The following is a 144,179-nucleotide window of genomic DNA, read 5'->3' as shown; positions in this document are numbered from 1 at the left end:
GAATTCCTTTATCTTTGAAACCAGGCACCCTGGGCTTCAGTTGTCTTATTTATAAAATACGTGAGTAGGACCAAATGATCTGAAAGATCCCCTCCAACTCTAAGTCATGATACTAGGTATTTAAAGCAACTGGTTTGTGAGGGAGGGGCTAGACAGTTGATCAGTGTTGTTAAGAAGGGCTGGAACCTCTGGTTTAGGGGCTTGTTGAGCCCTTTTCATAGCTGCACATCTACTTTGATATCTAACTGGTCACCCAACTCTCAGTGACTCCAAGAAGCTGTAGTACGTGCAATGGAGCCACACCCCAGGAAACCATCTCAGCAGATAGCTAAACCAGCTTGGGGATAATCAATGGATCTCAAACCCATCCAGTTAAAAAGTTGTCTAATTCAAACATGGAAAATGGAAGGATGAGTACAATTTGTCCCAGTGTCCATGAAGGCAGCTCAAGCAAATGCTGTGGAGTGGTGAGAGCTTAGTTAGACATAAGAGATCCCAGGGTCATAAACTGCATCCTGGGCCATTTTAGTCTTGACTTTTGTCTTGGCATTGGATTCCAGTGATTCGGAAAGAGAGAGTGAGGCTGAGGACTTGGAGTAATTCTGTCTCACTTAAACTAAAATCATGCACAAGGAAGCACGTCATCCCACCATCTCTTTGAAAACTAAGGACAAAATAGTGTTAATATTAAGAGGTATACAGATTGTTCCTCATATCTGAAATGTTCCCCCTTTTCAATGCTTGGAATCTCCAGCACTCTTTGCAACTCAGCTCAAATGACACTTAGGATCATAAATTTCTAGCTGGAAAGAATTTCAACTCCATCAAATCCAACTCCATATTTTAAAGAGGAAGAAACTAAGGCACATTTTCCAGGATCATACCTTCCACAAAAGAACTTTCAGGATTGCCCCAATTATTTATTCTCTCATCCCCTCACATATCAAAGATAAACTATTGTGTATAAACTCTTAATGTTATCAGGCAGCTCTCTCAAGAGGGATTCTTAAACTGGGATCTATGGTACTATGGATGAATTTCAGAATGTTTATGAACTTGAATGGAGAAAGTATTCCAATTTATTTTCACTAATTTGTGACTAAAAATAGAGATTTCCCTCAACTGTGATTTTTTAAATATATATATTATTCTGAGGAATCTTCTAAAAAGGATTCCCCAAATTGTCAGAGACATCCATGGGGGAGGGGAGAGAGAGAGAGAGAGAGAGAGAGAGAGAGAGAGAGAGAGAGAGAGAGAGAGAGAGAGAAGAGAAAAGGAAGGAAAGAAAGAAAGAAAGAAAGAAAGAAAGAAAGAAAGAAAGAAAGAAAGAAAGAAAGAAAGAAAGAAAGAAAGAAAGAAAGAAAGAAAGAAAGAAAGAAAGAAAGAAAGAAAGAAAGAAAGAAAGAAAGAAAGAAAGAAAGAAAGAAAGAAAGAAAGAAAGGAAGGAAGGAAGGAAGGAAGGAAGGAAGGAAGGAAGGAAGGAAGGAAGGAAGGAAGGAAGGAAGGAAGGAAGGAAGGAAGGAAAGAAGGAAGAAAGAAAGAAAGAAAGAAAGAAAGAAAGAAAGAAAGAAAGAAAGAAAGAAAGAAAGAAAGAAAGAAAGAAAGAAAGAAAGAAAGAAAGAAAGAAAGAAAGAAAGAAAGAAAGAAAGAAAGAAAGAAAGAAAGAAAAGAAAAAAAAGGAATTACTGCTAAGCATGGGCAGAGGAAATATCTCACTGGAAGTTCCCTATGCTGATGAAATCCCAGATCTAACACCTCTCCTCCTTAAAAACAGAAATTCCTGTACTCCCTTAACTGTGTGTCATTTCTCCTCTGTATAGAATGTAAGCTTCATGAGGCACTGTCTCCTTTTGTGTCCTTGTGTCCCTCCCACATCTCACACATCAGGCTGTTTTTTAAATTTGTTTTACATAATAGGCCCTTCATAAATGATTGTCGCTGATTTTGTCGAATCCAAAAAGATGATTGAATGTTCATCTGTTCCTTTTCAGAACCTTATTATCACTGAACCATGTAGAATCATGGGGATCACCCTCATTGGCAAAGGAAAAGGGCAACAATTAAATTACACCGAAGCCAAAGATGCCTGCAGCTTGTTGGGTCTCCAGCTGGCCAGTAAAGCTCAAGTGACCACTGCCTGGGACTTCAAGTTTGAGACATGCAGGTGCGTGGGAACGGACGTGCCCTTTCTTGTGGGCACCTGGAAGCCGTGGTTTCTCTCATTGGGTTTAATGTCCAAACCACTGATGGATTCTTCTTTTCTTTTCAGTTTCGGGTGGGTCTCTGATGGATACGTGGTCATCTCCCGCATCCTTCCCAATCCCAAGTGTGGTAAAAACAAAACAGGTGTCTTGGAATGGAAAGTGGCCCTGAACCAGAAACAGTATGCACACTGTTACAACTCCTCAGGTTAGTGGGATGTGCTCAGTGGCTAGCCTTCTCTCTGCTCGGCAGGGTTATGAGTCTGCCTTCCCAACCCACCTCAAAAAAAAGACAATCTTTTGAGCAGCTCAGGGAACCTGGCTTCAAATCCTAAAGCCCTTTTTAGCTCTAAAGCAATTCACACACATTTATTGATTATTGATTAAGTGCAGAGTCCTTTCTTTGCCTCCATGTTCCAAATCTTTTTTTTTACTCCAGTATTAATTTTTTTAATATGTGCAAACAAATTACCATTTAAAGAAGAGAAGGGTCATTATGAGCTCTGGACATCAAGAAAGACTTTCTGGAGGAGAGAACTTATTTTAGAACTTAAAAGATGGGTAGAATTAAAAGATATCAAGAAGACTGAAAGAAAGGCTGAGACCAGAACCAGACACTTGCATTAAGTGGGAAAGGATTAGGAGCATCTGTTTAAAGAGAAGAGATCTTAAAGGTCATCTAGGGAGTCAGTTAAGGTCAAGTCAGCAAGCATTTATTAAGCATCTTCTGGGGAAGTTAGATGGTAGAGTGGATAGAGCACTGGCCCTGGAGTCAGAAGGACCTGAGTTCAAATCTGGTCTCAGTTACTTAACACTTCCTACCCTGGGCAAGTCACTTAACCCCAATTGCCTCACAAAAAGGAAAATAAATGATTAATTTTTAAAAGCACCTACTGTGTGTCTGGCACTGTGCTAAGTGATAAAGATACAAAGAAAGGTAAAAAAAAAAAAAAAAAGAAAAGTCAGTCCCCACTCTCAGAGAATCCATAGTGCAGTGGGAAAAACAACATGCAGATATTTACAAACAAAATATAGATGGGATAAATTGAAAATAGTCAATAAGAGAGAAGGGATTATATATTTTAAAAGACTCAGAAAAGCTTCTTAAGTAAAAATTTCCACTTTATTTTATAAATTGGAGAGGTTTTTTTACACATTGCCTTGCCCACCGTCTTACAAAATAACAGGAAACTCTGGACAGCTAGAGGCAACCCGGTGGCCCAGTGGCAAGAACATCAAGTGTAGAGTCTGGATAGACGAATTCAAATCAGTCTGTGTGGAAAGTCACTTCACCTTTTGTGCCTCAGTTTCCTCATTTGTAAAGCTGGAGAAGGAAATGGCCAACCACTCCAGTATCTCTGCCAAGGAAATCCCAAATGGGATCATAAAGAGTCAGGTATGGTTGAAAAAGGACTGAACATCTTCATGAGTTCAAATCTGGCTTCAGACACTGACTAGCTGTGTACCTGGCCAAGGGCTTAGCCCTATCTGCCTCAGTTTCCTCATCTGTAAAATGAGCTGGAGAAGGAAACGGCAAACCACTCCAGTCTTTGTCAGGAAAATCCCAAATGGAGTCAGGAGGTCCGACAGATTGAAGCTGCTCAACAACAGCATATGCTAGGTCTGATTTGAACTGGACTTGGATAAATGACTTTATTTGCTCTTCTATTGTGTGTTTTTGTGTAAATGAGCTTTTTTGCCTTTCTTTGGATTCCCAGAAATAATCACAGTGCCCAGCACTTAATGAAGGTCCTTAACAAATGCTTATTGACTGATGACAACCTCATTTCTAGATGTCTCATCTTTCTTCCATCCCAAGTGTCATCTGCGTAGCCTGCCTCCCTCCCTCCAAATTCTACAGGTCCAAAGTTCACTAGAATGCCGGAGGAAAGAACCAAAACCTAATTTCCAGGGCTGCTTGAAGGCATTTTTTATGAATGAAAACTGAGTCATCTGAGAAAACACCATTGCCTCCCACACAGCTCTTCTGAATCAGTCATTTCCTTCCATTCTCCTTTTAAACATGGGCATTGGAGCAGCTGTGATAACCGAGAGGCAGGAGACAGGGAAGAGCAGCCTTCTGTAGGTGGCACTGAGCCTAAACAGAAAGAACACAGGAGTGGAAGGAAGTCTTGGCAGAAAGGTGTTTTTGTGGGAGAAGGGATGCTCCAGGAGCTGTATGGGATTTTAGCATTTCATATATACATATATACATATACATATAAATATGTATATGTATATATGTATTCACATACAAATCAGATAATATTTGTATAATGCTTTGCAAATGTTAAATATATGTATAATTTATATTTATTTATTTTTGCTGAGGCAGTTGGGGTTAAGTGACTTGCCCAGGATCACACAGCCAGGAAGTGTCTGAGGCTGGATTTGAACTCAGGTTCTCCTGACTTCAAAGCTGGTATTCTATACAATGTGTCATCTAGCATCCCTTCACCCAGATATATTTTCACACACACACACACACACACACACACACACACACACACACACACACACACACACTTGCTTTTAAGTATTTTCCAGTAGTTTCCTAAGAAGCTGCTCTGAAATCCAAGCTAGAGTGGAAAATCTATCAATAATATATATAATAACAGTAATACATATTTATATATACAGTAATACATACATACATAAAATAATACAAAATATATACAATCTATCAATAATATATATAACAGTAATACATATTTATATATAAGTAATACATATATAAAAATACAAAATATATACAATATATTAGTAATATATATAACAGTAATACATGCATAAAATAATACAAAATATATACAATCTATCAATAATATATAACAGTAATACATATTTATATATAAGTAATACATATACAAAATAATACAAAATATATACAATATATCAGTAATATATATAACAGTAATACATATTTGTATATACAGTAATACATACATAAAATAATACAAAATACATACAATATATCAGTAATATATATAACAGTAATACATATTTGTATATATAATAATACATACATAAAATAATACAAAATATATAATCTATCAATAATATATATATAACAATGATACATATTTATATATACAGTAATACATACATAAAATAATACAATATATGTATACAATCTATCAATAATATATATAACAGTAATACATATACAATGTATGATTATATATAGGTGAAATTATATGTGTGTGCATACATAATTTCACCTATATATAATATATAGAATTATTGTTGTATATATTATTGATAGATTTTCTACTCCAGCTTGGATATATATGTGCATATATGTAATGTCACCTATGTATAATTATATACATATCACATTTCTATGTAATCACATATATAAATTATATCGAATTTCATCTATATATAATATACAATATAAAATTATATAGAATTTCTCACGTATAAATATATAATTAATATGTAATATAAATGATATGATTTTACCTATGTATAATTATATGATTAATATGTCATATAAATTATATGTGATTTTACCTATATGTAAGTATATATAAATTTATGATTAATAGATAAACTATGTGTGATTCATATGTGATATAGAAATATATGATTAATATATGTTATATGTGATTTTACATATATAATTATAATCATCATGGTCTAAGAACTTTCAGAGGTAATCTTATTTGCATTCTCATCATAACAGTAGCTAACATTTATGTCATGCCTCCTGTGTGCCAAACACTTGCTTTATGAGAGTAGACCAGGAGTTCTTCATGTGGAGTCCATAGAGGTATTTGTGGAGAGATTTCAGGGACTTTCATGAACTTGGATGAAAAAACAAAATTTTTTAAATTTCCTTATATGTGTATATATATACATACATATATACATATATACATACACATATGTGTATATCTTTTATGTGTCTACATATATGTATATATGTGTGTATATATATAGGTATATAAAGAACACACATATATATATACTTTTGGGCCCCTCAGGCAGATCTAATATAGGATCGATTTTCACTTCAGCTTGGCGTTCAGAGCAGCTGCTTAGGAAACCACTTTCCCCATTATCTTGCTCCAGCCCTTTTCCTGGTATTCATATAGTTTAGTTTTTTAAGGCTAAGTGATTCATCCAACTTGCTGCTTCGGGGCCTGGAAAATACTTAAACAACAAGCAGTGTACCAGGAGGGCAGATAATGAGTTAGCATCTAAAGCGCAGAGCCCCTAAAAACTTTGAAAATCATCTGTGTTCATAATGATCTATCTGGTGTCTGAGTTCAAATGTGGACTCAGACACTTAACACTTCCTGGCTGTGTGACCCTGGGCAAGTCACTTGACCCCAATTGCCTCAGGGAAAAAAAAAGAAAGAAAGAAAGAAAATGTATAGAATCATAGAATGTTAGATGTGGAAGGGACCCTGAGGAAAAGCATAGACAAACTATTGCCCCTAAGAGGGTGGCCAGGATGTGAGAGAGAATGTACCATTTGATATTGCCAGTTTTTCTTCATCCATAAAAGGGGAAGGAGATCTGGATCCAGGTCCATCAGTCAACAACATTTATCAAGTGTATACAAGGGCAGCTACAGATAGAAGGCCAGCTCTGGAGTCAGGATGCCTTGTTCAAATTTTATCCCAGAACTTACTTAGTAGTTATATGATTCTGGGCAAATCACTGCATCCTGTTTGCCTCAGTTTCCCTATTTGGAAAATGAGGTGGAGAAGCAAATGGCAAACCTTGCTAGCCTCTCTACCAAGAAAACCCACATGGGACCATGAAGAGTTGGATAGGACTGTTTTGGTCAACAACCAAACAGCAACAATAATGTACTAACACTGTGCTTAGCAATGGGGACATAAGCTGGGAAAATAAACACAGTTCCTGATCTTAAGCAGCTCACATTCTAAGAGGGAAAACTATGGATAGACACTAAATAGTACAATGGATAGTGTATATGTCCTAGGAGTAAAAAAAAAAAAACAAAAAAAAACAAAAAAAAAAACCTGCCTCTAACACTTACCAGCTCTGTGACTCTGGATGGGTCACTTATCTGCCATCTACCTCAGTTTCCTCATCTGTAAAATGAGCTGGAGAAGAAAGCAGCAAATCACTCCAGGAGCTTTGCCAAGAAAACCCCAAATGAGGTCACAAAGAAATGGACACAATTGAAAAACAGCTCAACAATAACAAGAAGTACTAGAGTTATCGTGCCCAGAGTTAGTCTCCCAGCTCAGTCTCTTCTAAGTAATATGACTTTGGTCATTTTCCTTTCTGAGAGTGAGCCTTATTCGTGCAAAATGGAGATGGTAAATGCTTATCATCACTGGGAAGTTGTGGGGATCAAACAAGATAACAGAGATAAAGAGCTTTGTGATTGTCAAGTGCTGTCAACAATTCCACTGCTATTGTTCTGTCTGGCACCAGAGGAGCCTTCTGGGGTCTACTCTATAAAGGTGCTGAAGGTGGAGGCAGGAAATGCATTCCATTGTGCCATCCTGCCCTAGACTTCCAGGAAGCTGACCCCTGCAATGACGCCATCACTCCCAGAGCCATAACTAACAAGGGACCAGAGTGACGAATTCAGTGGAAAACAGTTTAAGCCCTTCCAGTCACAAGAATGAGCTCCTCCTTGACCCTGCCCTGCCTTCCTCGGAGAAGCCTCTCTGATGACAATTTCCCATTATCTTCTTTATTATTCCCACCCCTTGGAGGAGTAGCTGGCCCCTTCTACTTCAACAACCTTATGTTGGTGATCCACAATCCCCAACTCTTTGAGGGAGCACCAGGGCCTCCTCTACTCCCTAGAGAGCCTTTTTATGATGTTTTCCCTAGGCACAGAATAAAAAAAATAATAATAATCATAGTTTAGACGAGAAAACCCCACTACTCTGAAGATCTTTGGGGAAAATCTTCAACCTCGCCTTAAATGAAGGACACTGCCCCAAATTTTTTTTCTTAAATGAATTTAAGTCTTAACTGTTTAAGGGGGGAAATGATTGGGGTTGGAGTCCCTTTAAGATTTCCTTTCTATTTTCCAACCCCCCACAAATAGTTTCTTCCTTATCTGAAAAGCCCGCCAAGAGCTTGGCACCTCCCACAAGTCCCTTTTAGGTATAAAAGAGCCAAGCTGGAGCTCTCTCTTTGCAGGAGCCCTTCCCCCCAAAACATGGTATCCTTCTGGCCATGTAAGGGTTCCTGCCTGCCCAGTGACCATCTTTGGCCCTGGTGTCTTTCTACCTTTAATTTTACTTCCAAATTTCTACAATAAACCTTTTATTTTTTTTTTAATCAATCTAGGTTTGGGGGCCTGTAAATTCATTTACAAGGGACAATGCGCCTCATGAGACTATCTTACTATCTTTGCGCCGACCAACAGGATTCCCCCTTTCCCATCTTTCATCAGTTTCAGATCAATCCACCACTACCACTCCAAATTCAATTTTAACAGCATGAAGAATATTGGTGCTGGTTCTTGGATTTGGACTGGAAGTGTGGTTAACACTAACTTACCTTTTAGGTCAACTTTATCTCACTGCATTTTTGCTTCTCCCCACAGATATATGGATTAACTCGTGCAAACCCGATGCACTCACCACCAAAGAAACAACCATTGCATGGACTGTAGCGGGTACAACTGAATTTAATGTCAGTGACCCAGCTGATACAGCACCTCCGACCCCAGCACCGAATCCAGTACAGCCAAAATGGAAGAAAAAATTAATTTGTGTGACAGAGCTATTTCTTGAAACAAGCACTATGGAAACAAGCACTGTGCCCGAAGAAGTCATACCAACTTTCGAAAGCCAGCTTGCGTTTAAGAATGATGGTGTTACTTTTGGAGGTAAAGAGGAGGGAGGAGGGAAGGAAGTAGGCATTTCTAGAGTGCCTGCTAATGTGCTAAGTAAACACTTTATATTTTCTCATTGCATGCTCACAATAACTCTAAAAGGTAGGTGCTATTATTTACCCCTTTTTTACGGATGAGGAAACTAAGGCAAATGGAGTGAATGATCTTGCCCAGAATTCCCACAGTTAGTAAATGTCTGCAGTTGAATTTGAACTTAAATCTGATTCCAGGTCTAGCTCTCAATGACTGTTCCACAAGGCACTGTATGTGGTATGTCTGTCTGTGCAAGAATATACACACTTGAGTCCACAGAATTGACCCAATGCAGATAACAGTCAGCCTGGAAAATATGGACTGAATGAGCCAAGAGCACAAAGCAAAGTCCTAGATCTTTTTCCTGAGGCACATAGAAATGAATTAAATTATCCAAATAGAAGAAATTGAATCCCTCTTCTGATATTTGAAGTCAGCTTTAAATCACAAGGCACCAACCTAAAGAATATTGAATTTAGAGTCAAAGATTTAAATACCACCTTTGGTACTACCTGGGTGATAAGGTGAGATTGAGGTACACAAGTTACTTGATATCTGCAGGCATCAGTTTCCCCATCTGTCAAATGAGAATCTTGAACTAAGTTCACTACCAATTCTCAGTCTATGAGAGTGTCTCCCATTCGGATTTCATGGCATCAAAAAAAAAAATCAGAGTTAAAAGCAAATTTGGCAGCTACCTAATTTAATCCATACATGATGAACAAGACCATGCTATAATAGCAGTCAAGTCATAGTCAAGGCTTTGCTTGAAGGCTTCCAATGGAGGGAAATCTCCAGAATCATAATAAATCAAGGTAGCTCTAATTGGTAGGAAGTTCTTCTTTAGATCAAGCCTAAATCCAAACCTTTGCAACTTTCTATACTTACCCTTTGTCCCTAGTTCTTACTTCTTGGGATAAACAAAGCTCGTTTTCCACACGATAGACCTTCAAATATATGATAATAGCTATTATATTGTCCCTCAGTCCCGTTTCTTTCAACGAACCCCTTTTCTCCTTGTCAAAATTGTCTCTTTTTTTGTCTTGACAACTGCATTTTCCAGAGTTTCCCATCCCTTCAGAGATGATTTCCTGGGTAAAATTTTAGCCCATGGAATCTTACCTATTATTTCTCTGAACCCTTTGAAAACTGTCCTCTCCCAAACAAGGGCAAAAGCTCAACTATGCCTTCTCTCAGTCCTATTCCTCTCCTTTATAGTATATAGTGATCATTTTCTCCCAAAGTTCCTATCATTTCCTCCCCAGCTATCAGTTTTAACTTATTGGCAAAAATAAGATACAGTATACAAGTTCCCTTCTTTGATTCTTCCATCTTTTGAAGAGTTAAATTATAATTAAGACAAATATCCAAGTGATTCTGTGGATAGAGTCCTAGAATCAGGAAGACCTGAGTTCAAATCCAGACTCCAACACTTATTAGATGTGTGAGCCTGGGCAAGTCACTTAATCCCATTTGCCTTAATTGCTCATCTGAAAGGGGGAAAAAAAAGAGCTAGAGAAGGAAAAGGCAATCAAATCTGGTATCTTTGCCAGAAAAATGTCAAATGAGGATACAAAAAGAAGAATAAGACTAAAACTACTCAATAATACCAAAAAACAAACTATTAACTGCTCTTCTTTAGTTAGAGTTTCTACAGATATTCTGATCATCAAACACCCCTGTAACTATATTACTTTATTCTGAGTTATTCTCATTTCCTGAATTCCTCTATTTTCTCCTGTCTAGGTGGCTTTAGTATAATCTGATACTCTTTTTAGACACACTCTGATTAATGTTGCCCCAAGTTTGTATTTTGTTATGTAGCTGATCTGAAGATCTGAATCCAGTCCCTTAAGTAACCAAGGAAGATTCGCCAAAGACCTAATCTTATTAATGTACACATGATTGGAAATTAGAAATTAAAAATATGCAGTTAATCTCTTTGTTTGTCTCCAGGCTTACCTATCGCACTCTTGGTTCTCGCTCTGATATTCTTCATTGCTGCAGTTGTACTGGCTGTCTGTTATGTCAAGAGGTGGGTTTTTAAGCCTGTTCAACTGTGTTGCTAGTGTTTGTAGTTTTTGTCCATTGTGTGTGTAGTCTGAGAGGCTGTTTGATTCAATAGATGTTTATCAAGTGTTTAATACTTGAAAGAATCTATAGTAAGGAATTCAGGGGATTAAATATAAAAATAGCCTGATTCCTGGTTTCAAGGTCTCCTGGGAAGATAGGAAAAGAACACACAAAGTAGAATATAAATTCCATAAGACAGGTACCAACAACGCATGTGGGGAGACATTTCTTCAGGGTAGGAGAATCAAGGGAAATGGCGGAAGGGGCATTTGAGCTGGGACATGAATGATTGATGAGATTTCCACAGGGAAAGTTATTTTGGATGGGAAGGGAGAGAAGGAAGTGAGGGCATTTTAGCCGTATCCTAACGCCCAATGGAATATTAGCCCAAATGGATTGGAGCGCAGAGCACATTGAGGACAGAAGTAGAAGATAATGCTGAAAAGATAGGGTTATACCCAATCATGGAGGGCTTTGAAGACCAGGCTAAAGAACCTAGGCTTAATCCAGACATGGTTAACATGGTGTATGTTACATGAAAGTTTTCATTTTTCTTTTTTGTTCTGTATCTCAAGGTATGTGACTTCTTTTCCATTGACAAACAAGACTCGGAAGGAAACCGTGGAAGCCAAAGGGAGAAAAACAACAAAGACAGAGGACAAAGTTTCAAAGGAGGAACCAAAGAAAAATGGGAAAAAGGCTGAAGAGCCCAAGATGACACCCAAGATGACACCCAAAATGACAGTCAAGTACATGGAAGCTGAGGTTTAGGTGGGTCGGGTGGACAGGAGAGGACACAAATGGGATCTCTTTACTCCACCCCAGGATGTGGACATCATGGACACTTCATAACCTGATATTTCCCCACTAAAAGAAGTGGATCAAGTGGAAAAGCCCACTTTCAATACCTAACTAAAGGACTTTGGGTTCCCTGAGGATTAGGGAGCTCATTCAGATGCTTCCCTCTTCCTTCCTGCCATCTGTCCACTCCTGGGCCCTAAGTCCTGTCGCCCGATGTCTCTAAAGTGACCCCAGCTTAAACCCAAAGCTTCTATTCCCTAATAAAATCCAGGTGAGAGAAAGTGGATCTGTCTGTCCTGATATTTCAGGAACATTCCCTGTACATTTTTGTCAGGAAGCCTTTTGGTGCTCTGGCAAGAAACCAGCCGTGACATGAGAGTCTATTAGACTCAGGGCTGTCCCTGCTTCCGTATCAGAGAGCAAGGCTTCTCACAGCCCTGTACTGACCCTGTGAGCTTGGATGTAACAGGCAGGGGAATGAACGAGAGCAGGGGCAACTTGTTGGGGGGTAGGGAGGCCAATGGAGCTCCATGTGACATGGGACTAAAAGAAAGAATGGAACCCAGATACTAACAGCACAATATCTCAAAGAATCTTTGGGCTGGAAGGAATATTAGGGGCCCTCTAGGCCAGTTTTGTGTCTTAGAACTCCTTTGGCAATCTAGTGCAACCTCCTTTTAGAATTATGCTTTTAAATACATTAAATGAAATAGAATTCCAAAGAAGAGCAATGATATTAAGATATAGATATAATTTTTCACACCCAGATCCACAAAATCCTCTGAAATATAAGAACTCTTGATCTAATCCAACTCCCTTATTTATAAATGGGGAAACTGAAATCCAGAGAGTAGAGGTGACATGTCCATGATTTTATAAGTACTTGTGGTAGAATGAGGATTTGAATCCAGATCCTGTTCCTCTCTAGCTGGTGTTTATGCCATTGTGCCACCCTGGCAAACCAGCTAGAATAAATCTCATTTTCATAGCATGTTAAGGTTACCAAAAAAAATAGATTTGAACTGCTTTTCTGAAGCTGAACTGGTTCATCATCCTCTTTAGATGGCGGGAATTTCCCAGTTCCCTTAGGTTCTCACCATATTGACTTCTCCTGCTATTCTAGCCCAGAGCATTCCTAAAATCCTGAATCAAAGTGATCTTCCAACCTCAGCTTCCCTCCAAGCTAGAACTCTAGGCAACCCTGTAAGGGGAGGTGATGCAAGAACTGGCTCACACACCCATCTTACAGATGTGGAAACTGAGATGCAAAGAGATTAGAAATTTAGCTCAGGGCCAGTCACAAGCAAAGTGCCTGAGCCAGGATTTGCACCCTAGATCTCCTCACTCAAAGCACTGACTAAACAGTGGGTTACAAACTCCCAGAGACTATGGAAAACATTCTTTCCTAGAGAATGGCACTTTTTCAGCATGCACTCTCTCCCTTCGCTATTATTTTATTTTGAGAATGTATTATTGCATCACAGTGTTAACAGGAGACAGGCTAAACACCCATGTCCTAGATCGGGGCTTTCTGGTGTACAGGAAATCTATCATCCAAAAGAAAGTGACTGGATCCAGAATTGCAATGACTGCAATCTGCAGTTTCCTCTTAGTGACCCCTAAGCTTCCTGAAGCCCTTTTAGTTGTGGGTGTTCCCTCCATCGGCAGTTCCCAGATCCTTCTTCCTTGGTACCTTAGTCAACAGGCTTCAGGAGCCATGATGGCCTCAAAATTCACAGCCTGATTGTCTCTGTAGGATCATCTCTGACCTGATAGAACTTTCATTCCCCCTTCAGCAGCCCAGGGCCCCCCACCATGAGGAAGGAGAAGATGATCCTAGAATATTATGGAAATATAACAAAAGAAACTGAGTAACTTTGTTCCTACCCAATGACCTTCCTCTGAGGGTTCCTCATCTGTAAAATGGGGATAATAATATTTATTTACCTACCTCTTAGGGCTGTTGAGTAGAGCTCATGATAAATCTTAAAACCAGCAGTATTGTGGTAAATATTTAACAGCCGGCTTTCAGCAAGGGTGAAGAGATTGCACACAACACACTTTTAAGTTTAATCAGCAGAGGCAGTCAATAAAATAATAAATCAAGTCCCAATTTATAGTATTTGCAGTTTCCTAAATGTAAATGCTCACATTGGACATTTAAGAAATGGCTCTCTAGAACTGTATGATGAGATGGCTCCATCCCACTGCTGCTTAAAGCCACATGGAAAAAGTGAGCTGTCAGACTACCATTTATAAAATATGTACATTCCAACAAAATCACTTCTAAGATTCCTCCATCCCCTAAAAGTCTATGAACTGATCTTGTCAGATTTTACTTTCTAGAAAACCTTGAATGAAATCCAGCTCTGCTTCTAATCCTGTTAAAATCTTGGAGATTTAAACACAGTCTTCTCTCTTTGCTTCCATTTCTCACTTGTAAAATGAGTTAACATAGAGTAATGGATAGAGTATTGGACTTTGAGCTGGGACTATCTGGGTTCATGACCTGCCTCAGACATTTCCTAGCTGTATTATTCATGCAAGTCATTAACCTCTCTGGACCTCAAATTGGCTCATGTGTAAAATAAAGGGTTTGGATTTGATGGCCTTTAAGTTCCCTTCTGATTATATCTATAATACTATGACGCCATAAAAATATCTCTCGGCTCTAATGTACAAAGATTCCAATGTATATTTCTTTGTTATAATTGTGTTCCTATAGCTATTCTACTTACTAAACTATGTTATTTTATGCTGGGACTAATATATTCTTCAATGAAGTGTTTTCTCAACTGTAGCCATCATAACTTTTATTTATATTAAGTATATTCAAGAAAAAGTCTTGTAAGCCATGGGGCCTGATAGCATCATTGACTAATGTGCCATCACGGAGTTGGTCTTTCTTTCCAGTAAAGAACCTAGCGTTATTAAGTGTGCATATGTGGGGTTTTTTAAAAAGCTTTTAGTCGCCATTTTGGATTCCCAGAACCATATGCACCTCCAGGGGAGTAAAGGTGGAAAGTGAGTCCAAACCTGACATTTGCAAAGTGCTGAAAAGATGGGAAAAAATACTATTAGACTACCATGAGGAAAAGGTGGGTGGCTAAAATGGTACTTTTTTTTTTCCATATGAAGAAATTCTATCAGAGAGGGATACCATGAATCTCATGGACAAATCAAAGTCACTGGCTGTTTGAGTTGTCCATCAGGGCCAACGAACTTCTCTTGGTTCTAATTGGCTAGGATACTGTTACCATTTGCTACTGAAGATAACTCAGGTGCTTGGAAATGAGATATGGGGCTAAGGGAAGAATTTAACTTCTTCCTCGTTCCCCACCCTTTTCTTGATTTGACATGGTACAGGGGAGAATTGGAAGTCAGAACACCCTGCCTCTGCTGGAAGACCTTATCCAAGAAACATACTAAACAAGTCATCATGAGCAAGTCACTTAACCTCCCTGGACCTCAGTTTTCTCAACTGTAACATGGGAGAGTTGAGCCAGATGGTACGGTGGATACTTTCCAATTTATCACTCCCACTGATCCAGAGTCACTTTATTTCATTCTTTGAGCCTCAGAAATTCGCTCATTTGAAAAATGACAGGGTGGGACAATATCCATTCCAGCTCTAAATTCATGATCATTAGGATAAAAAGGAAGTTCCAAACAATTGTCCGACCACGGGAAGTATCCTTGGTTCTTGTAGAAATAACAGGCTGCTTCCTGGAATGTCTCTCCCTATCATCCCTTAAGCTACCAGGGTGCAGGATCCTCCCAGCCACAGCTCTGAGGGCCCCAATGTGAATGCACCTTGTGCCACAATAAAAAGTCTTCCTGATCAAAGAAAGGGAAACTCAGTCTCCCCAGGAAGAGAATTTAGAATAAATGGTTAAGCCAAAAGGATAAAAACCCTCTTATTCTATAGAAGAGGAAAATGAGACCTAGAGAGAAGTGACTGACCGAAAGTCCTTCTGGGAGTTAGTAGCCAGTTGGGACCAGAGTCCATTCTCTGGACTCACAACTCACTGGACTTTCACCTGCCTCAAACCTGAAAATGGCTGTTTCTCTACTATCTTCCACGGAAACTGTGATAGCATGTATATTTTAAGGAATGACCTCAGCTGGGAACACCCAGCTTTGGGCCACTGGAAATGTCTAGCTCGGAGGGCAGAGCTGACGTGATCAAGGATGTCTGCCTTTAGTTTCTGAGAAATGCCTCTTCATGTTAAGTTATAGAAAACTCCATCACAAGCACTGTTAGATTTTCACCAGTCTCAGAGCCTTGCTGGCTGGCTGTGTGGCTTGAGGAGAATCATTAAACATGTTTGCCTCAGTTTCCTCATCTGTAAAATAAGAATAACAATATTACTTCTTCCCAGAATTGTTGTGGGGATTAACAGTGGCTAGCACACCATAGCTGCTACATAAATGTTAGTTTTTATTATCATTGTTGTTGTTCATGCTGTATACAATCTAGGGAAGGACTGGAAACAGACAACAGATTTCTCTGTAGGAAAGGGTCATTGACTCAAGGAAATATATGAAAATGAACACATTTCCATTTTTTTTGAGGCTGAGGGAAAGACATAAAAAGCTAAATTCAATTCATCTTCTCAAATTATGAATAGGGACCATCAAATGTGAGTCAGCAAATAAAGCTATATTATACTTCCTGTAAAGAGAAAGAGGTTTGAGAGGAAAACTGAAGAGAAAGACAGAGGTAGAAAGGGAAGGAAATAAAACAACAAAGGAGAAAGGAAAAGCTGGCAAAGGAAAAAAGTGGGGAGAAGAGAGAAAATGGGAAAAGCAAAGAAAGGGAGGCTGAAACGGAAAGATTAAGACAGAAAAATATGAAGAGGGAGTGGTAAAAGCAAGGGGCTCTGATCTAAGAGTTTCCCTCACAATAACCATTACAGAAGGGAAGTCTGAGTACTATCATGCACCTAAGGGAACTGAGGCTCAGAAAGTACCAGTGGCTTCCCAGAATCTCAGAATTAGAGGGAACACAAGGGCCATCTGATCCAAGAATTCCCTGTCGGAACAGTAATTTCAATAACATACCCAATAAATCTTTGTAGAAAGAAGGAATTTATTACCAAAAAAAGAAATAGAGACCATTAGGAAATGCAAAATGTGTGATTTTGATTATATCAAAGGGTTTTTGGACAAATAACGTATCCAACAAGTGGTCAACCAACTTGGTCTCAAGATATCCAATGTGGGATTCCCATTTCCATTCCAGGAAGCTCCTCGGGTAGCTTTAACTGTAAGGCAAGTCAAACCAAAATCCCTTTGCCCCTAGTTCTGCTTTTGGAAGTCAAGCAGAACCAATCTAATTCCTCTTTAATGATAAACCTTTCAATGCCAGGAGACTTTCATGAGAAACCAGATAAACTCTTGCTGAGCTAGGAAAGCAACAACTTTACACCCCTATGCAACATTAGGTGATAATTTGCAAGACCAGCCACTGACCCATTTTTACCCATTTTTTTACCTTTTTACCCATTTAGTTACTTAGATTGCCCATGATGTTCACAAAATGTAGAAGTAAAGACAAAATAGGGAAGTTTGGGAAAATTGTAGGTTTAGGGAGAAAGATGAGAGTTCTGTTCTGGACTTGTTGAGTTTGATATTTGTCTGGTCTATCCAGCTGGCAATGTCCAATGACAGTGATATGAGCTCAGGAGAATCATCAGGTCTAGCTATACATTGTCAAGAATCATATACATGGACGTGATAATTGAATCAATAGAAGCAGATGAGATCAGGAAAAAGAGGACTTAGGATAGAGTTGATGGGTACACCCATATTTGAAGGTTGAAAATGGATAAATATATTCAATATATAGGGGTCAAATGCCATATAGAGTTCAAATCTCATCCCAGACACTTATTGGCTGGGTAAATTTGAGTAAGTCATTTATTCCCCATACCTCAGTTTCCTTATCCATAAAATGAGATTAGACTCAGTGGCTTCCAAGATCCCTTCCAGCTCTAAACCTATGATTCAGCAAAGAAGAATGAGGAATTACATAGGAATATAAACAAAAGAGAGTCATATTATGAAACTTCAGAAAGAAGAGTGTATCTAGGATGTGAGAGTGATCAAAAGTTATAGAGGGGTCAAAAAGGTGGGGATTGGGAAAAAGCTGTTGGATGGGGTGCAGTTTTGGAAAACACCACTATAATGGGGACAGAATTTTGGCTATAGAATATAAACAAAGGAAATAAATTCCACGCATGAATAAAGTTGGCTGAGTTCTGGAGTATCCAACAATGACTTTCAGGTACTCCCTGTCATCACCTCTATTAAGTCAGCTCTCACTTGGCTAGGTTCCAGTACTTGAGGTCATTAATCATCTTGCTAGGTCAATTTATTTCACCTATCATTCTAAGATTGAGCTTCCTATTGGTCTCTGGAAGGTCAAGGTTCTCTAATGTCTAGTCCTCAGGTCTATTCCCTTTCACTCCCATCCATGTCAAAGTGGCCATCTGCCCTACTGATTTGGCTGCTACATCCTGAGCTCTCTGCCACCAGAACTGTTTTCTCTCTAATTCTCCTTTCTTGAAGATGACTTTAAACTTTTATTGTAGCCCCTCCATACTGCATCAGCTTATCAGAGATTCCCTCCCAAAAAGAATTCATCCATCCCATTCTTCCCTGGATTGCTTAAACTTTTTCCACTCACAAGAAATTTCACCCAAGAAATTTTTATGTGAACCCAGGTATATAAATATATAAAATAGAAATACAAATCAAACACTTTTACTGATAATAAATCACGAAGAAATTTATTTTAAAACAACTTTGGTGTACATGTATTTTACCATTTGCTAAAGAAAAAGGCAAATTTGCATACAATTGATATAGATTTGCTTATTTATTTTTATATAAAGAATTAAATCTTGGAGAAATATTTGATACTTTTTACTGTTGCCAAATTTTTCAAGATCCCCACATTCACTCATATGCAACCCACAGTTTAAGAAGCTTTGCTTCCTAGTATTCACATGACCCCCACCCTTCTTCAGGCTCTAATCCCCTTTAGCCCAGACTAATGTGGCAGCCCCCTTATAGTATCCCTACTCCCACCATTCCATCCTATTCACATTACCAGATTGGTTTTTTGTTGGATAGATGGGACTGCATCAGCTCAACTATCTTCAACGGCTCTTCTTGCCTACGAAAAGCCCAAATTACTTATCTTAGTTGGACATTCAGAGGCCTCCACAGAATAGTTTCTGACTACCCTTCCAGATTTTTTCAAGCTATTCCCTCCTATATATTCTATAATCCAATCAAACTGAGATATTTGCTATCCCAAAATACCTCCCATGCTTTTATAATTCTATTTTCTACTGAGTAAAAAGTCCTTACCCATCCCCACCTTCTCCCATCCCCATCCCCTATGGCCTGAAGCCAGGAAGGTTCATGCCCCCCCCAATCCCAACAAAAACCCCAAATGGGATTGTGAAGAATCTGAAACCACTGAATAGTAATAGCAACAACTCCCACCCCCATCTTGCCCACTAATATCCTATCCACATTTGAGGGCAAGGTCAAATGAAGAAGAGCAAACTCATGAACCATCCCAAAGGAAGGGGGATCATGAGACTGCAGGGTTTGAAGGAGAGGGAAAAATCAAGGCTGATATCAAGTTTTCTATCTTGGGAAATTAGGAAGAACTATGGCTCCATGGACTTAAACTTCTATACAGGAAGTGAGAAATGTTCACTATCTGCAGGAGTCACTCAAAAGCCGTCATCAGCTGCATTCCCACAGTCCTGCCACAGATGTTTGGTGACCTTAGAAAAGGAGGCATTGCGTGCGCTTTCTCTGGGAAATATATATAATTTCAAAAGTCACAGCCAAGTTCTCTTGATCTTGTGGGATAGGCTTTCTTTATGATTTTATTACAGCCACTGTGTAAGTATGGTTTGCCTTAATAATAAAGATAAAAATAACGGCTAGCACTTATATGATGCTTTAAGTTCTGCAGGTTATTTTATAAACATCATTCTTTTTGACTTTCATGACAATTTTGTGGGAGATATATTATTATCACCACCCATTTTACAGATGAGGAAACTGAAGCTGAGAGAGGTTAAATGATTACCCAGGATCACCCAGCCAGCAAGAATAAAAGGCAGGTTTTCAACTCAGGTTTTCTTTATAGTACCTACAGCAGTCTATCTACTGTGCCCCTTAGTTATTCAAGTCATAGATCAGATAACAGAATCATTCAAGTTCTAAATTGGTGAAGTTCAGTTGTTTTTCAGTAATAATAATAGCTAGTGTTTATATAATAATTTAAAGTTTGAAAAGCACTTACATGTGTTATCTTATGTAGGTACTATTCTTCTCCCCATTTTACAGATGAGAAACTAAGGCTTAGGACTTGTCCAAGTTTACACCATGGTAAGTATCTGAGAACAGGTTTGAACTTAAATCTTACTGACTTTAAGCAGAGCACACTTTCTACTACACTACCTGGCTGTCTTTTGCAAGGTGAAGAATCTGTTCATGTTTTAAATTACTTCTCATTGCATTGTCGGACAGTTCCAATTGTTGGGGCAGCTAGCTGGTTCAGTGGTTAGAACAACAGCCTGGTGTCCAGGAGGATCTGAGTTCAATTCTGCTCTAGCTTCCTAGCTGTGTAACTCTAGGCAAGTTACTTAACATATATGTGTGTACATGTATTTATTGTAGGTATATATGCATATGTTTATATTTATATTAGATGAATTTATATTAGTTTATATTAAACTTACATATATAGGCATATGGGCCATCTAGTTAGAGTTAGAAGAACCCTTAGAGGTCACTGAGTCCAAGTGTTTTCATTTTACAGATAAAGAAACTGAGGCTCAGGGGGGTGAAATAAGTGGCAAAGCTGGGATTCAAACTCAGGTGCTCTGACTGCTTTGAATCTCATGGTAAATCAAAAATGACTTCTATGTAACTTCCAAAGAAGAGCCAGTCAAATGAATGCCAAATATAGCGAGACTGTGCTCTGGAGTTCAGGAAAGCAGATTTCCATCTCCTCTGCCTTGTTTTCTTGGGTGGGACTCAAGTCAGTCCAGGCAGAGCTGTGCTGCTACATTTATGAGGCTACGGGGCTCAGGGATTAGGAAAGAGAGGAACTGTTTCCAAGGTCAGACTTGTAAGACATGAATATGAGCAGGGCAGCACAGAAAAGGGAATTATAATATTTACAATATTTACTGGAGAGGTAGAAACTTGGGGAGTTTTCCCTTGGGTGAGATCTGGAATTCTTGGTCGAACTGAGTTATCTTGTTCCCTGGTTTCTGTTTTGCCATTGGCTTGGATAAGTGGTTTCCTTTGCTTAAAAAAGGTAGCAGATAGGCAATTTAAAAGATTAAGTTGTGTCTGGATTAATATTTTTCTCTATGATTAGAAGAGGTCATATAAAGCGTTTACTATGTGCTAAATAATGAGGAAGCAAATACAATCTGGTGCTTAGTGCTGTGCTTCCCCGGTAATAGCTATTTAATAAATGTTTATTGACATAAAAAAACAAGACAGTCCCTTCCCACAAAAAAGTTATATTATAATGTGGGGGAGACAATACATAAATAAGAATTTAAAGGGTGAGCTAGGGCACCATGCAAGGTGGGAAAAGTCTGGTGAGTTGGGAATTGAGCCAGGTTAGTTAGAAACGAATAAAATCCTAAGGGAACTTCCTGAAATGGAGGTCCAGAGAGTAATTTATCAGGAAACAGCAGCATGGAGGCTAGAAATGTTACTGTTTGTCCTTTGTTCCCAAAGAGGATCATGACCTCAGGGAGGTGATGCCATGAGATGCAAGTGCATTGGATTTAAGTGAAGAAGGTCTGTGCAAGGCCACCTGCCTCACTTTCCCCTCCAGAGTCATCCAGGTCCAGTGGTCAGATATAGATTAGGATTATTGGAGATGCCCCGGATGCAGTGGGAAACCTTGACCTTTTTAAGCTAAGGTCTTTAACAAGTTTCAGTTTGACTAAGGCAACACCCATTCAGTGGTTAAGGCTAGGTAGCAATCAAGGCAAAGAATGTCCTCTTTCATCTAGTCCAAAAAGATAGATAGATAGATAGATAGATAGATAGATAGATAGATAGATAGATAGATAGATAGATGGATAGATAAATAGGCAGATAGATAGATAGATAGATAGATAGATAGATAGATAGATAGATAGATAGATAGATAGATAGATAGATGGATGAATGGATAGATGGATAGATAAGTAGGCAGATAGATAGATAGATAGATGGATGGATGGATGAATGGGTGGGTGAGTAGATGGATGGATAGGTAGGCAGATAGATAGATAGATAGATAGATAGATAGATAGATAGATAGATAGATAGATGAATGGTGGGTGGGTGGGTAGATGGATAGGTAGATAGATAGATAGATAGATAGATAGATAGATAGATAGATAGATAGATAGATAGATAGATGGATAGATAGAGATAGGTAGAGAGACAGATGGACAGACAGACCTATAGACAGACAGATAGATAGAGATGGACAGATAGAGATAGATATAGTAGAAACACAGATAGATGGATGGATGGACAGACCAATAGACAGACAGACATAGATAGACAGACAGACACATAGATAGATGAATCTGAGAGGGGAAGAACCTCAGGGTTTGTGGCCAAAACAGAAAATGATTGCTAACTGAAAATTCCCAAACATTCAGAAGTCATTTTTAAGAAATATTCATCATTTTCATTTAATTCCATAAGACATTTAAAAAGAATGAATAAATCTGACCCACTAGATTGAAATCTTTAACAAAGATTAGGAGGAGTTGCTGACCTCAGAACTGCTGGCAGGTGTTAGTAGTGGTGATTATCTGTAAATAGGATACAAGTTTGTTCCCTGGGCATCTATCCAAATCAGTTACCATTTTGTATGGTGAGTAATTTTTAAAGTTTTACTGAAGACTTGTTTCCAGGGCTGGATTTCTAAGGATATACTACTTTTCTCTTTGCCCAGTATTAGTAACCAGGATTTCACTTGACTATCCACTAGCGCTTGCCAATTATCAGATTTAAATTTTCTAGCTTAAGTCCAGTGAATGCTGTAATAGATTAGGATTTTTGTTTTGGATTTGCCACAGTTATTTTGAAGGTAAGGTTATGGGGTGTAAGCACTTAAGGAGTTAACTCTGACATCTGGTCTTTTCTTTTTTCAGATAATTAGTTTTATTGATGTTTTGTTTTCTGCATTAAATACATTTACAGATTACACCCACTTCCTGATAGGTCTCTTGTAACAAAGAAAAAGAGTTATGTGAAACTAATAATACAGTTACTTCATCTCAAAGTACAGTTCACATCTGTAGTATCCTATCATGCCTATTTTTTAAAAATTCACAGAAATCTATTTTTTCTCCTTCCTATTTCCTACCCAAAGTCAGGGGTAGGGAGAAAGGGAAGAAATGGCTATATGAGAACATAGATGGTGTCTTATCCTATACCCTTAATCTATTTTCTCCCTATAATGGATAATATGTTTCATCATCAGTTTCCTGGGGATCATGAATTGTATCTTAACTTTCAAAGTTGGGTTTTATATATACATATATATTGCTGTTACTGTATAAATTGTCTACTGATTCTGTTAATTTCATCTCTCAATAGTTTATGCTATTGTCATTCAGCCATTCTCAGCTCTATCCAGATCTTTGTGACCCCATTTGGGATTTTCTTGGCAAGATACAGGATTGGTTTTTCATTTTTCCCCCTCTGTAGGTCATTTTACAGATGAGGAAACTGAAGTAAATAGGGTGAGATGATTTGTCCAAAGTTACACAACTAGTAAGTGTCTGAAGCTAGATTTGAACTCATGAAGATGAATCATCTTTACTCCAGGTCCTAGAACTCTATCTACTGTGCCATCTAGCTACTTTTCAAATTTGTTCATTTTTAATGATATAGTATAAATTGCTCTACTGGCTCTGCTCACTTCACTCTGCATCATTTCATAGAGAAGTCTTTCCATGTGTTTTTGAAGTCATCTTTATCCTCATTTCTTATAGCACAATAACACACCATAACTTTTTCAGTCATTGTGCGACTGTTGGATTTCCCCTTCATCCCCAGTTTTTTTCACACACATGCAAAACAAATATTGTTATAAATATGTTTTTATTTCTTTATTGTATTGGTTTATCAATGATACAGCCATGTTGAAAGAACACAAAGAGTTTAAGAACTGTTTGCAAATAATTCCAAATGCTTGCCATTTGGGTTACTAGGCTCTTTCACAGTCTCCCAACAGTGCAACAGAATGCTTGTTTTTTCAAATCCCCTCCTACATTTATCATTTTGTGTGTGTGTGTGTGTGTGTGTGTGTGTGTGTGTGTGTGTGTGTTATTTTGATGAATGTGAAGAGGGACTCTCAGAATTGCATAATTTCCACTTATCTAATAGTAATTTGAAACATTAATCTAGGTTTCTTCCCTTGCAAACTGTTCATATACTTAGACCATTTTATTAACTGGGGTATAGATCTTTTTAATACTGGAAACAAGTCCTTTATCAGAGAAACTTGCTGTAAAGATATTTCCCAATTTTTAAAAAAATTTAGTTAACAAAATTATCCATTTTATCTCCAATGATGCTATTTCTTGTTTATTGGAAAAGTTTTCTGTTACCATAGATATGATAGGTAATTTTTCCGTGTTTCTATAATTATGATGTAAACTTATTATCTGAATCACATATCCATTTGGAGTTTATTTTTGTTTAGTGTAAAATGTTGGTCTAAATTAAATTTCTTTCACATTGCAGTTCAATTTTCTCATCAGTGTTTGCCAACTACTTCCTTTGCTACAGTAATTAGGATCTTTGCATTTCTCAAATGCCCAAAAGCTTCTATATATTCTATGCCTAATCTTTCCCACTGGTTGTCTCTATTTCTTCGTTGTTGCCAAATTGTTTTTTAAAATTTCTTTGAAGTTTACTTTGAGATCTGGCACTACTAGGCCATCTTCATTCTCTGTTCTTTTAACAATTTCTCTTGAGACCCTTAACCAAAAAAAAAAAAAAAGATCAAGAATCCTCCATAGGAATTTCATTATTTTTTCTAGTCCTTTAAAATGATCCTTTGGGAGTTTGATTAGCGTGACATTGGATAAGTAAAATATTTAGACAATGTCATTTTTATTATTTTGGCTGGATACACCCTTGGGTAATAAGATTTTTTTCAATAATTTAGATCTGTATTTTTGTAAAACAATTATTTGCAGTATCAATAGGCAATCAAAACATCATGAAAGGAATCCTTAACAGTTCTTAATAGTGTTTATATTGTTCTTGTGCATAACTTGGAAAGTAAACTCTCAAGAATTTGTTTACATCCTGAAGCAATTTTAAATAAAAATTTTCTTTTTATCTCTTTTTTGTTGGGTTTTATTGGTATTACATAGCAGTGCAAATGAATTTGTGGATTTATTTTATGTACTGCAAGTGTGCTAGATTGTTTACTAATTGTTTCAATTATTTTTTGGTTGGCACTTCAGTTTCAGTTGTTTGTAGGTTAAGTATAGCAAAAAAAAAAAAAAATCCAATACAAAATTAGTTTATTCAGTGTCATACCAAACTACCAAAGAATCACTTCATAGAGCTAAAAAAAAAAAAAAATTCTTTTGGAGGAACAGAAGGTAAAGAATATGAAGGTAATCTATGTCTTGGGCAATTTTCTTAAATAATTTCTTAGAAATATTCATGTTTATTTTTTAATCATGAATTTCAGGTAACCCTATGATTTTTATAGTATGTCTCTTTGTTTTCCAGGTCAGTTGTTTTTTAATATATGTTACATTTTTCTCCATTTAAAAATTTTTGTATTAAGTCTTGCTGCTTCCTCTAGTCCTTAATTTCCACTGGTCTATTCTTATTTTTAGGTTTTGGGGGTTTTTTTGTTTGTTTTTTACTGAAGGTTTTATATCTCTTCTGTTAATCTTCCACACCCTCCCCCCAAATCTCTCCTCTATACCTCCCATTTCTTTTTATATCTTTTTTTTTAACTCTAGTATCATTTTTCCAACAAATTCTAATTGTTCCTCTGTGTATAATTTTTGAGATTTTGAGTCTAAGCATTTTTGAATTGTTCTCTTCTGATTTGCTCCTTGGTCATCCTGGTATTATATACATCTTTATTTGCTTATTTATTTTTGTTGCTGAGGTCTCAGAACTTGAGTGCTGGGTCTCCTCTACTGTTGAGATCAAATCAAATTGAGGAACTTTTTTTTTTATCCTGCTGGTCATTCTGTAGACTTATTCCTTTGCAACAAACACGAGCATCCTCTTCTGTGTTCAGGCTTAGTTGAAAACCTTTTCTTTGAATGAGGAAAGAGAAGAAAAATAGGGTTTTTCTTTTCCTTTCTTTTAAAAATTTTTCAATAATCTTTTATTTTTCCAAATACATGTAAAGATAGTTTCCAACAATCATTTCTGTAAGACTTTATCCCTTCTCTTATGTCCCCTCTCCCCCTAAGACAGCAATCTGATATTTCTTATTTATATGCATTTTTAAAAACATATTTCCATATTTGTCAAGTTGTATAAGGAAAATCAGACCAAAAGGGAAAAAGGCATAAGAAAAAAAAAAGAAAGAAAAAGGTAAAAATACTATGCTTCAATCCACATTCAGTCTCTACAGTTCTCTCTTTGGATGAAGACACTATTTTCCATCCCAAATATATCGGAATTGCTTTGAATCACCACATTGTTGAGAAGACCCAAGTCTATCAGAGTTGATCATCACATAATCTTCTTGTTGCTGTGTACAATGTTCTCTTGGTTCTGCTCATTTCACTCAGCATCAGTTCATTTAAGTCTTTTCCAGGCTTTTCTGAAATCAGTCTGCTCATTATTTCTTATAGAACAATAACATGAATAGAGTTTTTCTTTAAATCCTTAGTTAAATCTCAGGATGCTCTCATTTAATATGGGAGACCTGGAGACTATTCCTCACTACTCGAAGTCTCATCTGCTTCACTTAAGTTGATTGGGAGATTTCTTTCTGCTGAGGTCATAGAGGATTTAAACATCAAATGGGAAAAAAAAAAAAAAAAAAAAAAAAAAAGGCAACCTGAATTGGCCATTCCTTTGCTTTATAACTGAGGTATTTCCTTAGTGAAGGTTTTTGAATTTGTCTTTAATCTTACACATCTTTCAAGTTTCACCTCAGTCTCTCAAGATCTCAATTGTTAATTGAGACTTTTAATATTTTATTTTTTCTTTTGATTTTCTCAGATGATTTCTTCTGATTGAAAGTCTGAAGTATTTTACTTTTATCCCTAGAGAGATCTGAATCTTATTTACTGGCGGGTTGTTTATTAATTCGGTTGTTTAATAGTGGGCTAGAAGAGAATTGTGGGCAGCTAGGTGGCCCAGGGAATGGCGTGCTGGGCCTGGAGTCAGGAAGAGCTGAGTTGAAATCTGATTTCAGATCATCTTCCCATTACTCTAATCTCCATCTTTCCTTCTTTTCTGGCTTTATCTCTACTATTTACATACAGAGATCTCCTCTACCTTAAAGGGAAAAAAGTATAGTAAATACCATAAGGTTCTCTCATTTCTTTCCAGTAATGGGAATTTTTATCTCATTGATAAAGAGGTCTGGGGCTAGCTTGAGATAAATATGATTTATATATATATATATATATATATATATATATATATATATATATATATATATATATATATACATATATATATATACATATATATATTTTAATATAATTTTAAATTATAAACAATTAGCCTAAATGTTAGGAATTTCACCAAACTGGGGGCTCGAAGCTATTGCACTCCGAACTTTTTATTTAATATTTAAACTTAATTAAGCAGCGTCGAAGGAGACCGTGGTTGCTCTTGGGCTTAAAAATGAGCCAATTATTTAGCTGACTGACTCTCCTGGGACACGGAGAGGATGATGGTGATGAAGTAACTAGAAGTCGGGAGGGCGAGGTCTGCTCTCCCCATCCTCCACTAGGTGGTGAGGGCGACCCTTAAGCAGACAAGTGTACTGCCCTGTAAAACAGTCTAAAATTGCTGATTTTATGAATTGCTCAATGCTGATCACCGCGCTTCCTGGTTATACAGTTGGTCTCCGCTTTTGCCTAGGTTTTGGGGCCTAATTTCATTTAGAATGGGGAGCATTCGCTGAGGAAACTCCCCGCCTGGATCCAGACCGGAAGTAACCTGCAACTTGGGCATTCGGGGTTTGGAAGGTCAAAGGACACGGGTGTCGAAGCTAACATTTGAACCCTGGTCTTTCCGATTCAGACTTCAATCTAGTCACTCCCGATGTGGCTGACGTTTCTTATTTTGCACGTTTATTTTGTCCGTCAGAACAGTTAGAAGACGCAGTGGATGGGCCCTTGGTCTCAGACATTACCAGCTGGGTGACCCTGGGCAAGTCACTTCACCCAGTTTGCCTCAGTTTCCCCATCTGTAAAATGAGCCGAAGAAGGAAATGTGACCCTAAATGGGGTCACGGGGTCAGACTGAACTGTAACAATTCCGGCGTGCCATAAATCCCGGAGATTAGGACTTTTCATTCCTGTGTGTTGTTTCTGCTTTTTCAAATCCGTATAATAGGCTCCGGATAAATGATTGTTTTGCTCTATTTCCTCTCCAGCGATCAAAAGCCCCAAAGCTCGCAGCTGATATTGACTTCCTTTTCGGTGGTTACGGTGGAGTGTCACTGGGGAGGACCGAGGTTCCGGGTTCGAATCCCGCCTCTCCTCTTCTTTTGTGATTTTGAGCAAGTCCCCCGGTTCTTTCAAACTAACTTCCAGCATCTGTAAAACGAGATGTTCGTACTGGATTACCAGGGTCCTTTTACGTTCTGATAAGGTTTCCAGAAAGGAGGTTCTTCCAGTTCTAAAACCTTGGAGCACTGGGAGGAGGGAGGGGCGCGGCGGAGAGGGAGCGCACCTTTTCCCGTTACCAGTCTCCGGAATGGAGCAGGCTGCTGCGGGACTGGGGAAGGGAGGAGCCACGGCGCCTCTCCCGTTACCTAGCAACTAGATGGAGGAGGCGGAGGGGGAGGAGCCAGGGCGCCTCTCCCGCTACCCAGCAACGGTCTGGGTAGGGGGCGGGGCCGGAGCGCCTCCGTGCGTCACTGAGGCGCGACGGGCTGAGGTAAAGCTGCCGCCGCCGCTACGGCCGCCGCCGCCGCCGCCGCCGCCGTATCCTTCCGTCCCGGAGCTGCCGCCTGCGGGTTTGGCGGGGCTGGTGCGGGCGGCGGGACGGTCCCTCAGCGCCGTCGCCCCCGCGGGGACCGCGATGCCGTGAAACCGAAGTGAGTGCGGGGCCGGCGGGCCGGGCCGGGGGGAAGAGGGCGAAAGGGAGGGAAGGGAGCTGAGGCTCAGGATCCGAACCGGAGAACCTGTTTAATCCCCTTATCGTTACGGCTTTCCCTAAACCAAAAACTGTTCGGGACCCCCTTCGTTGTACTGAGCCCTTCGTTGTAAGAAGCTTCCCGCCAGATCCGAACCTGCCTCGCTGTCCTCCCCGCCCCCGCCCCCTCGGTCCCCGCCCGTTGGGTTCGGGAGGAGTGTGGAGCGATTAGTTACGGCCCGTAGTCTCAGGGCGGGGTGAATCCCGCCGCGATCCTGGATTGGTGACACCCCGGGGCGAACGCTTGTCAGGGCCCCGCCCCGCCCCCTCTGCTTTCCGAAGGAAATCTGGAATGGTAGATTTCGAGTTGGAAGGGCTTTCTAGAACGGACCTTTCATTCCCGAATTTTCCGGAGCAGAACGCTGAGTCTCAGGAAGCGTCTTGCCCTGTGCTCAGACAGCTGGTAGTTAAGGCAGGATTTGAACTCGGGTCTCTGATTCCAGGTCCTACCCTTTAACTACTTTACCCCGTGCTGAGCTCTTTCATTCAGAAAGAAAGTATCCCGAAGGTTTGTTTTTCCTCCCATAAAACTAATGGGGTGAATCCTCCCAGCGAAGAAATGTCCATTAAAATAACGTTATTGCATCTGCATTGGGTTATCTCATGTCACAGAAAGTGGAATTCTTGTTACTAATGACAGTTGTACTTTTTATTAAAAGAGCCTTTTATCCCCATGCACATGTTTGCCAAAGACTTGGGTCACAAACCTGCAGGAGACCAGTTTATTCCCCTTCCTTTCATTGGCAGCTTTCTCTCTCGTTCTTGGCCAGTTCCTTCCCTTCCCAATGTCATTTACTACTCCTGCCCGAAGAAGTGGGACTCTCCCCCCACCGCTCGAAAAGGGCCTGTATAGTCACAGAAGGCTTTCTCTCCCCAAGGTTCCGAGTCCTCGCAAGTGGTTCCAAGTGCCTTCCTCCTGTTATTGCATTTCAGTGTCTACATTCTTTTCTTCCAGGTGGACGGATGCTTACAAAACACATTCTTGGCCATTTGATACGCCGGCTTTTGGATGTTTTCATACCATATCCTGCTTTCAGAGACTGTAGTATGAACAATTACGGCTCATGGGTTCAGGGGCTAGATAGCGGCCTACTTTCTGAGCTGTGTGATAGATTATTAGCCCCTTCTTACAGAGGAGATAAAAGGCTCAGAGGGTAGCCTCTACCTGAACATAGTCATTTAGTTAAGAAGGGTGGGAACCATGGATAGCTCCCTCTCCTTGGGATCAGGAATATCCGAGAATCTGCTCTCAGACATCTGCTTCGATACCCTGGGCAAGTTTTATAATACAATTCAGCAAACATTTACCACCTGCTGTGTACCAAGCAGTCTACATGTGCTGAGCTTCAGGTTACAAACGGGGCTGATAATCATACCTTCCCCACAGGGATGTTGGGATCGGATGAGATGCTATTTATAAAGTCCTATGCCAAGTACATGTGACCTATAGTATCATATGCTCTACTTGGATTTCAACAAAGCTTTCGACAAAGTTTCTCCTGCTTTGCTTCTGTACCAAGTTAATAAGTTAATAAGGGGGTACATTTAAGTGTATTTAGAAACTGGTTGAATGGCTATGATTAGATCTAACATGTAGCGCTAAATGGATTGGTGAATCCATAGGTCTCTAGTGACCTCTGCTCTTGACCCTATCCTGTTGAACATTTTTGTCAGTGCCTGAGAACAAGGGTTAGAGAGCATGCTTAGATCGGTGGGAGACACACAGCTGAAAAAGAGTGCGTGAGGAGCTGTCAACTCAGCATCAGTCGACAGTGTGACAATGCTCAGGGAAGTTCGTGCAGTCTTAGACCGAGTGATAGAGATACCAAGTGCAGAACAGGAGGGAGAATCCTGCTGCCTTCTGCCTTGGTCAGATCACAGCTGAAGCAGAATATTCTCTTCTGTTCTTAAGGAAGAACATGGATTGAGGTCATCCAAAGGAGGCCGAGGAATTGGAGAAGGTGTCACGAAAGGAGTCCCTGGGAAGTTTCACTTAGAGAAGAATAGGGATCAGGAGGTGCAGAGTATAAGTAGTATAAGCGTAGCATTGGAAGACTTGTCTTTTTTGTTTGTTTTTTATTTTAATAGTTTTTATTTACCAGATATATGCATGGGTAATTTTACAGCATTGACAATTGCCAAACCCCTTGTTCCAATTTTTCCTCTCCTTCCCCCCTTTCCCGCCCAGGATGGCAGGTTGACCAATACATGTGAACTGTGTTAAAGAATAAATTATACAATACATGTATACATGGAAGACTTGTCTTGTTGAGGGAATATGGCAGGGGTTTTCTTGGCCTCAGAGGATATAACTAAGGGCAGAAGTTAAAGGGGTAAATTTGAGCTTGACATAAGGGAAAACTGGCTAACATCAAGAGTTCTCTGAAAGCAGAATGTGATACTTGGGGAGGTGGTGTATTCTCATTCACAGAGGTGAAGCTTTTGCTTGAGTGGCCACTTCACTTGGTGACGCAAGAAAACAGGAGGAGTTAAAAGGGATATCAGGCGCTACCTTGTACAGTGCTCTCATTTTACAGATCAGGAAACTGTAACCCTGCGAGGCTGAGAGACTTGCTTTAGGTCCCACAGAGTCGGCATCAGAGGTGGAACTGAAATCCATGTCCTCAGACCCCAGAGGCTGGATACCGGTTGGACTAGCTGGTCTTTGGGGTCTAACCCAACTGAGATTCTGTTTTTTTGGTCACCTTAAGTATGTGATTTTTGTTTTATTGCAAAGAACCATCATGGCCTCAAAACCCTAATACCAAACTTGTCTCATTTCATTTATTGATATAGTTAATAAACATACAATAATAATTATTATTACTTTTTACCTTTGGGTGATATTGTACATATATCGGTATCTAGACCATAGCAAAATATTTACAAAGTGTCTTATGTTTCTTTGTGAACAATATGGAGAGATGTGAGCTGGACAGTTGAGAGATTCAAAAAGGATTCAGTGGGGGGACCCAGAGTGGTTTTAATGGTTTGATGTTATCTTAGAGGAAAATCATTAGTAGAGAGCCTCGGGGATTTGTCTCTGGCCCATATTGTTTAACATTTTTATTAGTAACTTGGTTGAAGTTGTCAAGACTTATCAAATTTTACAGATAATGGAAAGCTAAAAAGAGATAGCAGGCATGGATGTCAGAGTCAGAGCCAAAAAAAAGAACTTGATACCCTGGAACAATAGTCTGATTCTAATATGATGACATTTAATAGCCATATAAGGGCCTGTTACAGGGATGGAGAATGTGTCATTAGAAAGATGTGAAAACGGATAAATATAAGTGTGATTATATGGAGCTGGGATGTGCATGTAGGAAATACCAAGATCTGGAGATTAGGGCACTGTAAGCTCAGTCTGGATCAATAATGTCATATGGCAGCCAATATATGTCCCAGAGTAGAGAGAGGAGGGGGATTGGTCCAGAACGGGAGTGTTCATGGGTTTACTGCATTCTGGCTTGATCATTGAAAACATTGGGAATATTACATTGAGTCCTCAGCACTACATTTCAGAAAGGACATTGTCATCCCCTGGGGAGAATGACCAGGACTGGACTCGAACTGGAACCCATAGCATATGAGGAATGGTTGAAGGAAAAAAGATGTTTTATCCTGGAGAAGAAAAGACTTGCAAGAAAACCTGCCTTTGTGTAGGGTTTCCCCCATGCCTAATTTGTTTAATACTTGCTCACCTTTACCTCTTGGAATTCCTAATTTATGTTACAACTCAGTTCACCATATACATGAAACATTTCCCGATTTCCCAGCTATTTGTGCCACATAGCCCCAAGTTACTTTGTATTTTGTACATACTTGTGTAAGTACATGTTGTCTCCCCACCTCCTTGAGGGCAGAGCCCCCATTTTTCATTTTAGTCTCTTCCCAGCACCTAGCACAGGCCCCTAATAAATGGCTTATTGTTGACAGATCGATTGTTAAATATGACCGATACATCAGAAAGGGGACTTGTTGAACAAAGAGCCGGGAGTGGATGTTCCTGAGATAGGTTTCAGCTCCATGGGAGAAGAGCCATGATTAGAGCTGTCCAAAATGTAATGAGTTACCTCCAAGATACTGAGTTTCCTCTTACTTGAAGTCATAAGATCCTCCAACTGAAAGGATCTGAGAGATTATCAGGGCCAGGCCCTCATTTTACAGATGAGGCACCTGAAAGACAAGCAGAGCGTGAGTGGTCTGTCCTACGTTACTGAGGCCTCAAACCCATGGCACTTGTGTGACCCTGGACAAGTCCCCTCTCTCAGCCTCAGTTTCCTCATCTATAAAATGGAGATAATAGTGCCTACCTCACACAGTTGTGGGAATCAGGTGGGAGTGCCAAAAGTAAGGTACTCTGTAAACCTAAAAGATAGTTAAATGATACCCACCATTAGTACAGCTAGTAATCAATTGTCAGCATTTATTAAGTGCTTCCTGTGTGCCAGGTATTGGGGATGGGGGATATAATATACAAGTCCTGAAGTTTATATTCTTCCCAGGGAATGAGTGGTATACAGCATTTTTCCCAAATAAGCCAGTCCAAGGTAGCTATAAGAGGGAAACTCACTCTTAGGAAAGACTTCTTGAATGAAGCAGAACTTTAACTGATCCTTGAAAGGGAAGAGGGTTTCCCAAGGGTGAGGTGAGGAAGGAGAGCACTCCAGAGATGGGGGTGCAGCTTATGCAAAGGCAAGGAGGCAGGAAATGTGAGCCAGTTTAATTGGTAAGTCGTATGGTCATGCTGGCTAAAGGAATCGGGTTATAAAGTTTATATTTCTACTCTAAATGCAATTGGAGAGTCCCTGGAGCTCGTTGGAATGAGTACCATGATCAGAGCTGTAGTTATGTGGAAGGTGGTAGGTTGAAGAGAACAGAGGCTGTGCCCAGTGTGGAGACTACCTGTATACTGTGGTGGTCCAGGTGTGAGCTGAACGGGATGCTGGAGTCTTCCGATGGAACCCATTTGACAAGACTTTGCAAATGAATGGACCAGCAGGCCTGACTTCCTGGATTTTTGTTGATATAGAAATAGGGAAATTAGGAGATTTAGAAAAAAATATGAGTTCTGGTTGGGTATGTTGAATGACCTTGAAGGGGCAGCATTTGACCCTACAGCCCTGACTCCAAATCTAGTGCTTCTTATTTCTCCATTGTACCACAGAGGGGCCCAGAGGTCCCTTTGGTGGCCATCTGCAGGTATGGGCTTCACTCAGTCTCTTGAGTTGGGCTTCTAGGATTATTACTTTAGCTCTAGGTGTTCTCTTCTATTGTACATCTTCTGTTACAGAGACTGTGGCTGAATTCTCTGTGTAGTCTCTGACTATTTAAACACTTTTTCTTGTCTTCACTCCAGATCTGGAGTCTAAATAAACTAAGTACTCAAAGTCTAATTTTATTTTCATTGACATTTTCAATTCTGATTTGATTTAACAGTCATTTCTGTGTTCAAGCGTTTTCTTTGGCTATAAATTCATTGGGAATCTAAAATTGAATATGGCAGTACTTTTTTAAATTTGAGAAATGATTAATCTATTTATTTTGCAGCTCTTTTTACAGTGTTAATTTTGTGAATGGATTATTTAACTTTTCAGTGAAAATTTTATCATTTTTCCTTAACATAATTCTGCTATTTTTTTTGAATAATTAAACTACAACAAATTACTTTGTTAGGAAAAGAATCTATTAGTACGAATACTGAAACCTCTACTTACCACCCACTAATAAATGGAATTTTGAAATTCTTAGTATTTAATGTGGGTTTCAAAACAACAGTTGCAGTCACTTTCAATAAATACTTTGTGGTTTTTGAAATCATTGGAATGTTGTGTTTATTATGACACTTAAAAAAAAAGTATTTTGGAACCTCTTGACAAAGCAGTAATTAGCATACTCTGGATCTCTCTTGGAGGAGGAGGCAGTTCAGCCTAATGGAGGGAGTACAGGCCTCAAAGCCTGGAAGACCCAGATTCCTATTCCTCCTCAGACCTCCCCTGATTGTGTGACTCTTAGGGACTTCCTTAATGTCTCTGAGCTAGGTTGTGTGGTGCAAACTGATATCAGGCAGGCTTTCTGTATCATGGCCACAACCTGCTTAAAAGGTTCTCATTTAATAGAGTAATATCTACTAGAGTAAAGTTCTAAATTAAAGGAGCAGCTCTCTTGGTTGCACAGTTGTAGGGCATTCTTCACCACTACTTTGTGAAATAGGTAATTGAAAATATTATTCCCACTTCACATATGGAAAAACTATGGTTCTAGTATTTTAAGTTTGCAGTTAACATAGACATGTGTAGAATAGAATAATTAGGAATAAAAATCATCGCCCTAAGTCCATTCTCTCAAAAGCCAGAATCCCATCTCTAGCATTGCTTAAATATGTCCAGTTATTGTGCAGAAGTACCAGGTTGTGTGTAGTGGGGTCCTCTCAGGCTTAAACCATCTCTGAATCAAGCAAGAGCATAAATTGGGAGTTTTTGAGGGATATTGGCAATACAGCAGAGTAAGAGGCAGGTTTATATAGAGAAGGAAAAACGAGAATGATTTCGAAGATTTTGCATATATGTTTGGACTGTCTTCTCAGAAAAAGTGTCTCTGATTGGATTAAGGTATGCATGGTTCTGATGAGTTCCCTGAGAATTACTGGGACAGGGCAGCAGCTAGATATGTATGAAAAGGTAGAGAGACCTTTTGTTCTAATGAAGTCCAAGAGAAGGTATAACAGGAGACTGGGGTAGCAGCTAAAATTCCAATTGGAAACTTAAACTTTTCCCTAAAAGATCATTCAATTTTTATCCAGATTTTTTTAATTTTCCTCTTATATATTGAGCCATTATCTGCCTCCCTTTAATTTCCACTCTACCACTCTTAGTTCTCTTCTCCTGACAGGACAATTCTTCCCATACTGAGGCCTTTCAGCACTAAATCCTCTCTTTTTCAGACTCTCTCCAGTTCTTTCTTCTGTTATTGCCTACATGGCCTAAGTCAAAATCCATTGCTCTCCTCCAGGTTGGCTCCAATTTATAAGATATGACACCTAAAATTGAACATGCAGTTCTAGGAAAAAAATTTCCATTTATAGCCCATTGGGGATGTTGTTTCCCTTAATCTGACTCTGGATGATATATTTCTGTTAATACAGTCTGATAGCATTATTCGGTCACATTGCATTCTTTTGGTCAAATGAAATCTCTATTTCTCTTAGTCATAAATTACAACAGATTGCCCTTTCCCTTTATTTGTTAATATCCATAAACAGAAGATTTTTCATTTATCCATTACATTTCATTATGTTAACATTTTTCCTCCTAGCATCACATAGAATTTTGATTCTGTCATCCAGCATGATAGCTAACTATCCTAGTAGTATGCTTTTGTGCTCCCATCTTAGTCTTTGATAAAAATATTGAAAAGGACAAGACTGAGAAGTACCATACTATTGATTCCCCCTATATTAGTATCAGTCATTATGTAGCTTTGGGGTGCAGTTCAATTAGTGATTCAGTTATCCCAAACCTAGTGTGCATTCCATTAGGTTACATTGTCTTTCCTCTTGTACTTCATTCCATTTGTTCAGTTGATCAAAATACCTCCTAAGTATCATACACTTTGATACTTTTGGCCACTTTCCAGAGCTGGGTTTTTTTAAGCATGCTGGGACTTTCTCAACAACTTCCGTTCTTTTGTCTTTAGGAGTAGGATATTTAGGCCTATCATTTGGTGCAGACCAGTCTTATCTAAGCATCAGGACAAAGACATTTAGAAATTTTTCTTATCCTCAGTATTAACCATAGAGGCTTCCTGAATGTCCCTGGTTAATCAGATCTCATTTTCATATATGAAAATAATACTTCATTTAATACATTTAAAGTAACTTGGCAGAACTTAAGAACTTTGTAATACCGTCCAAAATTGATTGTGATGTATCCATTTGCAGGAATGAATTGGGCCTTTTTTATTGAGAGAAGTTGGCAGTTCTACTACAGAATAGAGGGACAAACCATTTAAAAAAAAAAAAAAGATTAAAATAATCAGACCTTTTTTTTTAATTGTTCAAATACATCTGATTTTTTTTTTTAAAGAAAGGAAGAATTAGTTTCCAGTATTAAAATTCTAAAGTTCAACTATCTCATCTTGGAATAGAGAACATAATTTCTAGTTGTATGGGGACGGAACACAGTTTTAGACAGCTTATTGGTGTGGTCTCTGGTGGCCTGTGGGCCTCAGGTCACTCTCTTACCAGTATTCTCAATATTTGATACCCTAGCCTGGAGTTGTTTAGAATATGAGTAACTGATAGTGATGTCACTGATAAACCATTGTAATGTTAAGATTGTATATTTTTAAATATACATTTAATAATGAGCTTTTAATCAGTCGGTTGTCTGGTCTGTTCCTTGTATTCTTGGATTCATCCTCGCTATTGAAGTGATAATCCATTGTAAATAACTTAAGCAGTCACTCCTATAGATTTAGCAAAATCTTAGAGAAGATATCTAAAGAAATCTTTAGACCACTGAAAAAGCTGGAAAAGTTTGATTTTCTTTGTTTTTGTGAAAGTAGAAAGAGGTATAGGAATTCTAAAAGAAGCATTAAGAGTGAGAACTGGGGTCCAGCCACATCCTTTCCAAGAAACTTAACCTCTTATGGCCTCAGTTTCCTTATCTGTTTATTTAAAAAAAAAAAAAAAAAAAAAAAAAAAAAGCCCTCCTGGATTTTAAGTATCAAATAATGCCTGAGTACTTTATAAACTAGTACTAAACTATATACATGTGGAGTGTGCTATCTATTATTTGTTAAAAGCCAGTTTTACATATGTAAATAAAATAAGCAAAAATGTTTAAAGTAAAATACCTAGGATTCAATTCATTTTAAAGAAAGCCTGTTGATTTCATTGATACTATATGTGGGCCTCTAAGTATAGTATGCCCCAAAAATGTAACTGATTAAACTGTTGAATTAGAGAGAGTTCATCTCTCATTGATTTCACAGTGTCTGCTTCACTTAGATTTGGCAAGTACCATTTTTCAGCTTTCTGGTGAAGCTATAGCCTGAAAATAACAAAAATAAATAATTGGTTTTTAAAATATGGTGGATTTAAATCAAATCCATTTCCTTTTTGTATATATGTTATTCTAATTTTGAAGAACTACTGAATGCTGCAAATAAAAACATTTCTACTTTGTTTTTGTTTTATAGGAAGAATTGTTCTTGTAACCTTGTTATAGAGGTTTTAAAAAACCCTGAATTTCTTATAGGTAATCCAAATTCTACAAGTAGTAAACAAAATCATTCTCTTTCCTCAAAAAACTCATCCTTGTTCCAAACTTGCCAGTTTCTTCCAAGAATGCCACCATTCTTCCAATCTCTCAATTTCACATCTCTGCATTACCTTTGACGTAATTCTTTCTTAAATATCCAGACCCACAGATCAATAATCCATTCAAATCTAAATGTCCATATGTCCCATTGATACAATCTTAGCTGCAGCTCCAGCCTCAGTAATCCTGTCATTTTTTCTCATTAGAACAAAAGGGTCCATTACCTTTTTCCATGCATACCTTAATTTGCTGAGATTGTCTATATATATGCAAAATCTTCCCTGAAATCATTCAATTAAGCCCTCTCTTCATTCAATGCCCTTGCTTGATTTGGAGATGGTTTGAGCCTGCAGTCTCTTTCAGAGACAACCCTGCAACTCATGCCCTGGCACCGTACCCTAACATTTGCCGTACCCCCAACACTGACTTGTCAAATCTTGTTATTTCTGTCTTTACCACATTTCTCAAATCTCTTTCTCACTTCTCGTAAATCACTACTTTAGTGAAGTCCTTAGGAGCTCTCCCCTGGATTACTGCAGTGGCTTCCTACTTATTGTCCCATCCTCAAGTCTTTCTCCACTCTGGTTCTTCCTTTACCCAGCAGCCACGGTATTTCTTTAAGCATAAGTCCAAGCTTGAAAAACTCCTTTTCACCTTTAGGTTCAAATATAAACACCTCTGTTTGACTTTTAAAGTCCATAAAAACAAGTTCCACCCTATATTTTCTGCCTCATTGCACATTACTTCCTTTCTTGCTGTCTTTAAACTAGATAAACTGGTCTTCTAGCAGTTTCTCACACTTGCTACTCCATCTCCTATCTTTGCATTGGTATTCTTTGATGGCTCTTAACCTCCATCTTATAGAATCCCTTACTTCCTTCTAGATTGGGCTCAATCACCAACACTTTTCCTTGTCCCCCAAATCTTATTTTCCTCTCTCCCCCTTAACTACCTTGTGTATGTGTATGTATAGATGGGTGGTTGTTTGTATGTGTGTGTATGGAAGTTCTTTGAAAATATGGACTTTCATTTTTGTTGAAATGCCTGGCACACATCAGGGGCTTAATAAATGCTTCTTGATTGATTGATTACAAAAAGGTAACTTTTATATATGTGTACTTCACAGAAACGCCACATGTGAATGAAACACCACTCTTAACTGGATTTTGAATTGCGTTCACCATGGGACAGCAAATTTCTGATCAGACGCAAATGGTTATAAACAAGTTGCCTGAAAAAGTAACCAAACACATCTCTCTGTTTCGAGAAAGTGGTTCTCTTACCTATGAGGAATTTCTGGGGAGAGTGGCTGAACTGAATGATGTGTAAGACTCCAATTTTTTTTTTCCATTTTGTTTTCCTCTTATATGCTCACGTGTAATAGCTATGCCATATGATAGATGATCTAAGATGCTCTTTTCTGAAGACCGAAAGTATTGCTTAATTGCAACATATTTTTAATGTCCAATTAATACATGTGATGTAATATGCAAAATATTTCTCTGTAAGGAAAATACAGTGAGGCATGAGAACTGTGGCATGTAGGGAAAATGGCTTTGATAGTAATTTAGAGCTAGAAGGAGTTCTAAGCCTGGACCTGGGAACTAGCGGGCTTATGACTTGTCCCAAATTATACAGGCCATCAGCGGAACACTAGACTTCCTTGACCTCCATATCCAATGCACCTCCTGCACTGGGTTAAGGTCACTGGGATCCAGAGAAGTACTTCACCTTCAGAGTCTTGGCTTCTTCTGCTGGGAAACTAACTCCAGTGTCTCTTCTGGCTCTAGATCCTAGGAACTTAGTTCATTAGATAGCCTTGGAAATGCTGCCTCAAATCACAGGGAACTTGAAGAAATTGAGATACACCATGTGTATATGAATCACCTTGAAGATTTTATATGATAATATATCGATAATTGCACATTAATGTAAGCATAAATTCATTTGTATCGGTTGAGAGTTTCTAATTTAACAGTTTCCCTCTTCCAATTAAATTGTCAGTCTAATTTTAAAAATGAAAAATAAACTTAATACTGAATGCATGTGCCAAAGGGTTAGCAACCAGTTAGTGCACTGAATTGGAAATCCAGAATGAAGCCTCTGGGCATTAACCAAACTCACTTGGTTCTACAGGTTCCCCATACTTATACAGTTGTCTGCTGCCTTGTTACTTGGTAAATATGCTTTAAGAAATATCAATAAAATATAACACCTGACATCATCAATTCCATATAAATTTTTTCTAACTAACCGAAATTTTCAAATGGAAAATCTTCCTAAAATAAATAATATATTTCTATGTTTTTAAAAAGAGAGTATGCTGAAAATTATGTTAAATTATATTAGCTGTAATAATAAAATAATTTTGAATATCATATGCAATGACCTCAGGAGCTATCAAAGTTTTTAGGACTATTTTCCTATATCCAAGAGGACCCTAAACTGAATTTTACCATATTCCTGTCTTCTCTTTACGGTCATGCTATCAGCTGATACAGATTGCTGTAATTATTCCTTGTGCATGCCTTTATTAGAATCCTACTTTTAAATTTGGTCTGTCTCATCCACTATGATACAGAAAAAAACAGCTGGTTTCTTAAATTTTAGTTTCTTTGAATTGTACCTAAAATAAGTATAAAGGTGATCAAGGGGCCCACAAGTAAAGTTGTGATTAACATTACTTTGGATTGCTTAGAATTCCCCTCCTCCACTTTCTTTGCCTCCCTTTCCCCCTTCTTGCTTTTCTGTATAGTTGAGTTGCCAGAGAATAAATTCCTTTGCAGATACTATAATTTTGTAGGCACACTTTTCAGGCATAAATAAAAAGTACTTTAGAAATCAAACTCTTAAAGAGATTACTTCTTTTAAGTCCTTAAGGCCTTTAAGATGATGAATTTTTATTCTATCCAAAGTAGTAGTAATTAGAGAACTTCACATAGTTTGGGAATTTTCCACAGAGTGGAATGTCATCTTATCTATTGTGCTTAAAGAAAAGGCTCTCTGACCCCCACAAAAGAAAAAAGGTCCCCCAAAGTGTGCATCTGCTTGCTGAAAGTAATCAGTTATAGATGCAGTCTTTTAGAACCTTAGAATGGATATATGTAAAACCTTCCACGGTATAGAAAGCCTTGCCCAGGGGCACAAAGATAAAATTCTGAAAATGTTCAGCAGCTGAATTTACTGCTTATTATGTGGGTACATCCACCGAGAAGTGATGTGGTTTTCTGAAGCGGAGGAGGGCTGGTCACACAAAGCCCATTTCCTTGGGACTCAGGTGTTTACCAGTCCAGGGTTGTCTGAGGACTGAGTGTAAGGTTAAACCAATTGAAGCAACTCTAGCCGGATGACGGGCCTGCCTTCTTTTCCACTGACAGACTGTGTTACCTGGGGCTGGCTCCTTACTTTTGATGGCCTCATTTCCCAAAGCTGCAAGGTACCTTAGACCGAGTGCCTTGAGCTTGCTACTTAGTCATGATGGAGGGTTGATGGAATCATGGAGGCCCTTTCAGGGTATTGTTATTTGGAAGTCCAGAGCTTTTTAGGTCAAAACCTATTGTTTCAGTTGGTGACACAGACATGTTCAGCTGCATCATCAAAGTCTTATACTTTCACCAAAGAGCACCCTTAGTACAATGGATGGAGGATTGGCTTCGAAGCCAGGAAGATTTAGGTTCAAGTCCCATCTTGGACCCATACTGGCTGTGTGACCCTGTGCAAATCACATAACCTCAGTGCTCCAGAAAGGTTTTTAAGGTCATAAGCTACTGGCCTATATTAGTAGTTTCCATCTCTGAGAATTCCATACGCCAGTGAATCACAGGTCCAGTCCCCTTCTCATCCCTTATTTTCAGGTTAAAGTAACATACCCAGCAGAGATGGACATATTTATAGAAAACTGCTCCAAATTAGTTTGTTTTGCTGACTGTAACCTCTACTTAGAATACAAGTGAACTGGAAAAAAAAAAAAACACAACTAAGGCGTGTCCTGGCTCCTGCTCTGCTGTTCAAATAAGGATATGATGAAGTCAGAGCTTTTTTTTTTTTTTTTTTTTTTTTTTTTTTTTTTTTTTTTTTAAAGCTTTGTCAGAAACACTGGTAGGAGCTGGAGGCAGGAAGTACATTTTCTCAACTGAAAACAGTCTACACAACTTGAGAATGTGAAGGATTATAGTTTGTTGTTGTTAAAAGTAATATTTGAATTCCTTGAGCTAGAATAGCAGTTGGTGATTTTTAAAGTATAGGTCTGAGCATGTCATCTCTACTGCTCAGTGAGTTCCAGTGGCTCCCTATTTCCTCGTGATCTAAGATTATGTCCTCCCTTTCTGCCTTTCTTGTCTTCACACATCTCCTCTGCATACTCTATGATCCAGCTGCACTTGTCTCCTTGCAGGCTTAGAACAATTCATCTCATCTCCCCTTCTCGTGCCTTTGCAATAACTGCCCCCTCACTCTGCCCGCTGTATTGCTCTGCCCCCTTACTCCTACTTTGAGGTTTCCTTGGCATTTTCCATTCAGCTCAAAACCTATCTTCGCAAGTCAAGGACCTACAAAAGTTTACAGCAGGTCCTTCCAGCAGTATTTCTTCCTTTCTAGTTATTCTGTATTACAACCACTCTGTACCTTGTTGTTTTCATGCCCTCTGAGGGCATGTGTGCCTTGATTTATCTTCTCAGCACTTGGCACAGTGTCTTGACATAGCAAACACTCAAGAAATGCTTATTAATGGGCTGCTAGATTTTAAAAAGCAGAGTTAGGTAAAACTAAAAAGAATTTACAAAAAATTATTCCTTTTTGCATTTTCATAGAAAAATTCTGCCTTTTTCAGAACTGCAAAAGTGGCTGCTGGCCAAGAAAAGCACCTTCTCTTTGAGGTACAGCCAGGATCAGATTCCTCTGCCTTTTGGAAGGTGCTTGTACGCGTGGTGTGTACCAAGGTGAGAGTAACTGCCATTCCCATCACCTGTGCCTTAGAATTAGGAGGGTTAAACACATGAAATTGAAAGCAGGTTTACACAGTACAGTTTGAACTACCAATAAGGCCATTCCAATTTAGCATTTGGGTATTTTTCATAACAGCAAAACTTACTCTAATGCCATTAAGGAGCTTATTGTTCTTCCATTTAGGTTTGACTACCTTCTCCTTTTTTAATCACTGTAATAGGTGACAAACTGACTCCAAAACTTTTACTAAAACTAAATTTGAATTATTATCCACCTCTCCCTGTTTAGTTCTTATCATTGTATTGTTGCCTTATGGAGACACCTCTGTCAAAAAGAAGTCTTTAATCTCGACCATTTGCAGAAAAATCTAGGCAGTCTTATTATCCTCCCTCAGGGAGGTTTTCACTCAGAAGATGACTTCTAGTGAACATTTAAGTAGTATGCCGGATTTTCTTAATGTGTTGGTTCCCTGTAAAATTTTAAATGCTAAAAAGTTGATTTGCACAATAATGAGAATTAAAAAGCTTTATCCAGTTCCCTATTTCAGCCTCAGTAATAATAAACTTTAATAAAAAGGAGACCTCAAAGTTCCAAGACCAAGAAAGGATGATTCCTAACATGGTCAGATGCTCATAGCTGAGTATTGTCTGGTCCTATTCATTTCTAACGGAAGAGAGTAAAATCTTTATTGCAACTTTCAGAAGTTTATCATCTTGATAGTAATGTCGCCATTATGTCTGTTGGGGAGCAGCTGACCTTTGCAGCATTGGGTCCACTTCAAGATCACTGCTTACAATTACATTAGGGAATGTGCAAAGCACAGTTTAATGCCTTTCAGTTGGATTTGTCCACATGGAAAATTGGATTAGCTGATGAGGAAAGTCCAGCATTTTGAGGAAATACATACTGACTCACAGAAAATAATATTACTTAGCATTGTTTATCAGGCTAGATACCATTATGACTTCTTGAATGATGAAGTTGTTACAAACCCTGGTAACAAATATCCTAATAGGACTTAAATAAAATAGCTTACAAGCTTATCCCAGACCATACTATTGTCTCCTACACCCTAACATTTTATACCAACTATTTATTTCCAATTTTTGGTCTCTTTAATGGATTCAGATATTGAGGTTATAAATTCATAAAGATTCATGATTTATGTGTAATGCCCAGAATAACTGGCCCTTTCTGGCCAATGTGGGTATTTTTGGAAAGAAATAAGATAGAGAAGACACCATTCTAAAAACACACTTAAGGCTAGCATATAGGTCTCCTTCCCCAGAGAACTTTCACTGTGCATTCAAAACTTGTTGAGAGTCTTTTTGCAAACATATAGAGGTGAATTTTAAAGATACTATAATTCTAATTTCTAAGGTGAGAAAAAAGTTGTCTGTTATTCATTTCATAAAAACTCTTGTTCTGGGGTATTCTATGAGGTACTCAGGGGCTTACCAAGCTCTTTTCAGCTGCTCATCCATTTTTGGTGTCCATTTGGCACTCCACTCACCTGTGGCTCCAAGAAGCTATAGCATGTACAGTGGCTACATCCTGCTAAAACCATCTCGGGAGGTGTGATTAAGCCAGGTAACACAACAGGCTGCAAACTCATCTGTGAGTTAGGAGAGTGTCTACCCCAAGCAAGTGAAGGCTTCTACAGAATGAACAGATGAGAACAGTTTGTTCCAATGCCCCATGAAGGCAGCTGAAGCAAGTGCTGTAGAATACTTAATGCTTGGTCAGATACAGAGAATGAAGGCCATCCCCTGCATCCTCGGACATCACCCATAATCTTAACTTTTGTCTTGCCGCTAGACCTGATGACTGGAAAAGAGAAGGAGGCTGATGACTATGTGTGACTCTGCCTCACTTAAACCCAATTCATTCACTTGAAAGTCACCCATCATTTCACTGATCATCTTTGAAAATAAAGGACAAACAATAACTTTCATTTTAAGCAATCGCCTTTGATTGTCTCTGTTTCTGCTACCCAAAATTCCCTTTGTTTGATTTTATTCCTACTAAGGTGAGAAAAAAAAGGCATTTTGTGATCTCAGAATATTATCAGCATGAAATTTATGTAGGTTTGAGTCCACTACTTTTTTAGCATATGCTTTTCCTTAGCAAATACTAAAAGCCAAATAAAGCATATGCTCTTAAACTAGATCTTTATTTTTAAATACAGCCAGCCATTTTCTTTTGACCTTGAATCCCTTATTAGTACACCTTCCTGCAAATAGCCAAAAGTTGGTTCTTAAAGATATAGGAGTAGTAAAGAAAACTGGTTATTGAGTCTAGTCTGGGGCTTCATTTGAGTCATTCTGTGGATTTTGGAGATTTCGGAGGCCCTTTTTTGTATCCCCAAATCAGGTAGAATGTATGAGAATTCACCACTTTTATATTAAAGCTAAGATTCTTAATGTCTATTGTGTCATGGACCGTTTTGGCAGTTTGGAGAAGCCTATAAAGCCCTTCTTCGAATGATGTTTTTAAATGGATAAACTAAAATACATAGGATCACAAAGGAAACCAATTATATTAAAACTGAGTTTTTTATTTTTATTTTTTTAAAAAAGGTCACAGACCCCAGGTTAGGATTCCTTGCTCTAATGAATGAAAGAAGAAACTTCCATTGGAGAGGGGGAGGGTCACTCACACCCAAGACTGACTATTTACTTGGTCTTTATGTTTCTAGATTAACAAGAGCAGTGGAATTGTAGAAGCTTCAAGAATCATGAATTTATATCAGTTTATCCAACTTTATAAAGATATCACAAGCCAAGCAGCAGGAGTCCTAGCACAAGGCCCCACTACTTCTGAAGCAACTGCTGAAAGCTTGTCATCTGTGTCTTCCTGTCAGGCCAGCATTTGGATGGGAAGGTATTTTCCTGCCCTGGGCACCTTGGGAAGGGGATAAGTCTGTGAAAAACTGGAAAAGGCCTTTTTTCAACTATGGCCATTCCTCCTGCACACGGTGTTTTATCTGACACACGTCTGTTCATTACTCAGGCGTCAATTAAGTACCTCCTGTTTGCCGGGCACTGTTGGGTGCTGTGGGTAAAAGAGATAAAATCTAACAGTTCCTGCTTTGAAGGAAGTGGCACCTATATTGCCTGGATATTCTGAACTAAAAATTAGGACTTGTGATCATTTGGCAAAGCCTCCTGGGCTGTGCAGTCTCCATAGAAAAGGCCTCAGTCAGGGTCCAGATGTTCTTCATCCTGCAAGGGCACATCTGCACAGGATGTTCAGTTCTGGGTGCCATGTTTGGGGAAGGCCTTTGATAAGCTGGCACGTGTGTGAAGGAGGGCGGTCAGAAGGGCAGCCGGGGCTGGGGAAGGAACCAGGGGTAGTGTCTGAAGGCATAAGGCTCTCCCCTTACCAAAAGGGTGTCCATGGACCAAGAGCCCCCTTGTTCTGCCTGGGCCCAAAGCCCGGGACCAGGAGGAGCCGGGGAAGAGGCGGGGACTGCTGGGGAGGATGGGAGGCAGACTCAGAACTTGGAGGGAATAGGCTCGCTGCTGACCCAGACTCAGCCCTCCTTGTTGCACCACAACAGTATCTGGTGTCATGTGGCATTTTAAGGTTTGTGAAGCACTTGTTACCTTTCCTCAGAAGCACCTCCACAGCAAGAGCGTCTATGCAGATCCAACAAGGTCCTTGGATCCGGCCTTAAAGGAGGTGGTCAGAGGACAGCTAATTGTAGAGTAGGGCTTAGGAAATCTCACAGGGATGGGCAGAATGGGCAGGGAGTCAGCAGCACTGAGTTGCATTGACCTTGTTATTATTGGGAAATAGAATCAGCCCCAGGTGCTTTGGGCTTGTGTTTGGGAGTGGGTTGGCCAGTACTTACATGCAGGCCTGTCACAGTATTAGGCCTTGGAGGCTGGGACTGTTTCACTTCTATTCTTGTGGCCCCAGGCCCCTGAGCCAGCGCCCTGGGAGCTGCCCAGTAAGTGCTTGGGGATTGGTGCTAGCAGGATCAGATGACTTTAGAGCTCTCTTTGCCTTCTATCTTATACTTGTGGCAAAGAAGTCTCACTCTGTTGATATTTGATGGCTTTCCAGATTTGGGTTTGTAAATGCCTGGAAAATGACTTATGTGGGCTCAGTCCCATTGACATCCTGCCTTATTGTTACCCAGAGGAAGCTGAGGGCTAGCAGTCCTCACCGGCGGGAATATTTCTCCTCTCACTTCTCTTCTCCTGGCTTCATTTTAGTGTTTGTTATGGTCTTACTCCTTGATGGCTTATTTTCAAATTACCTCTTATAGGGCTACGAGTAGCATAGAATATGTTTCCCTGAGTATGTCCTCATTCATCACATCCTGTTTACATTACAGAAGCTCACTTAGCTTTCAGGTTTTGGCTGTGCTCACATTACTGCAAAGACAGATGCATTTTAAAAACATTGCAGGCAATGTTTAGGAAGGACCTTATCTTTCTGGCCTTTTCAAAGGGTCACTGTCAAAGACAGGTGTCAGTGTCTGATTATTTGTATTGGGTTGGTTTTTTATTGTTGTTTTTGCTCCTTTTATACTTTTTTCTTGTGACGATCTTACTAAAAGGGAAGTGGGTAGGGCAGGGAGAAGAGTATCTTTCTTAGTAATAGATAAATACTTGTGACTACCCAGAAATATCAATAGTGGCCATTTATTTTACACTTACTGTGTTCCAGGCAGTGGATTAGGTGCTGAAGATTCAGACACCAGAGAAACTGATGTGACAACATTTGAGGGAAAACCTAATACAGGGAGATTCAGAACTAGAAGGACTAAAGGCTTCTTGCAGAAGTTGGCTCTTGATCTGTGTCTGGAAGGAAACAGGTTTGAGCCAGGGAGGTGCAGAAGGAGTATAGTCCAAGTCTGGGGGAATAGAGGCTAACCTGCACAGAGGCCAGAATGCAGGAGATGGAGTGTTGGATGAGAACTGCAACACCAGTTTAGCTGAGCCTTAATGTTTATGAAGGGCTGGCAGGGAATGATAGAAAGGGCCCAGGTTAAAAAAGCTTTAGAGCCAGACAGAGTCCTGGAGGTAATAGAAAGCCATTAGACTTGACTGAGTAAAGTGAAGGGCTTTCATGCAGAGGATGGATCACTGTGGAGGCAGAGAGACCAGTTTAGAGGCTGGTACAGCAGTGCAGGCAAAAGGCAATGAAGGACTGAGTCAGGGTAATGGTTGCAGATGTGGAAAGCTATAAGAAGTGTTGGGGAGGTGGAAAGGACAAGGTTTGGAAACTCATAGAGCTCAGGAATAATCCTAAGGAATCCAGATGACTGGAAGGGCAGTATGGTTGGTGCTCTCCACAGAAAGTCAATTTGGAAAAGATAGATCTTGTAGAAAAGGTACAAAGTTCTATAAGACCTTCCATGTGGAGTAAGAGCACTCACTTTGGACCTCAATTTCTTAAATTCCCAGCTTCCTTCTAGCCTCTACTCTGGCTTCAGTTCCCATGCTAAGCCTTTCCTTATCTCTCCATTTTGGTTGAACTCTCACACAAATCTTGCTTTTACTTCTATACGTACATGTCATATCCCTGCTTCTGTAGAATGCAGGCAGTGGTTTGGCGTTGGTTTTTCCCCTTTTTTGTCAATCACTCAGTAAGCATTTATTAAATGCCTATTATGTGGGAGACAAATCCCAAGAATGAAAGAAGCAGTCCCTTCTCTCCAGGAGATTTTTTACTCTCATGTTTGTTGAAATTTGAACTTTGATTGGATATAATCTTCCTCTTTCTTTTCTGCCTCATACCTGAAGGTGTTAGCTTCCCACAGAAACTAGGCTTCTTATGGCCCAGAACCAGCACTTGGAATAATCAATTAACATTGGTCTCACATTTTCCTCCATGTCTTTTGTTGAGATGGGGATGAGTCAGGGACTGAACAAGCTAATTAGGAAATAATTTGACAGATTTTTCCTCATTACACAAGTGTCTTAAGAAATCAATCATTTTTAGTGTTATTCCAAGACAGCAATGGCTGATTTTGCAAGTGATCAGCTTTGTGTAGTGTACCCGTGAGCAGGTAATGGTGTTTTAGATAACGATGTAAATAGTCTTAAGTCTGACACGTAACCGGAGTCAGCATGTCCTTGTGTCAACAGCTCTTTGTCCGTGTTACAGAGTGAAGCAGCTGACTGATGAGGAGGAATGCTGTATTTGCATGGATGGGCGAGCCGACCTCATTCTACCCTGTGCCCACAGCTTTTGTCAGAAGTGCATTGATAAATGGTAAGAGATAAACACAATCGTTAAAGTTATTGCATCTGCTCAATAAAACAGTATAAGCAGAAGCACCTCTTCATTTAAAGGAGTCACTGAGATGGGCCAGAGTGTAGGGAACCTTAGGGACCATGGAAAAACAGGGAAAGGGCCTGAGAGAGACGGCCAGTGCTAATAATGCTAATGAGTGGAAGTGGATAAGGAACTTTGTTACCAATACATATTTTGGATCTCTTTTGTAACACTATTATTTAGTTGATAAGCAATTTTTGGTGCAACTTTAAGAATTTGACCTGATAAGTATAAGAGAGTGAGCTGGAGTCTGGTTCTACTTTAGATTCTTTCTTTATGACCTTGGGTCCTTCTGGGTCTCAGTTTGTAAAAAATAAAGAAATTCTCTAAAGAACCTTTTGATTCTAATTATTCTGGGCTAAACTTACCTGATTGATTTTGAAATTTTCTCTTTCTTATAAGGAAAGAGATCTTTGACCCATATTTAGAATCAGAACAGTTCTGCACTCTCCCCCCAAGCTTGCTGACTTCCATTTGAGAAGGGTAGGTAAGATACTAGAGTTGTGAAAGTGAGATCAGGATTCTCACCCCAGCTGTGCCACTTAATAGCCACTCACACTCACTGTAGTTGTCCCATCTGCAAAAGGAGAAGGTCCTTTCCAGCTCTACAATTCCCTAAAGTTCTTTGTTTCTTTATATTTCACCCATAGATCAAAGATTTAAGTGTGGATTTCTTCTTGGGACCTAGAGGAGGTTTTGATAGTAAGAAAAGAGCTACGTACAGTTGGATATGTATTCATTGCTCAGTCTTTTTTCTTTTGTTGTCTTCTCCTGCAGGAGTGATCGCCACAGGAACTGTCCTATCTGCCGCCTACAGATGAGTGGGGTCAATGATTCTTGGGTTGTGTCTGATGCACCTACAGAAGATGACATGGCTAACTATATACTTAACATGGCTGATGAGGCCGGCCAGCCTCACATGCCATGAAACTGGGACTTTTGGTCACTTGGGTTGTAAATCCCATTTGGGGATGGAGTAAAGAATATAGGGGCATCAGTGTCATGAGCACATGAAAATTGATTCCTCCCTTCACCCCATCTCTATTTTTGCCACACTTCTCCACAATTTATTCCATCCCTTTTGATAAATTTCATGAATCTTGGTTTTGTTTTCATCTAAATTACTGTTTTAAATCTTGTACATGAGCCAGTCTAATGTTGGTAGGTATCCCAGTAGGTCCATGGTGTTCTTTGAGAATGCTTTGGCTGCTAGTTAGAGAAGTATCATTTTGAGAAACTTCTGAAACACTGGTTTTAGGTAGGCACGGTAGGTTTTGATCAATCCTGAGTACTTAGTAGTCATAGCTTTCTGACACACAAACCCACTTTAAAACAACTGAAAATAGAAAATAAATCCAAGTGCTCATTACTACTAAGCTAGTCGTTTTACTGGAATTTAAAGGGTTGTTATTGCCCCCTGCTGGTTAATAGTGACTCCATTAATGATCTCTGCATGAATTAACCACAGATGCTTCCTAATCAAGCACTTTGTGATTCAGAGATATTAGATGATGAAACCTGTGTATTGCAAAGTGAGTAAGAAATCTAGAGCTTCTGAAATTATTTTTGCCAACAAATATTTGGGGGGAAACTCGCTGTGGGCTGCTCGATGGTTTCTAACACTCCTTGTGCAAAGTCCTGGGGTTTGATAGGCACATTTTTCTTAATAGAAAAGCTCTAAATTCTTATACTTTCAAACTCTATATACTGGAAACAAATCTCTACTAAATGATAAATTGCTCAGTATTGACCAAGGTGCTTTTTCGTTTCATGATTTGGTATCGTTTTCCCGAGATTTCAGAATGCTCATACTTAGGAGGTTAAAAGGAGAAGAAACCAGTGGTCCTGCTCCTTCCCTATAAGTGTAGGATCTTCCTGAAACAGGGACGAAGTTCAGGCTGGTTGGCTAAGAATATTCAGCAGTACAGGAGTAAGGATTTAGTTAGAGGCAGTGTTCTCAAAGTATTTCAACCTCTTCTGAGAAAGAGGGAAATGTTCACAGAAAGCATTTGGTTTGTCTTGATTACTTAATATTCAGCACTCGTGAAGGTTTTCTTTAAAAGCCAATGTATTCAACCTTCCAAGGAAACCATTCTGACCTCTTTAGTTGAAATTGCAAATATACAATACTGTAAGCACTGGGGCAGATGGTTTATGTTGCTATTTCAGGGAGTGGCTGCAGGATTATGTGTGTAAATAGAAGATTCTTCCATTTTTTTTAGCAAGTGTGCAAATAAAATTAATGATCCATTCATAGGAAAAAAAAACAACAACAGCAGCTTGCTCCTTTTTTATTGGTATTATTCTCCCTTCAGATGTCTGAGATCTGAGGCGTTGTGGCTTACACAGATTTTGCCCCTTTTCAGATCTGTGGCTAAATTACTAGCTGATGGATGTTTGTGGGCTGAGTGCTTCAGTAGACTTGTTTTCAGAATTTGATTTGTAGAGGAGGTCTTTGTAAGCCTAATTCAAATTACTTTTTAATATAGTCAGATACATTATATGCACACCATATAATATTTTGGCTTTGCTTAAAAAATAGAATTGCCAAGAAAACCAAACCCTTTAATCTCCCAGTTTTAAAATAAACATATTCGGCAGTGGTGCCCGAACATTATTTGGATTTCGTTGGCGCCCACTGAGCATGTCTGGAAATGAGTTCTTGGCTTAAAAAATCATATTCTTAAGCTGGCTCAGATTCCAGGACACATCTTCAAACATACTTCATCGAATTGTGAAATGCCTTCTTTGCTCATTCCCATTGTCTTGTAATTCCATGAAAGGGCAGGAGATTTGTTTTGGGTATGGGGCTACAAGGGTGAGGGTAGTAATGAGAGCTGTGGCCATAGAGTGGCGTGTTTGCAAGCCCCGCTTCCCAGCTCCCTTAAATAAAATTCTCTAGTCTTACTAAGCAATAAGTGTAGGTGATGACAGTGATTAACTGATATGCCATACATTATTTCATCGAAACCTCACAATAGCCTCCTGCAAGATAGCTCCTGTAGTTATAACCCCCATTTTACTGATGGTTCCATTGAGATTCAGAGAAGGGGAACTAATTTGCCAGTCACACAGCCAGTGTACGAGGCAGGATTTTAATTATGTCTTCCTGAATCCATATGCAGGTCTCTCTCCCCAGTTTCATACTGATAACATCCCCACTCAGCAGAATCATTTTCTTGGGCCAACTTTCACTGTGCCATCTCTGCAGGTTGGCCTTATAGCATTTTCTTCCACTTATCTTTTCTCTTTCGAGGAGTTAATGACCAGCCACGAGCATTGAGGAAATATATTACTAAAACCTCTCCTATTTTCCAAACTGTGTTCCACCCCAAACACTGACTGCTATGCAGGATCATCACGTAGTTTCATTAACCTCATCAAAATAAATGGGAAACTGACAACCCCATTTCTCTGCTGATTCTATCACGCTTTGCGATTTTTTTCCTTCGCATGTGAATGAAAGGTAGTTTTTACTGTAGGATAAACTAATTCCCAAAATTGTAATTTTGCTTCAAGGTGAAGGTGTAAACTTTTTTATCTTATACTTTTAAATCTTTTGTAATTAGAAAGTACTAAAATGCACTTGCTGTGCCAGGAGGTAGGAACTGGTGTAACTCGTGCCTTCCAGAGCTGGTGATAATCTCTCATGCACTGACTCTAAGGAACTGGATTTGTTTATTTGTTAATTGACAAAATGTTGACACTTTGTTGATTGACAAAATGTCCTTTTCTTAAATGCACTAAAAGGGTTTCAAAATCTACTGATAACTATACCATTTTCATGTGCTAGGCTAAGTTTGACTATGAGCTGCTTGCTTGCTTCTACATTTAGATGCAAATAGAGGAGCTGTTTAAAATAATGCTTCATTATTAAAATTACTATTTCTTAAGCTTTCCAAAAGGAAAGTCATGTCTGAGTTTGCAGTTGGACACATTAGGGACTATTAAATACTCCGGTCTGTATTATTAGATCAGATTGATAAATTGTGCAATAAACAGTGGGGGGGAGGGGAGGAAAAGATAGCTATTGACAATTGTTTCTTCTTACAATTGTGTGATTTACTATTATTATGTATTGTAATTGGTTGGATCTGTGGACTAACTATAAACTTATTTTCCTTAGAGGGCTGTTTTTATATATTGTACATTGGTTTCTAGGAGTATTTCTGACTGACTTGTGACCTTTTCTTCCTGTTTTAAAAAAATCAATTAAAATTCATTTGAGGTTATTAAAACCAGGCCTCCTCATGCCCAGATTGCTTAGGGTGATAAGTAAAGGTACTGACAGCAGGTGATAAACCAGCTGCTGCTTCCTGCCACAACCTCTATTATAAGTGGTTCTAACTGCTCTTGGTGAATAATTAGAACGCTGGGAAAAACCAGGCTTATTTCCCACAATTCAAGTTCCAACTTTGATTTTCTTAAATAAGTCACATTTGCTACTTTTACCAAAGAATGGGGAGAAAACCATTTGAAGACAGGGAGAATCCACTAACCATCTGTGTGGTGGGCATGGGAGCAAAGATGTCTGTGAGTGAAAACACAAGGGAGATCTCTTGTGTGAGACTGTGGCTTCTCGTCATATTTGTGGAAAGTAGTAAAAACAACCTCTACATTACGTCTTGTGTTTGTGTTTAATGTGGGTACCTTTGGTATCTTTTCAAAATGACGAGGAACAGGGGGAGAGCAAACATTTACCCTATGGGGAGTGGGAAAGATTCAAGTATCTATGATTTGCTCACACAAAGGGAAACAAGGGTATGGGAATTCAGATCTCCATTTGAGTGACTCGAGTTAAGTCCTTGAGAGGTGACTTTGAAGGGTCACTCAGCCGGCAAATGGCAGAGATTGTGTTCAAACTTGAGTCTTTCAAACATCAGAAAACTCACTGTCTGGGTGGCTTAGCTTTCCCACAATTGTCAGGCTAGGTGCATGCAAGAGAGTATTACAGGGGAGCCACACTGAAGTTTTTAGGAGTAGGTTTAACTCGGATTGAAAATCATTGATTCAGAGCTGAAAGTGTTGATGGCCATTTCAGGGACCTCACTGAAACTTGCCCAGGATCACCCAGCTAGGTCTTTCTGACTCCAGGCAGTGCTCTAGTCGTCAAGACATCTGGCTACCTCAAATGTTAAAGTGAGTACCTGACTTTTCTGTTCTTTTCTAGAATGGCTTGAAACTTTTTATCTTCCGAGTCTTTAGAGATGTATAGTTAATCCCATTATTCTGGGTGCTGTGGATGTGATGTGGGTAAAAGACCTAGGGCGAAGGTCCTCTCCTGGTTTTTAGCGTCTAACCCTTCCCCTGTGACAGCATTTATATCCTGAGTGTTTCTGGGAGGAAAAACAAAAGTGCAGAGGACCAGATTCCACATAATTAATATTCTTTTTAATATCGTTACCATTGACCTTTAAAACATTGTTCAAGTAGAGTAGATTACTGACATTTTATATATATATATATATATATATATATATATATATATCGTTACCCTCTGACATTTTTTATATATATATATCGTTACCCTCAATTGTGTCCACAAGACGAATGAAAAAGATGAAGGGGATTTTACTCTGACCGCAAGAAGTCAAAGAAAAGGTCAGTGCAGAAGGATGTGTCTTGCCACTGCATCTCCCTCCAAGAGCAGAAGGTAAAAGGCAGAAAGCATGGGTGACTTAGGAGGCTGTGCATTGTGTTCATAAGGCAATATAAAATTGTAGCAAAAAGGAAAGTGTGTTACTAAGGCTAGTTAGGTTGGGGGGGAGAGAATAAATTTCCAGAGCCGTCTTGGAAAAGGCCACACTTGGAAAAGCAGTATATTGTGCTGCTGACCCAGCAGCCATCAAAACAGTAACCAGTAAGTATCACCAGGCAGAAATACACCGGTACCGGGACAAAGAGCTTTGAAAGTGATCCTCCAAAGAGAATAAGAAGAGAGACAAGGATGCCCCAAACATGTTGGAGCAAAGCAGGAAGCCACTCCCAGGAAAGAGAACTCTGGGTTTTCTATGGGCAGCCTCCTGACTGGTGTAAAATCAGACACTGGTAATTGTCTTTGGCTACCGAAGAAAAACCAGAAGGCCCCTGGCAGTGGGACCTGCGCTCTCTCACCCTGCCACGGATGTTCTCCAAGCTTGTCTGTCAGGGTTAGGAAGAGCATTCATTTGCTACACTCCATTAATTTAGGGTAATGCTTCCTTGGTCTTCCCTTCTGCCCCTCCACACTTCCTTAAAGAGAAAATAAGAAAGGTCTAGCAACGTCGATGCCTGAAAACATTCACATGATTGAGCAACTGTCTCATTAAACTTTAATTCCATTTCTTTTAAACAAGGTGTCTCTAAACAGCTAAAATCAGACTATACAGGAGTTATATACATTAGTGCAAATGCGTACAATTGGGGGCTTTTCTATGAAAGTTACATGCCAAAGTGGGCAAGTTTAGACTCAGGAAATTATTCTGCCGCAAAAACCAATAGCCCCTATATTTCCGTGGCCAGAGAGAGTAACGAGAAGGATCTAAAGTCTAGTAACCATTTTTGCACACAAACATAGATTCCACTAAGTCTGTAACAGCTTCTCCAGAAGAGAAATACATGGGAGCTTACTAAGCAAGCTCAAGTGGTTTTCTAATTACCATGTGCACATGACATTAAAACGTTGGTAGGGAGTAAATTGGAAGAGTTTAAATTCTGATTCTAAGAATCACTCCACTATCCTTTCCCAGCCCAGTTAATTGTCTCTCCTTGTCTGATCACTGAAGTTGCTAGCTAAAAACCTGTTATTTAGGAGATGATGTTAAACCTATTTCTTCATTCTTTAAACAGGGGGAAAAAAGGGATGGGGGAATCTTCCTCAGACATGAATTGGAGAATACAAAAGTGATATTGGAGAGGGAGGCAGTATGTTGTAGAGAGACCCAGTGGCCTTAGGCAGGAGGCCTCTCCCCAGCAGACCTCCCAGGTTCCCCATAGCTCCAGGGAACTTCTTACATTTCCCTTTGCTTGTCCAAGAAGGACTGAGTTTTCTGTTTTAAGGTCCCCAGAGCCAAATTCCTGCTCCCTGAAAGACAATGCTCATTGGTGAAAAGGGGCTTCCGGTAAACAAGCCCCCTGAATGCATGGAGGCAGGACGGTGTCCTGCAAGGACTGTTTGTGGACTGGGCTCCATGCTATGACTTTTACAAGTTCTTCCATTTCTTCATTTGTAAGAAAGTTGGACTAGATCATCCCTACGGCACATTCCTGTTCGATTTGGTGAATGCTAATAGTAATAGTGTATGGAAATCTGAACAAAAATGATTAGTAAAAATATCTTGTAAAAAATAAAGCAAACCCAGGCATCCTGGTGTGAAAACTTAGTGGATATATCTGATTCCACCTGCCATTTAGGGCCAGAGGGTTGATTGGCAATACAGTGTGGCCCCTGACAGTGAAAAGTACAATTCCTTTCATGCAAGTATTGGCAGTCTTCTGAAAAGTGTCTGGAAAACTTAAGAAAAAAATACAAACCAAAACTCAGCTCCTCCAGTCAGCCCCCAGGCCCCACCGTACCCACAATGCCTCGGCTCCAGATATGCTGGTTTAGGGAGGATGGAGGTCAAAGTGAGAAGCCCCTGAGCAGTGTCCCGAGCTTTCACTTCCAGGGAGGCTGTATTTGGTCCTGAGCGGGCTCCTCTCGACCAGCATCTACCGCAGCGGGCAGGATTAAAACCAGCAGGCTCTGGGAGCGTGTCCCAGCACTGAACCTACTTAAACAAAGCTGTAATCTCCTCTGATTTCATGGCATCAGACAGAAAGCTGAGCTCGTTGCATAAGGTCTCATATCTAAAAGCCATCCGGATCTGGGCAACATTTGTCTTTCGAATATCGTTTCCTTCAGGTCCTTCTTTATAATAATTTGGCCCCAGAAATTTTTGCTTTTCCTGTAGAAAAAAGAAAAATACAGATTAAGCCTAATCTACTTGCAAAATCAATTCAATGAATGTCCTGTCCCCACTACTTTTAAGGCACATGCTGAGAGCTGGGGATACAAAATCCAAAAAAATCCTTCCTCTAAGTGGCTTAGAGTCTACTTTCTTGCATATCCTAACATGACTCAGTAGTTAGTACGTCCACCCTGACAGCAAAACTTATTGGAGTTTTGTGCCGAGCCTGCTGTACCAGGCATTCATGGCTTCAAGAGTGGAATGGCCAAAAATGGATTTAGATAGGTCCTGGAGGCAGCCTGTGCTAATAACTAATAATACAATAACCAGGATTTCTATCCTGTTTTAAGGTTTGCAAAATTAAATAATTCAATTAATAATAAAATATAATAAAAAATTAAATGAAGTTAGTATGAAATGATACAATAAACATCAAGCACTTAAGTGGGCTAAGCACTGAGGATACCAACAGGAAAAAGCTAGTCCCTGCCCTCAAGGAGCTTACAGTCTATTGGAGGACAATACACAAAAGGAAGCTAAAAGGGGCAAAGTTCTTGGGAGGAGGTTCCAGAGGGTACCTGATGATGATGGTATGAAACAGGAAGGACTTCAAGATCAGACACTGTCTTACTGATGTTTTCTATCTCCCCTATTGTTTATTCTGGTGCCTTTTACACAGGAGGCACTGAAAAGCTTATTATTGAAGGTAAACCTGGTCTGAAGAGACCGTGGGAACAGAAAGACCTCGAATGAAGGAAATGTCTCAGTCTGGACACTTGGAGCTACAACAGGCAAAGGGCTCCTGCTGAGGATGATGTAGAACTTCTACTTCTGAGGGAGGGACCAGTTGGTCCCAGAGATCAGTATCCTCCCAAGCTGGCCAAAAAAGGCCTGGGTGAGTCTGGGCAGCTGACCGGCTTTGTGACAATGATGGAATACCTGGGTCTAAATCCTGCCTGAGCCATCTACTTCAGGGACATTTAACAAATTCCTCTGGGACCTGGTTTCATCCCACCACCTTTTGTGTGCTTTGCAATCTTGAACACGCTGTCCAAACGAAAGATACTATCTCCAGGACATAGAGACAAGCCCACGCTGCCCACCACTGCCTGGATCCACACTGGGCCTTCCAAAGGACTTTCCCGTGATTTTCCCTCCCAAGTCCCCTCCCAGCCAGCAGACCCCACTCGCCTTGTGGGACAGCCCACTCTGGAGCACGCTATTTCGAGCGATCTCACACAGGTCACACGTGCTGAGTTTCCACACTTGGGCTGCGATTGCATATTCTTCCATGAGGGCTTCCTGCAGAAAGACAAATCGGCCCCCACCCCCAAAATCACATTTGTTAGGCTGTGGAGCCTGTGGAAAAGCCTAAAGCCAAAACTCAAAAGTGTAAACATCCCCTTAGCACTGACTTTCCCAGCAAGAGACTTTGTAGGGACTCTTGAGAATGCTAAAGAAAAACAGAAATAAAGCCTTCTAGCTTCCTGACTCATGAAGGCCTTAATTCCACGGTTTCCTGAAATTGAATCCATCAAACCCTTATTAGGCTCCTACAAAAATATGCCACCTGAGGAGAACTATGGAATACTGCGTACGGAGATAGTCTGGGAGTCGGGAAGGAAGACGCGAGTTCAAATCTCATTTCTGAGCCATCCTGGCTACAGCTTTCTAGAGCTTTATTTAAGCTGCAGAAGAGCTGAGGATAATCATGGGCATAGGGCGCGCTCTCCACAACCACACGCTCCTCCCTGCTGAGCATACAAACATGGTGGAAGGGAAAGGCCATAACCAGCAACATGGCTCCCAAAGGTGGGCTTGGAATCCACTTTTTGCTGTCACTTCCAGTTATGCTAACGGCCTCATAATTGCCAAGTCCCATGGCCTTTTCTCAATCCTGATCTTCCTTGACTTCTCTGAAGCACCTAACTCTGAGCACCCCCTCCTGAATATTCCCTCTTCCTTGGAACTTCGGCCCCAAAATCTCTCTTGGTTCTAGCCCTACCATCTTGCCTCTTACTTGCCCTCCTGTGGGTGTCCCCAAAGGCCTGGCCCTGAGTAGGCCCTTAAATGTTTGAATAGTGAGTGAATAGTAAAATTCATTCTCCGTAATCTAGGTCTTAATATTGGAAGGGACTGGGACATTCTCGGGGGGAGAGGAAAAAGGCACCACAAGCATTTATTTAGCACCTACTATGTGCCAGGCACTACACTAAGCAAGCACTTTACAGATACCTCATTTGATACTTCCAATACCCCTGGGAGGTAGGTACTATCATTATGCCCATTTTACAGTTCAAGAACTGAGCCTGAGAGAGGTTAAGTGATAAGAAGCATCGGAGGTTGTATTTGAATTTGGGTCTTCCTGACTGCAGGCCCAGGACTCTGTAGCCACTCAACTCATTCAGATAAGCAACAACGGTCATGGCCTGGGTCTGGGGGATTGGCCAGTGTGAGAAGCCCCTCCCCAGTGCTCACCTTGGTATAATGGAACTGCATGGGGTCATCAGTGGAGAGGGAGACCTGGAGTCCTTTGTGAAGAAACTCCCGCAGTGGGTTTTTGGAATATTCTAAGAACAGGCTATTGTTGCTCAGGGGAGACATGGCGATGGGGATCTGGGCGAGGTAATAGAGGTACTGCAAGACTGGACTCTGGGGAAAAATAGAAGAGGGATCTGTCATCATCCATCAAGACAGTTCCTGATAACAGGAAAAGGAGGCCTCCACTTGCTGTGTCTGGGCAGTGTTTGTTTCCAAAGAATGTGTGAGCTCCCCGCCAAGCCACAGGTATGTGACTCCACGGGGGGCTCCCTGCTGGGGGGTCCCCTCAGCCCGAACCCTCCACGTTCCTGTACGTCTGGTCAGCTATAGCACCTGCCACTTGAACCCCTCGGATCCTGGGGATTTCCCTGCTCTCATTCTGGGCACAGCCCTTTTAACCTCTGTCTGAAGGCCATACAAAATAAAAGGAAGCCCTCCCTAGCGCGGCCTGGCTGAGTTTTCCCAGTCCCAGCTCCAGAGGAGGAAGCTGAATACGTCCCAGGAAGGCAGCTGAGCCCCAGTAACAAGTTCTCTGTGCCAGAATCAGCAGCCTTTGGTAGACCATCTTGCAGGGACAGCCTGGAATCCCAGGGATTGTAGCCGAGTCATCGGGGAGAAAAATCTCGCAAGAGACATCATCCCACTTAACCCCTTTATGGTCTTGGATACCAGTGGCCGTGGTCCCTGACCCGGCTGAACTGCTGAGCCTCCATGGAAAGTAAACAGACATGAGAAAGGATAAATAGGAAAAACTCAGAAAAACCTAAGAAAAATGTTAGGAACTGATGTAGAGCAGTTAGCAGAAGCAGAACACTGCCCATTGGGACCCCAAGGACTGAAAACTGTCACCAGCACACTTCAGAGGCCTGGCTGTGAAACCGCACGCCTTCCCCTCAGGAGAGAGATGGCCGACCATGGGTTTGGAATGATGGCTGCATTGCCAAGCCCATCTGTGCTTTGTGTAGCTGTATTTCTGTTACATGGAAGGGCTTGATGAGAAGGCTCTGGCCAAGAGGCTCTGAGCGGTGAAAAGGCAAAGTTGGCTTTCTCCCCGCCGATCGCTCAGCAGCAGCCAGGCGCAGGGTCCCACCTTCTTGAGCAGCAGTCCGTGGGAGATATTGTCAGCAGTCAGGAAGGCAGAGACGAGATGTGTGATGGAACCAGCCTCCCCACAGTGAGGCCGGAACAGGAAGGTGCTCATTCCCCGCTCCCTGTGGAACAGAAGAGGGGGATAGTTCAGCAGGAGCCACCGACGACCAAATGGACATGGGGGACCTCCAGCTCCATCAGTTACTCCCTATGGGGGAAATTGTCCCACCTTAAGGAAAAGAGGAGAAAGGGGACCGGTCACCAAGTCTAGGGGGTGGGAGGGACATCAGAGGGTACCTAGTCCACTCATAATGAGACACAAAGCTCCTGTTGAGTGATCCAGAAGAGTACTCGTTTCTTCTGACAGAATATGAGCTCCTGAAGGGGAACGGCTACTATTTTTATCTTTATTTTGCCTCCCCAGTGCCTGGCACATATTAAGAGCTCAAATTCTCATTGCCCTGTCTTCCTGCCCTGTCCATTGACTTGAAGACTAATGTCTCTAAGATCTATCACCAAGCCACACTCTTTGCCATTTTTGCCTCTCTGCACCAGCTCATCCTAGATCTTCTCATCTCCACGCAAGACTCCTCTCCTCCCGCCCCAATCTCAAACCCTGTAGATTGCCGACATGCCCTCTCCAAAATCGCCAAGGCCCTCAGGCAGCCACAGAGGGGTGGCCAGCAAGGCCCCGGGTCCTTCAGGAGCCTGGCTCAGGCCATGTCCCAGGGACTCGGCTCTATCACCGTCCCTTGCCCTTAGCCTGGCCCCTTGGGCTCAGACTGAGCTCAAACATCATCCAATTAGGTCAAGGTCTTCTCTGCCTACTCGACTGCACATTTCCTACAAAGATGGAAAATGGGCCTCAAAGACCTCCTTAAGCTATTTTATTCATCAAATATGTATAGTGGATAGAGATCTGACCTTTAAGAGCCAAAAGGGACCGACCACTGACTTCAGGGGAGCCAAGTATTGAGAAGAGACAAAAAAAGGGAAAAAAAGGAGAGGACAGCCATTTTTGCCCAGGTATGATGAAGGAAGAGAGAAAAAAAATGGAAATTTACCCATCCTTCCTCACCCCTGCTAGCCGATATCTTCAGTCTCTCCTTTTTTTCATGGCTAAACTGCACTTCCTATTCTTTCCTCAACCTCATCATTCAACTGAAACTGCCCTAAATCACCAAGGATTTCTTAATTGCCGTAGTTAAAGGTTCAGCTCAGAAGCAAGGGGAGAGCAAGGTTAGCAGTTAGAAGCTGGGAATAACAGAAGGCAGAGTTCTAAGTGTTTGGTAGCAGGCAAGGGTCATTGAGGGCAAGCAGGTGGAAAGAGTCAAACTAGAATCTAGACTTGGGAGAAGAGTGTTAAGGTTAGCCACATTAACTCTGTGAATAGGGGACCATGGAATATGTACTCCTTATGGGCAAGGACTGTTCACAAACATGAGCCATTTTTGTCCTTGTACCCCCAGCATTTAGCCTAGTACCAGTGCACAGTAGGCATTTTAATGTGTTGTTTAATAAGCTGGTTGATTTTTGGAGGAAAATGGAGGACTGAGAAGGGAAAGAACAAGGTTAGTTAGAGATTTGGAGTTAAAAGGCTTGGGTCAAAGTCCCACTTCTCTCACTTACAGGTTATGTGAATTTGAGTAAGTCATTCCACTCCTCGAGCCTCAGTTTCCTCATCTGTAAAATGAGGAAGTTGGAATGGGTCCTAAGGTCCCTTCTAGTTCCAGCCCAATAACCAAGGGTGACATTTGGCTAGCCCTGCTGGGGTTAGGTCAAGGGTTAATGCCCGAGCACCTACTTGCGGAGGTTGTTGAGCACCATGATGTTGGCGTACATGTAGTACAGATAATAGCTGTAGGGTGGGTTCTGCTCACTGGTCCAGATGTCTGGGTTAGGGCTCTTGTCCGAGAACATGTGGTCACTGTGCTTGGACTCATCATCCACACTGTCAAATCCTGTCACCTAGTGGGGGAAAGAATAAATCCTGAACACCACACAGCCAGCACTGCTGCAGAGTTTGGACTTCCCAGCCAGTAATTCCTGCTAAAGGGTTACTCTTAAACCCCAGGAAAAGCCCCCAAAAGCCAGCCAAGTTGCAGAACTGGGAGCCATCTTTGTTGGCGGGGGCAGTAAAGGCAAACCCCTTCATCTCTCTCTCTGTCTCTCTCTCATTTCTGTCTGTCTTTCTGTCTCTGGCTATCTCTGTCTCCATAGTATATTTCTGTCAATCTCTCATTTCTGTCTATCTTACCATCTCTCTTATCTCTGTTTCTGGCTATCTCTGTCTCTGTCTCTGTGTCTGTCTCTCTTTTTCTCTGGCTTTGGCTGTTTCTGTCTCTCTGTCTCTATCTCTGGCTATTTCTGTCTCTTTTGTCTGTTTCTATCTGTCTCTATCTCTCACTTCTATCCAACTCTCTTTTTCTGTTTCTGTTTCTCTTGTCTCTTTGTCATTTCTGTCTCTCTTATCTCTGCCTCCCTCTCTTCCTTTTGTTTCCTCCCTCCCCCACCTCCCACATCTTCCTAATCTTCATTTCTTTCTCTGTGTCCTACTCCCAAACTCAAGATGTCAGCCATAACCTGTTTTGGTTTTTTTATTATATTTTGTAGCAGCCATATTTAGTGAAAATCACCTTTGTTGCTGGTGCTTAAAGTCATTGAATTGGCATTTTCTATTTTTAAGAAAAGAAATCCTGAGTTGTTGTTGTTGGGGTTTTTTTGTTTTTTTTTCCAGGAAGGAAGTCTAAGCAGATAGACTCCTGTGCACCGGTGACCCTCTAGACCACAGTTTCATTTTCCCACATCCCACCCCCTCCTTTGGCTCAGCAGCCACATAGGAGGGTCTGTACAATAAATGGAAGCCCGTAAACACATGTATTTCCCTAATGTGCCCACTAGAGGACAACCACAGCACTGGCCAGTTTTTCATCTCCAGCCAGCTAAGGGGGCAGAATGAAGGTGGGGTTTTTTAGAAGAATGTGGGCCCTTCACCTCTGGGGTATGGACCACCCAGAATGCTGGGAGAGATAGTAAGCTTGGGGGGAGAGGACACTGGGGTGTGCGATAGCCACGAGCTTTATTCCTTGGTTCAGGAAACAAATGTGGCCAAGAAGGAGAGCACCCAGGAGGGAGGGAGGCAGGCAGAATGACCTCACGGTCCCTGACTCTTCCAGACACAGAGACCTACAGCAGAATGCCCTGACTTACGTATTTGAGGAAGAGGTGAAGTTCCTTGTGATCCCTGGGGTTGATCGTGGCTTCGAAAAGAGGCAAGAAGATGTTCTCCAGCATTTTCCCAAAACTCGGAAGCAGCTTTTTGGATCTAAATATGTCACTGGAGGATAGGAAAAAACATGGTTCTGGACTCCGAGACCCACTACCCTTTGCCCAGGGCAGAGGCAAATGCCTGAGTAACCAATCAGCCCCCTGCCCGGCAGGGCACATCTCTGTATGTGGGGTGGGAGCAACCTCAAGGCTCATCACCCCAAGAGCAAAAATCTCCTCTAGAATATTCCCTGGCAAGCGCTTATCTCCCAGCTTCTGCCTGAAGATCACCAGTGAAAGGAAGTCACTAGTGCTTGCAGCAGCCCCTCTTACTTCTGACCATCTGGGATGTCGAGGAAGGGCTTCCCATCTTCAGAATCTCACTCTACAACTTTCCACTTAATGTCAATGTTTCTCCAGCACCTAGGACAGGGACTGGGATGTAGGAAGTGCCTAAAAATGTTTGCTGATTTACTGATTGAAGAAATCTATTAAAGAAAAATTCTTCCCTATGTATGGAGACCTTCCTGGGAATCCCGATGGCCTCATCTCTGCCGGCCCTAAGATTTCTCCTCCTAACTTGTTAACTTGGAAAGTACTTCTGGCCTCTAACTGCCATTCACTCTGCTCACCTCATGTGACCTCTACCTGCTTAAACTTCCCCATCATCCTCTGCCCTCTTCTCGTCTCTGTCTGGGCCCACCTGGCTCTTCTGATCTCTACTTCTTTTCCCCACCCTTAATTGACCTTAATTCTCCCCCAATCCAGCAGCTTGACTTCCCAAGGTCTTCTCCAGCTCTGGTCATTGTAAATTCCTCTGCCCCCAAACCACTGATTTATCCTGGGAGCCTCAATCTAGTCTTTGATGTTTGGTAACCAGGACCACAATACAGGACTCCTCTCACAGGATCTTTGAGGGAAGCATCCCTTAAGAAAAGGCCACTGTCCCCACCTATGAGATATCTTTCTCTACACAAACTCTCATGTGGAGGAGAAAGGCCTAGAGCATCACCTGGGAGCCATCAGGTAAGTGAACTAAAAAATCTAAAAAAGTCCCTAGAGCGATTATAGAGCATCTAATCGCTAATCTAGAGTTGGAAGAGATATTTCAGGTCATCTAGTCCAACTCATTCATTTTACAGAGGAGGAAACTGAGGCCCAGGAAAGTTAAGTGAGTTGTCCAATGTCATAAGGGTAATAAAAGGTTGTTTTTTGTTTTTTGTTTGTTTGTTTTTCCAAAGGATTTAACCCATTTGCTTTGGTTTCACAACCAGTACTTTACAAATTAGGGAACATTCTAACACCAACTTCAGGGAAGAAGCTTTAAGGCCAGAGCTAGAAAATGGAGCACACGACCAAAGCTTTGGGCATGAAGAGGGAAGAACATGGTACCAGCTGGAGTAGTAGAACCTTATGGTGGTAGTAAGAGGAGAGCGTAGAAGGAAGGCAGGAGCAGTCGCAGCTGGAAGAGTGGAATGCTGGGGGTGAGACATGGGGAAGCCCAGTGAGCAGGGCCCTCACTTACTAGATTCTGGGGACCTGGATGATCCAACGCATATTTGGGGAGTAGACTTTGTGATTAATGAACCACCTGGCCAGGTTGAGCCATTCCCGGGGGGAGCGCCCATAGATGGAGAGGCGGGGTTCTGTGTACTGGTATTTGCTCTCTTCCAGTTCCCGAGCCACTTCCTGTGGCCAAAAAGAGTTTCCAGGTCATTTCAAGATCATTCTTAGCTCTGAGCAACATCTAGAGGGGGTGAGGTGGATGGACTATAGTATTTATGTCACAGAATCCCTGCCTAAGAGGAACCTGAAGAGGTCTTATCCAGCCCCCTACCACCCAATCATTTTAGGGGATTTTTGTGGTTGTTTATTCCAGTTGTGTCTGAATCTCTGTGATCCCATTTGGGGTTTTCTTGGCAAAGATATTGGAGTGATTTGCCATTTCCTTCTCCAGCTCATTTTACAGATGAGGAACTGAGGCAAACTTAGAGTTAAGTGACTTGCTCAAGGTCACACAACTAGTAAGTATCTGAAGCCAGATTTGAACTCCTAGAAGATGAGTCCTCCTGACTCTGAGTCTGGTGCTCTATCCCCTGCACCACCTATCTAACCTATCTAAATTAAACTCTCTTTCTAAGCTTAGATTTAGAATAGGTTAAATACCTTTCCAATGCCAAAAAATCATTTAGTATGGAGATCCCAAAGCTCCCTTAGCCATTTATTTTGATATTGGGAAGTTCTTTGTTAGAGCAAACCTAAGTACCTTATGCTGTATATCACTTAGTTCATTTGTCCTCTTCTCAGAAGTACTGCCCTTGGACTAAAGGTCCATCAGAAACATCCCTGAGAGCCCTGAGGAAGGGCACAATCACAGCTTTGGGACAGGGCACAGCAACCCCTTGGGAGCAGGCCCAACTACCAACTGCATCTAGAATGGTTCTGAAGGGAAAAGAGACCTAAACTGGGAGTCACCTAACCTGTGATCTGCTTCTGTGTCTGCTGGATTCTTGTACTAGACTTGTGTGATACCGGACAAACCAATTCCTCTCTCTAAGCCTCAGTTTACTTCACTGTAAAATGAGGGGTGTGAACTTGGTAGCCTCCAGGATTGCTTCGAGCTCTAAATCCTATGCTCCTATGAGGAGGTAGGACCAGATGAGTCTGAAGGTCTCACTTATCTCTGAGGCTGGGCATCTCTGGACTCAAACCCTGCTCTGAATTTCCATGATTTCTGATTGGCGATAATCTAGCCTCACTCTTTTCTTTATTTGACTGATAAACAGAATATTACTCGTCCTTCATTTTTGAAGAGGACCAAAGACATCAAAGGGTGATGTCTTGATATGTGCATGAATGAGATTGATGGGTAAACAGAACAGAGATCACAAATGGAACCACATTGGTGAGTAAGGAATTTGGCAGCTGAAATCCACCCATCTTCTAGCTAGGGAGACGAGGGAATAGAAGAGAGAGGTCTAGCTGGTTTGAGGCTGGCCCATCTTTCAGATCCCAATCCTCTCCCACTCTAGTTGGCATCCAGCATGAGAGGGAAGGGCAGGTGGTAATGGAACTGGGAAGTTACTGACCTTGACCATCCGAGCAAAGTATTCTCCACCTAAGTAGTTTTCCGTTTTCAAGTACAAGTCCCGAAGCTCACTGGCTCCCACTGGATTATACTTGGAGTTGAATTTGTCAAACCTATGGAAGGTCTGCCGGCCCTGGAAAGAAGAGCCCCAATGAGTACACATTCTGGCTGCCCTAAAAACCTCAGATTGAGGGTGAGGAGAGGGACATGAGATACCCTTAAAAAATAAAATCAAGAAATCCCTCCTTATCGCTCCAATGGGGCCAACTGTGGGGATCACAAGTCATCTGAGATAGTGAATTATTATCATGTTGAGCCAATGGGGATCTCTCTGTAATTTCCACACTCCTGCTGGCAGTACCCAGGTGAATCAGCTTACCGCATGGACATCCAAGGAGTCCACAGTGAGGTCGTAGGGGTCCATGTGAAGATCATCAAACACCTGTCTGAGCGTGATCTTCCTGCCTCTCTTCTCGGTGACAATCCTGTCAGGCTCTGTCTGGTACGTGTGCTTGATAAAGCGTAGCAGATGTTTCTGGTTCATACAGGCCGCCGCATGGATGTGAGTATCCACCTGAAGGCACAGCCCAACACCCCCCACCCGTCAGGTTAGCAGGAGACAGAGGAGTAACCCCAGTACCTTGTACGCCGACTACTCAAGATCATTGAGACAGAAGGAATCATCTTGTTCCTTTGGACAAACTTCCAGAGCACGTTGTACCCTACATAGACTAATTATCATAACAATTTGTGTGCATGTCATTTTCCCCAACCCTTCCTTTCTTTTCCTTTTCATCTCCTTTCTTCTTCTTTCTTCCCTTTCCTATTCTATCTGATGCCATCTTATCTTCTTTCTTCACACAACAAATGTCAAATTATAGTGTCGGACTTTTAGGCATTCCCTTTTACCAATTATCCACAGATATCTCACAGATATCCACAGATTATCTCAGAATCAAAGGTTTTAACATCATTTAGCCCTTGGACCTTATTTCCCAGAGGATGAGAGGCGGAGGTAAAGCAGTTTATCCAATCCATGATCAGAGCTAAGTCTCCTGGCTCCAAATTCAGGGCTCGTTCCAATACACCATGATCCCTCTTCTCAAATGAGCAAACAGTTTTTAATTCATGGTCACCCTGTTTGTTTGGCTTCTACAATAAGCCACCATCCCTCGGGTAGGAATTCTTAGCCCACACAGTCAGCCTCCAGGGAGATCAAACAAGGTAGAATGAAAGACACAAACATACAATTTCTACCTGGTGATTAGTGACTGTGGCGAGCAGAAGACCAATTCAATTAGTAAAACATAAAGAGTCAGAGACTCAGAGGTGGAAGGAATCTCAGAGAACATTGAGGACCTGAGTTCAAATTCCAATTTTGATGTTTGCTCCCTGTGTGATCTCAGGCAGATTGCTTCATCTGCTGAATCTCAAGTTTCATCATCTGTAAAATGAGAGGGTGAGGTTCAAAGGCTTTTCAAAGCCTTCCTAGCTCTAGACCTAGGGTTCTATGATCCCTATCCTATTCTCCTATTATACAGAGGAAAAAACTCAACATTAAAGTGATTTACTAAGGATCCTATGGGTAGCAACCAGCAGGGCTAGGATTTGAACAAAAATAATAATTCCTAACATTAATGTATCACTTACAATTGATAAAGTGCTTTGCAAATACTATTTCATTTGATCCTCATACAACCTTGTAAAGTAGATGTTATCATCATCCCCATTTTACTGGCCTATAAGTGCTATATATAAAGCTTATTCCCTTTCTCCTTATTAAGGCACCATGGGAGGAGAGAGGCACCCAGAAGGTCTGCCGGTCCATGAAATCAAAGGTTACCCCCATGTATCTCTAAACTAGATCACTATAAGCCTCACTATTCATTTATTGTCTCTGGAGGAGAAAAGTACTTGATGCTATTTAAAATATTCTGGATGAAAAATTACTATGTAGTTTGGTACATAATATTTCTCTATCTTATTTGATTTTCACTTAAAAAAATTAAAGTCCACAAGCTTATCCTTTTTAAAGGCTTAAGGTGGATCTTTTTTGGCAGCTATGACATTTAAAAATGACTTTCATTTGGATGATGGTGGCTCAGTAACTGGATGGTGGGGTAGAATGAATCATCTCCAATCTATCTGTGATCTTTTTGAAGAGGAGGGTATTCCTTTCACCATTGCAGATCATAACCAATCTATGCCTTCTCAACATGGGCTTCGCCATGTTCTTCCATCAAGGAGAAGAGCTGGTAAAAGCAAAAGTACGAAGACATACAATTTCCCATGTAGCCTTCTTCCCTTACAGAAGGGACGTGCGTGTATGTGTGTGTGTGTGTGTGTGTGTGTGTGTGAGATAAACCCAAATGCCTTTTCTGTTATGTTAGAAAGTCATGTAGGGTGAGGAATACGGCACATAAGATCATAGAGATAAAATCCTGAGAGGACCTTTAGAGGCCATCTAGTCCAATGTCTTCATTTTACAATTGAGGAAACAAAGTCCCAAAGACTTAAGGGACTTGTCACATAGATAGTGGGAGACCTTGGATTTGAATTCAGGGCAAGATCCCTCCCCGGCTCTCACTCTATGATCTCATGACCATGAGTCACCATCTATGAAAGAAGTGTCCACTGTAAATGTCTACTATAAACATAACCACCAAGTCTAGCCTCCAAGGAGAGGGGACTGGCCACTCTCCAAGGAGCCCGTTATAGTTCTGGGGAGCTCTAATCGTTAGGCTGTTTTCTTGATATCAGACCCAAATCTGACTCTGTAACATCAACCTCTGTTCTTGGTTCTGACCTCTGGTGCCAAAGAGAACAAGTCTTAATTCCTTCTCCACGTGGCAGCCCTTCAAGTTCCTGAAGATAGCTTTTATGGCCCCCCCAAGACTTAAGTCTTGACAGTTCTAACTCTGAAACCTCTCTCTCATCCATCTCTTCCCATTCACTTCCTCTCCCCCCACTTGGTTAAGATACACATGATTCCTTGCCAAACTAGTATGATATATCCCAGATAGTTTCCCTGCCTCCAGTGTCTTTCCTTTCCAATTCATCCTTATAATTCTGCCATATAAGTCTTAGTCTTTTTCCCCATCCTGATCTAGATCTATGATTTCAGGAGTGTGAGGAGTTCGCGGTATGCAAACTCTCTCCACTGGTTCAGATTTGGCAATTTGTTTGCAAATTGTAGCCAGAGAGATCACCACATGTTAATGTCATTCCTAGTACACTAAGAAATGACTAAAGTCAGGGGACCTGAGCTCAATCTGACTTCCATTTATCTCTGAATGACCCAGTGACGGAAGAAGGGCTACCCTCAACCACCTTCCTCTATGGGTAAAGACTCCCTATTCCACTTATCATGGGTTTGACACTTAACTTCCAGTGAAGGACCTCAGTTTCACCTTCTCTAAAATAAGATGTCCCTTCCATCTTTTCATCTATGATCATCTACCTCAACTCTCACATTGTAAATGGAGAAACTAAGACCTAGAAAGGGAAAGGGATTTACCAACAGTCAAATAGTTTCTTGGAACACAGTTCTAATCATGTCATTTTCTGGTTTTAAAACTGTCAATGAGTCTTATTCCCTACTGAATAAAGTCTAAACTCTTCTGGCATTCAAGGTTCACTATGATTTCCTCCTAATTTCCTTTTCTAATCATCTCCTATTACTATACTTGACATATCTTATGTTTCAGCCAAATTGAAGCTAGTCACCTCCTGAGAAAATAACGCATGTTTTCCCAGAGTCTGGCTGAGCTCCATCTGTCCAATTCTCTATCCATCCCTTCAATGCCCACTTCCAATACCATCTCCTCCATTAAGTCCTCTCCAAGCCCTTAGCAGAAAGTGATCTCTCCTTTCTCGGGACTCCCAGAGAACTTTACATCTTTCTTACTAGATCTTCACATTCTGCCTTAAAATGCATTTATCACACACACACACATACACACACACACACATACACACACACACACACATACACTCACACTCACTCTCTCTCTCTCTCTCTCTCTCTCTCTCTCTCTCTCTCTCTCTCTCTCTGTCTCTCTCTCTATATATATATATATATACATATATGTAATATGTATATATATATATAATTATTATATTTAGAAAATACCACCTTTATCTTTAAAATAATCTGGCCTCATTTCTAATAAGGAATCACTATCCACTAAGAAGAATATGAGGAAGACAAGTAGCAAGGGCATGTCATAACCACCCTAATTAGTAGATGCCCATTTCCTGGTTCACAGGGTGGGGGGGGGCTCTTTTCTCTACTTCCTCTTTTCCCTTCTGATACACAAGAACTTTCTCTACCCAACATCATAGTGAATGGCCTCATACTTTGAAAGCCACAGACTCATTGCAGAACTGATGCTGCAAATGAGGATGAGGTAAGCTGTGGACACAAGCCCCAATAACACACAAGCCTTGGGAAAGCCAGAAGTGACCCCATCATCCTTCACCCATCTGTCCACCCTCAGCCCAAGACTCACCTTTCTCACATTATAGAAGTCTCGGTGAGGGTTACTCTTAAGTTCTTTGAACTCAGACATTTCATTCAACATCTCATGGAGGCTGAATTTGGATTCTAAAAAGTTAAGTCGTCGGTGACAATATGTTTTCCTGTAGAATAATAATAAGTGATGATGATGATGATGATGATGACAATGATTCTAGGATCACAGATTCAGAACTGGAAGGTGCAATCCCCTTATTTCACAGACAAGGAAGCATGTTAATAACAAACAATTTTCATGAAACACAAAGCCCATCATCCAAAAGCAATTATAGAAAGTTCAGTACTTTCTCTTAGATGCCTCAGGAAAGCATCTAAGTCACGCAGTGGATGAGAACCACATCTGGAATCAGGAAGACCTGAGTTCATATCCATCCTCAGACACGTACTAGCTGTGTAAGCTTGGGCAAATCACTTAGTCTCTGTCTACCTCAATTTCTTCAACTGTAAAATGAGGGAAATGTTGGTGTCTAGCTTGCAGGGTTGTTGTGAGAATCAAATGAGATATCTGCTAAATGCTTAGTCAGCTCCTAGCACATAGTAGGTGCTTAACAGATGCTTGTTTCTTTCACCTTTTCATATGGCATGATAAACAAGCTAGAAATGTATACTTTTGGACAGGAAGGAGAGAGGGAGAAAAATTTGGAGCTCAAAATTTTGTAAATGTGAATGCTAAAGTTTTTCTTGATATATAATGCTGGAACTCTGTCTTCCCAGAAATTAGCCAGAGTCAGGATCACCAAAAGTCTTTAATCTTGATCTCTTGAGGTCGATGTCAGGGGATTAGATCTAGTAATCTCCACACCACCTTCCTCCCTCAACCACCACTAGAGAGAATGCCTCAATTTCCTCCTCCTCCACCACCCACACACATCACTTCCCCCTCTTTGTCCCATCAATCAAGTCAGCACAGAACAGCTGGGGAGGGTCAACCTTCAATCATGTTAATAGAGAACCGTCCAATTGGCAATTAGTCTCACGTGCTCCATTATCCAAGTGCATTTGCTCAGTTCTAGCCCTTTACAATATAACTAGGAGAAAATTTTATATATGGATAGATAGATAGATAAATTACATATATGTATGTATATGTAAAAAGGTAAGTATATATGTGTATACATGTAAATGTGTGTATATATGTATGTGTGTGTGTGTGTGTGTGTGTGTGTGTGTATAAATTTGGGAGGCAAAAGATTGCCCCTCCCTCTTCAAAGAGCAATAGTAAATGGTGAGAGTGAGACGCACTTCTAGACTTACTGAAGGCAGCTGATAATGATTTACCTCTGATGGAGCCTGTAAGATGACTTGAGATTCAAGAGCCAAACCAAAAGGCCTTACATGGGTCACATCCCCATAAACCCAACCAACAATCTGCTGACAAGGAAGGTAATGGCAAAGTGGATAGAGCACCAGGTCCGTAGTCAGGAACACATACATTCAAATCCAGCCTTAGACACTTACTGGCTGAGTGACTTTAGGCAAGTCACTTAGTTTGCCTGTTTCTTCATCTAGACAATGCGTTAATCTAATAATAATAGTACTTCCCAAAGTGTTTGTGAGAATCTAATAATATAATAACTGTATAGCACTTAGAATGTGCTATAGGAAAAAAAAAAGTACATAGTAAGCCTTCTATAAATGTTAGCTATCATATTATAGTAATAGTTCAGACATGCTGAGGGGCATAAATGGAAGGTCTAAGGAAGAAATACAAGACCAGATCACTGGGACCAGAAATTACAGAAACTTTAATATTAAGGAGCCTGGACTTACTCAGTCAAGTAGGTTTTATAAAGAAAGGATAGAAACTGGACTGTATATCACTATAGTTTACAAAAATTGATTATCTACCAAATACCTAGGAATATATAGTTAAGTAGCCAGAATTATACAGCAGAAGCTCACCATCCTTTGTAAATTAACAGATGATAGCACCCTACACTACAAGCACAATCTTGGAAATATCCCTGAGGACACAATATATAAGCTCTACTGAAATTTGGGAATCATCACAAGCCACAACTGTTGCCTCAGTTGCCTGGATTTAACCCTGATCTGTAAAAATTCAAGAACAGCATTTTTAAAGCAGATCACCATAATGGATGACCATAACTCCCGACTACATGGGGAATGGTTTACAATGTGGGATGAACGGTTCTCAAAATATAGAGATCTAGTAGCAGGAATTAAAACCAGGCAGGGACAGGATACGGTCCCCATCATCCTCATCATCCGTTATGCTACTCAAGCTCCTAAAATTCTGAATATCTTCAGATAAATAAATATATATATCTTCAGAAGATATATACATATGTATATCTTCTTCTTTATATATCTTCTTAATATATATATATATATATATATATATATATATATAAATATCTTCAGAAGAAGAGTATTATACCTTAACATTTAATCTAATTTTAAAAGCAATTATTTTATCTACCTAGGCAATAACCTGGAAAATGTTAATTAAAAAAAAAAAAAAAAAGAATGAATAGAATAGTGTCCTTGTTACTTCTCAACTCCATTGAATATAAGATGAGAAATAATAGGAATAAGAAGGATTTTGATTTCATGAGAGTGAGGAATTCTTCTACTAATGCATGTCTGGGTCTTCTCTGTGACTTAAAATCTTAAAGTGCCATCTAGAACACTAAATTAACCAACTAAACTAAAGCACTAAGCTAACTAGAAGTTAAATGACTTGCCCAGAATCTCACAGCCAGTACATATCGGACGTCCTCTTTGCTTCCTAGAATGGTTCTCTACCCACTATGTCATGCTGCCTCACAAGAATAATAACAAAACCAACATACGTTGGGCCATCTGTGATGAGGGCCAGGATGTGACTGAGGTCCACTGTGTAGGTTTCCAGGTCAGGGTATGGCAGGCTTCTGGGCTCATTGCGTTTCAGCATCTGTTCATTGTCATACACGAAGAGGATACCACCCTGCATTCTGAGCACGTAGCCCAGGTTTGGGGGGGTGTTGTCCAGACAATAGGGATTTTCATGTGACTCTGGCGGTGGGTGGAAATCTGTAAAACATAAATGAGGTCACAGAAAGGCACAAAAGTACATAGGCATTGCCATCTAGGGGAGGGGATGGGGGAAGAAGGGGAAAAACTGGAACACAAGGTTTTGTAAGAATGTTGAAGAATTATCCGTGCATATGTTTTGAAAAAAAGCTTTAATTTAAAAAAGAAAGAAAGAAAAAAAAGTAGGTAGGAATTGATGCTCATAATAATCAGGTATTAGAGTCATGTCTGTCAATCTCCTAAGCCTAAAGGCTAACTGACTGAGAACTAAGTATGTACAAGTCCCATTTGGGGTATCCATGGGCAAAGTGGAAAGCATAGTAAAAAGAACAATGGAAATGTAGTTGTAAGACATGGGTTTGAGTATTTCACTAACTGGTTTCATTCATTCATTCAGTCAGTCCATTCATTCATTCACTCTTTCAACATATATTTATTAAACATCTACTAAATGGTAGGTGCTAGAGATATGAAGCCAAAGCCATAATAGTCCTTGCTATCAAAAACAATATCCTTTACTCTCAGGGGCTTGTTATATTCCACTGGGGAAACAACATGGGACACAGATGAGTAAAAATAAGGTATATGTAAAACAAATAGAAATGAACTGGAAAGGGATGGAGACTAGCAACTGTAGACATGGACTTGTGCAGAGGTAAGACAGAGTTCCCCCAAGTGGAAGAAAGAAAGACTTTCCAAGTATGGCAAAGGGAGGCACATCTGTACAAAGGTACAAAAGTGGCTTTAGGCAAGTTCCTTTACTTGTCAGTCTCAATATCCTCATTTGTAAGTAAGCAATTGCCCTTCCTCTCCTAAACAATGTATTTTAACATGCATTTATTAAGCACTATTTGTATACAAGAGATCACATGACTTTAGATTAGGAAAATAACTTAGAACTGATTCCTGCTGTGGGCCAGCAATGTTCCCTTTCCTTCAGATGGGAAGGCAGGGGCCATATCATGGCTGGCCTGCCATAAACTGCCACTGACCAAAAGACATCAGAAACCAGACCTAAATGGTGCTGACTTTCCCTGAATTCTCTTTTCCAAAGGAAAAAAAAAAACAACTGAGTTAAATGGAGTAGCAAATTTCAATATATAAGAAATTATATATATAAGAAATTTCCCCAATACATAAGAATAGATAGATAATATGCATATATATGTGTGCCCTCCCCCCACACACACATATACAAAAATTTTTTCAAAATTGGATTATAGGATCATAAATCTATAGCTGGGGGGCCCTGGATCAGCCAGCCCATCCCTCCCTCTTTTGACAGATAAGGAGATTAAGGCCCAATGAGATGACTTGAGCATCATCACACACGTGGCAAGTGGAGGAGCAGAGGTCTGAAGGCAGAATTCTGTATTTTTCCACTGCCCTGTAATGCTGCCCCAAAAATGGAACAGCATGCCCTCACAGGTGGGGAGCTCCCCATCACCAGAAATGAGAGTACACGATCACTTCTCAAGGATGCTGGAGCGGGAACCCTCCCCATTCTGAGTAGGGGGGTGAGACTAGATGACCCCAGAGGGTCCTTACAAATCTGAGAATCTAGAAATCTCCAAAAAGGCAGAAGAAGCACTAGATGACAGCTCAAGGACTTCATGAAGAGTTCTGGCTTCCAATATTAATAACGTTTCAACAACAATAATCATATTTATGTAACGACTACTATGTCCTTGGCACTGTGCTAGGAGCTTCACAAGCATTTCTTTTGATCCTTACAACAACTCTAGGAGTCGGTCTAAAATCATCATCCTTTTACAGAAGAGGAAACTGAGACACAAGTTTAAGTGATTGCCTATTTCTTAAGAGTCTGAGGCTAGATTTGAACTCGGGTTTTCCTGACTCTGAGCTTGATGCTCTATCCACTGTGCCTTGGGGCTGCCTCTAGGTTTTTGTGACATAGTCCACCTTGGTAGAATGGTGCAGCCTATGGATCCCTTCTCAGAATGACGCTTTTAAATGCACAAAATGGAATACACAGAATTACAAAGGAAACTAAAGGTTAATAAAATACAGATGTAGGGTTGGTTTGTTATTGTTCTTTTTTCCTCTACTCCATCCAAGTTCATAGAATCCCTGAAATTCTTGCTCTGGGATGACCTTTCAACCCTGGCTCACGCCAGCCTATGGACACTGTTTAGGTTCTCAGAAGAAAAGGCCTCTTGATATGAAATCTAAAATGAATTCACTTCATGATTCATCCTTCCAGGGCCTCCCTGGATTCCGTCACCTCCTCCCAGCACATCGTGGCATTTCCTGGTCCCCAGGCACACATTCCACAAACATCCCTGGGCTTAGCATCTTCCTTCTAAAAGGCCCAACATGCCTCCTGTCTATTATTGGATTGATTTCTCCAACATTCCTAAACAGAACCAAGTGGGTCATTCCTTATAAGGAAATAAAAACTCAAAGAGCCTTGAACTTTGGTCTGAAATCAGAAGAGCTGGATTCCAATACTACCTTTCTCTTACTCCCTACCTCGGATAATAAGCCTGACCTTGGACCCCCTGCTGACCTTGATCAGTCCCCCTGGGACTCAGTGTACCCATCTGTAAATGAAGGGGTTGGACAAGGTCTCTTCCAGGTCTAACTCTATGATCCTCAGGCAGTCACTGACCTTCGGGACTAAAATCTAGGTCTCTTGCTTCTTTTACTCACTTGTTTTCATGAGCTACACTGGAGGCAAACAGCCTATGGATGGGTAAGGAACCCGAGCCCCAGAAGATCACACTCTCCTGTACAGGCCCGTGCCAAGAGCACGCAGCTAGGCAGAACCAAACAGCTTCTTGAAATCTGCCAGTAAAGAAGCTGGCACTGAGCTGCCTGTCACCAGGGCACTACACCATTCCACTGGGCAGGAGTTCAATTAGCCCATAAAAGAGCTTTTAAGAGCAATGTTTTAGGAAAGGCTTGCCCCTGCCCTCGATTTTTCCATTTAAATTATTTAGTCTCAAGTCTCTAATTGGCATGCTGGGACCATCAAAGAAGCAGCGCGGTACCTCCCCCAGAGAGCTTTCCCTGTCCACCCAGCCCACACCGATCTTTTTTCTGGCCCCAGAGAGCTAAAGAGAGGCGCCAACGGGCTCATTTCTGTGCTCATTTAGACACTTAATCATATACTGTCTTTTATTTTTATTTAAATATTTCATAAGCAGAAGGTGTGGCTCCCAAGGGCAGGGACTAGGTTTTATGAGGTTCCATATTCAACACTATATTCAGAACAGGGTTAAACACATCCTGAGCACTCAAATATTTGTTGAATAAATAGAAATCCAGAAGCTACAATAAGCATCTTGGTGGAGAGGAAAAGGGCACTGTCTCCACAGTCAGAGAGACCTGCCCACTTCCAACCACCTACTTCCTCTTAATGTCTTGAGGTCTCAGTTCTGCATCAATAAGATGAAGAAGTTTGGACCTGATGATCCCCATGGTCCATTCCGGATCTAAGAGTCCTGTGGGGAAATGTGATTCGAGGAAATTGGTTCTGGCTCTTGAGAGGGTCTCACAAAGTCAGGTGATGAATGATAAGCCCTTCTTAGCTTCCCTTCAAACGGCCTCTGCTCTGATTTAGCTAGGCTCCCTCTTACTTGTCCTGCTTTTTCCTCCCTCTGCACATTTGCCAATGCTGCCTGGATGCCCGGAATGCCTTCCCTTTCCCTTCAGGGAGATGGCACAGCATGGAGAATGAGGGTCTGAAATCAGGAAGACCTGAGTTCAAATTTTATCTCAGACACTTACTGTGTGACTCTGGGCAAGTCACTTAAATAAGTCACTGTTAGCCTCAACTGTAGAATGGGGAATAATCATATCACTGACCTCTCTGGGCAGTTGTAAAGACAAAATAAGATAATATTTGTAAAGCTCTTAGCACAGTTCTTGGTACATAAGTCCAGCACTGACTATACCACTTTGCTATCTACTGGATGTATTATGGTTACCTGTATTCATTTCATCTTATATTCCCTATTAATGAGTTTCCAGGTGTTGTTGTTCAGTCCTTTTTAATTGTATCCTCTCTCCATGACCCCATTTGGGGTTTTCTTGGCAAAGATATCAGAGTGATTTGCCATTTTCTTCTCCTGCTCATTTTACAGAGGGAAAAACTGACGCAAGCAGGGTTAAAGGACTTGCCCAGGGTGACATGGCTATTAAGTGTCGGAGGCTGGATTTGAATTCAGAAAGATGAGCCTTCTATTCCCTAGGCCTCTAGCTGCCTGAGGGCAGATATCATATCTTATTCATCTTTGCATTTCTTGCAATTCTGAGCCCATAGAAAAAGGCTGATTCAAACTTGTAGAAGAAGTTCTGGGAGTAGCAGGATCCCTCCTCCCTCCTTCCCAACAAAGCCAGTCATACCTGGAAATACCTCATCCCCAGGGCCCCACTTCTCAGCCCTCTGAGGGCGCAGGTACTGGGCAGTGGTCCTTGGGAAGCGGTGGTAGGCAAGCCTCGAATACTTCTCCCGAATCATCAGGGCTTTGGCCAGGCTCTTGGCAGCCTGCTCGTAATCCTCCACAGTGATCTATGGGGAGGGAGCAGAGAGCAGGGCATGATGGGAAAAGGAATGGCAGGACCTTTTAGGAAGGTCCCTCAGGAAGCAGGGTGATGCTTCCGGGGGTGGGGCAGCAGGGTGGGAGCTAGAGAGATGCTTTTAGGATAGGACTGGGCACCAGATTGGAAGATAGCCGTCCCAACATCAGAATAAAGCCAAACAATGTTGGGAAATAACCTGTTAAGGAAGACTGTGGCAATTAGGAAGGGCATGCATGTGGACATGAACACAGACAGTGCTACGTGAAAGACAGAGGGAGCATACCCAACCCCTGGGGGATCCCTATCATTTTCCCTATCTATGACTCTTCTTCAGTCAGAAGGACCATTTTCTATGGGGTAGGAAAGAGAATGAGCTTCTGGCTTGGGTCCATTTGGGTGACTTTTACCAAAAGAACTGCTACGGGGTAATAGAGTCCAGCATTTGTATCCTGAAATTCTGCCTTAGACACTGTCTAGCTGTGTGACCACGGACAACTTCTCTGATGCCATTGATGTAAGACAAATCTGAGTTATTATCATATCAGTGCTTTTTCCTACTAGCCAGATGACATCAGATGGTATGAGGAAGCAAAAGATTCCCTTCTTAGACATGAAAGTGCTATTTCGCAGTTTTACAAATGAGTGACCCCAAGACATTCAGCAAGACAATGTTCTACATCTCTATCAGCCTTGAAACAATCTTTTTTTTCTCCTAGCACTTGATGCCTTTATCTTCTGCCTCGGTACTAAGAAACCCACGACTGAATTCCCAGGGGCCTCCTAGTGAATTTTCAAAGAAGTGTCAGGCCTTTAAAGAATGTGTTCTTTCTTCAAGAAGAAAACCAGGAAGTTCTAAATATGCAACCACCAGATAACATTTGAAAATATGCACAATTGCTTATATTCTAACATGCAGAAAAAGCCTAGAGAATCACAGAGGAATCACCAGTTTGCCGTGCACTTGTTTAGAACAAAGGTCAGAATAAATGTATAAACAAAACAAAATGGAACCCCAAAAATGATACAATTAAGGCCACTCAAATCAAGGCTCAAAGAACAGATATCCACACAGGCTCTTTCAATGTCTATAGACATCCAATGGAGAATCCAAATGGACTAGAGATTTCCTATAAATGGTGAAGTCCTCTAGGTGCTTCTTTTTGTGGGTAACATTGGGGCAAATGCATCAAACTCCAGAATACTGCACAAATCCATAGTCATTAAAAAGAGTTTAACTATCTACACGAGAAAAAACAAGTGGATGAAAAATGTCTATTGTCTATATACGCAGTTAAGATGGATAGGACCATAGAGCTGATATTCATGCAGACGTGTGTGTGTGTGTGTGTGTGTGTGTGTGTGTGTGTGTGTACTATGTATATAAGTACATTGGCTATATAGCTATGTATCAACACACACATGTATATTAGTGTGGTGTGTGTGTGTGTGTGTGTGTGTGTGTGTGCGCACATATATCTTAGGCATGTAGCTGGGAGCAACAGAGTAGATTAGAGTGGACTGGGAAATTAGGCAGTAGTCTCAAAGCTTCTCTCTGAAATAAAAACCCTTTTTAAAAAATCAGTATTCTTCTGAGGATGCTTCCTGCCTACAAAACACAATACTACAATCTCTGAGGAATTCAAATTATGTGTTGGTTGCCCAAGAGGCAATGGAGAGATGCACTGTGGGGATGATTAAACTAACTTATTCTCAATAAAGAATTATATAAAAGTGGCCCAAAGGATATCTCCTTCAAAGTGGAAATGGGGGGGGGGGTTGTTATGGAGCAGATGGCCCTTGGGTTCCCACTAGCTATCCCCAGAAAGTCATAAAGAAGGTACCCAGCGCCACTGGTGGATTTGCTATAGAGGGTATGTAAATGACTCCAGACAATAGCTCCACCGGATGAGAAAGCATGAATGTCCTTACCGGCTGTACAGTTGAAGGGGATACACGATGGTGAGATCATATACCCGTCAGGGTGGCAGCAAAAACACATAAAGTCTTACATTTGGATCCAAAAATCCACCCCACAAAGTATGGGCTGGTTAGCTAGTGGGTTACATGAAAAGGACCTGGTGTCAGTGGGTTTTGAGCTCCATTTGAGCCAACAGGATAGAACAGAGGCCAAAAACTCCAAAGGGAAAGACCTCCCGAGGCACTAGCACGCAGCCGTAGGCTCCGGCTGTTCTTTGTAGGGCCAAATGAGGCAAGAATGTATTGCTGACTAGAATGCAGGCTGAGGTTTGGAGCCCGAGCCAGCAGCCATTAGCAGCCTTAATGAACAGTGTTGTCTCCAAGCTGCTCATCGGTGCCAGGAACAACAAATCGTTCCTGAGGATGCCAAGTAAGCCCACCACACTCAGCATTCCAGATAATAGTCTGAGCTCTCAGAGTCCCAAGCAGCTGAGCTACAGGAAACACTGTGTTCTCTAGAGAGAAAGCCACCAGGGTCCAGGCCAAGGGTCCTTGAAGCCTACTGCATCCTGGCTCAGATGTTCCCACGTTGCTCTGGGATGCCTCGATCCCAGTGGGAAAACATCAACAGGATCTCTGTTCTTCAAGCCCTAACTACCTTAAATCTGTCCTCTCCTTTCCCTGCTATCCATGTGAAGGCAGAGCCAAGAGGGGACTAAAGCTAGGAAGGAATCAGGATCTCGGGAGGAAGCCTGATGTGGCTCTTGGGGCCACACCAGAAGCCTGGGGCAATGTGATGTGACTCTGAACATGTGTTTTTAAGATTCAGGTTTTAAGACAAATAAGGCGTTGCCCAATCATATGAAAGTAGCCCAATTAGGATGACTAAGCTAAAGTGGCAAGACATGGACACAACTCAGCTCATTAACTTTCTCCAGGACACCATCACTCATTCTACATGGCTTTCCTAAGATTTAGCACTTGGCATCTTGGGGTCCCCGAGTTTGAACCTCCAGGCACTGGACTTCATTAAGGGAGGAGATTTCTCTTAGCATTTTGTTCCTTTAAGTTGAAAGTCCATAACAGAGGAACATTTAGAACCTGCATCAATCCCAGATGTGAAGAAGACACTATTGGTCACCGCATTATTTCCAAATCTAAAGAAGCCACTTTTGATCACATTGATCCCAGATCTGAAGAAGCCACCATTGGTCACTGCATCAATCCCAGATCTGAAGGTTCTGTAGGCATCCCCTGTATTGCTCTCCCAGTCCTGACCACTTTCCAGGCTGTCAACCTAGGCTAATCATCCATGCCCTGTTTTCACACACCCTATACTCCTGGCCATTCGATGTTCCTCAGACAGGATGATCTCCATGCCTTTGCAAAGGCTCTGCCCTCCATCTCTCTGTGCCTCACCTTCAAGACTTAGCACAGGTTCCACCATCCAGTGTCCAACAGCCTTTCCTAACCTCCCTCATTCCCAGGGATCTATTCTGCTCAACTGTTTTTTATTTACTTTTATGTACAATTGTTATTCTCCTCCTGATGGAATATGTAAGCTCCCCAAGGGCAGGAATTGTTTGATTTGTGCCTTTGTCTCCCCAGCACAATACCTGGCATATACCAATTGATTAATCAAAGCTTGTTGAATTTTTTCATATTGTTCAATCCAGCTACTTCATAAAAGAGGCAATGTGGTATATGGTAACAGCAGTAATCCTGGAAGACAAGAGTTCAGGTGTCCAGTTCAAGTGTTAAAGAAATGAGTTAACCTCTCCAAGCCTCAGTTTCCTTATCTGTAAAATGGGAATAATAGTACTTCTATACCCTTCTACAGAGACCTGCTTTGAGAAAAGCAGGTAATTATGGATATGTAAGTTGCTAATTTTGTTTAAAGGAATCAACTGCAAAGCAGGTAGAGAATTGCCTCAGTGACTTGCATGAACTGATGCTGAGTGAAATGAGCAGAACCAGAAGATCACTATACACTTCAACAACAATACTGTATGAGGATGTATTCTGATGGAAGTGGAAATCTTCACCATAAAGAAAAACCAACTCACTTCCAGTTGATTGATGATGGACAGAAACAACTACACCCAGAGAAGGAACACTGGGAAGTGAATGTAAAATATTAGTACTACTGTCTATCTACCCAGGTTACTTATACCTTCAGAATCCAATACTTAATGTGCAACAAGAAAATTGGATTTACACACATATATTATAAATAGGTTATACTGTAATACATGTAAAGTGTATGGGATTATCTGTCATCTAGGGGAGGGAGTAGAGGGAGGGAGAGGAAAATCTGGAAAAATGAATACAAGGGATAATGCTGTTAAAAAAAATTACTCATGCATATATACTGTCAAAAAAAGTATAATTATAAAATTAATTAAAAAAAAAAAAGAGAGAGAGAGAATTGCCTCAGTGACAGCTCTGATCTCTCTAAAATCAATGCTAATGATTTCAAATGCACTAAACTTCTGTGAGAACAGAAGGCCTCCAACCTGTAATTTGTTTTCCATTGTCAGGACCCAGGGCCATATTTATTGAGTCTGCCGTGAATGTCAGAATGTGCCAGAGTCTACTTTATGGGCAATTCCAGAGCTTCTCCCTCAATAAATGAGCCTTGCAAATGAAAAGGATTACATCTCAGAAGCACAGATTTAAAGCTGGGAGGGACCTTGGGAGGCCTAATGAATGACATGAAGTGTCTTGTTCGATGTTATATAGACAACAAATGAAAGTCAGGATTTGAACCCAGGTGCTCTGGTTCCAAGACCAGAACATTTCCCCGGGGCCACATTGTCTTCCAAAGGTCAGGAAAAAAGAAACCTCAAAATTTTCCCTTCTTCAATTCAGAGAAGCACAGGAAGACATATGAAAGGATGCACAGGCTAGTGAAGCAGCACCAGGAACACAAGGACTGCAACAATGTAAATGGAAAGAAGTAAATAATAACAACAAAACTGAAAACAGCAATTGTAGCGACCAAACTTGTCTCCAAAGAAAATTAACTTCCTTCCCTTCTGTGCAGAGGTAGAGGATTATGGGTATAAATTATTATAAGGACTTTGGTTATTTGTAGCTACATTTGGAAATGAAAGTTATTTAAAACAAAAAGATGTTTTGATTTACTTATAATTCTTGAAAGCTACCCTTGCAAAGAGCAGAGCACATATGGCCTTAAAGAGTAAAGATTAAGTAGTCTGGAAAGCCTGAAAAAAAGTGGGGGTTTCCAAGTATATTTCTTAGAAATTTCCTCTGTTTTTTTTTTTCCTTGTTCTAAGTTTTCTTTTACAACATGACATTAGGGAAATATTTTGCATGATGACAGGAGGGAGAGAATATGGAACTCAAAGTTTTAAAAATGAATGTTAAAAATTATTTGGGGAAAAATAAAATACTAAATATAAATGTAAGAAAGAAAAAAATTTCCTTTTCAAAAAAAAGAATCATTTATGCCTGCAATGTGATTTCCTGTGATTTCCCTGGGAAAGGAACTCTTCTTACATGAGGAAATTCTCTTTATCAAGATCAAAATCAAGTCACTGAGAAAGAATTAAGAAATTAAGTGACTTGCCAAGGATCACACAGCCAATACCCATAAAAAGCAAGAGTGGAACTCAGTCTCTCTGGCTCTAGAGCCAGATCTCTATCCATGATAATTAAGCTGTATTTGAAAAGGAGAAGCTGATTTCCCATTTCATTTTGGGATATGAATTTCTTATTGAAATTTAAAGTTGTGAATGTACCCCCAAAATATGCTGACTAGCCAAATATCAACTTTGTATACTATACACGTGTCCACTATCACTCAAGGCCAAGGGTAGAAAGACCAACAAATCTAAAAAGTCTCTTGTCAAGGAAGGCACAAAAGACTGTCATCTACAGGTGGCGAGTTGGAGGGCCCTCCAAGTCAGCAGACTCACACAGATTCCCCCTAAACCATGATGTCAACATAAAAACATAACTTATAATTCCCAATTCATCTCTTATATTTTACATGATGATGACACTGTTCAATCACACATCACAGGCCAGCAGAGAAGGGACTTGGAGATCATCTAGTCAAGGATTCTTAGCCCAGGGTCCATGGATTTATAATTTTTTTTAAATTTTTGATAATTTTTAATATATTTTTTAAATAATACTGCATACTTTATTTTAAAATGTAATTCTGAGAAAGGGTCCAAAGGTTTTACCTGGTTCCTAGAAGGTCCAGTTAAAATCTAATCTAGACCACTCCCAAAGGACTATAAAACTGTGCATACCCTTTGACCCAACAGTGCCACTACTGGGTCTGTATTACCAGGAAATTATAAAGGAGGGAAAAGGACCCACATGGGCAAAAATGTTTGTAACAGTTCTTTTTGTGGTAGCAAAGAATTGGAAGATGAGTAGATGCCCATCAATTGGGGAATGATTGAACAAGTTGTACATGAAGATAATGGAATATTATTGTTCTATTAAAAAAAAAAAAAAAAAAAAAAAGCTGATTTTAGAAAGGCCTGGAATGATTGATATGAACTGATGCTGAGTGAAACAAGTTGGACTGGAGTACGTTGTACACAATAACAGCAAGAATGTGTGATAATCAACTAAGAAAGGCTTGGTTCTTCTCAGTGATTCAGTGACCCAAAGCAATCCTAATAGATTTTGGATAGAACGCCATCTGCATCCAGAAAAAGAACTAAGGAAACTGAATGTAAATCAAAACAGGCTTTTTTTCTGTATTATTTTTCTCTCTCCAAAAGACTTTTTCCTTTTGCTCTGATTTTTCTCTCGCAATATGACTCATAAAATATTGTGTATGAAACATAAGTAAATTTCCTAGAAAACAAGTAAATTAAAAATTAAAATTAAAAAAAAAAAAAAAGGATCTAATCCAGTCTCCAGGCAGCTAATGGTGCGACAGATGAGGGCCAACCAAGCCTGCAGTCAATTTCCTGAATTCAAATCCAGCTTCAGATATTTTCTAGCTGTGAGTTTCTGAATAAGTCACTTAACTTCAGTTTCCTTATCTCTAAAATAAGCCGGGGAAGGAAATGGTGAACTATTCCATTATCCTTGCCAAGAAAACCCCAAATGGGGTCATGGACAATTGAACACAACAAAAGTCCAACCTCTCCTTTTACAGATGAGTAAATTGAGGCCAAAAATAAGGACTTTATTTTCTCAAGCTAGCAAGCAGCAGAACTGGAAATGGAATACAAGTCTTCTGATTCCAAGTGCACATTTCTTTCCCCCATCTAATACTGATGAATCTTAAAGTAGAAACAACAGGGGTTGAAGTAGAAAACATCTCCCATTTCCAACTGCCTAAACATAATTTCATGAACTAGGTATTCTGTAGACACCTTCAATCTAACATTAACATGTTCATCTTTTCTTCCTCCTAGCTTCCCTATTTTTCAGAGAAGATGATGTATCAAGGGTACCATCCTCCTTGTCAGCTAGGCTCAAGCCTCCCTCAAACTCCTCCCTCAAACTCCTCCCTCTCTCTTACTTCCCATGTCCAATCAGCTATCAAGTACTATCTATACAACCTTCATGGAAGGTAGAGACAAGATGGTGGAGGTAAATGATCACATAAGAACTAACATTTGTATAACACGTGAAAGTTTGTAAAGCACATTCCACATATTATCTCAGAGGCTATCTGCCCCAAGAGCATCATTTTGTAAATAAAGAAACTAAAGCTCAGCGATACCCGATTTGTCCATGGTCACATAGGTAGAAGTGATAAAACTGGGGTCTGACTCTATAAAATAACGTGTGTATTGAATGACTGAGTATATCTCGGACTGGAAGGAGCCAGGAAGCCTAGTTAGTCCACCCTCCTTATTGCACAGCTCAAGATCTGAGGCCTAGGGAAGCTAAGTGATTTATTTTACCCCAAATCACTCAGAAAGTAAGTGATGCCCTAGACTTGAAGACAGTTTCTCTGACCCCACAGTCAGTGAGCTTTTCACTGTAGCACCCTGTCTGTCTTTTCCTGAGTGTAAGAACCTCCCCCACATGCCTGAGGCTGGGGCTGGGGAGAATGCTGTTCTGCACTGCTGTGTTTGAATCCAGAGGGAAGAAGAAAAAGAGAGAAGAGAGAGCTCTTACCCCAGCACAGTAATCCCCACTGATGGTGACGCGCTGAAACTCGGGCATAGCAAATGAGACAGGAGCTGCCTGGGAAGCCGCTCCTGCGGGGACTGGCGTCGGGGGTGACATGGCAGGGCTGGACGTTGGGGGGCCTTTCCAATCTTGCTGGGATGGCATTTGCAGAGACAGAGACTGGGATCGAATCATCTTGAAACTCTTCTTTCTAAAAGCCAATGATAAGAAAAAGCAGTTAATTAAGTCCAAGGAAAAGCTGGCCAGAGGGGCAGGTTTTCTCTGCAGGGACACAGAGTCTTCATTAATGCTGAAGACTGGGTCATTTTGAACAGATTAATCACTGGCACTGGCCAGACCATTAACAAGCTGAGAACGATGGTACCTATGCTAGCGTTTCCATCCTGTTGTGTGTGTCATTCAGGCACAGTGGCTGTGCCTCCCTGGCGCCGTGCCCTCTTCAATTCCAGATAGTCAATAGCAACCTGGTTTGGGAACAAGTACCAACCTCTCCCAGGTGAAGCCCGTGTCATCCCTCCCCTAAACAAATGTAACAGCTTTCCACCCCAGATGTCTCCCCAATCTAGCCTCCACACAGCTACCAAAATAATTTTGGAAAACACAGACATGACACTTAGAGAAAGTCTGGAATGGAAGTCCTGCAGCTCCGGCTGGGAAGACTGGAGTTCAAATTGTGCCTTGAATACTTATTAGCAGTGGGAACCTGACAATCATTTAACCTCTTTCACCTTCAGTTTCTTCATTTGTAAAATGGGGATAATAATAACATTTACCTCCCATAATTGTGATTAAGATTCAAAAGAGGTAACACGTAAAGTGTTTTGCAAAGCTTCAAATGTTACATAAATGCTACTTATTATTATTATCAACCAACATCTTCAGGGGTTCCATATTGTCTCTAGGATCAAACATTAAGATCCTCAGTTTGGCTTTTAGGATTTCCCACAATAATAAGGGACTAAGGCTGTTCCTTAAGGGACCTTGCTCTGGGGAGTCTGGCTTAAGCCCTGCCTCTGTCTCTTGCTCCTCCTCCTCCTCCTCCTTCTTCTCCTCCTCTTTCTTTCTTCTTTCTTTTTCTCCTTCCTTCTTCTTCTCTCTTTCTTTCTCTGTGTCTCTCTCTGTCTGTCTTCCTGTCTGTCTCTGTATGTCTTTAATTCTTTCTCTCTCTATCTCTGTCCCTCTCAGCACACCTTGCCTATAAGGTATGGGGTATTTTCTGGGGAAACTGCCCCAGCTAGCCCAAGTTCTTAATCCCAAGCTTCTGAAGTCATGGTCATGTTCAGGAACCCCCTAGGTTTCTTGCTAGTTCTGACAAAGAACTTTCCCTCTCTGGGAAGACTGACTGAAAGGAGAGAAAAATGGGAATCAAAATAATAAAGTAAATATTGAAAACTAATAAACAAAAAAGGTCCTTTACTTCTAGAACTCAGCCTCCAATGTAAGTGGAGAGAATGGGCTTTATTCATATATATATATATATTCATATTCATATATATATATATATATGTTTATATGCATAAATATATTAAGAAGACCTAGCATTTATATGATACTTTATTATTTGATCCTTACAGCAAGCTGATAAAGCAGGTGCTATTATTCCCCACTTTATAGTTAAGGAAACTTACAAGTATAAATACTTGTGTGTGTGTGTGTGTGTGTGTATACATACACACACACACACACACACACACACACACATATAAAATATACAAGGGAGCATTTGAACTCGGGTCATCCTGACTTCCAGTCTAGCACCTCATTCACTGTGCTACCTGGCTATTCCAAATTGCATAGCAGACAGCCTTGGGAGACTTGCTTTGTAACTCTGGACAAGTGCTCAATCTCGGTTTCCTCATCTGTAAAATGGAAATGACTATCTCACTGAGTTATTGTGAAGAAGGGAAAGCCCTTTGCAAATCTAAAGATTTGTATAAATGCAAACTATTCTTAATACAATGAAAAAACTCAAATGGCATAATCTTGAAACTAGGAAGGAAAAGTATCCCATGACTCCACTGAGGGCACAATAATAGGGTTGTGGTATCGCCTTTGGTGACACATAATGCTGAGCTTCCCACTGGAGCCATGTTTAATTCTGGGATAATTTTACTGAGAGGAACATTGGCTCCTTGAGACCATTTTCTCCATATTGCAAAATACTGTGGTGCTCAGTCTGAAGCATCCAGTTAGACCTGAGTCTATGAAGGGAACAAAGAAACCCTTACTAAGTCATCTAGGACATCTACCTCCTGGCCTGATCTCTATTTTTAGAGGGCCTTCTTCACCTCTACCCTAACTAGAGAAATCCATTCATTTCCCACAAGCATCTCTGCTGACACTGCCTGGGCCAGCAGGAAGTTCAGAGTCAGCACAGAATATCAGGAGGGCTGCCCCTTGGTTCCATGAGCACAGCCCCAGCCACAGGAGGCTTTTTTGGCCACTCAGTATGCAGGTTTCACACCAAGGCTCAGTTTTCTCGCTGCAACAGACAGTTCTTGCCTTAGAAGGGCTCAAGACAGTTTTCTCCTCCCTGGGGATCCCCAAGATCCCCTTCAGCCTCTTATCAGTATGGATGTTAACAGTGCTAGCTGGTCAGGAAGAACACTACCACTAAGGTCTTGGACTCCACGGACTCTGTACAAGTATAGGAAAAAACCCTGAAGGTCTAGACTCTCAATGCTCAGCTAAGCCAGGATGTTTTCCTGGTCAGATAGCTTGGAGATCCTCCACCAATCTCCATCAAATGGGAGCCAAGGTCATGCAGGGGTAAAACATGAGAGTCAAAGTCAGCTGCCAGACCTCCTATTGACTCACTGATAAATCACTTCGCCTTGAGCTGGAGGCTCAGCTTCCACACCTATAAAATGGGTATACAACAGCACTGACCTCAAAGGGTTAAGCATCACCCAAGAAAATGCCAGAAAAACATTTGGTAAATACATGATTTATTTCTGTTAGTCTTACCAGACAAGAGCAAGGACTTAACTGAGTATCCATGAACTTGGTTTTGTTTGTTGACATTATAATCAGAGTATTTCAGTAGAATTGAAGGAATCCATAGTATTTTATGTTGTGATTTAATAATATTATTGAGGAAAAGTTTATCCCTAGGTTTCCCTACACTGTCAGAAGAGTCAGAAACAAGGTTGAGATGTTAGGGATACAAGTATGTTCAAATTGCATAACAGCGACTTGGCTTTTTTCTACCTCTTTTACTGTTCTTTATCACCAGGCCTGGGCTTTGGGAGGAGTGATTAGACCAGAAGCTTCCCTGAGGACAGGGATTATTTTTTACCTCCTTTTATATCTTCAGTTTAATGCATGTGGTAAGTGCTTAATAAATGCTTTCCAATAATTGGTTAATCAAATTGGGGGACAGAAGCAGTGGAAAATGTGGGAGACATAACACAAATGTATTTTCTTAAAAGTGTGTCATTTTGGAGTCATGGCCCATATATTTTGCTTGAAAACTCATATTTATAATAAGAATTCATTTTTTCCTTTTATTTTCCTACTAGGGGGTAAGAATGGAGAAAATGAACACTACTTGAAAAAATAAAATATAATGTTAAAAAAGTATGTGTTCAGATTCCAATTATGACCACTGATGGAGAAGATTGACAACTCTCTCCCACTGCCCTCTCCTCTGCCAGATAAGCAAGTCTACAGCTTCAGGATAGAGCCAACAGCAGGTCTGATTTTATCAGATTTCTTCACTGCTGCTACAGTACATAGACCAATATCCCCCAGATGGCCATTGTGGCTTTGACAAAGTAAGGGGAAAAAAATCAAAGTTCAGAGCAGTTGAACAACAGTTAATTCACTCATTCAACTGGTAAAATAATAAGGCCTTAATCTGCTCTGAATCCTCAATGTTTCTTTAAAAAAAACAAACAACATTACGTACCTACTGTATGTGTACCAAGTACTATACTAGATGCTAGGGATAAAAAAGCAAAAATCAGATAGTCCCTGCCCTCAAGGAGTTTATATTCTATAATTCAAGTAAATAGCTGTATGGGGCCTTTGACAAGCTTTAAACTCAAAGAACTTGGGTTTTAATTCCCCAAAAATACTATAACTGATGTGACCTTAAATAAGGCATTTATCTCTGTAGGTTTTAAATATAATCATTTATAAAATGAGAGAGTTGAATTAAATAACCTAAGTTCAAATTCTACCTCTGAGATATAATAGCTGAATAATCCTGGGTAAGTCACTTAACCTCTGCTTTAGTTTCCTCATCTATAAAATGAGGATTAATAATAGCACCTACCTCCCAGGGCTTTTGTGAGGATCAAATGAGAGAATAATTGTAAAGCACTTAAAACAGAGCCTGGTACACTATAGAAATGTTTATTATTATTATGGTGTTTTGCAAACCTTCAAGTGATACATCAATATCATTATTATTTTTATTATTGTCTTGTTTCCTTAATATAATAGGGATAATAATAGCATCTACTTCACAAGGTTGTAGTGAGGATAAAACAAAAGCATCTGCAAAGGCTTTTGGAAAGCCGTAAATCACTATAACTTTCTATCATTATCTGGGGTATCATATATTCAAAGTGCCCTGTGCCCTGATCTTAATTTAGAAAGGAGAACTCAGTGTTCAGAAAAAATCAAGCTACATATTAATTACATGAAACCCTCAAATGACATCTTAGTGTTATTCAGTCCTTTCTGACACTTCTTGACCCCCTTTGGGGGTTTTCTTGACAGAAATACTGGTGTGTTTTGCCATTTCCTTCTCCAGTCATTTTACAGATGAGGAAACTGAGGCAAATAGGGTGAAGTGACTTGCCCAGGATTACACAGCTAATATGTGTCTGAGGCTGAATTTGAACTCAAGTTTTCCTGACTCCAGGCCTGGAACTTTCTCTTCTGTGCTACCTAGATGCTCCTTGCTGATACTCAATAGAAGAAAAAAGTTGGTCACCAGATGAGAGGGTTTTGTCTTTGTAAAAACAATTTTTTCAATGTATTAAGACCTCAGATATCAGGAATATTGAGATAACAGTTGATTCTTGTAATATTCTCTTTAAAATGTAATGTTCTCTATTGAGGTTTTCTTGGGGTTCTCTGGGCTCAGCCTTCATTTCAGTTCAGGAATCACCACACGAGTAGCCAGAGGTTAAAGTCCAAATCCTTTATTGTCTCCTTCAAAGTCTTGTCTCCTTTCCTGGGGCCTGGTTAGCTTTCTTAGAGGCCTATCTCTTTCCTTGGTTCTAAGACCTTGAGCTCCCTCCTGCCTTCTCTGGCTTCTGAATCTCCCTGACTTCCAAAGGTTTGTGCTTGAGCCTCCAGCCATAACAAAGATGGAATGAATCTGTCTCAGCCTCTAAGAGCTTCTAGTGCGCTTGTCCAATCACTATATCACTAGGAAACCATTATTTGTTGTAGGATTTAACCATTGTCTCCTCAGTTCCACTCACTACCTTGTTTCAAGTTCTGGCCCATAACATCTCCTTGTAGGATCAGATCAATCAGACTGAACCATGCTAAAATTAGATAACTATTGTCTCTATCAATTCTACTGACTTAGTACCTGTAAGAATCCTTTGTTTCAAGTTCCGAGTTCTGGCCCATAACAGATTCTGACATTGGATGAAGCAGTTCAAACTAGTTAGAACTGTGTGAAAACCAAGAGTAAAAAGGCTGAAAGGAAACCTGAACATTGCTCCTCTAAGTACAGGATTGCATGTCTACAATTGGAGGCGATCACTTTGGACTCATCAGAGACTTTCTGGCTTCAGTGTTGTTTGTTGGCCATTTCCCAGAGCACTTAAGCTGCCAAGTGGAAACTCCTTGCCTCCACAAGTTCTGTGCATCTGAGTCAGAATGAAGAGTTAGTGACTCACTGTCAGGGTTTTTCTAGCTTGTTGCCTTCAAGTCCTGAACCAGGCCAGCAAGAGCTTCCCCTCGAGCCTGGAAACTGATCAACCCATTGGTCAGCATTCTCCTCCCAAGGATTTATTAAGTCTCCACCAGATCTACTATCTTGAATTTCCTCTCCTGACCAATTGGCTCTCATAGGGCCAATAGTCACCCCAAAATCCCAGAAGATGATAGCCAGGAAAACTAAAGGTCATTCCCTTTCACCCCACTCACTAGTCCCCCACCAAAAAAAAAAAACCTATTGAGAATGCTCTGTGATCTCATTCAGAGCCTCCTGTTTGGCCCTAATTTAATGAATCAGTTATTTCACAATAGTAATTATGACTTGAGGCTTCCCACTGGACTTAAGAAAAAAAAATCCTGTTGTTTAGTCATTTACTTAAGTGGTTAGCTGTTTCCTTCCCTACCTCATTTTAAAGATGAGGAAACTGAGGCAGATTAAATGATTTGCCCAGGATCACACAGCTTGTAAGTGTCCAGAGTGTCTGAGGATAGATTTGAATTCAGATCTTCCTGACTCCAGGTCTGGTGCTCTATTCACTGTGCACCACTATGCCCATAGTAAGCATTAGCAGTGTGATTTGAACTCAGATCCTCTTCCACTTCCCAAATAACACCCCAAATGGGGTGAAAAGACCAGGTCCTTGGTAGCTAGATGAGCCACAGGGAGGGCCATGGACAAATGAAGGCTTTTGTTGAATTACATGGAATTTAAATGGACCTATGTTCCAGGCCCTGATTGGATTTCCACAGCTACTCCCTGAGGCAAACAGGGAGGAGCATTGACAGGATTATCTTGCCTTTAAGTGGGACCCATTGTTGCCCAGGGCCAGAGTTGCCCATGTTGAATTCCTTGTCCAATTCTTTGCATTGACAAAATGATCATAATGAGAAGTCTGTGTTAGCCCATTTTGGAGCATCTTCCCCCTTATAACAGTAAGTTCCACTAGGGAACCCTGCCGGCCATCTTCCTCCTTGTAAATGACTAACTTATCTTTTGGAACTTAGCCTGCCAGTCAATGGCATCATTTAATCTTTGCTTCTTGATTTGGAGATGGTTTAAGCCTACAAATTATGGTGAGACATCTTACCACACTGGCTCATATTTTGGGGTTCAACCCCAACATGTGTGGCCCATATGGAGAGAGTCCTGGAACCAAATGTATTTTAAGGTCCTCCTGTGCCCCCATCACCCTCACATACACCCAACTCCACTGTGGGTCTTGCAAGGCTGGTGCCTTCCCTTCATCTGTGTTCATTGGGTTCTGGTGTCACCTCTGAAAGAATTCAGACTCGAACCACAAGGACATTTATTGAGGCATTTACTTGGGGTAAGGGGTGACACACCCTGCATGTCTCCTCCTTATGGGAGGGATTAACTAGAGAAGGGGGAGTTAGAAAGAGTAGAATTGGTAAAGCAGAAAAATTGGGCAATCTCAGACATGTTTGAACAAACTCTTGGGGAAAATCCCTGTGATTACATATATCTCAGATAAGATATACATAGAAAAAGGCCTTTTGTTCTAGAGAGAAAGAGTCAGGATACAGTAGCTATATGCAAGGTAAAAGGTCCTTTTGTAGAGTTAGGATATTGGCGCTGGGGAAACGTAAGATTCCATCCTATCTACTCGGTATACATCTTTTATCTTATAGTTATTTGCCAGTTGACCCATTAGAATGTTAGCAGAGAGTAACTTTCCTTTATTTGTTTCACCAGCTCTTAGCACCATGGCTGATACATAACAAGTGTTTAATAAATGTTTGTTATTCCACTGATTGACTCCAGTGTAGACTACTGGACCACATCCTCCTCTACCTAATCTGATAATACACAGAACACGGACACACAACAACCTTTGGCTAGGTACAGACTAGAAGCATTTCCAACTTGATTCCAAACTGTAAATCCCAATGGATAAACATATCTCCATCAAGGTTGGTGACAACAAATCATAGTTTGAGAGGCAGCTGTGATCTAGTAGAAGAGCCCAGTTCCAGAAACTAGAAAGTCTGGGTTCTAGTCCCAATCATAACTACCACAAACCTGCTGGGTGACCTTAGATTGAATTTGGAATCTAAAGACCCGAGTTCAAGTCCCACATCTGACTCTATGTGCCTATGTAACCCTAAACAATCATTCAACTTCTCTAATTTCAAATCCTTCATCTGTAAAATGAGAGCTTTGCACTAGGAGATCTCTGAAATCCCTTCAAGATTTAGAAATGTTTATTATTTTTTAAGATTTATAAATCTTTGATCCTTCAAATTTATGAATTCCTCTTTGGACCTCAGTTTCCTTTTCTGTAAAATAAGAATATTGGGCTAAATGGTTCTGAAGTCCCATCTAACACTAACATCCTCTGATTCTAAACACCAAGAAAATTTTAAGAATTAGCAGAGAGATTTTTTTCCCCTAACCTCTCACTTCTCCATGTGAAACATCCTGTGATGGGGCTTGAAAAACAAAGCCCCAGACTCAGGATGTTTGGATACTAGGAGGTCCACTGTAATGCTCTGGAAGTCCTCCGAATGGGCCTGGGTTTCAGCAGAATAATCACAAAAATAGTCAGAAATAAAGTCCAAAGTCTGTCTCCTTCACATGGGGCTGGCTTAGCTTTCTGGGGGACCTTCAGATGGGCCATGGTTTTAGTGGAGAAGTGAAGGGTCTTTGTCTTCCAGTCTGTTCTGCAGTCTCTCTTCGAGTCTGTTCTTGAGCCTAAGTCTGAGTCTTTGCCAGCCTCCAGTGATCGATCTATCTCAAAGTCTGTCTTCCCTCCAGATCTCCTAGTTCTTATGTACTGTATTATAAGTACATCATCATAGAAATGAATCTTGCAGAATAGGTCAATCTTGTAAAACTATACTAAAAGAATCATTATCTCAATTCCATTAACACCTTGTGGTCAGATTACTTGTTCAAGTATATTTGGCCCCCTACAGCCCACATTTTATTATTTTTGATGTGAAAAAGATGCCAGGAACAGAATAGAAGCTAGGGAAAGAATGCCCTAGAAATATTGGCTTTTGGACATCTGACCAAGAAGGCTTCCTTTCCATCAATATATAGCAAAGGTGAGAGCAGAATCTGAGCAACAACTAAGAATAACTATAGGCCGGTAAATGTATACACTCATATATACAGAGCAATTTTGTGAGAATCTGAGTAAATATTAAGAGTAACTGTAGTCTGGGAAATGTATACATTCATATACACAGAGCAACTTTGTAAGAATCTGAGTAACTATTAAGAGCAGTGGTCCTCAAACTTTTTAAATAGAGGGCCTGTGTGAACCTGGGCAAGTTATCTCTGGACCTCAGTTTCCTCATGTGTAAAATGTAGAAATTGAATTCAATGGCCTCTACAATTTCTTAACTTTCTAAATCTAAGATTTTATGACCTTATCCTTTTCATCTGCATGATCTGTTTGCTTTATTCTAAGTGGCAACAATAAAACAGAGAAAAGAAAGAAAAAAAAAAATAAAAACATTGTAGAGCTTCATTTATTCCTTAGAGAAGAAACTATGACTACTCCTTAAGCTGGCTGGCATTAATGGTTACCTGGAGCTACAGCATTACAAGGGCAGCTAGAATCAGAAAGAGCTGGCCTTAGATGCTTGCTAGCTGTATGACCTTGGTCAAGTCACCTTACCCTATTTGCCTCAGTTTTCTCACATGTAGAATTAGCTGGAGATGGAAATGGTAAAGCCAAGAAACCCACCAAGAGTCTGAAATGACAGAGCAACAACCTAATTTGTACACATCATGTTATTTGATAGGTGTAGTTCTCCCTACCTTCCTTCAGGAAGAAGCCCAATAACATCACAAGGATAATGACTTGCATGTGACTAGTATTTAAGTGAGACAAGGCTGTGCAAGGTCATCAAACCACACTCTCTCCTCCAGACTCAAGGCAGGCCAGCCCTACAACAAAAGACTAGATGCCCTGGGATGCAGTAGATCTATCTAAATTAAAGTGTTTCCCAGGTTTCCATTTGTCAGAGGCAATAGCCATTCAAGGACCAAAGACGAGGCAAGAACTGAGACAAAACAGGGCCTAGTTTACCATCATAAAATTATCCTTATGGGGAAGATTTTGGGGGGCTTTCTGGCCAGAACAAAAAAATAATTGCTATTTCCATTCATTCTAAGCCACCAAAACTTAAACAAAAAGGCTTAGAATCTCGGGCTGGGGGTTATTTATTGGTCATTCAATGAAAGCCAAAGTGATTTGGGCTTAGAAGCATAGTCAATTAGCTCTATTTGAAATATAATAAACTTTTTAAAAGACTATTTTTCTATATTTTAAAAGAAATCATGAATGAAAAATGCACAAGACAAAAAGTGCAATTTTATCCTAGTTTTTTGAAGTAGCCAACTTAGAGGCTTCATGGTACAATGAAAAGTCTGAAGGCAAATATGGAAATATGTTTAACATGATTATACATGTATAACCTGTATGGAATTATTTGCTGTCATGGGGAGAGAAGAGGTAAGGGAGGGACAGAGGGGAAATCTGGAATTTTAAATTTTACAAAAATGAATTTTGAAAACATTCCAATATAATTTTTAAAATACTATTAAGTAAAATAAAAGTAGAAATTTAAAAATAAATAGCCAAAAAGAAAAAAAGAGAAGTCAGAAGTCCTGACTTTTACTTCCCTCTGACATTTACTATCCATAACCTTAAGTAAGTACATTAAATTGCTCAGTCTTTGTGGATTGATGAGACCTGAGAGGCCCTCCATATAATGATTTCCTAATTGAGGAAACTGAAATGTAAGGGGTTATTTTTTCAAGGATCCAGCAATGTTCAATGGCAAAATCAGGGTAGGGATGCCGGAGCTTTGACTCCCCAGTTGGAGAAACAAGGGTGTCTGTTATGCTGCACAAGCGGAAGACCCCATATTTTATTTATCTATAACTCTCTCAGTGCCTTGGACAAAGCAAGCTTGTTTATTAAATCTGTTAGAGGGTGTGTGTGGAATGGAGGTTGGACTAGAAAACCTCTGAGGTCCCTAATCTAAGACTCCATGAAGTCAAGAACGCAGATTCAGCACCTAGTCCCTGTCCACCATATACCTGAGTGTCACTGAGACCTGTGGGAGACCTTAGCTTAAAAAGGCCAAGATCCCCATTTCTCCAAAGCCATCTCCTGGCATCCTGATCTACATCTGGCCACTGGACCCAGATGATTCTGGAGGAGAAAGTGAGGCAGGTGACCTGGCACAATCCTCCCTCACTTAAATCTAGTTCACTTGCATGCCATAGCATCACCTCCCTGATATCATGTTCCTTCAGAAAAGGACAAACAATAATAACAACAAACCACAACAGCCTCAAAGTACAGGCCCTGAGGCCCTAGAAAAAAGTCAAGTCTCTTTCTCTCTTACTACCCTCCTCAATGTTCAACTTCTTTTTCTTTTTGCTAAGATGCACCAAATCCCTCTGGCTACTTCCTCTTCAACAAGTCCCAGGAAAGCCAGAAGTGAATTGTATTTTTCTGTAGTCCTTAAAAGCACACTGAAAATACCCCATCAATGACTTAAGTTTGGAACCCAAAGTGAAACAAAAAATTCTGAACCTGAGTCCAAGATGGGGTAACAACAACAATCATGGTATATGCTTACTATGTACCAAGCACTGTGTTAAGAGCCTTGTAATTCTTATCTCATTTGATCCTTGCCATAATTATAAAAGGTAGGTGCTACCATGATCCCCATTTTACACACAAGCAAACTAAGGCCCAGAGGTTGCCCAGAGGTTCGGCCAGAGTCACATAGCTAGCAAACACCTCAGGCTGAACTTGAACTCAGATCTTCCTAGGTCCAGACCCAGTATTTTAACTAACTTCTGTGTCAACTAGCTGAGGGCAGTAAGCTGGCTCAAATACTCTTGGGGAATCCTCTGATCTTAGGGACTGAAAGGCATAACAAGTGGAGTGAAGCTGCCAAGGAATGTTAGTAAGAATGGAAAGGGCTTATTATTGCAGAAAGAAAGGGAGAGAACCACTTTTCAGGATGGATGGGAAGATGCTTTTTGAAAGGCAACATGTGCAGCAGATATGGAGTCAGAAGACATGAATTCAGATCTTCCCTCTGACACTATTTAATATGGCCCTGTACTGGACATTTAATTCTGAATCTCAGTTTCTTTATCTGTAAAATTACCTTGTCCTTACTTAGGAAAGCAGAATCACAGATTTAGAGTCATAAATGACCTCTCACTCTACAGTTAAAGAAATCAAAGTCCAGAGAAATTAAGCAACTTATTCTTGGTTATAAAGGCTGGTAAATAGCAGAGCCAAGATTTGAACGCAAGCTTTTTGTGCCTCTTCACTGCATTGAGCTGCCCTATATGTCTACCCGTTTCCTTCCATTGAATATTAGCTCCTTGAAGGCAGGGATTGTTTTCTCTTTCTCTTTGAAGCCCCAATGCCTAGCACATAGTGAGCACTTTAAAAAATGCTTTCTGGTATCACTACTGGGTCTGTATCCCAAAGAGATTGTAAGGAGGGAAAGGGACCCGCGTGTGCCAAAATGTTTGTGGCAGCCAGAAATTGGAAACTGAGGGGATGCCCATCAGTTGGAGAATGGCTGGATAAGTTATGGTATATGAATGTTATGGAATATTACTGTTCTGTAAGAAATGACCAGCAGGAGGATTTCAGAAACTCATAGAGAGACTTACATGAACTGATGCTGGGTGAAATGAGCAGGACCAGGAGATCATTATATACTTCAACAACAACACTGTATGATCATCAGTTCTGATGGATTTGGCCCTCTTCAACAATGAGTGGATTTAAGGCAATTTCAACAGTCTTGTTATAGAGAGAGCCATGTACATCCAGAGAGAGGGCTATGGGGACTGTGTATGGCTAAAAGCACAGTATTTTCATCTTTTTTTGGTGGTTTGTTTACTTTTTTTCCTCATAGTTTTTTTTTTTTTTTTTTTTTTCCCTTCTAATCTGATTTTTCTCATGTAGCATGGCAAATACAGAAATATATTTAGAAAAATTGCACATGTTTAACCTACATGAGATTGCTTACTGTCCAGGAGAGGGGGGCAGAGTGGGAGGGAGGGAAATATGGAATACAATTTTTCAAAGGTGAAAAGGTGAAAACTATTTTTGCATGTATTTGGAAAAAAATACTATTTAAAAAAAATCTAAGTTCCTTATGGGTAGAGATTGTTTCCTTCTCTTTGAAGCCCCAGAGCCTAGCATGTAGTAAACACTTTAAAAATGCTTTCTGCTGGAGGATACACTGAAAGACAGAATATCAAAGTTGATATATACCCCAGTTTCTTAAACTGTGCTTCATGACCCCATACGGGGTCTCATAACTGAATGTAGGGAGGTCACAAAATTTTGACTTATTATTAGTAAATGTTGGATTTGCCTACCTATTTTATATACCTATATACCCAAGATCACATAAAAATTTCTTAGACAAAAAGAGGTCATGAATGAAAAAGTTTAAGAAGCCCTGGGGTAGATGACCTCTACATTCTCCTCCAGCTTAAATTCATGATCCTACACTGAATCATGATGAGAAAACCGATTCAGAGGGACAGTGACCTTTCCCTAGTCACCCAACGAAGGGCATGTCCAAGAGTGGGATTCACTTCTCTGTTCCTAGTTCATTATCTCCAAGCAGCAAGGAGAATTAAGATTTTGGATCATTTTAACCAGATTTAAGATTGCTCATTTTGAAATAAATCCAAAGCCTTGAATCTAGGTCTAGTTGTTTTTAGAGGCTCCAATAGCAGTGAGGGAGGATAAAAGAACTGAGTAGATTGGCAGAGGTTTCTCTGTCAGTGAATACAGACAATCAGAGGTCCCTTTTGACCATCAGACCCACCTTTTGGCCGTCTCCACGGACTTCTGCTCAGCCAGCTCCTTCTCCAGCTCTCTCTCTTTGGCCTCCTTCTGCCCAATGGGGCAGTCCTCGGGCACGGTAAACAGTGATAAGGCATCTTTGCTGTCTTCCTCTCGGAGCACCTTGGCAAACACCTTTTCGGCCAGCAATCGGACCTGCTCATCCACCTCCGAAATGTTCAGCTTGGGGAACTGTCGAGGCATCTCAGCTAACAAAAATGAGAACAGAAATTGGTTTTCATTAAATGAAGAGTACCACTGGTTATTGACAGGGAGATCCAAGCAAGCTTTTGACCCTCTCCAATCTTATGTAAGTCCAGCAGGGGGACCTAGGCTGGAAGCTTGCTCCCCCAAAATAACCAGAGGTCTGAAGCCCAGAAATCAATCCTGGGAATAGATTACTATGACACATGTGCCTTGGTTACACTTCTCCCATGGCAATATTTGAACCAAATCCCCTTGCATTTTATCTGATCCTTTATTAGGTAGTCTCCAAACAGCAGAAATACAAACTCTGGGAGGGGAAATGGATGGAGGAAAGCCAGAGACATTTGTTTGACATTTTTTCCTGCAAAAGGAAGATGGCGGCTCCCTGGAATTGGCTGACCAACCCCCTTCTCCCTTAAGTTAGATTTTTCCCACATTTCAAATACCTACTTGTCTCCCTAATTTATATCTCTAGCCTGGACACCTCTCCATCCACCTGAAGTGTTAGACCAGGGGTGGAAACCATTTTTCTGCCAAGAGCCATTTGGATGTTTATAACACTTGCGGGCCACACAAGATTACCAGCTTATAGAACTCAAGCAGGGGGAGGTTGTTGCATCTAGCCCCCAGCTCATCATTGCTTCTGAGTGCCTTAGCAAATGATCCTGCAGGTTGGATGTTTTAGACACACATATTAGGCTGACTGCAAGTCATCTCTGCCTGAATTTTACTTCAGTTTCACGTAAGCAAGGGTGCTATGCTAGAACAAAAAAGACAAACCCCCAAATAGTCTCCACCCTTAATAAGAAGCATACCTTCTATTAGGGAGAACAACATGTAAATATACACATAAGAAGTCTATATGTTTATATATATAAACTGGGCTAGAAAATGGACCAGGAAACTAGACAGTACAGTGGATAGAGAGTCAGATCCAGAATCAGGAAGCTTCATCCTCCTGAGTTCAAATCTGGCCTCAGACATTTATTAACTGTGTAACCCTACACATGTCATTTTACTCTAATTGCCTCATCTATTAAATAATCTGGAGAAAGAATGGCAAACCCCAGTATCTTTGCTAAGAAAACCTCAAAAGGGGTCACAAAGAGTCAGACACAACTGAACAGGAATTGGACCTATGATTTTATTGCCATATGCCAACAACTGCCATTGTTGTTGCCATGTATAGTAATCCCAGGTATGAAAACTCCCTTCCTTGGTACAGACAGGCATCTTCTCCAAAGCCTATAGTTTTAGAGTTTCCTCAAGCCTTATAAGGTTATCTTTCGGAGGTGGGACTTGAACCCAGGCCATCCTGGCTCTGAAGCTAGCTCCATCCACTACACTGAGGTGTCTATCATCACTGTGTGTACATATATATGCTAACTTACACAGATGACCTTTTAAATGTCAGCTTTTATTATGTGCTTAATCATAGTCTAATTTACATTCTATTGATCAGTTTATCCCTCTGTGGTTATTCAGAAAAACTTCTGGGTTTTCTGGCCTTCTCATCACAAGCTGCCTGTTGCCCTATTTGAAAATCTCTCCCTCTCGAGGTAGCAAGGTGATGGCACAAAATACAGACCAGAGTGGCAGGAAGAACTGAGTTCAAATTCTTGCTCGGATATTTATGAAGTGTGTGAATCTGGCTAAAGCATGTAACCTCTCTCAACTTTACGGATAAGAACAGCATCTTTTTTTTTTCTTTTTTTTTTTTTTTTCCTGAAGCTAGGGTTAAGTGACTTGCCCAGGGTCACACAGCCAGGAAGTGTTAAGTGTCTGAGACCAGATTTGAACTCGGGTCCTCCTGAATTCAAGGTTGGTGCTCTATCCACTGCGCCACCTAGCTGCCCCTGAACAGCATCTTCTTGATAGGGTTGTTGAGAGGGTCAACATGCAAAGCACTTTGCAAACCTTAAAATGCATATAAATGCTAGGTACTATTACTTTTATTGTTATTTTTTGCTATTGTTATTGTCCTATCCCTTTTCTAGAATTGCTCCATATCTGCCTGTGACATAGAAGCAGAAAACCAGTCAGATCCCAGGATCACAGCTCTGGAAATGGAAGGGAGCCCAGGACTCAACTGCTCCAATTCCTTCACTTTACAGATGAGGAACTTGAGATCCATAGAGATGAAGTGACATATCCAACCTCACACAAGTAAATGAATTTGAATCAAGTCCTCTGAATCCAGAGCCAGGGCTCTTTCCCATCATACCATACTTCCTCTACGGTTGCCTTGACAATGAAATGAGATGATGATGAGGTGAGTACAGATAAAACACCACTAGCTAGATTCCATATATCAGATATAATTTGAATAGACTTATATTAGAGTTTTTGCCTCCCCTAACAGCGCATAAGATCCTTGAGGGCTGCAATTGTTTTATTTTGTCTTTATATATAAAATCTCTATGACTAATATAGGTCCTGGCATATAACAGGCACTGAATAAGTACTTTGTTAATTGATTGATTGATCCATTCCCTTCCTCTTTCTACCATAATCTCAAAATCATCTCACCTAAGCCCCAAATTCCCCCCAAGAAATAATCCAGACCTACTAGATATTCAGCAGTGTCTGTGCTCCTCATTTCTGCCCCTCTAACTTTTACTAGTACCTTAAAGTAAAGTCCTGACCTTAAAGTAAGGTCAAATCACCCATAAGAAACCTAGGAAGCCTTTTGCTTTTAGCATCACTGGCTGGTTTTGCTTTTTCTGGGAAATCTTTTTTTTTTTAATTTTTTTATTAATTTTATAATTATAACATTTTTTTACAGTCCATATGCATAGGTAATTTAATTTTTTTTAACAACATTATCCCTTGTACTCCCTTCTGTTCCGAATTTTTCCCCTTCTTCCCTCCACCCCCTCCCCTAGATGGCAGGCATTCCCATACATATTAAATATCTTATAGTTATATCCTAGGTACAATATATATGTGCAGAACCGAATTTTGTTGTTGTTGTTGTTGCAAAGGAAGAATTGGATTCGGAAGGTAAAAATAATCTGGGAAGAAAAACAAAACAAAACAAAAAAATGCTCACAGTTTACACTCATTTCTAGGAAATCTTCTAATCCCTCTAAAGCAGCTCCCCAAACTGGGACACTCCTCTTCCTGTGGGGCACACACTAGACTTATTTAGCTATGTGCCCCCCCCAGCACAAAACACCATATATAGTAAGTATGCAATGATAAATATAAATAAATGTTTCTTAAACTGAAAATCCAAAGATGTTATCAAACAAAATTTTAATCTGGAAGAGACCTCAGAGATTGTCTGGTCCAAGAGTCCTTGATCTCTTTAGAAGACTGAGGGACTACAGGCCGCTTCTCTGAATATGCTGGTTGCTCACATTTATGACTAAAAGAAATACTGGGGAAAACTTTCATGAACAATCTCTCAGGGATGATGTGATTGTGTTGATCACTGCTGTGATCTAAGAAATGATGGACTGGTTAATTTAGAAAAAACCATGGAAAGACTTGGACTTTTGAAGGAAAATGCTATCCACCTTCAGAGAAAGAGACAAGTAGAAATGTGCATGGTACAGTCTTACTGTGTGTGTATATACATATATATATATATATATATATATACACGTATGTTTATAGATCTCTATGAATATGTGTGTATACAGACAAATTGACATATATCCATCTGCATTTAATTGTACCCTTGGAGGGGAGGGGATAAAGTAAAAACTAACAGCAGAGAACAAAAGAAAATCTACAAAGAACAAAGAAAGGCTGGGAAGCTTTGAAAATAATATACACTATTTATTACATAGACTCTCTTGAAATGGAAATTTATTATTTTATATTGAATCCTCTCATAATCTTTGTATACATTGAAATGGTCTTTTTTCCCCCCTTTTCTCATGTTGTACTTAAATTTAAAATGAATTTTAAAATGTACCAAAAATAAATGCTAAATTTCTAAATTAAAACTAATATTTTCCCCACATGAGATCATGAACTTTATCCACACACCCCTCAGGGTTCCCAGAACCCAAAATAAGAGTCCTTAATATAGTCCAACCCTTTCATCTGACCAATGAGGAAAGAGCAACTGAGAGATGAAATCTCTTGCTAAATGGATTTCGATTTCCCCAGACACAAAGATTTGAAGATCCTGTGATATTTCCCAGATGCAAAACCTTCCTGATTATTCCTATTCCCCTGTTGCAAACCCAGGTAATTTTCCACTGTCATCACAGCACCACTGCTGAGACAGTGTTAAATTAACAGAATGGGAAGGAAGGGGGGAGATTCAGAACTGAGCTGGTTACTAGGAAACCTTAGTTCTGGTTTCAGCACCTTGGCTAACTTGCTGTGTGACCTTCACCAAGTGGCTTTGCTTCCCTGGGCCTCAGTTTCCCACACTGTTAAATTTGATTTGAATTAGACAATCTTCCAAGCCCTGAGATTCTGTGATGCCCTAAAAATCCAAGTATCAGAAGTGAGTTCATGATGCACCATGATCATACCTCAAAATACAAGACCCTAAAAATGACTGTTGTGATTTCCACCACCATTAGGTTTGACAAAGAACAAATGTTTACCACTTTCTCTTCAGAGAAAGGTATTCCAAAGAGCTTAAATGATTTGCTTCAGATCAAAGAAGATCTAAAGGACATTCAAACTTGGAGTGATTTTTTTGCCCAAGACAGCATGGTCCCCTGAGAACACAGAATCAGAGGAATACCACCAAACCCCATGGAGGAAGTGAAGGCACCTAGGGTAGAAGAAGGGGTCTGGGTTCTGCATTTAACTAACTATATAATCTTAAGAAAGTCACTTCCTCTCTTGGGGAAGTTCCTCTTGGGTTTTGTTTTGTTTTTTTTAACATGTTTTCTTATATGTAAAAAGACAAGAGCTGTTACTAGAGTCCAATGATGTCCATTTCATATTGACTTAGAAAACCACAAATTAACACTATCTATACTATGTTGTATTTTTATTTTTTTTTTTGTGAAACATTTCCCAATTACCTTTTAATCTCCTTTGGGCAACACTCCAGAGGCTGAGTTTGACGCTTCTGGACTAGAAGATCTCTAAGATTCCTTTTCTACTCTAATAAAAACAAAGATGAGGAGAGGATAGGGGAGAAGGCAAAGAAAAACAGAGAGAGCAAGTAAGGGAAAAATAATAATAGAATGAATTAATTTTGTCTCTGAATGAACAAAACAGGTCTGATAGATGCTGATCAGGGAGAATATCCGGGGTTTGCAGATTAGCCAAGTATTTACAGAAGGAAAGAGGAAGGAAGAAAAGACAAGGGGAGGGAGATCAAGTTGGGGGTGGGGTGATACCATATTGTTATTGAGGAAAATGGACTTTGACTGGGAAATGACTTATCTGCATACAAAGTTAGAAGTTTCTGACAATTTCTACTCTGTTGCTGTAGTCAGTACAGAAACAAAAAAAGAAAAAAGAAAAAAAGAAAAAAAAAGTCTAAATTTGCATTCTAGATTCCTAGACCTTTCCTTCATATGCAAAACAAACTTATCTCAGAGAATGAGGTGCCTCTCTCCCTCCTTTCCCAGGTACCTCTGGGGGTGATGGCCAGCCACAAAAGCAGGAATGGGATGGGAGAATAGAGAGGGAAGGAAAGTAAAAAAGGAGAGTTAGTTTTTTTGTCTTTGCCTGTATGAAGGACATTTGGAAGTTGTGAATTCGATTGGTTCTAAAAAGACAAGAAGTTGGGAATCTAAAAAAGACAAATAGCATCAGAAAATAGAGACAAAGGCAAAGAGGACAAGTCCAGGGATAGCATAGTACAGGGAAAGAACTCCAGATGTACTATGGTGGAGTAGGTCCAGAGGAAAAGAGCAGGATGCTGAGGATGGAAGCTTAAGACGCAAAAGGACTGAATGAAATGATGGGAGAGCTTTAACCTGAGAATAAAAGAGTTGGTGGAAATAGAATGGATTTAATTCCAGTTTCACTTTCTAGTTTTGTAAACCTGGTTAAGTCCCTTAACCTCTGCCTGTCTCAGTTTTCTCATTTTTAAATTGGGGACAATCAATGGAATTTACCTTCCAGGACTGTTGTGAAGATCAAATGAAATATCTGTAAAGTGCTTAGCACAATGCCTAGTATATAGTAGGCGCTCTGTAAATTATTTATTATTATTACTATTATCTGGAGGACTTTCATATGAACGGGAGATTAAAACTAGTACCAGTACACAACAATTAGAGGGGCTATAAGGGATAAACTATAAGGAACTCCCAGATGAAGAAAGTCCCTCTACTAATGCAACCGGGCACCTTCTCTGAAACTTCTGGTTTTAGAGAGATGTCCAGAGCACTCAATGGCTAAATTTCTTATCCAGGCCCACAGAGCCACTATGTGGCAGCAGTGGGACTTCATCTAGTGTTCCCAATCACTAAATATATTCAAGGGAAGACCGGGTAAGTGTTTGTAGGGGACATTGCAGAGGGATCCTTGCTCAAGTTCAGATAACTTTGGATGAATCCTTCCTATTCTGAGCAGAATCATTCTGGGATGTACTGGAGCCAGCTCAAACCCGGCTCAAATCCAGCTAGCACTGGCTTTTCAAACTTTAAATTTTCAAGGTGTTATTTATATCCTGAAATTAGCAAAAGCTAAAAACAAAGGCTCAATTTATTCCTCTATTGATTTCTAGACTTCAAAAAGTGATGGAAAAGATATTAATACCGATTAAAAATATGTCTTATGTCCATTAAGTGTTAAACATTTTCCAGCACACCCCTGCCTGAATGCTAGTTCCAGCTACTAATTCATCACATGGTTTAACACAAGTGTCTCTCTGGGCCTTCTCCTTCATCTTTAAAATGAAAATAGGCTGAATGATCTCCGAAATCCTTCAAGGGATATGACTCAGATCATTTCCACTTCCAATACTTAGTAACAAAACACTGTAAAGTATTTTTTAAAAGGCAGGTTGATTTTCAGAGAGCTTTTAATTTAAAAAAAATATATATATATGAAAAGCGGAATTAAGGATCTCAATTTTTTGCAGTTTGGGGATTGAAATAATCAGAGTAATGTCATAAACAAACAGGAGTATTAGAAACACTCACATTGGTTAATCAATGAATCAGCAAGCATTTATGAAGAACCTTCTTTGTACCAGGCAAAGTGGTACAAAGTGGTCATAAGAAGCCATTGAACAACAATATATGTTGAATTCAGGAAACGTAAAAATGATGATACTCACAAAGGTAAAATAAAGGGCAGGAATAGAATTTAGTATATATTTTTTAAAAGCAGGAAGAGTAATCATGACCTCAAAGTTAAAGTTAAAATAGATTTAATCAAAAGTTAAAATAGAGAAACTACCCTATGTGTCAGCAATATGATTCAATATTAATTTAGGTCATTTAAAATACCTAGACAATGTAAAATATCTGAGTGTATACCTGCTGAAACAGATACAGGAATTATATGAACATAATCATAAAACATTTTTTATACAAATAAGTTCAGATCTAAATAATTGAAGTAATATTTATTATTCATGGGCAGGTAAAGTCAATATAATTTTTAAAAATAACAATCTCACCTAACTAACCTGTTTATTCACTATCATCCCAATTACAGCCCTAAAACTTATTTTTACTGAGTTAGAAAAAATAATAACAAAGTTCATTCAGAAAAACAAAGTCAGAAATTTCAAAGAAACCATGGAAAAAAGAAATAGATATAAAGAAGTAGATTCAGCAGTATCAGACCTTAGACTATGTTACAAGAAGAAAACATTGTTGAAGTGTAAAAAGGATAATTCCTATTATTTTAAATTAAAATGTTTTATGTAAATGAAATCTCTATAGCCAAAAATAGAGAGGATACAAAAAATTGGGGGAAAATCTTTCATAGATAATCTCTCAGATAGGATATGCCTGTGTTAGAATATTGCTTTGGTGTCAGAAATGATGAGCTAGTTGATTTAGAAAAACATGGAAAGACTTGAACTTATGAAGGAAGATGCTATCTTCTCCAAAAAAAACATGTAGAAAGAAATAAGCCAATAAGCCAATTTACATAAAAAAAAATATATATATATATATATGTCATTTATTTATTTATTTATATGTATGTATGTATAGATGTGTATATAGATATATTTGTATATATCTGTATGTATTCATGTGTGTATATATATGGACACATACATATACACATATGCTTAGTTGTAGCCTTCTTTAGAGTAGTAGGGGAAGGGAAAATAAAATTAAAAATGCACATATACATGTGTATATATATATATAACATACAATTAAGCATGGGTGTATGTATATGTGTGTATATGTATACACATATACATGTAGATAAAATTACAGCCAAATAATAGAAGTTGAAGTTCAAGTTTCTTGAAGTGGAAATTTATTGTATTATAATGAATCTTATCTTCTTCTACGGTATACCTGGCAATGTTGTGTTTTTTTTCTCTTCTCATTTTATATTTAAGTTTAAAATTAAAAAGTTTATGTGAAACAAAAGAGCCATTGGAACTTATTGAGGAGGAAAGTGATAATCAGATTTTCCCTTTAGGAAAATCATTTCAGAAGCTGTGTGGATATTTAGATGGAAAAGAGGAGAGACTTGAAACAAGGAGACCGCTTGAAGTAGGAGGCTTTTGCAAAAGTCCAGACAAGAGGAGATGAAGGTCTGAATTAGGGTGGTAGCTGTGTTAGTGGAGAAAAGAAGACAGATGCATGATATATTGTGGGCATAGCAATGATAAGATTTGGCAGTTGAGTGATTACATGGTGTAAAGGTCAGTGAGGAGTTCGGGATAACACCAAAGTGATGGCAGTGCCCACAACAGAAATAGGGAAGCTCCTGAAAGGAAAAGGCTTGGGGGGAAAAGATAATGCATTCAATTTTGACATGTTGGGTTTGAGACATCTAGGGGACATCCTGTTTGAAACGTTTAGTAGCAGTTGGTGAAGGACTAGACCACAAGAGAGAAGCTGGGGGCATGAAAGATAGCAGGACTTCTTAAGTTTTTTCCACTCATGACTCCTTTTCATCCAAGAAATGTTTATATGACTTGGGTATATTGGTATATGAAATAGCTATGAAAACCAAACATTTACTGATAAAAATTATAATTTCCCAACCTTCACATTCAGTTATGAAACCCCATTTAGGGGAGCAACCCACAGTTTAAGAAGATGGGAAATATAGTTGATCATTAAATCTGATGAGCTTCCAAAGAGAGAAAAGTATAGAAAGAAAAGAGAGCCCAGGATAAGCCTTGATACATAGTAGCCATGGTTAGGGGGTTTCCTATAGATGAAGATGAAAGGAGACTTGAAAAGCAGTCAGACAGGGAGCAAGAGAACTGAGGGAGGACAGAACTCAGAAAACCCAAAACCAACCTAAGGAGAAGAAAGAGCACTCAGGAAGTGATCAATAATGTCAAGGGTCACGGGGAGGTGAACAAAGATTGAGAAAGGGCCATTGGATGTGGCAAAGAGACAAGTTGGGCAACTATAGAGAGAGCAGTTTCATCAAAGTGATGGGTCAGAAGCCAGACTGCAAGAGTTGAAAAGTGAGTGAGAAAAGAGGAAGTATAGTCAATTAATGTAGTTTTTCCAAGGAATTTGGCTAAAAAAATAAAAAGAGAGAGAGAGATCTGGAAAGATAGGTGAGGGGGTAGTAAAACCTAGAGATGGCCTTTAAGAAGGGTGAGAATTAGGTTTGTTTGTAAGCCTTGGAGGCTTTAACTGAATTCTGGCACTGAGCCAACTCTTCCTCCAGCGGAGGGGAGTTAGCCTCCTAGTTAGAATTCTAGAGCCATGAACAAATCAATATTGTCACTGCCATTCTCCTAGGGCTCCATCAACCATCCTTGCAAATTTGTAAATCAAAATATCTTTCTCTGATGAAGAAGGAGGTCAGAGCTTGGTACATAGTGAGCACTTGATGCCTTTTCATTTATTCTTTCAGGGAAGGTTCCAATAAAGATTAAAGAGAAAGAATAATTGGGATGGGGGGGAACTTCTGGGAAAAACCAGAGTAGTTGGGCTCAAAGGGAGAAGTAGAGGGGATGGTCTGGGCAAAGAGAAGGGCTACCTCTCTTTGAGAATGAAGAAAAAGGGGAATAATACCAGGGAGAGGAAGTTCATATTGAATAGCCTCTATTTTCTTAATAAAGAATGAAGCAGCATCTTCAGCTCTGAGTGAGGGGAAAATTGATGTGAGAAGCTTAAGGTGAGTAAGTGTGGAAGAGCCATAATTATTCTGCCCCCTGACAGCATGGAGGATTTGAGGATGTGCCATATTTGTAAGAGAAACAGGCAATGTTGAGAGACTCTGGTACATGAAAAGGACTATAGATAAGCTCCACCTTGAATGAGCACTGGCCCTTGTCCTATTCTGCTCATTCACTGACAATCCTTCTATTGAATTTTGACATTGTGCCAGTCTCGACATATTTGCTAAGCACCCAGAAGCCAACCCCAAATTTTAGATGCCAGGAAAAAAAATTGTCTTTCAAGGAAAGCAAACAAAAAGAAACTCTGGTACTAGTAGAGCCCGAGGCAATTGGGTGGAAAATTGATTAGAGCACTAGAATCAGAAGGACTTGAGGAGGACACTTATTATAGTGTGTGATCCAAGGAAGTCACTGAAACTCAATCTGCCTCAGTTTCCTCAATTATAAAGTGGAGATGACTAACATATTTAACATGTATTGGTCAACGTGCCATCTCGGGGGTGGGGGGGAAGGAGGGGAAAAATTAGAACAAAAGGTTTGGCAATTGTCAATGTTATAAAATTACCCATGCAAATATCTGGTAAATAAAAAACTATTAAAATATAAATAAATAAAGTGGAGATGATAATAGCACTCACCTCACAAAGGAGTTGTAAGGAGGATCAGATGAGATATTTGTAAAGGGCTTAGCAGCACAGAGTACTTGGCACATAGTGGACATTTATATAAATACTTATTCCCCTCCCTTTCCCCGAAAGGCAACCTCAAGTCCATAGAGGTCACCCTGGGGTCTCCAAAGATCCTTCTGGAAAGGGGCACATCTGCCCAAGCCATTTCCTGAACCAAATGATGGCTGGGAAAAACCCCATGGTCAGCACCTGGCCTTCCCCCAATCCTCCCTCTCCTCCCCTCTGGAACAGAGCCTCAACCTGCGCTAAATGAAGAGATGTGATGTCAATGGATCCAAGAGGGAAGTCCCCACTCCAACAGACGCTGCCTGGGAAAGAGATAGCTTCTATTCAAGTTATGATCAACAAGCCATTTATTAAGTCCTTACTATGTGCTAGGTGCTGCACTCAGTGCTGGGTAATGGCATCATAGATTTAGAGCTAGAAGAAACCCCAGGCCCTCTAGTCCTCCTTTATTTTATCAAGGAGGAAACCAAGTCAATTAATGAGAAGTTAATTCTTTCCACAGTACCGTGTCAATTCCCATCTCCCACCAATAAGCATCAGCAGGAAGAATTAAGGCTGGTAGTCCCAGAAATCATAATGAAAGAGCAAGTACCCTGGTGATCCCTCTGGTGCCTTGGATTTATGGAACTCTGCAGTAGTCAATGGGCCCAATGCTCTGGCTATTGCTGTCGACTACTCATGTATCCCTCCTCATCCTTCTTCACCCAGTCCCCCCCAGGCCCATCCTACAGATCCCAGGAATAAGAAACCTATTCCTCCCATTACCATGTGACATTTTAGCTATGTTATAGGTGAGGAGGTACTGTGCTAAATCAAGATACCATGAGCTAAAAAAAGATCTTTATGTTTTACTTTCCTCAAGTCAACTACAAATCAGAAGAGCATCTTTTTTCCTAATCTTATTGGATATGTATATGAGTTCAGGCACACCACTCTGCGCTTCAGTATCTCCATCTGAAAATGAAGGCACCGAACCAAATATTCCCGGAGCTCTAGATTTCAGCTCGGTATACTGTTTGGGAACTGTACACAGCATATGAATATGTAAAAGCAATGAAGAATTAATTATACAACTTAAGCATGTATGGTGAAGAGAAACAAAAACAAGTATATTGTAGAGTTAGTACATAATTTCTCTATGAATACTGGGATCAGAGCCATGAGTGACCATCTTTCCAGTCTAGGTGAGATAGGAAGACCAAGTCTCCAAAAAATTAAGTATTGTAAATTATCTAACACTATAAATAAAGTATCTTATTTGATCTTAGCAATCTGGGAAGGACTTTCTAAGCCATCCATCCAACCATCTCATCAACTGAAACAGGCACAGAAAGATTACGTTATTTATGCAGGGTAACACAGCTAATAAATATTTGAAGCAGGATCCCCATTTAGATTGTCCCAACTCCAAAGCCAGCTGCCTTTCAAACTGAGACGTCGAGACCTGAAGTGGTTTTCCAAAGTCCTGCAAGGTAAGAGAGCCATAATTTGAGTCCCAATCTCCTAACTAATAATGATAGCTAAGATTTATATAATGTCAGGCACTGTGCTAAGCCCTTTATAAATATCATCTGATCCAACAATCCTTGGAGATAGGTATTATTCCGATTCCCATTTTATAGATAAAGAAACTGAGGCAGACAGAAGCTAACTTAGGAATCACACAGCTACTAAGTAAGGCTGTATTTGAACTATTCCTGTCCCATTCAATCCTCTATTCACTTGGATATCTGGCTGTCCCCCTAACTGGTCCTGACTCCAGGACCGGTGCTCTTTCCACAAAACCACAAAGCCTCTCTTCATAATATCTACCAGGAAGATAAAACATGTAATATTGTCCCCATTTTACAGATGATAATATTGAGAGTTAGAGAGGTTAAAGGGCTAGCCCATGGTGATAGACCTAGAAAGTAGCAGAGTTAGAATTCAAACTCAAGCCTTATGGCTCTTAATGCAGAGACCTTTTTACTCCCAAGTCACCACTCAGGCACCAGAGCATTCGTAGAACCCACAGCAGCTCCTTTAGAAATAAAGAAACTCAGGCAATTAACACTTTTCAGCATAGCTGAGATGCCCCCTAAAAGCCAGTAGCCAAAGAAGAATGTTGAGTCTGACCTCAGAGGGTTGAGTTCTAACAAGAAAACTGCCTTCGGTAACCCCCCCCCCAAGAAGTTAACTTCTTCCCTATTTGCTCCCTCCTGCCTCCTGATGACTTACTGGCCAGTAACTGGGAGTAAGAAGGCTTCCATTAATTGTTGATGTGACTTTATCTCAGCCGGACAGAATGACACAGACCATTCTTTGGAAGCCAATGTACCCAAGGAAAGACCTAAAACGAATCTCATTTTCTCCAATTCTCCCTTTTAAACTACAATGTGGCAGCCCAGTTTATTACAATGAAAATCAGAATTTGAATCAAGGATCTGGATTTGAACCCTGCCTGTGTGACCCTAGAGCAAATAATTTTATTTCTCTGTACCTCAATTTTCATATAAAATGAGGGGGCAAAACTAAATGATCCGCTGCTAAACTGCCACTAGTCTTATCTCTAAGGACCCCCCCCCCACCTCAGAAAGGAGGGAACTTTCAATGTCAAGGATGGCTCTTTGCAAAAATCTCTGCCCCTAATTGCCAACAATGACACCATATTCTTCATCCGCTCTCCTATTCTTTGCCTCCATTATTTTTTAAGTCCTCCCTATCCAGTCAACGTTGTAACCAAATCGAACCAACCTGAAGAGTGAGCGCTGCCTGGTGGCCAGGAATCCATGACCAATCAATCACAGCAAAGCAGCCCAGAGAGACTTGTTCCTGCTCCCACTGCTGCTGGCAAACTGAGCCTGAACAAGTCAGAGCGGAGCAGACCCTGGGAGAGAACACCAGGACACAAAGCCCAGAGCACGGTGGGTAAGCAGAGACAGCCTATTGGACTGATTCAGTGGGAGGACTCAGCTCTGGAGATTTTTGCGAGAATGAGACAGCAGGAAGAGTTCCCTCTGGAAATTCTCCAGTACAATTGGAAGGAAATCTTTGCAGGGCTCCTGAGCTCCCCTAGGTGCTGGGGCCAGAAGCTGTGACCAGGGAGAAAAGTTCACCGACTACTCACTCTGCAGACTTCTTTTTTTATTCCCAGGCTCACCCCACCCCACCCCACCCACCCCTCGTCACCAGCTTCCAACAAAGCATGTCAGTAATGTCCCAGTCCAGCCAACCCCATAATAAAATGTACCTACCAAGCCTGAGGGGAGAAAAGTGCCCAAGTGCCTCAGAGGCCTAAACACCTCCTGGAAGCCTGCTAAAGCACAGGACAGATCAACAAACAGCTCAGTTTTCTCTGCTGCTTGAACGCTGGAGTCCTCAGGCTTAACTACAGAGCCTCCATCACAGATGGTGGGGGGAGGAGGATCCTAGAATAATTTGTCCAACACGTTCAAGAGTCTGAGCCTTGTAAAACCAATTTCTCTGTGCCCCACCCTCTCCTGCCCCCTGCCACCAGTAAATCCTGGACTGTGGTGGTGGTTAGGGAGACTAGCGTGGCTTCCCTTTCAGAGAGGGAACTCAAGGCTGACATCTCTCCTCTTGCTCCACGCCATAAGGGAGGGGTAGGCTCCTCATTGCCCAACCGACTGAAAGCCAGAGAGAGCTGGGCAGAAAGTGGGCCATGGTGAGCCCTGATGCAGCCTCCCCCACTATACCAGTCTGTCCCCATTCCTGCCCTCAATCCAGCACCACAGGTCTTCCCCAACTTCTCCAATGAGATCACTGGTTTTATGACTTCCCCAGTGGGCCCTCTGCCCATCCCCTGCTGCCTCTCTCTGGTCTTTGAGAGTCTCTCCCTTCTTCAAACCCTTATATGCACAGTAATGAATGAGCTGATGTTTCCACCTCCTGCTCTTCCATCAGTCTGAGACAGAGGCACCAATTGTCTTCCCCAGAGCAGAAGCCAGACTATTCCCTCCAGGCTATCCAGCAACACAGGCTGCCGGAGCCAAAACCCAGCCTGAATCCAGCCTATATTTCTTCCCTTTATTTTCTTGAGCAGGAGAGCCAGAATGGCAGAGAGGATAGAGCATTGGACTTGGACTCAGGAAGGTCTGGGTTCAAATATACTTCAGATACTTCCTGGCTATATGAATGATCCTGATATAATCCCTCTGTGCCCCAGTTTCCTCAGCTGTAAAACAGGCCCCAGTCTCCAACATGCCTTCCAGCCTTATATCTATGATCCCATGACCCATGATTTCTTTGTTAAGAGGAATTCCCAGTGAAGAAATTCCCTCTTTCAAAACAGATCGATTGCCATTCTCCAAATGAGTCAAAAGATGCTTGCCCCTAATCCCAAGTCTCTCTTCCAGGATCACTTTCCTTTTCATTCTAGCTATTTCACTTTGGGATCTCATTAGCTTCTATGGGAAGGTGTAATGTTCGGGCTAGCTTTCTGGAGGATCTCGGGACCAGACTTGGTCTTTAGTGCAGCAGGAGGGAGAGCCACCAGGAGGATGGTCAAAGATAGACTGTCCCTCTTCCAGTCCTTCTTAGCCCTTGTATACCTTATTGTAATTACATCATTACAGCATATTGATTATATGTGAGCTAGAGAACTATTACATCACATAACACCTTGTTTCAGGTATACTTCTCCAGAGTTCCACCCTCTACAGGAAGGGAAAAAGAATTTATATAACTGTTGGAATACACGGGAGCCACCTGACAGTGGCTGCTGGAGATCCAACCCAGAATGGATCTCTTGTGAAAGGATAATGCAAGGGACTGAGAGGCCATTGCATTGTCTGACCTCTCTCCTCCTCCCTCTGACTCCAATTTATCTCATTCCTGTGTCAGCAACACCTGTGTCAGCAAAGGCTGCCCTGCAACTCCTTCAGATGCTATGATCCACAGCTGTGGAGGCTCTGTCCCTTAACATATAACACCTACTCTGTGCCAGTCACTGTGCTAAGCCCTTTGAATCTCACCAATTATCATCTCTATGCAGATAACCTATAATAATAAGATTAATATATTAGTAATTCTATAATAATCTATCTTGTATATATCCAAGACAATCATCTCTTCGGAGCTACTGTTTTGGTCATCTCAGAATAAAGGCATCTGAAACTCAAACATGGACAAAACAAAAGTTATTCTTTTCACCAAAACCTTCACCCTTTAGAACTTCTCATTTATTGTGGGGAATATCACCATCATAATGTTAGTCAGCCAGGTTTGGGATGTCTGTGTCAACCCCAACTTCTCAACTTACACCCACTCCAAATACCCAATCTTATTCTTGCCTTCACACTATATCCTATCTACTCAAACAGCCCTCCAATCTTAGGAGGGGTCCTCATCACTTGCTCCCTGCTTCAGATCTCCACTCCAATTTATCCTTTACTCGACTACCCAAGTGATTTTCCTAAAGCAAACCCCCAAGTCCCATCATGCCCCTGTGTCCTTCCCTCAGTAAACTCCAACGGTTCCCTAATATCTCCACGATCAAATATAGTCTTTTATTTGACATTTAAAGCTCTTATTAACTTGGCCCCTGACTTTACACTCCTCCACACGTTTTATTGATCCAAGATCCCTATCCTCCTTCAGGTTCCTCAAACATAACACCTGGCATTTTCACTGGTTGTCCCCCATGCCTGGAATGCTTTTCCCTTCTCATCTCCACCTCCTGGCTTGCTTCAAGAAACCTTATCGTTTTCCACCAGTACCAATTTCCCTGAGATTACCCCCCATGCACACCATACATTTCTTGTGAGCTCTGAAGAAGGGGACTGTTTTTGGCTTTTATTTGTATAGTACTGAACACAGTGCCTGGAACACAGTAAACACGTAAACATTTATGGACTGACTGGTTGAAATTATTTGCTAAGGGTCAAATGGTTAGTGTATGTTAAAGGTATGTACTCGGAGCTTCCTGACTATCCACTGCACCACACTGTCTCCCATTTTTCCTTAATATAACTCAACTCACTGACTTAAATCATCTTCCGTGTGCTTATAGCCTGGCTCTTGACCTGCCCTGGGAGCAGAGAACTGGCTAGAAAGAACAAAAGGGAAGAAGCACGCTAAAGAATCCTGTTGTCATAAATGGCTGTAGGGTCTGTGCTATAAAAACCTACTGGTCAGATGGTTCTGTGACACAGCTGGCATCCAAGGGAGCAGCCATTGGGGAAGGGGAGGAAACGCAGGAAAGGGAGGTGGCAGGTGTTTACTAAGGAAGCCCCAGCCCCAGCACTGCCTGCAGCCTGAGTCACCTCGTCAGGTCCAATCAAGAGGCTTCTTTTCAGGGCTCACATAATGATTTCTGAAAACATGCAGCAGGATTAGAGGGTGTATATGTGATCCTCATGCCTCTGCCCTGCTTCATCTACCAAGAGATTACCGTCATCGGGCTCTCCCAGCTGTTTCAGAAACAGTTTGATTTGAAGACAAGCAACTGTGAAGAGGGGGAGGGGAGGTGTTCTATTTAGTTACCTAATAATTTAAATGAGGCAACATCACAGAAAGAAAACTGGACTCATAGGATCATAGATCTAAAGCTGAAGAAATCTCAGAGGCCATCAAGTTCAACCCTCTCATTTTACAGATGAGGAAACTGAGGCAAACAGGATTAAGTGACTTGCCCAGAGTCACACAGCCAGTAAATGTATGAGGCTGGAGTTGAAGTCACATCTTCCTGACTCTGAACAAGATGCTCTATCCTCCTAGAATCCCTTCCTGATATCAAGAAACCTTTAAAAAAAAAATGGAGTCTTGGCTTTTCAAGTCATCAGTGAGGAAATAAAGTCTTGGATTTGGACCAAAACAAAATATGTTTTTTACTTCTGGCTTTATGTGACATCGGCCAAGTTACTTAACCATTTCTAGAACTCAATGTCCTCTGCTACAACATGAGGAGGTCCCTTCCACCTGTAAATCTGATCCTCCCATTCTCAATACCCATTGTAGGGTTTTAATCTAGTGTCCAGAGTCCTCCCATCTCTGGGTCTCCGTTTCCCAGAATGCTTAGAGTGCTGTTCATAGAGTTACCAATCAGTAGATAAGCCTTTATTCAAACATGCTTGTGATGTTTGTTTGTGTTGTTTGTGTCTGATCATGTTTATGATGAACAGGAAAAAATCCACAGGTGAGATGACACCCACGGAAAGGTGGGAGCCTTCTAGCCTAGTTGTCAGGCAGCAGCTCCATTAAAAAAAATACACACAGAACAGTGAACACTTGTCTGAACTTAAAGGTAAATGCCCTTAATGTTAAATATCCTGAATTGAATGGATGCCCATCAGTTGGAGAGTGGCTGAATACGTTGTGGTATATGAATGTTTGGAATATTATTGTTCTGTAAGAAATGACCAGCAGGAGGATTTCAGAAAGGCCTGGAGAGACTGAGAGGAACTGATGCTGAGTGAAATGAGCAGGACCCGGAGATCATTATATACTTTATATATACATGGTGATCAATTCTGATGGAAGTGGTTCTCTTCAACAATGAGAGGATCCAAATCAGTTCCAATTGATCAGTAATGAACAGAACTAGCTACACTCAGTGAAAGAACTATGGGAAATGAGTTTGGACCACAACATAGCACTTACACTCTTTCTGTTATTGTTTGCTTGCATGTTTGTTTTTCTTCCCAGGTTATTTTTACCTTCTTTCTAAATCCGATTTTTCTTGTGTATACAACTATATAAATGTGTATACATATATTGCATTTGACATGTATTTTAACATATTTAACATGTATGGGACTACCTGCCATCTAGGGAAAGGGTTGGGGGAAGGAGGGGAAAAGTTGGAAATTTTTGCAGGGGTCAGTGTTGAAAAATTACCCATGCTTATAGAGAGCATGGAAGTTACAAAATACAGAAAAAGTTGTCCCAGAGCCGTACTTTCCACATACATCTCTCTTTTTTAAGTCTCCACCAGACCTCTTGAGTTTCAGAAGCTGTTTATGACAGGTGCCAAAATCTTTATAGCCCAGAAAGGTTTTCCAAGCATTTTCCATCTCTTATCTCACTTGGTCCTCACAACAATCCAATTATGTAAGTCAGGTACTATTATCCCCATTTTACAGATAAGGAAATTGAGGTTAAAAGATAAGTATCTGGCCCGGATCCCAGAAATAATAAGTGTATGAACTTTGGTTTTCATGATTCCAAGTCCAACACTCTACCCACCATTCTTGAGAACCGGCTGACTGTCCCCCATGCTCTCTCTCTTCATCACCACCTCTTGGCTTCTCTGTCCCAACTGTCCCAACTGAAATCTCATTTTCTACAAAACTGACATCAAACTCAAACAGAAATTGATCCTTCTCAGCAACATATTGACTTAAAAAACCACAAATGAACATTATCTAAGTTCTGTTACATTTTAATTTATTTTCTTAAGCATTTTTCAATTAATCTGGTTGTCACAATTGGGAGTTTTGCTGCTTGACATCTCTGTAGAGTCTACAGGAAGACTTTTCTTATCCTCCCTTAATTCAAGAGATTTTCTTCTGTTAATTATCTCCAGTTTCTCCATGTAGAGCTAATTTATACATAGTTACTGCATATTGCCTCCTCCATTAGACCAAGTTCCTTGGTTTTGCCTTTTTTGGCACCCCCAGTGGTTAGTACAATACCTCAAACAAAGTAGGTGCTTAATAAGTATTTGTTGACTGATAGGTAGACTGAGAAGGAACAGAGTCAGTTCATCCATTTATTCACTCCTCCACTGAACAAAGATTTACTGAATTCCTACTATTGTGCCAGATGACAGGGACACAAAGACTCTCCCTTGAGGGAGCTTGGGTATAGACAGAGAAGTAAAAACAAATATATATTAAATAAATACCAAGCAATTTGGGGAGAGGGGAATTGCTAAAAATAGAGAGGATCAGGATCCATCTTCTATAAGAAATGTCACTAGAGCCAAGTCCCTGATTTCTCATTTTAATAATAAATATTTATTAAAGAATCATAGCTTTAAGCCTGAAAAGATCTTGAGTTCATTTCACAGAAGAGGAATTAAGCTCAGAAAAATTAGGTGCTTTAGAGAGTCAGGATGCAATACATAAAGCAGGGATTCTCAAACTACGGCCTGAGGGCCAGATGCAGACAGCAGAGGACCTTTATGCGACCCACCGGGTTATGGCAAATGGGCTGAGGGGCAGAGACAGAGTGTGAGTTTTTGTTTTTACTGGAGTCCGGCCCTCCTGCAGTCTGAGGGACAGTGAACTGAACCCCTATTTAAAAAGTTTGAGCACCACTGGCATAGAGTCTTGAGTCCGAAGTCAGGAAGATAATTCAAATCAAAACTTAGGCACTTGGTAGCTGTGTGATCCTGGGCAAGCCATTTAACCTGTCTGCCTCAGTTTCTTCCATTGTAAAATGGATGCCATTATAGCATCTACCTTCCAAGGAAGACCTAAATTCAAATCCTTCCTCAGACACTTATTAGTTTGCATGATCCTAGATCAGATATTTATCTTTTCCTAACCTCAATTTCCTTATCTGGAAAATGAAAATAATAGCAGAACCTGACTTATCAAGTTGTCGTGAGGACTAAGTGAAATTAGAGATGGAAAAATAATATTTGTGAAGCCCCTAGCACATAGTAGGTCCTTAATAATCCCTTGCTCAGGATCTCATGGGTAAACAACTGGAAAGAGTGGGATTGCAACTCCAGAGGCTCCTTTACACTGTACCTGCCACCTTTCATGCATTGGACATGGGCATTTCTGCACCTCACACTCTGTCACACTAGCAAGGCCTTTCTAATGAGAGGTAAGGAGAGGGAGGGGAGGGGAGAGAAGGAAGTTACAGTCAGTAAGAGCTACTTACTGCTTCCATATGTTATTATTCAGTCACACCAATTCTTCCTGACCCCATTTGGGGTTTTCTTGGCAGAGATACTGGAGTGCTTTTCCTTCTCCAGATCATTTTATAGGTGAGGAAACTAAGGCAAACAGGGTCCACACAGCTAATAAATGTTCAAAGCTGGATTTGAATTCTGGTTTCTCTGACTCCAGATCTGGTACTGTACCACAGTTAAAGGGGGAAACAGAGCCCAAATGATGCTTCCATTGCACCTTCTCCAGCAAGACAGAGATTTATTGCCATCCTCCCATCCTAACCTCACCTCCCTTCTAAGGGTAAAAAGGATTTATATATAACCTCTCCCAGGAAAAAAAAAAAAAAAAAGAAAGAAGTTCCTTATCCTTCCCATATGTCAATATGCTATGGACCATAGGCTTAAGTACACAATGGACATCAGGGGCTCTGAATTCCAGAATGGCCAGGCAAGAGAACAAAGGAACAATTTTGAAACATGAAACAAAAAATAAAACAGCTTCTCTCCTGAAAATGTCCCTTCTGAGACTATTCTTTTGAATTTAGGAATTTCACTCAAAAGCAAAGAGCCATGTTTCTATTACCCATCAGGTAACGGACATTGTCAGTGGCAGGAAGGAGAGAAGGAAGGAGCAAGAGCTATTCTTCCTTCCATATCACACTCCATTAGTTGATCACTTGGCCAGACACTTGGATCCATCCCTTTCCATATGTACTCCTAAAGCCAAAATCCTAGTTCAGCCCCTCAATATCCCTTGCCAGAACTACTGAAATACCCTTCCTCTGGTCTCCTTGCTTCCTAATTTTCCCCCTCTCCTCTTTTCTGAGAACAGACTCTTCCTTCCTAGCAGAATATGAGGCCCTTGAGGTTTTTTGCTGTTGTTCTTCCTGCCTTTGTTCAGTACCTAGTGTATCAAAAGTGCTTAATTAAATGCTGGTTAAATGACTAAATGATAGTCAGCCATTAAATTTTGCCCAATAGAAACTTGTACTGTATCATTAGCCAACATAGGTAACTTTCCTTGCCCTAAGGAGGAAAGAACACTGGGGCAAAAGGATGTATGGAAATTACCACATGGAGAGGTGGGCATTGAGGCAAAGGGAATTGAGTACAGGAAGGAAATTGGAATCAGGAAGTCTGAGCTTCCAAATCTGAGTTTTTCCATCTAAGTGACAATGGCAAAGCATGTGCTCTCTGAGCCTCAATTCATCTGTACAACTGTAATGATAGTAATTTTCTCTAGTTACTAGGCAGAACACATAACCTATCTGAGCCTCCGTTTATTCTTCTGTGACTTGGGGGGATGGGAGCAGCTAGGTAGTACTATGGATAGAGATCTGGGCCTGAAGTCAGGAAGGCTCATCCTCCTAAATTCAAATCCAGCCTCAGATAATAACTGGGTGACCCTGGCAAGTCATTTAATCCTGTTTGCCTCAGTTTCCTCATCTGTAAAATGGGCTGGGAAAAGAAATGGCAATCCACTCCAGTCTCTTTGCCAAGAAAACCCCAAATGGGGCCACAATGAGTGGGACATGATTGGAAAATAAACAAAAAATGGGGGATTGTAACTGTAGTACCTACTTGCCTCTTGGGGTTGTGAGGCTAAAACATGATGATGTTTCATGTTTTTACAAACAGTATTTTGTTTTTATATTTGTATATATATTATATATGTACATATATAATATATATACATACAATGTTTTACAAACATTATAATGCTTCTACAAACATTAGTGTTACCAACATGTCAGTTATTGATAGCACCTAAGGGATTAATCTCAACTAAAACAAGAAGCATGTTTAAGGATCTATCTTGAATTAGGCACTGGGGATACAAAGACAAAAGCGAGCCTTCCTCCTTCCCCCCCACACACACTCCAGCCCCCAAGGAGCTTTTGTACCACTGGGTGAAATACATACACATGCAAATATCTCAATAACTAACAAGGAAGCTCATTCTGCTGTTGGACAGCTCTTACTTGTTATGAACTTGGGGAGTGAGATCTTACAGACCAGGCAGTCATTCACTTTGCAGAAGAGAAGACAGAGAGAGAAAGAGATTTGACTGACAAGGCAGAGAAGCCAGATGTTGGGAGAAGCACAGCTGGCAGGAACTGAAGAGGTAACAGAAAGAAATTCAGTCAAAAGGAGAAAGGGGAGGGTGGATAGTAATTTTCTCTAGTTACTAGGCAGTTTCAAAAGATTAAGAATTACCTCTTAGAGTTCCCTTCCATCCAAAAGAGCTATTAAATAACTTTTAACAGGGATCTATCAAACTTGGATAGATTGAGAAAACAGATAGTCACAGATAGTGACTAGAGGACGGTCCCCCTTCCTTATCTGGGATAACTGCTGCTTGGGAATGAGACCGAAAGGCCCTGCCTAACATCGCCCCGGTCCCAAAGCTAGGTATCGAAATGACTCAGACACCCCACCATTTTTAGACCTACCCTGTCTCACCAACGCCATGCCCTTCTCCCCCAGGGTCAAGCTGCTTCTTTACTCTCCTTTCTAGCCTGAGTATACCAGCTATGCTTAGCCCAATGCACACCACAGGGTGACTCCTGACAAAGGCACTCTGCAGCACATTTTAATAACTTAATTACTTCCCAGCATTAACACTTGAAGGGCAAGGGAGGAATTTATCCTCCAGTGAACTCAACTGCCTCATCTCTATTTCGCTTCCATCCACACATTTATTAAGTGTGTACTATGTGTCAGGCAGGCTGCCAGCTCACAGAACTCGGGGTCACATCCCACTTTGGTAAATCACTCCCTAAGTAACCTGGGAAAATCCCATCGAGCCTCTCACTGGGCCTCAGTCTTAGTAAAACAAGTTATGATGAGGAGGGGGGGGTAATTAACTGGCCCTTAAGAGATCTAGAATCCCAACACATGGAGATAAACTCCAAGCTAGTCATCTCTGTAGTTGAGAAACCCTTCCCAACGGCTCCATTTCTCTTCTTCCTTTCCCCAGACTTGCTTTTATGATAAGCAGAGGCCAGGCTCCCAGTCACACCAGGGGTTCTGTAAAAAGCAAGAGCAGCAGTAGCACCTCTGGGCCCCTTGCTCCGCTTCTCAGAATTCCCTTGGAACTCAACCAAGTCCAGGGCTGGAGTCAATGAGCAAGAGACAGCCGTGAGCAAGTTAGACCGCCCAGATATTAGAGACTGCGGACCTCGGACTCTCGATGTCTGAGAGATGAAGGGTCCTACCCACACTCACACCCACAAAAAGAGGTCATTTGGTCCATGCCCCGGTCTCTGAGTAAGGTTACATCTACACCATCCCAATCTGGCCTCTTCTGAAACAACGCCAAACTTGAGTTTACTCACACCAAGTCCCAGATCTCACAGGGTTTATACCGACATGGAGGGGCGCCTGGCCACCGCGCTTCCCCCACACCAGGTAGAACTCCCTGGTGGCCTAAATGTTACTTAGCCCCAGATCCGCAGGTGCGGCGGCCTGGGAGCGAAGGGGCGGGGCGCGTCGGACCCGGGACCGCGCTTCAAACCCTCAAGGCTGCGGGAAGGGCCTGAGGGGAGTAGAAGGGAGGGGAAAGAAGGGGGAAAGAACTGAAGGGAAGGGAGAAGGGGAGGGGAAGGGAGGAGAAGGGGAAGGGAAGGGAGGAGAAAGGAAGGGGAAAAGAAGCTCCACCTCACCCAGCTGAACCCGGACAACTCCAAACCCATTAACTCCCACTGCTCCCCATGCACTGCCAGCTGGGGCTGTGGGACTAGCCACGAGAGCCACGAGACTAGAAGGTCCTTCAACCCGCTCTCAATCCGGCAGAGCTGCCCCGCCTCAAGATCGGCCCCCCTCCTCCTCCCATCCAGCATCCCGCACCTCCTTCCTCTCTCCCTCACACACGCACACACGCGCGCGCGCGCACACACACACACACACACACGCACACACACGCACCCACCCGCACCGCACCCACCCCCATCACTTACCCGGCTCCCGCGACTGGGCCATGCTGTCTGTTCAGAGGAAGGCGGGAGGCAGTGCGGGCCGAAGGAGGAGGAAAACCAGAAAGGGGAGGAGAGGAAGGAGGAGGAGAAGAAAAAGGAGGAGGAGGAGGAGGAGGAGGGGAAGCGGAGCGGAGCCGCCCCGGCCGGAGGCCTCAGCCGGGACCCCGCCCCTCCCCAATCCAGCGCCCCCTTCCCGGCCCAGAGCTGCTCGGGCCGAAGCCCCCAGCCCCCAACCAGCGGGCGTCACTCTCCGCCGCCTGGCTTCGGGGCCGCACCTTGCCCAACGGCTCCCCAAACACCCTGCGCCGCGCTCCCCCCATCAAATATGCGAGAGAGAGCGGGCAGTAAGGAGAGGCGCTCCCGAGGACCCGAAGCCTCTCCGGGCTGCGGGGCGCCCAGACTGGCAGCGAGCCAGCTGAGCGGCGAGGGCGCGGAGCAGGAGTGGGGCCTGAGGCGGCCGTGCCAAGCTGCGCGGTGCCCCTGCCCTTGCCCCGATCCTGTCCGGAGAACCCGGCCGAGCCTCCGGCTCCCTGGCTCTGCGCGCCCTCCCCGCAGCGCCTTCCCCCTCCCCCGGCCTCCGCCTCGAAGCTGAGCCGCTGAAGCGCACCCCTGCTTCTCCCTACTGGGTCCGGCAGGCCCGGGGCACCCTACCTGAGCCTCGGAGGGTGCGGACTCTACGCGCTGCGCAAAGCCGTCCTGGCGGCGCGTCCTTCCCTCCCCTGCAGCCGCTACCTGGGCTGGGAGCCGGGCCCCGCCAACAGGAAATATGAGAGTGTGCCCGAGGGCGCCCAGGGCTCCTGCGGTCCCTCTGCTGGAAAGAGGCTCTCACTGCGTCCGGGAGCCGCTGCCCCGGGCCCCTGGCTCCCGGCCCCGGGCCCCTGACCTCCGACTTCAGGCTCCAGAGTCCTGGGGCTGGACAACCAGTCCAGACCCCCTCCTCCTCTACTACCCTTCCAGTTGTCACCTTCACCCACCCTTCGATCCTTCTCTTGGAGACTTTTCCCATGGGTACCTCCCGGGAAGATCCCAGCCAGGGCAGAACACCTGCCAGTGCCACAGAGCTGTTAAGGAGAGGGCATAGGAAACAGCTTCGGAACAGTTGGATGGAATGAGAATCCAAAACAAGATTATTGTTTCCACGGGCCCAGGGACCCCACCCCCACCCCTTTGGCAGGTAGTGTTCATAGTTCTCCTCTACATCCTTAAGTACAGGCTTCCCGCAAATCTGCTCTTGGTCTTATTCCCTAATCCCTCTCCCATGCATCCCTTAGCTTCATCTTCTATCACTTGACTCCAAAGTCTCTCCTCGCCCCATCTATGCTATCCCACATCCTTAAACTGCCTGTTGGACATAGAATCCACATGAACCATCTATCCCTCCTTCACCTGACTGATCTCACAACTCCCCTTTATGCCCCCCAACCTATCCTTCCTCCCAAGATCCCTACTGCTGTTGATGGCACCGTCATCTCAGGGTCGAAACCTCCAAGAATCTAACAGCAATATTCATCATTTTAGCCACCACTCATTCTAATCATTTACCTGGTCTAACTTGTTCACTAGATACTGTCTTCCAACCTGCATTTCCACCTACGGTATACTGACTTTGGATATTTAGTGACAGTGAATCTAGGGATAGAATGGTGAATTGGGAATCAGGACATGAGGATCTGAATCTAAATTCTTCCACAGTGTGACTTGAGCAAATTACTTAATTTCTATTAAATGAGAGTTTGGTACATGATCTGTAAAAAAGTCCCTTTCAACTGTAAATCCATTACCTTATGTTCTAGGGCTTGCAGTCAGTCTAAGAAGAAATAAATTCTCCTGAGGGTAAAAACTGAAGAGAAAGAAAGCTGAATCTTCTGCTTAATGAGAAAACTTAATTTTGTTTCAATCCTTTTGGCTGAAAATTCTTCCACAATATCTTGGGCCACATTTCTACCTCCATTCAATAGGCAGTTAGCAAAGGTGCAATAGAAGCTTGTTACTTGATGAAGATAGAAGTTGGACAGAATATCATCTGGGTTTTGCTCATCAGCGCAGCCTTGAGAAAGTGTCCCTCCCTCTAATCCAAATGGAAATTCTCTTAGTCTCAAGTGCTAGATAATCAGTGCTAGACATATGTGCCAAATGCTGGCATGTCACCTTCCTCCATTCTTTCTCTCCATTCACAGATTTAGCTCTACAAAGAGTTGGGACTGAGCATGTCCTCTCTCAAAGCCAAAAGACCAGAAAGATCTTTTTTTTTTTTTCCCATTCTGTTCTTCCCACAGATAAGGAACACAGACAGAGAAGTTGTTCTCTCTGTCAATGAGGGGAGTCCCGCAAATGTGGGGCTTCATCTCCATGTTACCTAAAACTGTCTTTGTCATCATGGAGTTTACTTCATAACCAATATTCCACTCCCTCTTCTAAAATGATTCCAGGGAAATGGAAAATCCCTCTGGGAATAATAATATTATTTGTATAGTCTTTAAAGTTTGCATATTGTGACCTTCATAAAAGCATTGTGAAATCAGATGCAAAAAAAATTAATCCATTGACACTTTATAGTCTTAGAAATTACCTGGGATATTAAGTGACTTGTACTACTTCACACAATCAGTAAATGTTGGAAAATAGGTTCCTGAAGTGGCTCTTCCTGACTCCAGGTAGAACTGCCTCTACACAAGATCACACTGCCTCTCTTAATGCTAAAGTCCTTCCCAGTTCTCAGTTTGTCAGTGACAATGTTGAGGAGCAGGTGTTGAATCCCAGAAATATATTGGAGTTTGGGATTAGTATCACAAAAGAATTTGTAGAAAACAAAAAACAAACAAAAAACTTTGCTTTAAAGATAAACCGAAGATTACAGTATGTCTCATATGTCTAATGCTACATTTCATAAAGCATTTTACAGATGCACTTTTCAGTTACTCCTAAACACCTGGTTCATTGAAGAATTTCCTTTCTAATTCATCAGTGCAAACTTAAGTTAGCTAAAGTAACCTAACAGTACAGAACAAAATGTTCTGGTACAAAAGAAGAAGAAAGAGGAGGAGGAGGAGGAAGAGGAGGAGGAGGAGGAGGAGGAGGAGGAAGAATTTGTAGGTTCAGACCATCTCCAAATCAGGATTTTATTATACTGCTGACAATGTGTTAATTTCCAAAAGGGAGTTTTAGCCATTAACACAGGGAAAGATGCTATAACAAGCTTCTATTGAATTAGCTAAATTCCTAAAGAAGTTAGCAAAGAAGTGGGGTACCAATAGGTTCTTCTACAGGACAAAAATAACCTCAATAGTTAACACTGATTGGATACAGAAATTGTGGGGTCATGATCATTTTGTCAATACAAGAAATTTGACAAGAAATTCAAAAATGTACTTTTGCAATAAATATCCACTAAGGAACACTTAAGAACAGAAGTTCCACTTAAGGAAACAATCCTGTCCGTACTGCTCTCTGCTTGCCTCAGTAGTAATTGAATAATAATTCAGACCCTCTCCCTATGATCCAGAAAGCTATTGAAGACCCTGTCAGTAAAAGGAAGGAAGGAAGGAAGGAAGGAAGGAAGGAAGGAAGGAAGGAAGGAAGGAAGGAAGGAAGGAAGGAAGGAAGGAAGGAAGGAAGGAAGGAAGGAAGGAAGGAAGGAAGGAAGGAAGGAAGGAAGGAAGGAAGGAAGGAAAGGAGGGAGGGAGGAAGGAAGGAAGGAAAGGAGGGAGGAAGGAAGGAAGGAAGGAAGGAAGGAAGGAAGGAAGGAAGGAAGGAAGGAAGGAAGGAAGGAAGGAAGGAAGGAAGGAAGGAAGGAAGGAAGGAAGGAAAGGAGGGAGGGAGGAAGGAAGGAAGGAAAGGAGGGAGGGAGGAAGGAAGGAAGGAAGAGGAAAAGGAGAAAAGAAAGGAAAGAGGTAAGAAAGAAAGAAAAGAGGAAGGAAGGAAGGAAGGAATTGTCTTCAAATTGCTGCCTTCAAGGATGATATAGTATAAGTAGTAGGTGAATGCAGGAAGCACTGATAATCCAAGTCATAAAATGGTGTTTGCAAGAGAATCACAAAAATTTTGAACCTGGAAATAATTTAGAAATAATCCAATGCAAACTCTTCATTTTTATAGATGTGGAAACTAAAGCCCAGAGAGGCCCAGTGATTGATTATTTGTAGTTTTAGTAGTAGAAGTGGGATTAGAACACAGGTTTTTATCTTTTAATCCAAGACTTTTCTCACTTCTTAAGTATTTCATTGTCTTACTTTCTTGGTGCTCATGTGTCTCCATATAAATGTATTTGACTAGTTTATTCTGTATTGATGAATTAAGTTAAATTTTGCAAATGTTTCTTATGTGCCAGCCATGTATGAGGCATGGTACTTCAGGACATGAAAGTAAAAACTAGTGCCTGCTCTTCAGGAGCTTATGCTTCAGAGCCCAGATAAAATACATATATAAACAGATAAAAGGTGGTTTAGAGAGAGCACTAACAACTGGGATGGGTTAGGGATAAGAAAAAGATTTCATGGAGGAAGGGGCACCTGAGTTGAGCCTTGAAGGAGGTAAAGATTCCAAGAGAAAGAGATAAAGAGGGAGTAGGTTCACAAGGAGAGAATGGCTTGTATAAATGTGTACAGACTAGACATGGAATGTTTGAAGGAGGGAAATATGAAGTTGGAGCCAAACAAACTTTGATTAATAGGAATATTCTATTAATTTAGGAATTTTTTTTAATTCACCACTCTTTGAGGAAAGAGAAGCAAATAACAACAAAACAAATTCATTTTATGGATCTATTTAAAATTCAACACAACTTTCCAAAGTTTTCTTATGAGCCCAAGATAATCAATTATACTATCTACTTTCCTGATTCCCCTAATTGCTAGTGATCCCCCAAATCGCTGTCACTTTTATATACTGCCTATAAAGAATTGACTCCCAAAGGTAATACTGAGTGAAATTTAAACTCATCTGTGAAATTTCATGAAGAATAATAATGCATGATTATGAGCAGTATCCTCCCATAAAGTAGAGAGGAGCAGGGAAGGGGAAAACTAGTGCAAAGAAACCTTGGCAAGACATCCAGTTAAGCAAAACCATCCTAAGGACATTCAAAGATAAATAACAGGAAAAGGGCTAATGAAAAATGGAAGTGGGTTTCCATCAAGGGTAATGGAACCATCACCACATTAGGACTTAATTCCACAGTCCCAGAGGTGTTCACATAGGGAGCAGAAATGGCATAAAAGAAAACAAGTGGAAAAAGCCATCAGAAGGGAGCTGTTTTAAAGCAGAGTCCATGTTGAGGGGCAATTTACTGTGGATGATGAGATACTCCAGGCGCTTCTGTTTGTGGATGACATTGTTCTGATTACTTCAAGATCTGGGACATTGCAGGACCTCCAGAGAGGATTTGGAATCATTCAAACTTAACTACTTACATCATAACAACCAAGAAAGAGGAAGAAAAAGTGTCAGTTGTCCAGATTAATAATACACATTTACATGGACTAGCAAAGAGTGCATATACTGAGGGAAAAATAGTATATAGAGAATGAATTAGGAGCAAAATTAAACTAAAGGGGGAAGGCAAGTCAGATTGCCTTTTGGAAATTGCAAAACTCTTTGATCCCTAGGTTTTCATAAAAGAGCCATCTTTGAAATATTAACATTCTACTGTTATATGGCAGTGAAGCATGGAATACAACAGTCCTTGAAGAATTAAAAATGATCATCTCCCCGAAGGTTGCAATATGTTTTGTGTTGAGGTCTTAGAGCTAGTAAGAGAAATAATTGTTTCTTTTTCACATAAATAATCAATTATTGAATTAGGACCAGGAGTGTGAGTTGTTCGGTCTCTGAAGGACATTGCTGATAATGAGATTGAATTAATTTTTTTTCCCCTCAATCTTGTGTCTACTCAGGTGGAGAAGCCTTATTGTGCTCTACACAGATTTGGATGGGAATAAATTCTTTGATTAGATAGCCTAAGGTGGGCAATTTAGAAGTAAATGACATAATGAAAGTCACACACACATCCTCATTAGAATACATCTACCCCTCAGTGTAACATTCATTTTTCTCATTAATTGTTAACCAATCAGAGTTGATTGTCACCCTCAGGAGTATCCACTCTTCCAAGGGCATATAAATTGTAAGCCTACTGTCATGATTTATCTTTAGCATTTGAGAGTATCCTGACCCATTTTATCAATAATGTGCTAGAATCATTAATAAAATGACTGATTACCCAGAAATTATGTCTCTTGAACTTTTTAAATGTCACACCACTTATGCTTACAACTTATGCCGTAAACCATTTGGGATACCCGGTGGGTACTTCAAAGAAGAAGAAGAAAAGATGCTGTCAAGGAAATTGTATGAGAGAGAGGACAGATGGGCTGGTTGTGTGTCAAAGATCTGGGATGACAAATGAATGCATCTTTGGCTCCACTCCAAGGAGAAAGGTAGGAAAGCTTTTTTGCATATTGAGCAGATTGTCTGTGGCAAAACTGAGGGAGAACATGGACAGTCCCATAAGATGGGCAGGCAGAAATAGTTTGTGATGTACATTATATGAAGGATCAACATCAAGAAAAAAATGCATAAGTTTTGTATTTATCTATGAATAAGCTGCATCTTCTAAATAGAATATGTGTCCTAAAGAAAGAAACCTCTTTAAGTCTTTGCTTCCCAAGGGACTAGCCCAATTCCAGGTGCATAGTAAGTGCTTAATAAGTATTTGTTGATTGGTTTTTAATGTACAAGTAAAAGTACAATATAAGTCATTCAAGTATATTTATTCAGCACCTATTATGTGCAGAATTCTAAGTCATGGTGTCATGGAGCTTACAATGAGAACTGATGTTCAGAATGATGATCAAGTGGCTTATAAGTTCATTGATATCCATTTCACAGCTCTACCAATAATGCATTAATGTACCTCTTTTCCCAAAGCCTCTCCAGCACCTGCCATTTTTAAAAAAACTATCTCATCTTACAGGTATAAAGTGGAACCTCAGAGTAGTTTTACTTTAAATTTTTATAATTATTAGTAATTTAAAAGCTCTTTTCCTATGCCTTGGATTTCTTCCCCTGGAAATTGCCAATTCACACCATCTGACCATTTATTCATTAAAGAATGGCTCTTAAAGTCCCTTATCCATCAAACATGAAGTTATTTTCTAATTCAAGTCTGTTGACATCCTAATCCATCCTCCAAAGTCTAGATCAAATACTACCTTTTCCAAGAAGTTTTCCAAAGCCCCATATCTGGGTCAAACTCTAACTTAGACATATACTGCCTGTGTCTTTGTGTCTCCATAAAGATATGGTTGATTCAAAGTGCCACCTATAAAGCATGGTACTGCCAACTAGGGGGCCCTTGATTCCCCCAGGTATAAAATGAGAGGATTGGCTAGATGATTTCAAGGTCTGAATCCTATTATTATATAATCCTTTTTTGAGACCCTTCCCCATGTTCCCTCACCACATAGTTGTAAATGGTCTCTTCACTTGGCACTAGATTTTCTCCTTATACTTCAAAACTTTAGGAATTCACAATTTTTCCAGTATAGAATTCAATTCTTTGCTGAGGATGAAAAATCTGTCTTCCTAGTGAAGAACGTCTTCTAATTTAGACAGGTCCAAAGACCATAAACAGAAGCCAGTCACTGGGTCCCCTTAGAATGTTGAAATAGGTTTGAGATCAGTGGTTCTTGCAAGTATGGGAATTTCCTCTATCATGGCATTTTTTTAAGTCCCAAGGAACTGACTGGACCACTGAGTAATTAACTGACTTGCCCTGGATTACACAGTGTCATAAGTGTCTCTTCGACCTAGCTCATCCATAATCCAAATTCAGTTCAGATTGTTGCTATTGTTGATGCTTCTGTTGCTGCTATTACTACTACTACTATTACTACTGCTGCTGCTACTGTTACTGTTGCTGTTACTACTACTGTTACTGTTGCTGTTACTACTACTGTTACTGTTGCTGTTACTACTACTATTACAGCTACTGCTGCTACTATTACTACTGCTGTTATTACTGCTGATGTTGCTGCTATTACTACTACTGCTAATATTACTACTACTACTACTACTACTGCTACTGCTACTTCTACTATTGCTGTTGCTGCTGCTGCTACGACTTCCACTATTGTTACTCCTACAACTACTACTGCTACTACTTCTACAACTTTTACAATTACTGCTACCATTACCTGTACTTCCACTACTATTACTATTACCACTACTACTGTTGTTGTTACTTCTACTATTTTACAACAACAACAATGATAACAATTCATAGGTTGGGTTGCCTTTTAAAATTTGCAAGATTTTTTAATAATCCCAAGCTTCCCATGAAAGCATTTTAATATTTGAAAGCATTTTACAAATATTCTCCCAGTTTATCCTCCCTAAAACTCAGTGAGATAATTGCTGTTCTTATTCTTCCCATTTTACAAATGAGGAAATTGAGGTAGATAGTTTAAAGTAATCGCCCCGTCACATGGCTAATAAGTTGTCTGAGTTCAGATTTGAACTCAGGTTTCGTTAAATGGCTTTAGTCACTGTTCACTAGGTGTCTTTGTGTGACTGGCATTTGCCAGAAAGTCAAACCTTAATATCACTTGGACATTCCTTTCCTGTTAAGGGATAGCAAGTAGGAGAATAACTTGAACCTAAAAAATATTTCCCTTAGACCGGGACTTCTTAAACTTTTTCCATTCACAACCCCTTTTGGCCCAAGAAATTTTTATGTGACCCCAGTTATATAAGTATAAAAATAATGTACAAATAAAGCATTTAATGATAATAAATTGTAATTTCACAACCCCCAAATTGAGTTACAAAAAACCCCATATGAAGAAGTAATTCACAGTTCTGGAGGATGGACTTTAGACATTTAGAATGGGGCAAATAAATATATTTTCTTCAAACCCTATATCCCATCTCTGGAGAAAGCAGAGTGGCCAGCCTTGTGGACCAAATCTCCTACTCTCTCCTGGCAGAAATCGAATTCTCCCTTGCAGAAGAATAGAGAGAAAAGACTCCATTCATATCTTCCATTAAGCCATATCTAAACAAAGTGGACACCCATAATTATTCTCCTGGTTCTTCTCATTTCACCAGAAGTTCATACAAGTCTTCCTAAATTTCTCTGAAATGATCTCTTTCATTTTTCTTTATCATACAAGATTCCATACTTTCAATTACCACAATTCTCAGCCATTTCCCAACTGATAGGTACCTACTTTGTTTCCAGCTCTTCAATAAAAAATTCTGCTTTAAATATTTTTTGCATATTTGAATTCACATTTGAAATTATGTTGGCAATACCCATACACACCTTACACAAATATAAACTTTGACTTAGTGTCAGGTAAATCTGACTTCCAAATCAGTCTTACACATTTACTAGTCATGTGAACCTGACCAAGTCACTTAGCCTTGGTTTGTCTCAATTTCCTGTAAAATGCAAAATGTAAAATTTTCCAGTAAAATGGTAATAATATAATCATCTTTGTACTTACCTCCCAGGGTTATTATAAAGATCAAACGAGATAATAATTATGAAGTACTTAGCACAGTGCTTGGCTCATAATAATCCCTTTATCACATTTTTACTATCCATGGGATCCTGGCCAAGTCAATCTCTCAGAGTCTTAGTTTTCCCATCCTAAAAGATGATAATATCATCTATCTCACAAACTTGTTCTGAAGATAAAATGAGATAACTAACACTTGTTTTCATTATTATTATCATCTCATTCTGATTTTTTTTTTTGGACAGAGGTCAAATAGAAAGCATCCTGGGACAAGTTCCTATTCTGCTTTTATCCCTTTATATTTAATATTCTATCTGCTATTGCACAAGTGAATAAAAATATTAGGACATGAGCTCATTCTCACAGGTTCACTATAAGCTTCCTCAGTGGCAAAGAGGCTACCATCACTGCTGTTCATTTCGTCCTGTTCTCAGATACTTTTGATATCCTTTTGATGGGGCTGCCCCATCCCCAAGATCCTGATTCTACAAAAAAAAAAAAAAAAAAAAAAAAAAAAAAAAAGACTTTTCCCATGTATAATCTATCTGAGATATATTTTATCACAGGAATTTTTTCTAACTTATCTTATCTGCACCTGTCCAAATGGTTTGAGACTGCCCAATTTCCCCTGCTTTACCCAATCATTCTGTTCTTTCTTATTCCTCCCTTCTCAATATAATTCTTCTCCTCACTCTGCTGACTTTCAGAGTCTTCCTTAAGGGGGAGACATGGGGTACATGACCCCAGTATATGCCACTGCTTGATTTGGGGCTTAATTTGGAGATAATTTGAGCCTGAATTCTTTCAGAGACAATACTTCAACAGGTACTTCAACACACTCTCTCTCTCTCTCTCTCTCTCTCTCTCTCTCTCTCTCTCTCTCTCTCTCTCTTTCTCTCTCTCTCTCTCTCTTTCTCTCTCTCTCTCTCTCTCTCTCTCTCTCTCTCTTTCTCTTTCTCTCTCTCTCTCTCTTTCTCTCTCTCTCTCTCTCTCTCTCTCTCTCTTTCTCTCTCTCTCTCTCTCTCTCTCTCTGTATGTATATATATAATAGTTTTTTTTCTTTTAGAAACAGATTTTTTATTTTTCAAAATATATGCAAAGATAGTTTTCAACAATAGGTTAAACATTGAACAATTCTTCTAAACATTTTCACATTTATCATGCTGCATAAAAATCATATCAAAAAATGAGACAAAAACAAGCAAAAAATCAATAACAACAAAGGTGAAACTATTATATTGTGGCCCAAGTTTAGTCTCCATATTCCTTTCTCTGGATGCACATGGCTCTGTCCATCACAAGTCTGTTGGAATTGGCCTGAATCACTTTTTTTTTAAAATTAATTTTATAATTATAACATTTTTTTGACAGTACATATGCATAGGTAATTTTTTTTACAACATTATCCCTTGTATTCCCTTCTGTTCCGAATTTTCCCCCTCCTTCCCTCCACCCTCTCCCCTAGATGGCAGGCATTCCCATATATATTAAATATCTTATAATATATCCTAGGTACAATATATATGTGCAGAACCGAATTTTGTTGTTGTTATAAAGGAAGAATTGGATTCAGAAGGTAAAAATAATCTGGGGAGAAAAACAAAAATGCTTACAGTTTACATTCATTTCCCAGTGTTCCTTCTCTGGGTGTAGCTGATTCTGTCCATCATTGATCAATTGGAATTGGATTAGCTCTTCTCTATGTTGAAGATATCCTCTTCCATCAGAATACATCCTCATACAGTATCATTGTTGAAGTGTATAATGATCTCCTAGTTCTGCTCGTTTCACTCAGCATCAGTTGATGTAAGTCTCTCCAAGCTTCTCTGTATTTCTCCTGCTGGTCATTTCTTACAGAACAATAATATTCCATAACATTCATATACCATAATTTACCCAACCATTCTCCAATTGATGGACATCCATTCATCTTCCAGTTTCTAGCCACTATGAAAAGGGCTGCCACAAACATTTTAGCACATACAGGTCCCTTTCCCTTCTTTAGTATTTCTTTGGGATATAAGCCCAGTAGTAGCACTGCTGGGTCAAAGGGTATGCACAGTTTGATAACTTTTTGGGCATAATTCCAGATTGCTCTCCAGAATGGTTGGATTCTTTCACAGCTCCACCAACAATGCATCAGTGTCCCAGTTTTTCCACATCCCCTCCAACACTGAATCACCTTATTATTGAAGAGTCAAGTCCATCACAGCTGGTTATCTCATAATCTTGTTGTTGCTGTGTACAATGTTCTTTTGGTTTTACTTACTTTACTTAACATTATTAGGTCATGTAAGTCTTTCCAGGTCTTTCTGAAATCTGGATTTCTATATTTTGAAAGCTTTGGGGGCCCATATTGAAGGAGAATATGACTATTTGGCCTAGTGACATCTATTCAAAACATTGCTTTTGAATATTTATGGGTCTATATTTTAGTTGACAATTTTGAACAACTGTTCAGTCTGTAAAAATTATTTGATTCCAGTACAACTGATTGACTGAATTCTCCAGGATATTTTCCCAGAGGTTTAGAGCTGAACCAAGTGAATGAAACTGAAGCCAGTGAATGAATCCAGCTCCCTTATTATACAGATAAGAAAACCGAGGCCCAAAAATATTAAATTATTTGGCCAGGGTCACATGTTCTATAAGTGTGAGATAGGATTTGGACTCTCTTCTTGACTCCAAGCCCAGTGAGCCTGCTGCATCCAGAACAGGAATCCTAAAACCCTTATCATAGTTTCCTCTGGCAATCTGGTGAAACATAATATTGCTTAAGTCTGTTGCCTATATACCTAATGGAACGAAATGCTAAATTTCAGTTAGAGGTTTGTAAAAAGTTTGTAAAAGTAAAATTCGTGGGCTCCCTGAAATTTTTGTAGGATTCTTAGGTTCCTAGAACTTTCCTAAGAGTTATTATATATATAATAATAATATTAATAATAAAACAACTCTATTTGTATATATATATATATAGGCTTAATATGGGCTGCTAGATTGGATTTGTTCTCTGTTCTAACAATAGAATATGAAACTGGAGGATGGAGAAGAAAATGCTATTAGCTCCTCCTCTTCCATCCTAAAATGTCTCCAGTTTTTCCCTCAGTCTCCCACTTTGGGAACCTTACACCCACACACACACACACACACACCCACACACACACACACACACACACACACACACACACGTCAATTTATGAATAAACATTGACATGCTCACTACAAGATAGGTCAAGCTTAAGTGCATTCTGGTCTTGAAACCTGACCATCCATATTCTTTATAAGCCTGCTCTACCCCAAGGTCAGTATGTGGCAGCCAGTGAGTCCCACCATCCCTACACTCCACCCCACTCTCCCTCATTTTTACCTGATGTTCACTCAGTCTTCCACGATTCCACAGCCCTTTTCTCTTTCTTCTGAAATTCCTAGAGTGACCTAGAGCCAGCCCTGATAACACAATAGGGCAATAGGCTGGAGGCTTAAAGAGAGGGAGGGGCTGCTTACTTGCCTCTGGCAGTCCAGTTTAGGGATAAGAACAAACTGCTGCAGGTCAGACAGCCTTCAGTTATGGACAAGAGAGGGAGAATAGAGAGATGGATGAAATCCATAAGACCAAATCTCTGCCTTTTGTTTCAAATTTAGGACCTTATCACTAAAAGGAATCTTAGACAGACTATTGAATCCAATTCCCTTATTTTGTGGGTGAGGAAACTGAAACAGGGAGAGGGGAAGGAACTTCCAGAGTCATATCACCAAGACTGATCACTGATCCAGACTGTCACTGGAGCTGAAGAGGAATTTCTTCCATTTCTTGATTCTCCCTTTTGGAGGAAGAGCTAGAAGCACCAAAGTGGTCAAAAGGCAAGGGACAGGAGGACCTTGGGAGGGACTGGTCCCTGAAACTAGGCTGACCTTTGGGGTATGGGCTGCCCATCAGAGGTGTGAGTAGTATGTTTTTTCACTTAGAACAAAACTTTTTTGAGAGTGGTAATGGTGGCCAAAGAAAAAAGAGAGGAATCATTTGGGAGAGAATAGTCTTAGTCTATGTACAATGGGAGCGGGCGAGGAACAGCCTATCCTCCATCCCCCTCCATCCCTGTCTTCCCATAGCCCCAGACTCATTCCTTTATCCTTTCCTGTGACCCATATTCTCTTTCATTATTGTGGGGGGAAAGGCTAAAGGATTACCAGGGGACTAAGGGATGTCTGTAGTCTCTGAAGTGCTGCTGGGACTAAAGATCCTTCATGATGACTTTGCAATCCTTCAGTACTCTTCAATCATCATTAATGTTCCTCTTAGCTCTAAGTCTATGCCTCTAAAATCAAGAGAAACAGGGGAGCTAAACATTGAGGGGAAAGAACCTGCAACTTGATTCCTGGAATGCATAAAGTATTGTAGACAGATCATGAAGTTTGGGATCATTTAAAAAATTTTTTTAACCTGTGTGACCTTGGACAAGTCATCAGCTCTCTTTAAGCATCACTGATTCTGTGGATTGGAGTGGAATTGATTTAGATCGAAATTGCTGTCTTTTACCTTATCAGCAAGCTTTTTTCTTTTTTTTTCTTTTTTTACTAGCAAGCTCTAAATTGCTAATTCTAATAACCTTTTCTAGGTCATCATCCTACTTGACCTTTCTACAAGTGTGTTTTTTCCCTTGGTTTCCATACCCTCTCCTAGCTCCCCTCCTACCTATCCAACTGATTCATTGAAGTCTTCTTTATTGTTGTTGCTGTTGTTCAGTTATCCAGTTAAGTCTGACTCTTCCTGACCTAATAGACCCTACCACAACAGACCCTCTCATCGTCTACTATCTCTCAAAGTCTGTCCAAGTTCACAGTCATCGTTTCCATGTCACATGGAATGTGAATGGATGTCATATCATCCTTTGCCATCACCTTTCCCTTTTACCTCCAATCTTTCCCAACATCACGATCTTTTCCAATAAGTATCATGCTCTCATGGCCTAAGTATTTAAGCTTCAGCTTCAGTAGTTGACCTTCCAGTGAAATACCCTGAGTTAAGAATTGACTGATTTAGCAGGATAATTTCAGAGGCCTGGAGAGACTTACATAAACTGCTGCTAAGTGAAGTGAGTAGAACCAAGAGAACATTGTACACAGCAACAGCAAGGTTATATAAAGATCATTTCTGATAAATGTGGCTCTTTTCAACAGTGAGGTGATTCTGGCCAGTTTCTTTCCTTTTTTTAATTTTTAAAGCTTTTTATTTTCTTTATTTTTTTTTTCCCCTTGAGGCTGGGGTTAAGTGACTTGCCCAGGGTCACACAGCTAGGAAGTGTTAAGTGTCTGAGACCAGATTTGAACTCGGGTCCTCCTGAATTCAGGGCTAATGCTCTATCTACTGCACCACCGAGCTGCCCCTAAAGCTTTTTATTTTCAAAACATATGCACAGATAATTTGTCAATATTGACCCTTGCACAGCCTTGTGTTTCAGATTTTCCCCTCCTTCCCCCTACCTCCTCCCCTAGATGGCAAGTAATCCAATATATGTTATACAAGTTAAAATATATGTTAAATTCAATATGTGTCAACATATTTTTACAACACACTTGCTGCACAAGAAAATTAGATCAAAAAGGAAAGTGAATGAGTAAGAAAATAAAATTCAAGCAAACAGCAACAAAAGAAATGAAAATGTTGTTGTGATCCACACTCAGTTCCCACAATCCTCTCTCTGGGTGTGGATGGCTCTCTTCATCACAAGATCATTGGACTGGCATCAGTCATCTCATTGTTGGAAAGAGTCATGTCCATCAGAACTGATCATCATATAATATTGATGTTGTACAAAAATCTCTTCAGGCCAGTTCCAATGGTCTTGTGATGAAGAGAACCATCTTAACACAGAGAGAGGGCTATGGAAACTGAGTGTAGATCACAACATAGTATTTTCACTTCTTTTCTTGTTATTTGCTTCTATTTTGTTTTCTTTCTCATTTTTTTCCTTTTTTATCTGATTTTCCTTGTGCGGTATGATAATTGGGGAAATACATATGGAAAATTGCACATATTTAACATATATTGAATCACTTGCCATCTAGGGGAGAAGGGAGGGAGAAGAGAGGGAAAATTTTAGAACACAAAGTTTTGCAAGGGTAATGTTGAAAATTATCTATGAATAAATTTTGAAAATTAAAAGCTTTAATAAAATAAATAAACCATTTTTAAAAAAAGAACTGACTGGTTTGGAGTAGGTAGGTTGTCTACCATGATAAATCTACATTTCAAACTGAGTAAACTCAAGTTAAATCTCACTAGTAAATCTCACTACTTAATTTTTTTGAAGGCTCAACTCAGGCACTCTGTCCTATTAAAAAAAAATTAAAAACTTCCTAATCTCTAGTTGTCTCCCCTTCTTTATCCTCAAATTACCTTGTGTTTATTTATCTGGATATATTGTTCTTCCCTTTCCTTTCCTGATATTTTTTATTTGAATTGAATTTAATTGAATGGGGGACCAAGAAGCAGAGAGATTCAAACTCAGGTACCAGGAATCACAAAGAATAAGTGATGTTAGGATTCTTACAAGGTACTTATGTACTTAGTTCACACCTTTGACTTTAAAGGAGTCAAACCTTTAAAGGAGTTAACACCTTTAAAGGAGTTCATGCATCGGTTCACACATTAAACTCACACCTTTAGAGAGCATGTAAAAGGACAAGCTCTGGGAGGAAGATTCGGAGTCAGGATTCAGTCAAGGAGAGGACTTCAGGGACTTTGGGAGATTCACAACTAGGATTGACTTCCTACACTACAAAGTGATCTAGTAAAAAGTCATTAGATTTGGAGTTTGAGAATCTTAGTTCCTATCATAGCTATGATACTTAAGGTGAGTAACCTGTAGAATTGTATTTCCATATATTCACAAAGACTTAGAGAAAGGGCACATCGCTGTACAAAACAAGATAATGAGCCTCTGAACTGATAAATTGATAAAAAATCACTCCCAAATAAGAAGAGGGTAAAAAGTAACTGCAAGCACTGAGTGTACATGCTTAATGAGTTAATTAATATTTATTTCTTCTCCCCCAAGAAGGAGTTTTCTGCCATTTTTGAACATGGATAAGGTAGAAGAACTATGTCAAGGAAGAATATGCAATGAGAAGACTAAGAAATCTATTAATTTTGTCAACCCCAAAGAATTGGTGGATTGCCCATTTCTTGCAAGAATTGTAAATAAACCAATTTATAGTGCTGAGTCCTTTTTATCTTTGTAGCATATTTCTAACAATAATTAATAAGTAGCACATAAATTGTGACTGATTAAGTAGAAAGTCACTTGGACAAGTTAAGCTCCCTGAGCATCATTTTCCCCATGTATATTTAAAAAAGGGAGCTGAACAGGATTATCTTTGGGGTCCCTTCTAGCTCAAAATCCTGTGGTGATATTGATGAAGTCCAGGGGTGCAGAAGCTCCCAAAATATATTGGGTTATAGGACTTTCCCCATACCATCCACCAAATGTTGGGAAGTGGGGGTTTGTTTGGATCTCAAAATTAGGCCAGCATTATGAGGTATCTCAAATTCTTAGAATTTAAGACCTTCTCCAAATCATTTTATTTTTAAATTTTTTTTATTATTATCCCATTGACTGGCATACTAAATTCCATTAGTGAGTTATTCATTAACAAGGGGAAATTCCCTAGAAGAACCTACCATTAACAAGGGGGAAAATCTTAGGCAGACTAAGCCTTAATGTACCAGCAACACTGCCATAAGGTTGGCAAAATTTCTAAAAAGCAGATTAAGATATCAGTTGGTTCCTTTATAGTTGAAAAATAACCTAAGAGTAAGAGGGTTGGTATCTGATTGGACACAGTAATTGTATGGACCTATTGAAGTCCAGCTCCAATAGTGAAATAA

The 144,179-nt window shown here is 40.6% G+C and overlaps 3 protein-coding genes across 5 annotated transcripts in view; 2 read left to right on the top strand and 1 right to left on the bottom strand.

Moving 5' to 3' along the window:
- The window catches only part of LYVE1 (lymphatic vessel endothelial hyaluronan receptor 1), a 17,085-nt gene extending 2,338 nt beyond the window's left edge, over positions 1-14,747 (top strand). Inside the window, exons 2-6 of the mRNA XM_074276372.1 lie at positions 1,993-2,164; positions 2,270-2,409; positions 8,755-9,039; positions 11,035-11,113; positions 11,727-14,747. Coding sequence (XP_074132473.1) covers positions 1,993-2,164; positions 2,270-2,409; positions 8,755-9,039; positions 11,035-11,113; positions 11,727-11,922 — 872 coding nt within the window. The 3' untranslated portion in view covers positions 11,923-14,747. The remainder of the gene's footprint in view (positions 1-1,992; positions 2,165-2,269; positions 2,410-8,754; positions 9,040-11,034; positions 11,114-11,726) is intronic.
- A 14,331-nt stretch (positions 14,748-29,078) lies between these two features.
- On the top strand, positions 29,079-54,187 carry RNF141 (ring finger protein 141). The gene is made up of 6 exons (XM_074274320.1): positions 29,079-29,290; positions 39,841-40,039; positions 43,543-43,651; positions 46,357-46,541; positions 49,782-49,889; positions 50,730-54,187. The coding sequence occupies exons 2-6, from the start codon at positions 39,897-39,899 to the stop codon at positions 50,878-50,880; spliced, it is 696 nt and encodes a 231-aa protein (XP_074130421.1). The 5' UTR covers positions 29,079-29,290; positions 39,841-39,896; the 3' UTR covers positions 50,881-54,187.
- Positions 54,188-56,240: 2,053 nt separating this feature from the next.
- AMPD3 (adenosine monophosphate deaminase 3) lies at positions 56,241-127,504 on the bottom strand. 3 transcript variants are annotated; one of them, XM_074274319.1, is made up of 15 exons: positions 127,422-127,504; positions 101,809-102,034; positions 88,027-88,231; positions 79,810-79,975; positions 75,219-75,438; positions 72,377-72,506; positions 68,245-68,439; positions 67,867-67,998; positions 66,303-66,466; positions 64,721-64,847; positions 63,315-63,478; positions 61,512-61,632; positions 60,359-60,532; positions 59,072-59,182; positions 56,241-57,877 (listed from the first exon to the last, which is right to left on the bottom strand). In XM_074274319.1, the coding sequence occupies exons 2-15, from the start codon at positions 102,027-102,029 to the stop codon at positions 57,701-57,703; spliced, it is 2,307 nt and encodes a 768-aa protein (XP_074130420.1). In that variant the 5' UTR covers positions 102,030-102,034; positions 127,422-127,504; the 3' UTR covers positions 56,241-57,700. The 3 variants fall into 3 exon arrangements, with proteins under 3 accessions (XP_074130420.1, XP_074130419.1, XP_074130418.1); XM_074274318.1 differs by lacking the exon at positions 127,422-127,504 and adding an exon at positions 126,753-126,900; XM_074274317.1 differs by lacking the exon at positions 127,422-127,504 and adding an exon at positions 115,683-115,844.
- Positions 127,505-144,179: the final 16,675 nt, after the last annotated feature.

The sequence above is a fragment of the Sminthopsis crassicaudata genome, chromosome 6 (assembly GCF_048593235.1).
Source record: "Sminthopsis crassicaudata isolate SCR6 chromosome 6, ASM4859323v1, whole genome shotgun sequence".
In the NCBI taxonomy this organism is placed as follows: domain Eukaryota; kingdom Metazoa; phylum Chordata; class Mammalia; order Dasyuromorphia; family Dasyuridae; genus Sminthopsis; species Sminthopsis crassicaudata.
This window is presented reverse-complemented; position numbering and strand designations above follow the sequence as displayed.

What these genes read in the sequence shown, in the direction of transcription:
- AMPD3 (XM_074274317.1), bottom strand. Translation starts at nt 115,719, where the DNA reads ATGGATTCCTGGCCACCAGGCAGCGCTCACTCTTCAG. An exon ending in AGGCAGCGCTCACTCTTCAG is followed by an intron (nt 102,035 to 115,682) that starts GTTGGTTCGATT and finishes CATTTTTGTTAG; the next exon opens with CTGAGATGCCTCGACAGTTC. An exon ending in ACTTTGCTCGGATGGTCAAG is followed by an intron (nt 66,467 to 67,866) that starts GTCAGTAACTTC and finishes TTTTGGCCACAG; the next exon opens with GAAGTGGCTCGGGAACTGGA.
- RNF141 (XM_074274320.1), top strand. Translation starts at nt 39,897, where the DNA reads ATGGGACAGCAAATTTCTGATCAGACGCAAATGGTTATAAACAAGTTG. An exon ending in TACGCGTGGTGTGTACCAAG is followed by an intron (nt 43,652 to 46,356) that starts GTGAGAGTAACT and finishes TTATGTTTCTAG; the next exon opens with ATTAACAAGAGCAGTGGAAT. An exon ending in CAGAAGTGCATTGATAAATG is followed by an intron (nt 49,890 to 50,729) that starts GTAAGAGATAAA and finishes CTTCTCCTGCAG; the next exon opens with GAGTGATCGCCACAGGAACT.